The sequence below is a fragment of the Eleutherodactylus coqui genome, chromosome 10 (assembly GCF_035609145.1).
Source record: "Eleutherodactylus coqui strain aEleCoq1 chromosome 10, aEleCoq1.hap1, whole genome shotgun sequence".
NCBI lineage: Eukaryota > Metazoa > Chordata > Amphibia > Anura > Eleutherodactylidae > Eleutherodactylus > Eleutherodactylus coqui.
In genome coordinates, this window is record NC_089846.1 from 56,751,679 (window position 1) to 56,895,857 (window position 144,179).

The window sequence follows — 144,179 nt, forward strand, 5'->3', positions numbered from 1 at the left end:
AGCTAGCCTATGTACGGCCCCATCCAGGGATGATAAGAAAGGTCTCAGTCTTTGGCCTAATGCACACAGACAAACACGGATTCTGCATAGGGAATCCCGCATGGAATCCGCCCGTGCCCGCGGCCAGCAACCCTGCGTACCTGTCTTCTTTTTCTGTACGGCGGATGGTCCGCAATGGCCCGCCGTCGGACATGCACAGTACAGTGTTTTTAAACTCCTGCCTTTCCCGCAGAATCCGCGGCTTGTCAATTGCGGACGGACCGCGGGTTGGACTACTTCCATTGATTTCAATGATGATTGCAGAATGGCTGTGGGACGGACGGCTTCCAATGGACATCGTCAGTGCACAGCCCGCACAAAATCGCAGCATGCTGCGATGTCTTCTCCACGAGTGGAAAATCGCAATCAATTTCTGCTCGTGGGCAGGAATTCGCGTTTTTACATTGCATGCTATGGGGCTGGATTTACTGCGGAGTCCGGAGGCGGAATCCTGCTACGAACTCCGCAATGCAAATCTGTCCGTGGACAGGAGCCCTTATACCGCATACTGAACACTAAAAAAAACGGAAGAGTTTATGTGTCCTTTATGTGTCCTTTCATTGTATTCCCCCCAAAATGAATAACGGATCTACAGTTATGTACCCCAAAATGGTTACAATAAAAAGTACAGCCCGCCACGCAACGAACGAGTCCTCATACGGCTGTGCTCACTGGAAAAAAAAAACTTACGGCTTTTGAAAAGCAGTAAGTACGATGCCCCAAAATTGTTGCACCCTCAAGGGTTCCTTCACACGGGCGTATTTGTATGTGTGCAATATGTAGAGGATAGAACCCGTTGATTTCAAAGGGTTCGTTCACATTTCCGTATTTGGTGCACGTATTGCGGTCTTGCAAAAACGCAGCATGCCCTATTCCTGCGCACTAAAGGTCCCTATAGAAGCGGAATGCAGGTGGAAAAGTACAATAGAATACTCAGATAAGCGTGCACAAAAAGCATAATGTGTTCCGCAAAAATGCTGCGCTCAGGCGCGTGCAAACGCATGCGCTCACGTGAAGGAGCCCTAAGGGGTTAAGCAGCAAAATCATATACATTTAATTTTTTAAAAAGTCATCCTCCACAATATTTTTCACTGCTGCCGCCCTTTTCCTAAGCACCCCATAGTCAATAACCATGGCAACGCCAGCGGGAACAGCTAGAGCTTTTCTTATTGTTTTGTACAATAAAGTTTATTGAATAAGAAAAAAAAATTTCCCGCCGCTATTGGCCTGACAGAATCGTCACCCCGTTACCTAGGTAACCACAGGCTGCAAGCGGCCGGATGTTTAAATTCAAAGCGAGACTGAGCTGAGGAGACACGGAGTGGTAACAATCTGGTACAATCTGGGGCGGAGGGCTTCCTAGTGGGACTACTGCTCCCAGCCTGTCTTGGTCGCTCTGTCTCGCCGGTGACATGGCTGCCTGAGGGCTATTGTGTTGTAGCGAACGTTTACAAATCTCCCGGTGAAATGGGGGGAAAAGGCAATTTGCAGCTTTTGGGGAGGTTTTGTTTTCCCGGCGTTCACCATGCAGTAAACAGTGACTTCTGTGGGGTCTGAGCGGGTGGGGTCTGGGTTACATGGGGTCCTAGCGGGCGGGCTGTGGGTTACATGGGGTCCTAGCGGGCGGGCTGTGGGTTACATGGGGTCCTAGCGGGTGGGGTCTGGGTTACATGGGGTCCTAGCGGGCGGGCTGTGGGTTACATGGCTGACGTCTTGGCGGACATGCTCTACTCTTTGTTTACGTTCCTGGGTTATCAATATCTCATGGTTTTTTTAATTTTTTTTTTTTTACCATAAAAACCAGCAATTTTTATCCGGGTTAGGCCGCCTGCAGACGAGCGGGTCGGATCCGGTGGTGAGAATTCTCCGCCTATTAGAGGGGGAGGGGGGAGATTATATACTGCCCTATGTGTGTACTGCCAGGACATTCTAAATGTCATAATTAAATAAGAATACACTAAACTCCAACCCCTTCATAGCCCCGCCCCATATAACCAAAGCCCCGCCCATGTCCTGCCCAACCCTGGCGGGCCTTGTAAAAATGGTCTTGCTTTAAGCTGGTCCCTGGTGCCAAAAAGTTTGGGGACCACTGGTCTAAATACAGGTAGTCCCCGACTTGCGAACAGGTTCCGTTCCAGGAGCCTGTTCGCAAGTCCATTTTGTTCGCAAGTCCGACCAAATGGTAGTATGGAGCGGGATCGCGGGTGGATCCCACTCCATACAACGCTCTGACAGCGGTAATTAGAGTGTTAACAGTTCTGACGAGCGGCTCGTTGAAACTGCTGCCGCCGGGTACCTGCTGTAAGAAACAGCCTGCACCCGATGTTCAGGGGGCCCATACAGCGTCCCATGATGAGATCGCGGGACGCTGTGCGGTTGCTAGGCAGCCAGGGACCTCCTGAAAGGCCCCAGGGCTGCCTATGCAGAGTGCCCATCAAGCGCAAGGCTTGATAGGCACTCTGCATAGACAGCCCTAGGGCCTTTCAGAAGGCCTCCGGCTGCTTAGCAACCGCAGTGTCCTGCGATCTGACCGGACAGGCTTGATAGAAGCCTGCCCGCTCCCTGCACAGTATGATGTACTGCCATAGCAGAACAGATAGTTCGTGTAGCGAAATTCGTAACTGGAATGTTCGCAAGTCGGGGACTATCTGTAAGCCCTTAGTGTTTTGTTTTTTCTTTTTCCCCAAAGATATTTAATGTTATTTTGGCGTGCAATAGCTCTTTTTATTTATTTTTTTCCGTCGACGTAGTTGTGCGAGGGCTCATCTGTTTTTTTGTGGGATGTCCTGTAGTTAACGTTGGTACCAATTCAGAATACAGGCAACTTTTTTTTATTGTTTTTTTTTTCTGGGAGACGGGGTGAGTTAGTGCATTTTTGGTGTTCTTTATTTATTTAATATTTTTTTCAAACGCCGTTCACCGTGTACGGTAAATAATGCACTACTAGATCGGACTTTTACAAACGTGGCGTTACAAATGTTGTGTTTCTTTTTTTTTTTTTCCTTTAGGATTTAGAATTTTTTTTTTCATTATTATTGATATGGCAAAAGGGGTGATTAAACTTTTTTTTTTTTTTTTTTTTAACAATAAAACTTTATTGCTTTTTATATTCTTTTTGTGAGATGTCCTTTAGTTTGTTAGTACCATTTTGGAATACAGGGACCAGCGCGTACTCGCCCGCGGCTCCGGCTGTTTGATGTGCCGGCTTGCCGCAGATCGGCGGCGGGTGAGTGACATTTCAGAAATGGAGCGTGCCACGATTTGTTTGCCGTGTGAGATTTCACGCTGCCAAATCGCGGCCTTTTGCATAGAATTGCGTTTATGCATGCTTCTAGCGGTGGAAATGCAGCGGAAGACAGGGTGACCAAAAACGATGCATTTCTGGCGTTCATTATTAATTGTTTTTTTTTTTCCTGTCTTTTTTTCTCAGGTGATGTTCACTGTGCGGGGTAAATAATACATTGCTTTGGGATAAAAACTAGTGATGCTTTGATCGCTCCTACAGTATGATGTAATGCCACAGCAGTGCATCATACGGTGATCTGAAAGGCAGTCTTTCAAGCCACCCCATGGGGACGGCGTGATGGGCAGTCTAATATGGCCCTTGGGCATTTCAGTCGAGGGGACTGCCATGACACCTGTACAGCTCCCTGCAACAGCAGTATTTAAAGCGTTAATGGTGCAGATCAGCCGCACGGCTAGTGCCCGTGCTGTATGAAGAGGTCGCCCCGTTATCTCTCTTCATACATACCCCAACCCCCGTGGGACATAACTGTATATCCTATAGCAGGAAGGGGTTATTAATGAAAACTGCATTTTGGTTACTCGGGGCGTCTGCTCCATTTTTTGCTTAGCATCAATTTTTATCTTTTTTATTTTTTTTTATTTTTATACATTACATTTTTCTCTGGACCAAGAGTACCCTCTGACCAGCAGGTGTCGCTCTGCACACACTAGATTTACAATCAAGATGCTGTATATTAGTGGACTTCTGTTACTGCAGGACTATAACTCCTGGCAGTAGTCCATTCAATATTTCCACCTAGTTACAGTGAGGGGGATCCAGGAGGAGATGTTCTTGAGGCCCATGAAGTCAGCACTGTGGTCCCCACAGATTTGTGTCCTTTCTTTATCATGACCCCGCAGAGCCGCTAATGATGCCACATTCACCGCCCGATCTCCTGCAGGAAGTTCTTTTATTCCTGCGGTATTTAACAGATGATTGATTTTTTTGCGGTTCTGATAATTGATCTCCCCCCAAGCGTCTGTTGTAGGAGTTACTGCAGTATACTTACCAATACCGGTACTTGCTGACATCCGGCAGTTTCTTTACTCTTGCTGTTGATGTCATCGTGTTCTTCCGATTGTCGCTGTTGATGTGTCTCGTCATCATAACCCGTCAGTATGGGGACAGTCAGCCTATAAGGCTTGGACTCCACTGTTACTTTAACTACCGCAAAATCACTGCTATCTGTGTGCCGCCAAACTTGTATGGATGGATCGCTTTTTTTTTTTTTTTTTTTTTTTTTTTTTACCCAAAACCAGTGGTTTGGGGTGACATTGACAAAAAAGAATGGCAGGTAATATTGCCCACCTCCTTCCAACTGTGGACAAAACCTTGTCCTAGCCCCGGAGGGTCGCTTTAAGCAGACTGACTTGCTGATTCCACGTCATGGCGGAGTAATCCGTGTGATGGTTCCCTGTGTTTCTACCCCTGCTGTGTAGCAACGGCCAGAAGTCAAAGGTTTTTCACTTCTGCACAGCAGAACTGGAATTGTCTTGTTAGGCTGGGTTCACACAGGGCGGATTTCCCACGGAAGTTCCGTCTAGAATCCACCTGCGGCAGCTAATCGCGGGATTAACCAGCCATGTGGACCAGATTTCTCAGAAATCTTGTCCACACGGGACAGCGAATCCGTCGCGGCAAAGCCGGCGCTGCGGCTCCAAAACCTGTGGGTTTTGAAGCAGCGCTTTCCCGGCGGAAATCTTGCGGTTTCCCGCTGCGACCAACCCGCGAGATTTCCAACGGGAATACTCCCTGTGAGAACCCAGCCTAAAGGTACTTGGAGATGGTCTTGTATGAGCTTAGGCTACCCGGTAAGTCATTCTTAACCCCTTAAGGACATTGCCTATTTTGGGCTTAAGAACGGAACGATTTTTTGCGGATTTTCATCTCCATTTTTCAAACGCCATAACTTTTTATATTTTTCCGTTGACGCGGCCGTATGAGGTCTTGTTTTTTTCCACGGATGGAGCTCTGTGAGGGCTTATTTTCTTGCGAGACAAGCTGTAGTTTTTATTGGTACCATTTTAGGGTACATACAGCTTTTTTGATCACTTATTGCGTCTTTTTGGGGGAGGTAAAATGCTAAAAATTAGCATTTTTGCATCAGTTTTTTTTTTTACGCTTTTTGCTAGGCACGACAAGAAGCGTGTTCCTTTTATTGTATGTGTCCTTACGGACACAGCAATACCAAATATGTGAGATTAAGTTCTTATTTTTTTTTTTTTGTTTATGCTAATATGAAAAAAGCACAAGTTGTTTTTTTTGTTCTTGTTTTTCTACAACTTTTTCTTTTTGTCCCTATGAGGGACTTGCAGCATACCACCGATGATCACTATGATAAGGCATTGCAGGACTTCTCTCCTGCAATGCCTTATCGCTTCTTACAGTGATCATGGGCAGTGGTATAAAGGACGCCTGCAGGTGGCGCCCTGTTACCATGGTAACCAGCGAGAGCCTGATAACCTCACAAAGGGAGAGCGCTCCCTCTGTGAACCCTTCCCATGCTGCGATCTACGTAGACAGCGGGAAATAACAAACACCCCCCCCCCGCTGTTATATCTGGAGGCTGGCTATCAGTGACAGACGGCTCCCACTACTGGATAGCGCGAGATCTTTTCGGATCTCGCACTATCCACATGACATAGGCAGATATTGATTCCTCTGCCTTCTGATGGTTAACAGCTCATAGCCAGGGAAACGGACCACCTCTTCTATGGAAAGATATAGCAGAGGACGCTAGGATCAACCTTTGATAGTTCCTACCGGACTCCCAGACCCCCTCCAGATCAACAACCCGCTGGTCACCTAATGTCTATATCCTGTAATATCATAGCGCTCTAAAAAGACATCTAGTCCCCTCTTAAACGTCTCTATGGATTTTGCCATCACCACGTCCTCAGGCAGAGAGTTCCACAGTCTCACTGCTTTTACAGAAAAGAACCCCCTTCTGTGTTAATGATGAAACCTGCTGCTTGTAGAAGAGGTGGTTGGTTTCCCTGGTAGCAAGCAGTAAACAACCAGAGGGCAGAGAAAACAATAGGTGCAATGTCTGGATATGACGAAATTCGGAAATAAACCTCTTATGGGTGAGTGCAATGTTTTGCAATTTGAAATAGGATTCCTGAAATGGGAATACTCCTTTTAATTCTTTTAATTTGCTATGCAGATTGTGTCTATTGGAAGCAATTCTTTCATCATGAGACCGACAACCAGCGTGGGGCCCTCGAGCAGAGCGGGGCCCTCGAGCAGCCCCGCGGGGCCTTTGAGCAGCGCCTCTCATAGCAGAAAATCGAAAAATCCGAAGAGGCGGTCTGCAGCTGCTCCACAGGCTCCTCCTCAATCCCCACAGAGTAAGTAGCACCGTGATTCAACTATTACTCTTTTTGCACAGACCTCCTAACTTTTACAGAATAAAAAGACTGACAATCCGTGCATTTCTCCTATTGGCGATCTTTTCAGCCACGCCTCTGTGCCTCCCTTAAAGTAATGATGCCCCTCAAAGTGTGATTATGTATACAGCGATCTTCGCCTAGTGGCAGCTACAGGAAGCTTCATTTTCAGCTGCGCTTTGTTTCTTTTTAAGGGAGACAAGAAGCAAGGGACGATAAAGGTGAAGGTGGAGGTGAACGTGAACCACCTAGACGACAACGCCACCGCCCAGGAGCCAAGGCCTTAACTGAGATAAGGAAATATCAGAAATCTACCAAATTGCTACTGCCCAAAGCTCCTTTCGCCCGGGCGGTGAGTGGACTTGCTCTCTACGGCTGCTCCTTTCACTCTTCTATTTTCAGTGATCAGTAAGACAAATCTTTTACCATTTAATTCCTGCAGGTGAGACAAGTGTGTATGAAACATACCTGCGGCGTGCCATACCTATGGCAGAGTCAGGCCATAATGGCCCTTCAAGAGGTCAGTGTATGATTGGCTGTGCATGTACTGAATGTGTGGGCCTGCGGGAAGAGCTGCTCTGAAGACCATCAATATGTTTCTTTTTTTTTTGTGCTCCCTATTGGGTCTTATTCTGACACTTATGCCTTTTTTTGCAGTGCATTGTAATAAGGCCTGTGCCATTATAAGTGGGGGCCCAGCTGTCTGACAGCCAGATTCCAGCTCTATTGGCTGGGAGTTGAGAAACCTCTGACCCCAGCCATTTAACTCTTTGCATGCCATGGTCCATGCAACCATGGCAAACAAAAGGCTGACAAAGGGAGAGGACCGAAGCGTGCCATTGGGTTGTTATGGCATCCAAAGACTTGAAGATTGCCTATGAGGCCTAGCCATCATGATGCCAGGAGGTCACTGTGGCTTCTGATTGACTACAGAAATCGTCTGATTTCGGCACCAGAGGACAGGGATGGGGCCATGGAAGCCAAAGGCCGAATGCAGACAGCTGGTTTGGATTCTGACAGCGGGATGTGACACCCCCCCCCCCCCTTCCCCCAGCCCCCCTTTTTTTCTGTGTATACAATTGCACATAACTTGCATGTGCAAAACGACAGTAAACTGCTGTTGCACACCCAAATACGCAATGGCTGATGTGCAAAAACTCTTGTGGTTTAAAAAAAAAATCCACATAATGTAACCTACACAGTGAATGCCGTGGAAAAAATATCTAAGAGACCTGGCCAATATACCCTGTTTTCTTGAAAATAAGACTGGGTCTTATGTTACTTTTTTGCTCCCAAAGATTTCACTTTTTTACATGTATAGCTGCCTGGTCACTATTCAAATGGACTTTTTTTTTATTAACTAAACGGGGCTGAATTTTGGAGTAGGGCTTATATTTCAAGCATCTTCAAATCTTGCAAAATCATTCTGCATCTTGAAAAATCATGCTAGGGCTTATGCTTGGAGTAGGTCTTATTTTTCAGGATACTGGGGTAGTTAAGCTGTATTCCGGGCTCTTATAACTGATGAACTAGCATCTGTATAGGTCATCAGTAGTTGATAGACAAGGATCTATTGCCTAGGATCCCTGCCAATTAGCTGATTGTCTGGCCCAATATCAGTGCAGTAGGGCCAGATGTCGTCATCAGTGGTCACGGGAGAAAATGTAATAACTGGCTTCACTCTTATTGACATCAATGCACTACCTGCTCCTCATTATTGTCAGAACTGGACCAATAACAACCAGCGATGACAACATCTGACCCTACCGCACTGACAGTGGGCCAAAGGATCAGCTTACCGGTGGGATCATTGGCAGCAGACCCTTGCCAATCAACTATTGATGACTTACTCTGAGAATAGGTCATTGGTTGGTTGTACAGACCCCTTTTAATTTTGCATTCCTCAGGATAGAAAGCAATCAGTCATGTAAATCACCAAATGCTAACATTAAAAAGGTCGTCTTTCTCTGCCAAAAAAAACCCACCTTGCAGCACCTTTTGGGGGGTAGGAGGAGGGGGAAATTCTAGGAGTCTCTGAATGCGATGATAGTAAAACAAACATTTCTTGTCCTTGTTCTGATACGATTAAGCAATGTCAGCGTTCAGGCTGATCTATTACCCCCTATTTCAGTAGCAGAATCCATTGTCAGAATAGCTGCTCCTCTACAGACTACATAACATACCTTTACAGTCCCAGGAGGTTCAAGTTGTCTCATCACCTTCCATAAACCATGGTTCATAGCAAGACCTTATCTAACATAGTCCTGCCCCCGAATATCTTCATAACCACGCCGTTCTGGCCGGTCCCAGACAACTGTTCCCCTTTGCACAGAGCAGGTTACCATATACCTACTACACTCTTCTGGCTTCTCAAAGTCAAGCCCCCCATAGCATCATTAGATCTTCCAGGAGGGGGAGTATTTAGGTTGCTGTAGTTCTCGTTTTCGGCAATGCTTCAAGTATCTGCCTTTTCGCTTTCCCTGGGAGGATCATTTCTGGATGGCATATTGCTCTTTCCTTTTTGAACTGTTCTTAGTATGTTGATACTGCTCAGCGCTGGTACTGAATATTATATGTGGTTTGAGTTGCAGACATTCAGCCTAGAGGCAACCCCATTCTTCTGGGAGTCCTTCCAGCCAGCTGGATGGCACAGTAGTACCTATACTAGTAGTATCCTGAACCTTGTTCTTCTGACAATCCTTACCTTCCAGGGTACTATTGCTTCTCTAAAGAGATTCCTTCCTATCGTTCTAGTGCAATTCCCACAAGAATCCTAGCCTTTAAATTATTTTTAGTTCTGACTTTCCGACACCAGACCTCCTTATTTCATTCACTACTATAGGCCACTCGCATCAAACGGTGTCGAGTTTAATTCCACGTTACAACCCTCCTAGCTTAAATGTTTTGATGGCAGCGCTTCTGTCCCAAATGGCCCTGCCGTGGTAAGATTACGGGGTGCTGTCCAGGTATTGTGGCAGATTGAGGACTTCTGAAAGTTCCCAGTCTGCCATGATCATTTGCCTCTTAAGTATGTGCTTGTTTAATAGGCAGGCTTTTAAAATCTAGTACAATGCAATACCATAGTATTGCATTATACTCTAGAAGCAATCAGATAACCGCAAGTTAAAGATCCCTATGGAGACTAATAATATAAAAAATGTCTTTCGTTTTATTGTAAAAATCTGAAAAGGGGGTTTTTTTTTTGTTTTTTTTTTTTGTGTCAAAATGTGCCCAAATAAAATTGGAGATGCTCCATAACCCAAAGGAGGGGAAAGGCCTGGCTTGACCTAATCCTATGGCATACTTTCTAGCTGCACAGATGCAAAATCTTAGGAGGTGGGAGACAGAAGAACAAGAAGCTAGCTTTCAAATCCTTAAACTATTTTGATGGAATGCGTTTACTAGAAGCCCTGGAAAGAAATGATTTTAAACTTAATGCCTGCACCTTCCTTGCGCTCACTCATGCATAAAACATGGTGACTAGGGACACGGAGGGGATCTTGGGATGTACACAGTATACCCCAATATGGGATACTGCATGGCTACCAGAGCTTAGCAAACTAACAGGATTTGATGGGTGAAAAAGGAAATGCAGAGAGCGGCTCTCCCAGATACTGATGGAGACGGACATTGACAACTTTACCAATACTTACAGCTCAGGCAGGCTTATCATAGTCTGTGGCCAGAGATAAAAATGTCCCCCTTTTGTTGTGGCTGACAATATTAGTACATCTTCCACCACCGTGGGGGTAATATCTACGATGTATGAATAACTACAAAGAAAACTACATTTACAAAACCCACTGACCATCAAAAAGAAATGGGAAGCAGATTGTCCAGCCCATTGTGGATTCTAGTTATGACCTCTAAACTATCGTTGCATAGGCTGTCACAACTACATCTATTACAGAGTATATCGCACTCCAACGTTCCCGCATGACCTAGGAGTAAGGGATAACCCGCTATGTATAGATCCAAAGAGTGGGGTTAATACACATGATGTGGAGATGCCCCAAACTAAGCAGATATTGGATAGATGTGCACTCATTAGTCAACACCGTATACAAAGTAAATCTGGATCTCTCCCCACTAGGGTGCATACTCGGTTACATGAGTGATCTGCCGATTAGCGGAGCAAGTAGTGCTGATCAGGTTGCTCTGTGGCAAAGAAACTGATAGCCCAACATTGGCTGGATGAAATGCCCCCCACAGTGGGAGAGTTTAAAACTAAAGTGAATGGCCTTTTACCCTGCGGAAAAGGGATATATCTCAAAAGAAACGCTGGCCACAAATATGACAAGATACGGGGGAAAATGGCTGAGTACAACTGGAGTAGCAAGCTGGAGACTTGGGCCTCATGTCCACTAGGAAATTCGGGCCTGCGTGGATTCTCCATGCAGAATCCCACAGCCGGTCCGTCCTTTCCCGCGGACATGTGAAAATTGATTCTACTTACCTGTCTGGACCCTGCAGCTTCTTGTCTGTTGCAGATGGATTTTTGTTTTTTTCTCTGCCCTGCGGATGTGCTTGGCATGCCAGCAGCGCCCGTGCATCATGGACTTTTTTCTTTTTTTTTTTGAACTCCTGTTCTCCCACGCTCCCGCGGCAGAGCAGAAATTCAGGTGCGGGTGTACCACAGATCCGGACTGCTTCCATAGGCTTCAATGGAAGCCTGCAGGAGACCCGCAGAAAATGGAACCTGCTGCGGGTGACTTCTCCACACATGCGATCTGCGCGGCAGGGAAAAACAACATCCGCAGGTATTTACTTACCTGCGGGTGTCCAATGCATCCCTATGGGCGCAGATCACGCGTGCGGGACACCCGCACGGATTTTGTAATTCTAATTGTCCAGTGGACATGAGGCCTAACTGTTACCAACTAGCCTATAGCGATGTCCCAGCCTAGGAGTGAGAGCTGTGGAGGTGCAAGCTTAACCCCTTAAGGACCAAGCTGTTTTGTACCTTAAGGACCAGACACTTTTTAGCGATTTTACCCATGTGGCGGTTATACTGCTCCCTTTTTTTTTTTTTCCTTTAGCTACCAAAATAATTTTTGCTACGCCTTTTTTTTTTTTTTTTTTTTTTCCATGACATGTAGGACTATTTTTTTTTTTTTTTTTTTAATATCTTTTTCACTGACTCTTTTTTTCCGTTTTTTAGTTTTATTTGGGGGGTAAAATGCTAAAAAAAAAAAAATTATTTTTTTTAACATTTATAGTTTTTTTAAAAATTATTTTTATATTTACACTAAAATAAAGTATGGAAATGGGTTTCTATTTATTTCGGATGTTTTGATATATAGTATGTACGGTTTTGGTTTACAGGGCGCATACGGCGACTGTTTTTGCTGGCGTCTGCTTTGTGTTATTCTCTTTCTTATGTATGTAGTGTTTTATTCTGTTTTCTTGTTTTACTTATTTATGTAATTGTGTTTTTTACTATCTATGTCCCCCATGACCTCATATAAGACCTCTGGGGGACATTCACTTTTTTTTTTTTTTTACTTTAGGGGAAAGCAACCCCTGTGGCGACATTAGTCACCTGCAGAGCTGCCAGGGTCTAAGTCTGACCCTCCAGCTCTGCATAGCAGGGAATCCTGGGAGGTCACATGACCCCCCCCCCCCCCCCCCCCCCCCCCTTCTGTACTTGATGGAGCTCTACAGGCCGGCTACCCTTGTTCTGTGGAAGAAGGGATCACACCACAGAATACCAGACTCTTCATCTAAGGACATTATGTATAGACTGAAATAACTCCTCTAATATGTTTGATGCATATAGTGTTACATGCCGATGTAACTGTTGGGAATGCAGGGGGGGGGCGGAGGTGGGAAGGGGGGGGGGGAATGTAAGTTTATGTTAAGAATGAGTGTCAAAACACTCAATACAAATTATTGAATTTAAAGAAGAAAAAAAAAACAAAGCTAGGTCATAAAAGGAAGGGCCTCAGTGGGGGATCCTGTCTACTAGTCATATGGCTTAGCTGGACATAGGCAGGATGCATCCTAAGGTCCCAGAGGCAGGCCCAGTTCATTTAAGCTGTGTAGGGATCTAGAGAGGAATCGGTCACTGTAGGAAGGACTAATTGCTCTTCTGTCTTTCTGTATCCACAGGCTTCTGAGGCCTATCTTGTAATGCTTCTACAAGATGCCAACCTCTGCAGCATTCATGCTAAGAGAGCAACGCTCTTCCCAGTTGATATGCAACTAGCACAGAAAATCCGTGGCATCACTGATGGCGAGGGATAGACCCTCGGCCGACTCCATCAATGACCACATGGGAATAGTTTTAAATTCCACAAGATTGTTCTTATTGTTACAAGAATGTTATAACTTCTGTTATGTTCAAGTTGTAGTCTGGAAAGTGAAAGATCTCAGTGCCCTGACATTGTGCCGACCTGCGGGGTCTGAGACAAACAGCTGATCACCTAGGTGCAGCCACACCACATCTGCTACGTCTTAACGCACCCTTATGGCTCCTTCATGTGAGCACATGCACAATTGTGCGCTCCATATCTGTGCGCTTACAACAGCTTTTTTGAGCATGGCTGTATATTTCAACCCTCCCCCCACCCCCACACACTTTTTTTGTTTGTTTTGTGTGTTTATCTCACGATGCGGGAAGGTTGCTCTTGTGAAATCCCAAATATACGTCCCTCACTGAGATAATCATTGGTAGTGGTTGTAATAAAACCACATGGTGGCGCTGCTGCGCTCAACCACTAGAGCCACCTCTGACTGGCTGAGGGGGAATTCCTGACTATTGATTTCATGCCGTTTTGTTTGGTAATGTCTTGTTTTTATATTTGCATTTTATTCAAAGAAATGTTTTATTCTGTTAATAAAAGCTAAAAGTTTTTATAACTTTATTTAATGTGGTGATTGTCTCCTGCTTATAGTTTTATCTCCACTCAATTAGGACAGTTAGCTGTAAGGTGGTCTGAGATCCACCTAGTAGCTTATGAGTGTTTCAGCTTGTGCTATGTCCATCCCTCATGCTTCACACTGCAGCTCTGCTTGTTCACATTGACTGAAGCTCAGTAGGAAGTTGGTACATAGAGAACAGATTTCTGTTGCAGTTAGGACAGGATGATTACACAGTGCAAGCTGTTTTTATACTGGCCGATTAGTTGCCCAAATCACTCAAATGAGCAGCTATAGGTGACTGTTTGTCCGTGTATATGCTGCCCCTGACTGGCACCGGCCGGGGTCTACGCTGGCCCCTGACTGGCACCGGCCGGGGTCTACGCTGGCCCCTGACTGGCACCGGCCGGGGTCTACGCTGGCCCCTGACTGGCACCGGCCGGGGTCTACGCTGGCCCCTGACTGGCACCGAGTGAGTGAGGAGTCCTTGTGTATTCTCTAGTCGTTGTTTTTCAGATCACTAAAGCTGGATGACTGGGCGACTTCTTGCTCATTGTAAGCACCACAGAAGTTTAAAGGGGTTGTCCCGCGGCAGCAAGTGGGTCTATACACTTCTGTATGGCCATATTAATGCACTTTGTAATGTACATTGTGCATTAATTATGAGCCATACAGAAGTTATCAAAAGTTTTTCACTTACCTGTTCCGTTGCTGGCGTCCTTGTCTCCATGGTTGCCGTCTAATTTTCGCCGTCTAATGGCCAAATTAGCCGCGCTTGCGCAGTCTGGGTCTTCTTATCTTCTCAATGGGGCTCCGTGTAGCTCCGCCCCGTCACGTGCCGATTCCAGCCAATCAGGAGGCTTGAATCGGCAATGGACAGCACAGAAGAGCTGCGGTCCACGGAGGGAGAAGATGCTGGCGGCCATCTTTAGGTCCCTGCATCGGGGTTGTCTCGCGCCGAACGGGGGGGGGGGGGGGGGGTTTGGAAAAAATAAACCCGTTTCGGCGCGGGACAACCCCTTTAAGTGTCAGCAGAAGAATGTGTCATGATGCTGCCTTCCAATAGGTGGCGCTGCAGAGGTATTCTTTTAACAGGTGTTGCCCAGTCAGCAAACTGCAGCTTCATACAATGCTGGTGCTCCAACTATTATCCGAATGCACAGCTCGCCAGTTCCAGTGCCATTGGGTCTAGGAAATGCACAAAAGCAAGAGTCCAGTGGGTAAAAGAGCATAAATTGGGTCACTAAGTAGTGGAAAAACATCGCCTGGTGAGATGAATCAAGGTTTCTGTTGTACCGTGCTGCTGGGAGGTTAGAATTTGGCACAAGCAGCATGAATTTGACTCCCTTTCTGTCAGCTGATCAGGACCTGACAATTCCATCTACCTTGTGGCGCCTAAAATAAACTTCCTGTCCACATGGGCCAATATTTCAGCAAAATGCCTTCAACACCTAGTGGAATCTACGCAACAAAGAACTGCGCGGTTCTGAAGACCAACAAGCTTCTAGATAGCGTCTCTAATAAAGTGTCTGTTTAGTGTAATATACAACACTGCCTGTTTGCGGTCTTCTCTTATCCCGCATTCCATCTCGCCTTGACTTATCATTCTGGGCTCAGAATCCATCTTCTCGGTCTGTCCAAGGTCGACAGTCACGTCAACCCCCATTATTCATTAGATGAAGCGATAAAGCACAGACGAAGGTCATGGCCCACGATTGTGGGTTGTGAGAAGAAAGCTTGCCATTTAAAGGGCCCTCTTACCACACGGCATTATCGGTAACGTAAATCAGTACGAAGCTATAAAAAACAAACTGCAGCGTTTCGGCTCTGTGAATTTAGTCTAATCAGGAAGACGTTGTTGCACTGGTGACCCGGTTGTGGGCAAGGTATTCCATTTTGGATGACAAGCCGCACATCTTTCCTGTTTATACTAAATGCACACCTGGTGGAAATGTTACAGATGGTCCATGTGGACTTGGGAAGGGAAAATCCACAATCCTTATAGTATCGGTCATGGAAGAAATCTGACCCACGTGTAGCAGCAATCGACTCGCAGTACTGAATATATAACTATTTATTTATTTATTTATTTAAAGTCTGCAGTAGGAGAATTTCACCAGCAGTTTAGTTACTTGTGAACCTTTTTTATCCGACGTGTGCCTTCAGACGGGACGGAAATGCTGCAGAAATTCTGCAACCTTTACAGTACAAGCCACATGGACGAGATTTAGACAAAAAAACAATCTCCACATGGAGCGGAACAATTCGGCGCAGTATCTGCTGTGTATGTGAAACGCGCTGCAGGGTCTAAATCCACAGAATGCCAGTTTATGATGTGGATTTTGACAAGTTTCAGCCTTTTGAAATGCAAACCTGCAGCAGATCGGCACCAAAATCTTTGAATCCTTTAGGCCTCATGTCCACGGGGAAAATCAGGCCCGCTATGGATTCTACATGGAGAATCTGCAGCGGGTCCCTCCTGCCCCGCGGGCATGAGCGCTTAAAATAAGAATTAACTTACCTCTCGCCCGCTCCGGATCTTCCCTTCGCCGAGGCTTCATCTTCTCTCCGTCGCGGCCGGATCTTCTTTCTTTGGCTCGGCGGATGCGCAGGGCACGTCGGTTGCGTGCCTCGCGATGCGCCGGCCCGAAGAAAGAAGATCCGGCCGCGACGGAGAGAAGATGAAGCCGCGGCGAAGGGAAGATCCGGAGCAGGTGAGTATATTCTTATTTTAGGTCTCAAGCGGATCCGGACGGCTTCCATAGGCTTCAATAAAAGCCCGCGGGAGCTGTCCCCGCGGAGGAGACCCGCACGAAAATGGAGCATGGTCCAGATTTTTTCATGCTCCATTTTAAAAAAAATCACTTTTATTGACCATTCGCGGGTATTTATATACCCGCGGGTGGTCAATGCATCCCTATGGGGTGCGGATCCGCGGGCAAGAGAAGTGTTAAAATCCTCTGCGGATTTTAGTTCTTCTTTTGCCCATGGACATGAGGCCTTAGTTGTAGATTTGGCTGTTGCAGATTTGCAGTGTAGTGGCTGCCAATTTTTTTACTGTGGAAAGTCAGCAGCCAATATAATTTTGTGTGAAGACACCCTAAGGCTTCATTCACACGGGTGTGACTATTTTCGGCTGGCCACAGCACGACCAAAAATCCAGTGAATGAGACTCAGACGTGACTTGGTTAAAACTCCTGTTTTAACACCCATTTAGACAGCCAAGGCTGCGGCGCGTATATGCTGTAGCCCCGGGGTACCATCGGCCAGGGGGTGGGAGTTTTAGCTCTGCTAAATACGGCCCCCTCTCCGCCTTTTGCCAGCTTATTACGAGGGGGGGGGGGGGGTTTAGCAGACCTAGTCCCTCCCCGTCTCTGCTCCAGCCTATGGGAGCTGCTGGCAAGGTGGCGGGATTTTAGCATACTAGCTTCCGCCCTGCTGATTGAAGACAGCTAGCAAGGGGGAGAGAGGTTAGCAGTGACTCTGCTAAACTACCGTCTGCAGCTGCAACCATAGAAGTTTATGGCAGTGGCCACCGTATTGCAGCTGAACACAGTTCCAGAACTATCTTTTCTGGCCAGCATAAAAACATCCGTCCAGAATGTGCACCGTATGCCCTTTCTTTGCCGGCTGACCATTTTTACACATCAGGAATATGCCCATCTGAACTGATGCATTGGTAACTAATGCATCAGATGGGCAGCACATATCATCTGGCCGTGAAAACGGGGCGATCTATGCTAATGTGAAGAAGCCCGAAGGCTGCCTTACCCAAAGCAAATACACCAAGAATCTGCAATGGCAAAATTTGAAACCTAAATGATGTGGATTTGGCTGCAGTTTTTCATGCGGATCTGTTATGGATTTTAACCCTTGTATTTCAATTTTATTTTGCGCTGCAGGTGAAGGAGATTTTAGAAATCTCAACATGGCTTGTACCGACTGTCTGTCCGCTGTCTCTAACACTATGTCCTCTCTCTACCTAAAACTAAACCTCTCTAAAACTGACTTACTGGTATTTCCGCCCTCCACTAACCGACCTCATCCTGACATCTCCATCTCAGTGTGTGGCGCCACCATAACTCCTAGACAACACGCCCGCTGCCTTGGGGTCATATTCGACTCTGATCTCTCTTTTGCCCCCTACATCCAATCTCTGGCCCGAACATGTCAGCTACACCTCAAGAACATCGCAAGAATCCGCTCTTTTCTCACTGTGGAGACGTTAAAAACGCTTATTGTTGCCCTCATCCACTCCCGGCTCGATTACTGCAACTTGTTGCTGATCGGCCTCCCCTGCACCAGACTCTACCCTCTCCAGTCCATCCTGAATGCGGCAGCCAGGCTCATCTTCCTGTCCAGCCGGTACTCTGACGCCTCTGCCCTGTGCCAGTCACTGCACTGGCTGCCCGTTAAATACAGAATTCAATTCAAACTCGCTACCTTCATCCACAAAGCCCTCCACAGTGCAGCGCCCCCCTATATCGCCTCCCTCATCTTAATCCATCAACCAGCCCGGGCTCTCCGCTCTGCTAATGAAACCAGACTGAGTGCCCCTTTCATTTGAACTTCTCATTCCTGCCTCCAAGACTTCTCCAGAGCAGCACCGGTCCTCTGGAACGCACTACCAAAGGCTACCCGAGCAATCCAGGACTTGCAGAACTTCAGGCGTGCTCTAAAAACGCACCTCTTCAGGGAGGCACACCGCATTCCCTAAACAAACCTCTCTGTACTGCGCCTGATAACATGCTCCCTGACCTACTGACTGCAATCCCTGCTAGCCATCATAAACCGCTCCTGCAGTCACACCGTTTCTGCCGTCACACGGCTAAATGTCTGACCATTGTCTATGTGTATAATATCGCTCACTCTCCACCTCGCCATACAGTGCACATCTCCAGCCCCTTTACCCTCTGTATCACCCCATTACTTGTAGTATGTAAGCTCGTTGGAGCAGGACCCTCACCCCTATTGTTTCCATCAACTGATTACTATATGTAACCGTGGTTCTGTAATGTTTGTATTTTGTCTTTCTGTATTCCCCCCTGTCTATGTAAGCGCTGCGGAATATGTTGGCGCTATACAAATAAAGTTTATTATTATTATTATTGTAAATGCTGCGGCATTTCGCAGCCTCTCGCTTTGAGGCAAGGCGCCCTTAGGCTGGCTTCACTCGCACCAGGAATGCTATGAAGCTCTGCAGCATTTTCAGTACAAGCCATATTGAGATTTTATAAATCACACGGTGCAGACATTTTTCACAACTACCCTATTTTTTGCTTTATAAGACGCACCCTTCCCAATGCGTCCTGTAAAGCGCACAATGCCGAAATTCGGACCCGTCAGGTGTGTGAAAAAGATCGCAAGTCCTTCTCACACAGCTGCCGGCCAGAACCGCATAAAAAGCAATGGAGTCCTACTGATTAGTGGGGCGGGGGAGCAGCTAATCAGCTGTTCCTTGGATGGCTTTTCTCCCCTGCTGTCTGATTAGGATAGCAGGTCAGCTCTATAGCAGCCACCCCTAGGAACTGCTGGTATTAGTGTATCTTGACGCCACTGGAAGAGTGGGTGGTGACCAGATACAGTTTTTTTGACAGGCCGGCCACTCTTCCCTGTCAGGTTCTGGCACTCACTAACAGTGGCTTAGCGGCGTTGGAGTGCCCTGCGTATCCGGACAGTGAGGGAGCAGCGGCACAGCGAAGTTCCTGGGCGGCTGTCAGCATTCTGCAGCGGTGGGGAACACAGAGTGAGCAGCAGAGCCACTTCCCCGTCAGCCTTCCTGCACTCGCCATCAGCAGTAGAGGAAGTCGCTTTCCCGTCGGCCTCCACTCTGCAGCGGACGGCGAGACACGGAGTGGGGGACCTGCGGCCATGACTCTCACTGAGGGAGGGAGCCAGGGGAATGCGGAGACTGCAGGCCAGCGGTGGGGAAGGCAGAGCCGCTTCCCCGTAGCCCTCCCTTCACTGTGCAGTGCCCGGCGACACACGGAGTGGGGGAGCTGCGGCCCTGACTGTCACTGAGGGAGCGGTGCAGGGCCGCCAGAGCCACTTCCCCATCGCCCTCCCTGCACTGTGCAGAAAATAAAGGACCTTCCAGCCTTGAGCCTATCGGGAGCTGGGGGTGTGACGGGCGTTCCTCCTGTCTAAACCCTAGCTGCTGGTGGCGTCAAGAAACACTAATACCGGAACTGTTGGTCCCCCATCAATCAGCTTACTGCTCTCCTCCATTCCTTATCACACAGCTGGCTACATAGCAGAGGAGGAGAGCTGTAAGTACAGCTCATTTCAGCACAACTTGGCACCAATGTATACCTCACTGTAATCAGAAGTGCCATGCAGGTTTTCCCGAAAATTTGTGTTACTACTAATGGAATCGTCCTTTCATTGTAGCTCAGCTCTTCAAGGATTCTGAATGCCAGCTGCAGAGTTATGCAATCATTACATTGCTATAACTAGTCAAACATGGCATTCAGGGAAAGCTGAGTGACAAGTAATAAGATCACCATTACATTTACACGCAGCTGTCCCTGGATCCTGAATGGCAGGTTGACCTAGTGGTGTATATACTTCATTCCGAGGCGGTACTACTGCTCTTTATTCCTCCAACACGTCCTGGTCTGGGTTCAAAATATTTTTTCCCTATTTTCCTCCTCTAAAACCTTAGGGGCGTCTTATGAAGCAAAAGATACGGTAATCTTTCATGGTTTTTGAAAAAGACTGCAGATTCCAAATTCGCAGCGTGCCTTTTTATGCTGTAGCTGTCTGATGCCGAATTCAGTCTTTGGAATGCAAGGGTTAAAATTCTTGACAAACCCACACCATTTAGGTGCAGATTTGGCCCCTGTGGATTGCCAGCATGTGTGGGATGGAAAACCTGTACAGTCACGCTGTGTGAAGTCCGACTTTGAGAACAAGTTGTATTTTATTTCCATGAAATTTCTGCAGTTTTACAAACAAACTAAAACGTGGCAATTTGATATAATCACATTAATAAAATGCGACTTGGCTGCACTGTCTGAATAAACCCTTAATTAGACTTATTAGTCTTGGGCAGAGTCCATTCTTCTCATGTGAGATGCAGCTGCTTCTACCTGCAGCCTGTTCTCCTTCACTCGCCTCCCCCTGTGTGTCCCAAGGTTATCCCCATCATACATATACACCCGCCGCCGCCTCCATCTGAAGCTTCATTATGGTCCCTCTGCTGCTGCTCCCATCCCTCCTCATCCTGCTGCTTCTATATGTAGGATGTTCTCACATCAAATGTCGCCTCTCAGGATTCAGCCAGAACCAGTTCCCTCCTCGCCCCACACCTCTACCTTGTTTGGGCAATCTGCTGGATTTGGGGCACAGCGATCTACCTCTCCACTTCATGCATCTGGCCCAGAAATATGGCCCCATCTATCGGCTCAGCTTCTGGGGTCACGGTGAGTATATGATGGTCGGGGAGATTTTGGGAAAGTTCTTACTATAACTTTGCATTATTGCTAAAACTCTTTTAAGATGTCGTTTTAAAGTTACAGTAACCTATTTTCACCATTCATTCTGCACCATACGATGCTTAAAGAGATACAACCTATACTAATGACCTGCTGTTTCCGCCACTTCAGACATTGTCGTATTGAACAATGCAGCTTTGATCCGTGAAGCTCTGATTAAGAAGTGGGCTGACTTTGCCGGCAGACCACTGAGCTACGTGGGTAGGTCCATGTTGTATTGGGGTATTGGATGGCTTTCCTTCTCCGATTTAGTCGTTATACGTAAGTTGACTATTGTTGGCGTTGGCTTACGCTCTACCTTACGTTGCAGGTGATCTGATCTCACTGGGCGGGAAGGATCTTTCCCTTGGAGATTACACGCCTGTCTGGAAGGTGCAGAGACGTCTCACTCACATGTCCCTACAGAAGCGGGTGAGAAGGAGGCTGGAGGTGACCTTGGTGGCAGAGGCCAAGGAGATGTGCCAGGTGGGGACCACTTATCACTATGTCCCTCAGTTCTATAATAATTGATCATGATAGGTGGTAGAATTAGAAGTGGGCGCACAATCCCCGTTCCTGGCAGAGAAGTTGGCAGACTTGACTGCATTTATCAGCCAGGGAGTTGGCACCAAAGGTTATAGGATAATTGGGTTCCAGAGTCCTCACCAATCACAGCAGCTCTAGTGAGGAATCCATATGGGATACTGAGGCCCCTTCTTCTCTTTTGCAGGACTTTATGGACAGAAATGGGGATCCAATCAACGTAGCAGAAGACTTCTCCCTGCGCACATGTAAAGTGATCGCAGAGCTGACATTTGGCATATCAGTAAGATTTCATTCTACTCCATATCTGTATTCCTGCTGTACAACTACAGGTGTAGCAGAGCTGAGTGTGCGACAGTCATCGTGATACCATGATGTGCTATGCATCCTTAAAATTGAAAATGAACTTATTGCAAAATCACGAGTTATCCCAGTGCTCAAAAGAAACGGACGAACTGAGCTCTGCTACATCTATAGAGGAATATTCATAGTTACATACCTTAAAAAAAGTCATCTGTCAAAGCTCAATCCTACAGCGTACAAATAAGACTGTGTTCACATCTGCGCCAGATGCTCCATTTGTGATCGCCAGCACAGATCCGTTCAAATTCCTCATTCCTCCGTTGCGAATTCCACCCCAAAACCAACAAGTCTCATTGCAGATTTTAATGTGGAACTGGAGGCTGATAAGCCATTTCTAGTCTGCATCAAAATTTGCACAGAGACGTGCAGAATGCAGAATAATTCCACCTGTCTGAGAGCATCCTTAAAGGGGTATTCCAGGCATTCTTTGGGCTAGGTCATCAATAGTTGATCTGCAAGGATCTGCTGATCTTGATGTCCCCCCAGTAATCAGCTGATCTCAGCCCCTCGCACTCAAAGCAGCGGGCTAGATGTAGAAAGCTCTGTCCACATTGGAGTCAGAGCTGGAAGGGCAATAGAAGGTACATTCCCAACTGATTTTATTGGAATCAGTACATCCTATTGTACTTCTAGCTCTGACCCTAAGGTGGACATCTGATCTGGCCCCTCTGCCAGTGAGTACAGGAACTGAGGTCCCAAGAGTGAGACCCTCACAGATCAATTGTTGATGACTGATCCTAAGGATAGGTCATCAATATAAGGGGTTAAATGCCCTCTTTAAGCCGATCACTGTGTAGAGACGTGTGCCTTTTTGGAGCCTAGGAGAACCGGGTGACTTCCCTCATGCTGTAATTTCCGGCACATCCAGTAGGTTGTCACCCAGCTTTCCCAGAAGCAGATGAATCCACTGAATAGACTTTAGTACAATTGTCAGGGCCATTCAGACAGGCGTATCTGCAGTCCTTGTATTGCTCAGACCCCTTATAGCCAATGAAGCTGGACGATCTGTTACTTTGCAGGCCTTCCTTTATGTTTCTGTATCTTATGTCTCCTAGTACAAGCTGTCAGACCCGGCGTTCCAGGACATCCACCGATGCATTGTTACTATAGTCAAGCTGTTTGAGGCTCCGGCTGTCAGCATCCTGGATTTTATCCCATTCCTGAGGGTAAGAACACAATGAAACCTGTACTAGTATCACCGAGAGGAACCGGATTTGTCCTTGTATAGGATAAATAAAAAGAAAGCTGCGACCAACCTTCGTCATTAGCTTTTCATTCTCTGGATGTTAATAGGAACGTTCCCGTTCACTGACAACAAGCTGAAATCTTAACCCTTCGGTGACACTTGCTGTGCATATAGAGCGGATGTGTGAGGGATTGATAGATTAGGCTTGGCAGCAGAACCCGCTTCATACATGGCATGTGTTGGCTGTCCTTGATGGGCAACACCTGGCCGCAACAGCCACGATCAGGGATAACTCTGATTGTGGCTGTTAACTGTTTAAATGCTGCTGTCAATTCTGAGGGCAATTCAATGAAATGACAGGACATCATAATAAACCACGTTAAGGTAGTTATTACCTATAACCTACATCCAATAATCGCAAACAGTCCCTCCTTAGATATAAACTTTCAAAAACAAAAGAAGGAATGGAGTACAGGACTTAATAAGAATTTCCTTTTTATTACTGTGTATATAGACAATTGCATAGCAAAAAAGGTAAAAAAAAAACCAATATAAAAACTATTTAAAATATTGCACACAGGTGGGAAATAACTGAGAACATATGTATACATGCAAATATATATCTGTGCTGCTCAAAAAATACACATATGTCAAAGGCATGTAAACATATCCCTCCATATCTAGATTAAAGTCAGATATCCATACAGATACTATATCAGGGTATAGCCAATGTCTAGCACACTGTCCTCAGGCTCCCAGCAGTAACATGAGACTGCAGGACACATATGTAACCTTTATCTAAACTTCCAAATGAAGACCTGTATTCACAGAGAGGGCAGCACAAGTCGACTGAAAATTTGAAAAAGCCCTATTCACAGACGTGACTTGGTTAAAAGTAATAAATTTTATTAAGTTTTATCTAAAAAACACGATTGGGCACAACAAAGGACACAACACAAAATCTAAGTTGTAATGGAAAGGCGTTAACCCACCAAATGGTGGATAGAAAAATGATTGGTGGGTTTCAAAATTACAACTTGGTATTACTTCTGATACTCCGTATTTCTTAATGTCGCACGTCACTTAGGAATACAGTCTGCATGGGGGCTGTTCATGGATTTCCCAAAAACCGGAACCCCAATTAGATATCTGTAGTTTTATTAATATAATGACAGAATTCGACCAGAGATACTCAGGTTGCGGAAACGTGATGTTCAACCTGAGGAAGTGAATATCTCTGTCAAAAATACTGCCTAATGGGCTGAAAAGTTTTTAACAGCTCAAAAGGACAGTATGTCAAGGAAATTGATTTTAGTCAATTTTTATTCCTTATGGCCAGTACTCCTACTCATGGCGACAATGTTTGAGCAGAAACTTTCAGATTGCAAGAAAGTGATATTCAACCTAAGAAGATAGTTATCTCTGTCAGAGCTTGTTGCCTAGTGAGCTGAGACTTGTGAACGGCTCAAAAGGACAGTGTGTCAGAGATTTTAATTTTGTCAATGTTTTTTACTCATTATAAACAGTACTCCCACTCTACGCGTTTCACCACTGAGTGTACGTGGATCCTCAGGAGACTTAGTACTTAGAGAGTAATAATAACAACAATAATGTTTACAGAGTTATGATGGTAAACAATTAGGGTATCACTCCATAGATAGAGTATCACTAAAATATTTAATCCTCAATCAGGAAATGAGCTCTTAGCGTTCAATTTGAGCTAGTAGGGTTTAACCTCGGTGAGGGGATAGATAAAGATTGTAGGTACGAGGTTCATTTCTTTCAAATGTTAAACCCTTCTTCTCTATCAATCCTACTTTCAATAGTCCCATGCCAGGTGTAATGGTCAATAGGATCTCCTTACAATGAGAGTAGGGATAAAGAGTACTACATGCATGAGATTACTGGGTTTGGAATTTTGGTCTGGAGGTAATAACTCTAACAGATCCAAATCCCCTATAAATGAGTGAAGGAGGTTTCAAGTCCTAAAGTCCTTAACTACTCATGCAAATACAAGCAATGAGGCCGTTAGCATAGCAGGACAAGGAGTCAATCCTCCCTAGGTACAGAGGAGTATTTTTCCCTACACCCTCCTTTCTTTTTTCTATCTTTTTTCCCCCTTTTCCTCTCTCCCAGTAAGCTCAAGGTTACTGCATGGACAGCAATCCCTACAGAAAGATAGAGTGCTCAAGAGGTCAGAGCATGACATAGGTTAGTTCCCATCGCCTTGATGGTAGTTCCCTAGCCTACCATCAAGGCGATGGGAACTAACCTATGTCATGCTCTGACCTCTTGAGCACTCTATCTTTCTGTAGGGATTGCTGTCCATGCAGTAACCTTGAGCTTACTGGGAGAGAGGAAAAGGGGGAAAAAAGATAGAAAAAAGAAAGGAGGGTGTAGGGAAAAATACTCCTCTGTACCTAGGGAGGATTGACTCCTTGTCCTGCTATGCTAACGGCCTCATTGCTTGTATTTGCATGAGTAGTTAAGGACTTTAGGACTTGAAACCTCCTTCACTCATTTATAGGGGATTTGGATCTGTTAGAGTTATTACCTCCAGACCAAAATTCCAAACCCAGTAATCTCATGCATGTAGTACTCTTTATCCCTACTCTCATTGTAAGGAGATCCTATTGACCATTACACCTGGCATGGGACTATTGAAAGTAGGATTGATAGAGAAGAAGGGTTTAACATTTGAAAGAAATGAACCTCGTACCTACAATCTTTATCTATCCCCTCACCGAGGTTAAACCCTACTAGCTCAAATTGAACGCTAAGAGCTCATTTCCTGATTGAGGATTAAATATTTTAGTGATACTCTATCTATGGAGTGATACCCTAATTGTTTACCATCATAACTCTGTAAACATTATTGTTGTTATTATTACTCTCTAAGTACTAAGTCTCCTGAGGATCCACGTACACTCAGTGGTGAAACGCGTAGAGTGGGAGTACTGTTTATAATGAGTAAAAAACATTGACAAAATTAAAATCTCTGACACACTGTCCTTTTGAGCCGTTCACAAGTCTTAGCTCACTAGGCAACAAGCTCTGACAGAGATAACTATCTTCTTAGGTTGAATATCACTTTCTTGCAATCTGAAAGTTTCTGCTCAAACATTGTCGCCATGAGTAGGAGTACTGGCCATAAGGAATAAAAATTGACTAAAATCAATTTCCTTGACATACTGTCCTTTTGAGCTGTTAAAAACTTTTCAGCCCATTAGGCAGTATTTTTGACAGAGATATTCACTTCCTCAGGTTGAACATCACGTTTCCGCAACCTGAGTATCTCTGGTCGAATTCTGTCATTATATTAATAAAACTACAGATATCTAATTGGGGTTCCGGTTTTTGGGAAATCCATGAACAGCCCCCATGCAGACTGTATTCCTAAGTGACGTGCGACATTAAGAAATACGGAGTATCAGAAGTAATACCAAGTTGTAATTTTGAAACCCACCAATCATTTTTCTATCCACCATTTGGTGGGTTAACGCCTTTCCATTACAACTTAGATTTTGTGTTGGTTCCATCCAAATGAAGACCTAATTAAGTCTAATGTCAGAGGGTTACCTTAGTTATACACCATGCCACTCAGAATTCCACCATAGCGAGGTTAAAAACCCCTGATGCACATTTCAGACAAGCCTTTCTCCGAGGGGATATTTTGGCAGTAGGGGGTCTTGTGAAGGCTTCCAGGGATGCCATATATTTGTGTCTATTAAGATGTGCCTGTAGTCTGGCATAATAGAATGCCTGCAGAAATACCATATGATGAAGTACCGCAGTATATGATATAAGTGATTGAACGATCACTAGTTCGAGTCCCTTTAGGGGACTAAAAAAAGTGAAAGTTTTATTTAGCTACAAAATATGAAAATAAAAATTTGCATATTTTTAATTTTAAAAAATCCAAACAAATATTGTAGAGTACATGTTTGATATCACTACATCCATAAAAGTCCTTTCTATTAAAATAGCACATTATTTATCCTGCAAGGTGAATACCGTAAAAAAAAAAAAAATACAAACCACTAGAGCTGTACTTCTTTGGTAACCCCATCTCTAGGAAAAAAAATGTCATAAAATGTGATAAAGTTGTACGTACCCCAAAATGTTCCTGTAGAAACCACAGATTGTCCTGTGAATAATCAAGCCCACATACAACCCAATTGACAGAAAAATAAAAGAGTTATGATGGCAGAAAGTAATTTAATAAAGGTATTTTATTTAAAAAAAAACAAACCTGTTATTAATTTGGTATCATCACAATCACTACGACCCACAGAATGAAGTTTCATTTGGTTTTTGCTGCAGCGTGTACGCTGTAAAAACAAGAACGCCCTTCAAAAAATGATGCAATTGTCTTTTTTTTTGTTTAAAATGTATTTTTATTAGAGACTCGTATTCAGGCAAGGAGAGAAATATCACTTTCAAAACTATCCATCACTGCAGTATAATCAACAACGTTATTCAAGAAAAACAGTGGGCCTAATGGTAACATGGCTGTCTTCCACCAACAAGTCCCTTATCAATCGTCTTTTTCCATTTCACTCTGCTGAGAAAGTTTTACGTTCTTTTTTTTTTTTTCTGTAGTACATTGTTATATTAAATAGTGCGATTGGAAAAACTCGTCCCACAAAAAACAAGCCCTCAGACGGTTACAGCAAGATAAAGTTATGATTTTTTTTTTCAAAGTGGGGGCGGTGAACCAAAAATGAAAAAAATGGGTTTGTCCTTGAGGGGTTAAAGGTGGTATAGAATTTAAAATACAAAATAAATTACCGTATTTTTCGCTTTATAAGACGCACCTGGGTTTTAGAGGAGGAAAATAGGAGAAAAATATTTTGAACTCCCCAGACCAGGCAGTGAGGGAGGTATTACAGGAGAAATAAACAGCAGTAGTACCGCCTGGTAATGAAGTATATACCACTAGGTGAACCTGTCATTCAGGATCCAGGAAATCTGAGTATAAATGTAATGGTGATCTCATTACTTGTCATCCAGCTTTCCAGGAGCCCTGAATCCCACGTTGAATAGTTATGGCAATGCTTGTGGTATGCATGCTTGCAAAACTCTGCAGTTGGCATTCAGGATCCTGGAAGAGCTGAGTGACAATGTAATGATTCCATTAGTTGTCACCCAACTTTCCAGGAACCCTGCATGGCATGTATCATTATGGTTATGCATAACTAGGCACAAATATCTACACCATACAGGCAGCTCTTTCTCCCTCTGCCCCTCCCTCTCCTATGTAGCTGGCAGATGTGAGTGTCTGTACATACAGCTGACTGCTGAGGCAGGGGGGAGCAGCAGCTCCCTCTCACTAATCAGCTGTTGTATGGGTGCTGGTGTGGAGCGGACATGCTATCTTTATCACACTGTCAGCAATCAGCTGTTGTACGGGCTGCTCTGCTCCCTGCTCCTCCCCTGCCCCCAGTAATCAGCTGTTGTACAGGCCTGCTCTGCTCCCTGGTCCTCCCCCGCCCCCCAGCAATCAGCTGCTGTACTGGGTGCTCTGCTCCCTGCTCCTCCCCCGCCCCCAGCAATCAGCTGCTGTACGGGTCCGCTCTGCTCCCTGCTCCTCCCCTGCCCCCAGCAATCAGCTGTTGTACGGGCCGCTCTGCTCCCTGCTCCTCCCCCGCCCCCAGCAATCAGCTGTTATATGGGCCGGGCTGCTCTGCTCCCTGCTCCTCCCCCGCCCCCAGTAATCAGCTGTTGTACAGGCCTGCTCTGCTCCCTGGTCCTCCCCCGCCCCCCAGCAATCAGCTGCTGTACGGGGTGCTCTGCTCCCTGCTCCTCCCCCGCCCCCAGCAATCAGCTGCTGTACGGGTCCGCTCTGCTCCCTGCTCCTCCCCTGCCCCCAGCAATCAGCTGTTGTACGGGCCGCTCTGCTCCCTGCTCCTCCCCCGCCCCCAGCAATCAGCTGTTATATGGGCCAGGCTGCTCTGCTCCCTGCTCCTCCCCCGCCCCCAGTAATCAGCTGTTGTACAGGCCTGCTCTGCTCCCTGGTCCTCCCCCGCCCCCCAGCAATCAGCTGCTGTACGGGGTGCTCTGCTCCCTGCTCCTCCCCCGCCCCCAGCAATCAGCTGCTGTACGGGTCCGCTCTGCTCCCTGCTCCTCCCCTGCCCCCAGCAATCAGCTGTTGTACGGGCCGCTCTGCTCCCTGCTCCTCCCCCGCCCCCAGCAATCAGCTGTTATATGGGCCGGGCTGCTCTGCTCCCTGCTCCTCCCCCGCCCCCAGCAATCAGCTGTTGTGCGGCCGCTCTGCTCCCTGCTCCTCCCCCGCCCCCAGCAATCAGCTGTTGTCCGCCCGCGCTGCTCTACTGCTGTGCCGGCTTTGTATGCAAACGGCCGGCAGCTCAGTGAGAAGGACTTGCGATCCTTTTCAGCTCCGGCCGGGTCTGATCTCGGCACGTTCGCTCTATAAGACCCACTGACTTTTTCACCCAACTTTGGAGGGGAAAAAAAGTGCGTCTTATAGAGCGAAAAATACGGTACACCATTTTGTTACAGAATTATTCAAACTTACCAATGTACGTATAACTGGTAAAACTCCTTATCAACACGACCCTTTATCAGATTGACATCAGCCCAGCAATCAGCTGTTCTCAGCAGGGTCAGGTTATCACCTTTGCAGGTGAAATGTTAAATTTCCCCTTTTCTTTGGTTTAGAACTTCCCAAACAGATCCATAACTCATCTCTTAAAGGCTGTCGAGAGAAGAGACAACTTTGTGAGGAGTCAGATGGAGAGACATAAGGTGAGTGAGGAGCCTCAGACCGTTCTGCATTGACTTAGCCTATGATAATCGGATATTTGCACCGTCTCTTGACAGGTTCAACTCCCAGAAGAAGAGTCCGAGGAAGACATTTTGCATGAAATGTTGCATTTTCTTAAAGAAAATACCAATGTTGAAGGTGGAGACACGGCAGATCTCACTGAGGAGCATCTTCACATGGCTGTGGTCGACCTGTTCATTGGAGGCACCGAGACTACAGCATCGGTACTAACCTGGACTGTGGCCTACCTTATCCACCACCCCGAGGTACCGCCACATCATACATCAGTGTAATACTTAGCACACAGGTGTCAAACACAAGGCCCGCGGGCCGAATCCGGCCCGCCGCCTCATTTTCTGTGGCCCGCCGGCTGTGCAGTAAGTTCCCTCACTCCTCCGTGCTGCTGTCAGTAGGCGATCTTCTATCGGCTTGTTCTGTCTAGTGCAGACAGTAATAGAGGAGTGCCGATAACAGACTGACAACAGCCGCGGAGGAGGGAAGAAGAGTGCAGAGAACATGATCTTTGGTGTGAGGAGGAGCAGCTGCAGAGTGAGAGCCTGGTCAGCGCTGACCTCCTCTCACCGGCCCTCCCTCTGTTCATGGCTGCAGGCCTGGGAGACATCAGGGGCTTAAAGGGGTTGTCCCGCGAAACAAAGTTGGGGTATACACTTCTGTATGGCCATATTAATGCACTTTGTAATGTACATTGTGCATTAATTATGAGCCATACAGAAGTTATTCACTTACCTGCTCCGTTGCTAGCGTCCCCGTCTCCATGGTGCCGTCTAATTTTCAGCGTCTAATCGCCCGATTAGACGCGCTTGCGCAGTCCGGTCTTCTTCTCTTCTGAATGGGGCCGCTCGTGCCAGAGAGCGGCTCCTCGTAGCTCCGCCCCGTCACGTGTGCCGATTCCAGCCAATCAGGAGGCTGGAATCAGCAATGGACCGCACAGAAGACCTGCGGTCCACCGAGGGTGAAGATCCCGGCGGCCATCTTCACAAGGTAAGTAAGAAGTCACCGGAGCGCGGGGATTCAGGTAAGCACTATCCGTTTTTTTTTTGTTTTTTTTTATCCCTGCATCGGGTTTGTCTCGCGCCGAACAGGGGGGGGGGCTATTGAAAAACAAACAAACCCGTTTCGGCGCGGGACAACCCCTTTAAGTATGCAGGAGGGCCCCAAGAAGGACTGAGAGCAGCCGGTATACCTGCCAGTGAGACCATATTGGATGCAGGTAAGTATAGAAATGTGTATAAAAATACAGAAGTGTCCTTGTGTGCATATGTATGTGTGTGTGTGTGTATATATATATATATATATATATATATATATGTCTGTGTAGATATGTATGTATGTATATAAATTATCTGTATGTATATACGTGTGTGCACATCTGTGCGTATATACACATTATAGTGTGCGCCTGTGCGTATATGTGCATAACGGTGTGCGCCCGTGCGTATGTGCGCATAACGGTGTGCGCGTGTGTGCGCATAACGGTGTGCGCGTGTGTGCGCATAACGGTGTGCGCCTGTGCGCGTGTGTGCGCATAACGGTGTGCGCCTGTGCGTGTGTGTTCCCAGCGGTGTGCGCCTGTGCGTGTGTGTTCCCAGCGGTGTGCGCCTGTGCGTGTGTGTTCCCAGCGGTGTGCGCCTGTGCGTGTGTGTTCCCAGCGGTGTGCGCCTGTGCGTGTATGTAATATGTATGTATATATGTATGTATAATAGTGTGTGCTACTGGACACTATGCAGGACCTTATTACCAATCGGGCCACCATGGGGTTCACTTTTAGTATACTGTCTTAGAATTAGAATCGGCCCTTTGAAGGCAGCCATAAGGCTGATGCGGCCCTCGGTGAAAATGAGTTGGACACCCCTGACTTAGCACATAGTACTATCATGCCTAAGGCCGATATTGCCCTCAAATTAAAGGGGTATTCCCGGTATGAATGTAACTTATTCTTTTTAATGCCCATAGAATGAATGGAAAGAGCTGTGTACATGTGCCTCCACCTTTTCATTTATAATTCACCTGGATGTGGTGGCTGCATCACCAGGGGGTTGATGGACCCCCTCTTCTCCACATAGATGTGTGTCCCCCATCTGGGACCTACATATCAGACATTTATGGCATATCCTGTAGATATGCCACAAATGTCTATTGTGGAACGCTCATTTAACTCAAATACAGATGAGATCCCTAAAGTGATTCACACCCCAGGCCAGTCCCCAAAGATGGCACAGATTCCAGACCAGATCCCTAATCCCCTTCCCACACGCACACCTATTTACTTAGCACTCCTGACTTCCTCTCAACTTCTGAGCACTACTGCACCAGGTTTGTAATGGTGGCCAGTGTTAGGAGCTTGTATGCCAGGAACCATTGCTCTGCTACCCACTATGGCTGCTGCATTGGTAGTTAGAGCCTCAAACCAAGCGCTCTTATTCAGGTTACAACCGGCAAGGTCCTATTTTACATTAGTGCATACACAAAATACATAAGGAAATCGTTGGTGCTCAGCAGATTTGCTTCTTTCAGGCTCAGGAGAAAATTCACAAGGAGATCATAAGTGTGGTGGGGCAGGATCGATACCCTATATACTCAGACCGGAACAGTATGCCGTATCTCAGCGCCACCATCGCAGAGATACTGAGACTGCGCCCTGTAGTGCCCATTGCAGTGCCACATTCTACCACTAGGGACACCAGGTATAGTATGATGGGATGAATACAAATTGTTCAGTCCTATGTGTTACTGTGTGAATAGATGAGGCTTTGGTATTTGGGGCAATTTAACTGTGAACATGGCATCTTCCTCACCTTCCAGTAGACTGTAGTTCCCCTTCCGCTGCAAATGTTCACAAACTTCTCAGTCACCATCTACCATAAAATAGTAACTAGGAGGGGATGCTGCCGCAGTATAGTATCACACAGCTATATCATTTTACTGCTAACTCATTAATAACACTTATTCTATTTCCCACACAGCGTTGCCGGTTTCACTATTCCAAAAGGGACCACTGTAATTCCAAATATCTATGCAGCTCATCATGACGAAACGATCTGGGAAAACCCTCAACAGTTCTGTCCTGGTATGTGCCTACTGATAAGCATGTTATATTACTGATTTTATAACAAATACTTATGTCCTATTTACAAACGATGGAAAAACATTCTGAAGGTATTTTAAGCTTCAATATTGAATGTAGTAATTAGTGAACTTTTTTGGCTGCAGCACATGGACACTGGTAGCCAACAAAATGTTTGTCTCCACTATGTAAAGAAAATCACAGAGGTGAGAGAAAAAATGTACAAAGACATAACTCACAGAAAAAGAAGCCAAATATGCATCACCTGATACTGCAGGGCAGGCTCAATCACCATATCCCGTAGTAGCATGCAGACAGCCAGATTGCAATATGAGGGAGCTAAATGTTCAGTGCAGCCACTCAACGTAACCCAAGATTAAGGGAGGGGTGACTGCAGACAACATAGTCTGCACATGTGAACTAATACCAAGGATGCCAGCCTTAGATAAGTGCGACACTATACAGGAATACAACCCCCATTGGCAAAGCAGTGGATTGCCTCGTATCACCACAGTGCGCCACACTGGCAGGGCACCCCGGGCTCCCCCAGCATCTATAGCACACTGCATGCAAAGCTACTGATGAATGCGGGTGTTAGATTGCATTTTGGCCCAAAACACGTAAGCTGATGTGAAACATGTGGTGGCCTTGCCGCAGCCCGTCTGCAGTTGACGCCCCTACCCCCCCCCCCCCCCCATCCCTCCCTAATCTTGGGTTGAGTTGAGTGACTGCACATAAGTCTGCACTGAACATTTAGCTCTCTCATATTGCAATCTGGCTGTCTGCATGCTACTAGGGCAGTGGTGGCGAACCTGTGGCACACGGAGCCCTCCCTGCTGGCACGCGCCACCATGGGCAGCTCACCGCGACATAATACAGGGGTTTGACATGTAACACCCCAAGCTTCTGATAGGTTGGGGGCGTGTGTGACCTTACCAGGGGAAGTGTCGGCGGCGGACGGAGCAGGGGGAGCGGCTGCGGACGGAGCAGGGACGCTGGAGGGAGCGGCGGCGGCAGCAGGAGACAGAGTGCCGACGGCATGAGCACAGCCACTGCCAGTGGAGGGAGCGGCGGTGGCAGCTGGAGAGCAGGACACAGAGTGGCTGCAGCACAGACTGCGGGTACGCTGTGGGGTGTCGCTATTACTCTGGGGGCCGCTGTGGGGGCTTTTGTGGGGTGTCACTATTATGCGGGTAGCCGCTGTGGTGTGTCGCTATTACTCGGAGGGTCGTTGTGGTGTGTTGGTATTATGCGTGGGGCCACTGTAGTGTGTCGCTATTATGCTGGGAGCTGCTGTGGGGTGTCATTATTACTACTGGGGCCGCTGTGGCGTGTCAGTATTGCGCGAGGGGACCGCTGTGGCGTGTCAGTATTGCGCGAGGGGACCGCTGTGGCGTGTCAGTATTGCACGAGGGGACCGCTGTGGCGTGTCAGTATTGCGCGAGGGGACCGCTGTGGCGTGTCAGTATTGCGCGAGGGGACCGCTGTGGCGTGTCAGTATTACCGCTGGGGTATGTTTACATGTGGCGGAAATGGGCAGGGCTGTTTTAAAATAGACAGTGTGCAGATTTTGACTGCTTTTTGGATGCAGAAATGGTGCAGAATTTTCCACAGAAATGTCTGCTGAGGACGTTCTGCAGTATTTCCTAATCTAAAAAGAAGTCCAAATCCACATCCTGTCTATTTTTGAAGCAGACTTATCCTTTTTCAGATTGACGGGGGTAAAATCATGTCGTGATAAGCCCCGCCCCCTGACGTGTTGGCACTTTGCGATAAATAAGTGGGTTTTGTGTTGCAGTTTGGACACTCGGTCACTAAAAGGTTCGCCATCACTGTACTAGGGGATATAGTGACTGAGCCTGCCCTGCAGTATCAGGTGATGCATATTTGGCTTTTTTTTCCGTGAGTTATCACTATGTAAAGAACATCTATGCTATCAGTGTAATACATTGAGTGAGAATAACAGAATCTCTGTCTCATCTCTTCTAGAACGATTCCTGACCAATTCTGAAGGTAGCCTTTCCTCCAGGTCGCTCCTCCCTTTCAGTATGGGTGCAAGACTCTGCATTGGAGAAGCCATGGCCCGCATGGAAATATTTTACCTTCTTTCTCATCTCCTGAGAGATTTTGTCTTCTGTCCCCTCTCACCATCTCTTCTCCCTGACCTTCGCGGTGACTTTGGGATTAATCTGAAATGTCATCCTTTTTTGATCCGGCCCCTTCCTAGAGAAGTGCCCAGACTCCCATAAGGGATCTCTCTTCATCCAGCAGGAGTATATAGATTTATTGGACATGGTTAGGAAAAACCCTTATTCACTCTATAATGGTACATGGGCGACGTCCTCACAGAAGACCAGTCATGATTGGCTCAAAAATTGTGAAATGGGAATGTACACATTATAAGATATATGTGTTTGCTCCTATGCTGTGTCCAACTGACACTTGGGGAGATAATGGGAAGCAATTAAAGGCTGTTTCTATCTTCGCAACCATTTAAAAAAAATAAATTGTCAGTGCATCTAAAATGACAAATGAAGCAACTTTGCAATAGGTTTTGATATAAAAATGCCCAATTGTTTTGTTACTACAGCTCCTGTGCAGACCTATGCATCTCTATGGTAAGGCACCCAGCAAACTCTCTGCATAATCAGGTCCTACTTCTTCGTAACCTACAGATTGTACATTAGCATTAAGTTATGAACAGATAGCAGAAAGTTTGACTGTAGTATCAAAGTAAAACGGGTTTGTTGTCTGTTACTATGGAGATGCATAGGTCTGCATTATACCGGAGACCAAATGTGATAGGAAATATTTAATTAAGAGCTTATGCAAAAGTGCTTCAAGTATCCTTTTTTATTGGCACAATTAAAAAACAATGTGGTTGTAAAAAGAACCTTTAAAGGAGGTGGAGCCTGACATGTTTGTAAGCTTTCTTAAAGGTAACTAATTGTCACATATACTCTTCTCTATTATGAATCTTCTGAACCTCACTGCTGCTGAGCCAAAATAAATCACAAGCCTTCAATTCTTGGACGTCAGGGCACAGGCACTCAAATCAAAGGGGACCTATATGTGCTAACCGGTGACCATTATATGTTTTGAACCAATAGTAATAAAAATGAAGCTGCCTTTACAGAATCAGTAGCATACCTGAGGTAGAAGGTCACTGGTAGCTATTTTGAGGGCCAGTCGGAGAATGTCTAGCAATAACATAAGTCACCAATAAAGGGGCTGTTAATTTGCGCAATAAACCAATACACTATCCTACTAAAAGTTGTTGGACACCTGAGCAACAACCAAAAGTAGTATTTATTTCCATATGTTAATACTTAGTTCGGACTCCTTTGGCCCTAAAGACAGCAGATACTCTATGTGGCACACTTTCTACTAACATCTGTTACACTTAAGCTACTCCTTCCCTCCATTCATCCTGCAAATGTCTGGCTAATTCTTTCAAAAAAGTTGGATGCTATTCATATGTTTTGACCCTACGTTCAAGTTTGTCCCAAAGGTGTTTAATAGAGTTCAGGTCGGGACTCGGTGCCACCAGTCCAATCATGGAACATCCACATCCTCAAACCAACATAAAATAGTGTTGTATTTGTGACAAGGCGCGTTGTCTTGTTGGGAGTATTGCAGACCATTCCCAGAGTATTGCCACATTGTCGACAGCACATTATTGTGTAGAATGTCAAGTTACACCTCCATGTTTATGGTTCTTGCCACTACTACATTCCAGACATTTGCAGGATGAATGAAGGACAAGAGTAGCTGAAGTGTATCAAACATTAGTAGAAACTATGCCGATGCAATTAGGGCCCCATTAAGTATTACACATTGAAAAAAAATACTACTTTTGATTCTTGCTCAGATGTCCAATTACCTTTGGTAGAATGGTGTGTGTTTTTACACCAATGACATCTTGTATATGGCAGGATAATGCTGATTGCATTGTAAATCAAAGTCCATTATGGCTTGCTTCGCTCTATACTCTAAAGGTATTTGCTGGTCTACGGGCTGAGCAGTAATATGTTGAAGAAGACTATGACCATATGATATAAGCTGCGGTTAGTCAAATACTCCCAGGAATAGAGTAGTAGTTGCGACTGATGACTTATTTTATGGAGTCCCACATCTATACTTCGGAAGGCGCCATATGAGGTAAACTGGAAGGTATGCTTGTCGGAAAACAACATGCACATGATTATGATTCATGTCTTAGTAACATTGAAGTAATGGATAATATTGTATCAACCTCATCTTCCAGCCAACAATGACCACACAACAATCTGCCGTAAATCTCCAGTTAATAGCCCAGTAATTGTTATTGTGCGTGACTTGAAAGCTTCTGAGCAAAATAAACAAGATATTTCAATGTAATATTTCATAAAAGTGATATCCATTTTGGCTGACACCCTCTTTCCTAGATCTCACATATGGACCACATAAGGATAATTCATATCAGCAGTAGCGTCTTTGTAAGAACCAAACATTGTAGTCATTGTCTAATTTGTTGATGAATGCGGTTTGGGTAAGGGGTGTACATAGAAGCAATGGGCTGAAGTGGCAAAAACGAAAATGTGGCCCATTCCTGGTACTGGTTAATACTGCCACACCCTGAACCACCAGGGACAGAAGGACTTGGTGCTTGTTTGCGCTCACTCTCCTTTCCGTAATCCTTGGGTTGATAGGTTGGTCTTGCGAAGAGGAGGTTGTTGTAAAGTTCCAACTACCCATTAAAAAAAGCATGCAGCGAGTCAGGGTTGGGCTCCATCTCTCCAAGGGCCCACAGAAGCCACATGTACTACCCCAATGGGGTAGATTTATGTCCACTAATGTTCTGTACCTGCACAGACCACACTAAAAAGACCCCAAATCTCCAGAAAATTGGCCATATGATGGGACGGGACTATGGCAACTATGGGGTCACAGATGAGGTAACTATTACCTAGATGGAGCCACAGCGAAGGTGACTATTACCTAGAAAGGACACTATTGCAAAATGGGATCACTGAGGGGACACTATTGCAAAGTGCAGCCACAGAAGGGACATTATTATCAAGGGAGACCAGAGAGGAGATACATGTACCAATTAGTGCCACAGAAGAATCACTGTTACCAAGTGGCACCACAGAGCAGTCATTTTAACTAAGTGGACTCATAGAGAACTCACCATAACTAAGTGGGGCCACATAATGGTCATTATTACTATGAGAGGGGCACTAGAGGTAGCAGCAGGATAGGGAGAGCATGCAGAACCAGTTGTGACTGGAAGAATTCTGCATGGTGTTCTAGACCCAGAAAGAGATAAAAAAGGGAAAGCGAGCTCCGATCTGAGAAGACTTCACCTGTGTTCACTGGAGATAGTTCTACTGTAATCACGATCAGGCCATTTTCAGACTAGCTTAAATGTACATGTGATATGGATAAGTGTCACAGCCCAACTGGGGGTCTACTGCCCCAAATTCCCAGCATCATAGATCCTTAATGAGCTTGCCTGAAACTGGTCATATAGAAAAGGCATATAGGTCTTAGTTCTGATGATCTATATATACACTGAGGTTCGTCCTGGTGTCATCAATTAAAGAGATAATCTGGTGAAGGCTGAAAACCTATTGCGCAACTGGCTGCACACAGCCAAGCCCTGTCCAGCTGTAGCAGCTAATGCCCACATAATACTGCCAGTAATTTGTGGGGTCAGTGGCTGCTGTAGGTGGGCATGGTTTGACTGTGTGTGACCAGAGTCAGCTACTACTCGTGGGCCATAGCTGTTTGCTTGACCCCCCAGGCTAAAATTTACCAGCCAGCCCCTGATAGGACCATCACCAGCTCACAACAAAATAAAAGATGCAAGCGAGCAAAGAATTAAAAGTATCCCAAAATGGTGCCAATAGAATTGTCCACTTCGTTTCACAGAAAAAAACAAGCCCTTGCACAGCTCTGTAGATAGAAAACTAATAAAGTTATGGGTCTCAGAACATGGCGATACAAAAACAAATCATTTTGTTAAGTAACATAGTAACTAGAGATGAGCGAGCGTACTCGGTAAGGACAGATACTCGAGCGAGTATCATCCTTACCGAGTACCTGCCTGCTCGCCTGCAAGGATTCAGGTGCCGGCAGGGGGCGTGGAGCGGCTGGGGAGAGCGGGGGGAATGGGAGGGAAATCTCTCTTACTCTCACTCTCTCACCTCTCACGCAACACAGCGCTCACCCACGCCAGCACCTGAATCTTTGCAGGCGAGCAGGCAGGTACTCGGTAAGGATGATACTCGCTCGAGTATCTGTCCTTACCGAGTATGCTCGCTCATCTCTAATAGTAACATAGTATGTTAGGCTGAATGAAGACAAATGTCCTTCTAGTTCAGCCTGTTTCAACCTCCTTGTTGATCCAGAGCAAGGCAAAAAAAAACAAGAGGCAGAAGCCAATTAGCCCATTTGGGGGAAAAATTCCTTCCCGACTCCATAATGGCAGACAGAATAATCCCTGAATCAACCTTTGATAGTTCCTACCTAAATGTAAGACCCGAATTAACAACCCACTGGTCACCTAATGTTTATATCCTGTAACATCATAGCACTCCAGAAAGACATCTAGTCCCCTCTTAAAAACCTCTATGGATGATTTTTGCCATCACCACGTCCTCAGGCAGAGAGTTCCAAAGTCTCACTGATCTTACAGTAAAGAACCCCCTTCTGTGTTGGTGATGAAACCTGCTTTCTTCTAGATGTAGAGGATGCCCCCTTGTTACCGACGCAGTCCTGGGTATAAACAGATCAAGGGAGAGATCTCTGTATTGTCCGCTAATGTATTTATACAGAGTTATTTGATCGCCCCTTAGTGTTCTATAGTGCAAAAGTAATAAACTGTAAAAATACCCTGTACATACGTATTTGGTTTTGCATAAAATTCCTATTCATAAGCTCTATTAGTACATATAGACGTCATAGAGTAGAGCCACCCGTTGAACCCACCTCTATGATAAGGAATGGAGAGCCGCTTTGTAAGATCAGCTCCCTTTCAGATGGACTTTGGCTGTCCTTATATTACAAAGACGGCCATTCATCTGACTGGTCATCTTGTAATACTACCTGATGTGATCCCCCTGAGGAACATCTGTTGTCTTTACCAAAATTCAAAAGAAGTAGTGAAAGAGAAAAGATGCAAATAGTGTCATAAACTTTGCAAGAAAGTTAGCAAGACCATATCTTTACTTTACTATTGTTGTTCATCTCAGACCTTCGGCTGATGGTAGACCAAGGTAAGTGGACCTTTATTAAAAGTAGTAAAGTCCCCCTGATATAGAGAGGGCACCTGGTGTAACCTCTGAGACACCAATGACAATGATATCACCTGTGCAATACTAAGGAAATCCTGAAAACCTAACCTGTTGGGGAATACTTGAGGACTGGAGTTGAGAAATGCTGACCTACAGCATAGCTTCTCTCTGTATCATAGGGGTACTCGGCATGTAACTATGAGACACGTGGTGCCACCAGGAATTACGATTTCCTCCATCTTCAACTGTTATATTGTTGGAGGCTGGGTCTGTTTTATGGGGGAATGTTGTAGGTTGGTTTTGTTACATAGACATTGTTAATTGACTCTGTCATGGCACAAAGTAACTTAAAGGGTTTTTCTCATGCCAGGTTTTACTTGTTATGCAACTGTTGAACAGTCCGAAGTGCATGGCAGTAGATGGCCATGCGTGGGCACCACCGCTCCATTCACTTCAATGGGAACGCCAGTGATGGCCAACTTGGCTATATACAGTGGTCACACTGGTGGTGCGCATGTTTGACCATTAGCTGCCATTCACTTCGCCGCTACAGTTTCTGCATGATCGGTAAAACCTGTCGTGTAACAACCCCTTTAAGCTGAGCTTACGCTTCAGATAGTTGTTAGCTGGAACAACAGATATTCTTTCTGATACTCCCATACATACTTGGCTCGACCGACTGTGCAAGGGTTCTCAAGAGGAAGACTGGAGTGAGCCGATGTCAGACCTCTCCGGTGGAGGCATAACTTGCCCGATCCTTCTTTCACCCCAACATATGGCATCAGTGCAAAGTTGGGACACAGTAGATGGTTGTCCAGCATTTATCTAATATTTACGCCCACCTTTATTCTAATGGGAACACTCTGTGGCTGTGCTCCATGGGGGTTATCTGGGAATTAACATTTCCTTAAGGTCCCATAAAAAGTCATGGATGTTGGTGATTGCTCAATGGAATATCCAGTCCTGGAGGATGTATTGCCCTGATTATTTAACTGTCCTCAGCCATCTGCTATCAGAACTGAAGTACGTGATCCTATCAACCCAATAATAGTTGGGTGGGCTGTTTATTGTAGATGGTGATTAGATCACCATCAATCTGAGATGTTAGGACTTTTGAGCTGTTATTACTAATTTGTCTAAAGTAATTTGTTGTGTTTTTTATTTTTAGAGTTTATGTTACTGTTGTTTATTGTGTTGGAGGGGGGCTTTTATTTTTGGTCCAAAGCTTATGTTCTGGTATGAAGATTTCTGGACCTACTTATACTGCAGTGACACTTTCACTCTTCCCACATCTGAGTTAATGGATGACTCAGTTTCTGTTTATGGCTTATTCTTAATTAACCACAGATGTGTTTTAAGATGAAATGATCAATGACTTTGTTATGCAGAGATGAAAGGGCAGAAGTCTTAATCACAACGAGACATAATGAGAAGCGCTGAGTAAACTTCAAAAGTTTGGTTCGGCAGCTTCACTAAATTTGGGCAAAAAGATTGGTTTGGTCCAAATTAGTTCAAACTGAACCAGAACTTCACCAATACCCTTAAAACTGACCAATACCCTTAAAACTGGTGTATAGCACAGTCTAAGAACCTAGGATTGTATCTAACTACATTTGAGCAGTTTTTAAAGGGACACTCCGTTCCTGGACAAACAAAGATGGACGAACCATTTCTCTGACCAGACTGTGCATTAATATGCATCATTAACCACTGAACCTGTTTTGATTGCCCAGTACTGCCCATGTGAGCAGCATTGGCCAGTTAGAGCAGCATGTAGTGTCTTAGACTACATACATGCACAGTGTGTATCAGGTAGTCACAAACGGTTTGGCCATCTTTGTTTTGTCCAGGCCTGGAGGGTCACTTTAAGGCAAGGTTAGTGAAGAAAGAAGACAAAAGAAAAAACTGAGGATGAAAAGAAGGAGAAAAAAGACAAAGGGAAAAAAAAAGGTTCTTTTCTTCTTTTTTTCATTCTTCTTCCTCCTTTTCTCTTCTTTTTTTGAAAGAAGGAAAAAGATGAAGTGGGTTCAGCAGAGTTGAATCGCCTGAGCCTTGGGTTCGCACTGAAGCGAACTTTTAGCAAAGTTCAACCAGAAACCGGGTTAGTCTGTCTGTGTTTGCTTAACTTTAATATTGAGTGATAATGAGGAAGGACCCTTCTCTAGATCACTAGAGAAGAATAAGCTGGTGTATATGTGAGTACTATATGGCACTATGTGCTCACAGGATGACGCTATTATGCCTGCACAGTATGGTGCTGTTACAGTTTTCAGCACTGCATTATTCAATTGCAGTAATAGTGCTGTATTATGGTTATGCTACTCTTCATTTCCCTCCCTCCCTCCCTTCAGTTGCACATACGTCTAGATGACTTAGATGGGGTGCTTGTCTTCTACAGGACTGTTTGAGCACCGCATATGGCCCCTTTCAGCTCCATTTTTTTCCTGTACACATTTTTGCCTAATTTTGGGCTTCGATTGAACAAAATGTTAGCTACAGCTTCAGATCTCACTTGTGACTCTGAGTGCATTCTCAGGAACGCTATATTTTCTCCTTAGGGAGAGCACCTAGAAGGTAAGGAGTGAGGAGACTTATAAGGCCATTCATGCTCCTCTGGGTAATATGCAAATAAGGGAGATGGAACAATACCTCTGCAGCGCCACCTGTTGAGTGTCACAGTACACACTTGGTTTTGACGTCACATCACACACAAGGCATCATCATCATGTCCCATCAGATTTTATTTGAAGCGATTTGCAGAACAGACTTTCAGCATCCCTTCTCTCCCATAACATCCCTCCAACTCTGTGCTTGTATAAAAATAGACAGTGTATCCATTTTGCTATATATATATCTATCTATATATTGGTGGCAGGCATAAGGAAGAACCAGGGCCCTACTCCCGCCACCATTTTCTCATTGATGCTGTGACACGCACCTCTTACCCAGACCTCATCATGGAGGTTGCAGCCCCTGTTTACAACTTTCCCGATGCCAAAGTTGCTCTTTTATACTTTATTGATGACAATTTGTATTTTTTCTCTTTTTTTTTTTTAAACTCTACAACTAATAAAATTGCATTTACATCTATATACATCCACAATATCTGGACTTTGACACATACTTCTAGCCAATCAGCTTACTATTGTTTTCTTCTTCACCTTAGAGAACTCCTAACATTCTATAGTACTAACCCATCCTTCATTGTCCATGCTACACAGAAACAGACCATGTGACTGTGATGAGCCCTTGGCGAGAGGGGGCCCAGCCTTGGTTGGTGCCATCCCCTTTGTTACTGGGTGGCAAGAACCTGTGCAAGGCTCCTTCTCGGTGACCAGAATGAGGTATCTCTATACGCCATTGTTCCACTTTGTTTGCATTTCCTTAACCCTTGGTTGATTCTGTATCTATATTCCTGACTTTGATTCCAGATTTCTCCTTCCTGCAATCATTGTCTCTATGTTTTTATTGCAATAATATAATATTTTCCATGATAAAGCGAGTCTGCTCTGATTTTGAAACGTCTGGATTTTCTGCCGAGTTTGAGTATCCCAGAAGGATGAATTGTATGTTAAGGTTGCAGGAGGTGTCACATTGCTTCCAGTTTTCAGTTTAGTGGTTCCAGAGAGAAGGTCCTATATCTAGAGTCGTTGTCTGTTGCCCACTCCCCGAGGGCGCATTTTCATCTCAGTGAAGGGAATGGAGAACTCAAAACCTTTCCAAGTTTTCCAATTTATGCCCTACAAAATGAAGAAAAGACATTTTTTTACTTACATCCTCTATGATCTAATGGACTACAGCAAGGGGTGTTTCAAATAAAAATGGTTAATATGTAGATTTATGTGTCACGCAACTGCATGGGACATTGGATGTAGGCTAAACAGAATGAGTCACACCGCAAAACTATTCATCACTTTGTGTGATCTACAAATCAAATCAAAGAGTCCTTGCCTGGGTGGATTTGGGGCATTCAGCCCAGAAGAAAAGAAACATCATGGAAGAAATGTTTGTCATCTTGGCTTCCAGAAATCTCCATTTTCAGATAATGGCCGGCCTTAGTAATGTGCAATTCATGCGGTTACAGAGGATGCCCGTCACCAACTTATAGGGAGTCCACCAGGGCAGATGTAGGTTGACCCGCCTTAGGTCCGCCAGGGCAGATGATCTTTTCCTCCATGTGGCAGCGTGTTGTGCAGCTACATAAATCCCCCTCCTCCTGGTTCAGTGTCCTCCTCTTTAATGTTTTAGAAGTGCTGCTGTCAGCCAATCTATGCCTTTGCAACATAATTATTTTGCTCTACTGCTGTATTTGATTCTGTGCTGTATTTATGCATGGCATGGTTCTGGTAGCAGTGTACTGAGCTTGGTTCTGGTGCTGTATTTCTGTTATGAGCTTTGTTTGGGTGCTGTTTGTATATAAGAAGCTTGGTCTGGTGCTGGTTATATGCTATCTGTGTGTTTCTGGTGCTGTAATTCTGTGCTAAGCTTGATTGTGGTGCTGTATTTATGTTATGAATAGAAATGAGCGAGCGTACTCGGCCACGCCCCTTTTTCGCCCGAGCGCCGCGATTTTCAAGTACTTCCGTACTCGGGCGAAAAGATTTGGGGAGCGCCGTGGGTGAGTGGGGGGTTGCAGCGGGGAGTGGGGGGGGGTAGAGGGAGAGAGAGGGCTCCCCCTTGTTCCCCGCTGCTACCCCCCCGCTCCGCCACGCCTCCCCCCGGCGCCCCCCGAATCTTTTCACCTGAGTACGGAAGTACTCGAAAATCGCGGTGCTCGATCGAGTAATTACTCGAAACGAGTACGTTCGCTCATCTCTAGTTATGAACTTGATTTTGGTGCTGTACTTACAGTGGGTCTGGAAAGTTTTCAGACCCTTTCACTTTTTTAACATTTAAATGTTGTGGCCCTGTGCAAATACAAAAAAACATGTTTTCTCCTATCATTCTGCACACAATACCCCATAATGCCAAAGTAAAAACAGAATATTAGAAATCTTTCTAAATTTTTTTTTTAAATGAAAAACTAACATTTTGCATGGACATAAGTATTCCGACCCTTCAGTATGACACTTGAAATGTAGCTCTGGGCCTCCCGTTTCTTTGATAATCTTTGAGATGTGTCTATACCTTGCTTGGAGTCAGCCGTGGTAAGTTCAGTTGATTGGACATTATTTTACTAGATGCACCCCTGTCTACATTAGGTCTCACAATGCATATCAGAGTGAAAACCAAGCCATGAGGAGGAAAGAGCTGGGTGCAGAGCCCAGAGACAGAATTGTGTGGAGGCACAAATCTGCAGAAGTCCACGGGCATGCACGGTTTCCAAGTGTGGTATCCCGCAGCAGATTTCACCCATGCCTGTAGCCATGAGGCCTAAAAAGACATTTACTCACCTGTCTGGCTGCTGTGCGGGTCTTCTCCATCGGAGCCGGATCTTCTTTCTGCACCATGCTTTTTTTTTTAAATCTGCTTTCCCGTGGATCTGCGGCATGGACGTAGTGTCTGTGCCATAGATGGGACGGCTTCCATTGACTTTAATGGAAGCTATCCGTGTAGAAAACCTCAGAAAATGGAGCATGCTGCGGGTGTATGCGGGTGCAATCCGCACACCGGGAAAAAATGACATCCGCAGGTATTTAATTACAGACGCCCAGTTAATGTCTATGGGCATATTGAACTGCGCATCATTCGACCCGGATTCCACAGTTCAATTTTGCCCGTGGACATGAGGCCTAAAGGCTTCCAAGAGCCCAGTGGCCTTCATAATTTTTAAATGAAAGAAGTTTGGAACAACCAGGACTCTTCCTATAGCTGACTGACCCACCAAACTAAGTAATTGGGTGAGAAGTGCCTTGGTAAGAGAGGTGACCAAGATCCAAATGGTCACTCTGGCTGAGCTGCATAGATCCTGTGTGCAAACGGGAGAAATTCCAGAAGGTCAATATTCGCTCCAGCACTCCACCAATCTGGGCTTTATGGCAGAGTGGGCAGAAAAAAAGCCTGTCCTTGGTAAACAACACATGAAAACCCCACCTGGAGTTTGCCAAAAAGTACCTAAAGGACAGTGAGAAACTGTGTTGCTTTTATGTTATCGGTTTGTTCCTGGTACTGTATTTATGTACTAAGCTTGGTCCTGCTGCTGTATTTATGTTATGAGCTTAACATAAATTGTTTTTTTTTCTTATAACCAGTGGGCAACGAAAAATCTGCATGGGGTGCCATCTAAGCTAAGGCCAGCACTGTTTCAGATATCTTCATCATGTTCAGAAGAGGTTGAGTATTTTTAAGACATTGCCGTCTTGGGGCAGACACCAGGTTGTGTCAGGCGGAGCCTCAATGTGTGTGGTATGTATTGTGTCACCTTACGCTTTTTAACTCTTACAGGGCAGGAAAGACTCAACAAGCCTCACAGCAAATGCCAGTTATGGATGGCCTGACCTCGGCTATTTGTTAATGTAGTTGCTTATTGTAATGCAATAAGAATTTGTAGATTCAGTAAATAGTTACAAGATTTGTCTTGGAGCTCAGGATCCCAATGGCCACACGATGTTCTTGTAGAGACAGGGCGGATCCAAACACATTGTGATTCCAAACAATTTAATACAGGAACAAAACTGCTGTTTTCAAAAGTATTTTTGGTAATGTTCCTGAAGAGGGTGAACATGACTCCGGTCTCTTACCTGGTGGTCTTTGTTGTTATTGTATAACCCGTTGAGGTTGGCGTAGTGGCAGTTTCTGTACCACCATGCTCCTCTGTACGACATGGCACATGGAACGATTCTTGGCTGAGTGTCTCGGTCACGTGTAGCAAAGACCATATTGTTGTGATAGCCCATGGAGTCCCCTAAAAAAAAATATAAGTCAGTGTCCTCACCTGCTCAGTCACCCATTGTACTCAGATTCTGTATCCTCCCACCATATGATTTTCATGCCAAAGTTGTTGTTATTCATAAACAACTAAGACAGGGACAGCATCTACATGGGGTGCCATTGAGAGGGGGGTGGAGGATGCAGTCTGAGGTCTGTGTATATGTAGGAGGTCTGGCCTGGGAGTCTGGTATGTGGTCTGTACTAATTTAGAGATCTTTGTCTGTGGTCTGCATTGATTTAGGGGTCTTGTCTGAAGTCTATATTTCTGTAGGTCTGTTGTGGTGGTTTCTATTTCTTTAGGTGGTCTGGGGTCTGTTTTTATTAAGGAGTCTGTATTTATCTAGGGGCTATGGTATGGGACCTGTATTTGTTTAGGGCGTCTGATTTGAAGGTCTATATTTATTTATACTTGATACTGTCAAAGCTGATACTGGCATGTATATAGGGGGTCTGATTTGCAGCCTGTATTAATTTAGAGATCCTTGTCTGAGTTCTGTATTTGTTTAGGCGGTCTAGTTTCAGATCTGGTTTTGTGTAGGGCTTTGGTCTGGTGGTTTGGTTTGGTTTGGTTATTTAGGATGGCTGGTTTGGGGTCTGTATGAATTTAGAAGGTGTGTTCTGGTGGTTTGTATTTAGGTGATCTGGGAGTCTGCATTTATTGGTCTCAGGTATGTATTCCTTTGAAAGGTCTAATTTAGGATCTGTATTTAGGGGGTCTCGTTTGGGTCAGTATTTATTTAGGACGACGGGTTTGGGGGTCTGTGTTAGTTTAGGGCAATGGTCTACAAATTGTGGCTCTCCAGCTGTTGGGAAATTACTACTATCCAGGCAGACTGACAGTTGTAGTTTTGCAACAACTGGAGAGCCACAGATTGGAGACCACTGTTCAGGAGGTCTGGAGTCTGCATTAGTTTAAAGGTCTGTTCTGCGGTCTGTACTTATATAATGGTTCTGTTCTGATGTCTCAATGTGTTTAAAGGGACTGGTTTGCAGTCTCTTAGTTTAGGAATTCTGAGCTTATGTCTGTATTTGTTTAGTAGTCTGTTTGGGGTGGTTGTTCTTTTTGGGGTGTGAAGAAGGGAGTCTTATGCAGTACTTGTAATTCAAATGCCTTAGGTTGGGAGCATGACCTAAATAAATGGGGTCTAACTGCGATGCTAATGGGATATGTTTGGTGGATCACTATGTTAAAGGAGCTGTCCAGTTGCAAACCATTGATGCCCTGTCTGTGGGATAGGCTGTCAATAGTAGATTGGCAGGGGTCTGCTACTCAGTATCCACACTAATCAGCTGTTTACCAGGTCGGTGTGCTCAAATATTGAGCTGTTTTCTGCAGGAAACAGACAGTTCCATTCTTACAGCAGTGGCCTGGTTTGGTACTGCAGGCCAAGTTCACATACACCTTAATAGGAACTTTGCCTGTAATACCAAGCTTGGCCACTGCAGTGAGAACAGAGCTGTTTGCTTCCTGCAGAAATCAGCTCAGTACACAAATACATCAGCGGGAGGGCTCTTTCACACGTGCGTATATCGGTGATATACGCCTCCCATCTGATGCATTGGAAACCAATGCTTCCGTTCAGATGGATGTATTTCCGATGCGTAAAAACGGCCAGCCAAGATGGCACATACGGAATATGCCGTCCGTCCTATAGACTTCTATGGGAGCTGCCCAGTGTGCTAGGCTCCCGTCCTGTCCTGCCGCATATATTTATATTCCACAACACTTTTGCTCAATTCACAACCTGATTGGTAGTTTGGGTTGGCTGAATCCCAATTCCAGCAACCTGATTGGTTGTTTGGGTTGGCTGATTCATAGTGATTGGTTTTTTGGGTTGGCTGAATCCCAATTCCAGCAACCTGATTGCTTGTTTGTTGTGAATTGAGCAGAAGTGTTGTGGAATATAAATCTATGCTGTCCTGCCCCCTCCCACTGCTGGCAGCTGACAAGGGGTGGAGAGGGGGTGGGAGTTTAGCATACTAGCTCCAACCTCCTCCGCTTGCCGACAGCCTGCGAGGGAGCAGAGAGTGGGAGGCAGTTTAGCTGAGCTAAACAGTCTCTCCCCCCTGCCCGGCTCAGCATTGAATTGCCTGCTCACGCATTTTTTGGCCGCGCTGTGGCCGGCCAAAAAGCTTCACACCCGTGTAAATGAGCTCTGATAAACGGCTAATCAGTGGGTGTCCTGAGCAGCAGATCCCTGTAAATCTACTGTAATTTACCTATCCTGGTCTCACAAACGCCCCAGAATCCTATAAAATATAATGTTTCTTCACAAAAAATCAGGAGCCCTCTTCGTACCTAACTTTCTTAACTATTTTAAAGCAGCCCGTTTAGCTCAATTTCCACAAATTTACGCAGAATCTAACTCCTCTTTATGGGTTTCTATAGAAACCTCACAATAACGCCCCCATACCTGGCCATCCCTACTCTGGACCAGGTCCACCCTTCCAACCAGTCTTCAAAATTCAGCCCCTCTCTCATTTTTCTCCATTTTACTTTGGCGGCAAGTTCGGTTCAAGATGACTCTCTGGTCTGATCTATCTCCACTTACCCCACTCCTATCTAACCCAACATTTCCTCCAGGTTTGAATGTCTTTTCCTGGTGGCAGACTAAAAATACTTACCCTTTTATGACTTTTTACTTCATGGCAGACTTTGCAACATGTTAATTTTAAATTTATATAGGCTCTTAATTTGTCTTTGGACTTAATCAATTTCATCTATACTAATTGCACCTGTCCTATACCAATTTCTTCTCCCCCTGCGTGGGGTCTTCGTGGCAGGTCTGTTGCTAAAGTTAAAATTACTTTTAATAAATACTTTTGAAACATAAATGACCTAATAGGCCGTTAATGGTTTATAACTGGGCATCTCCCTTCAGCTTCTTCTTGATAAACTATGCTAAGAACATTGTCTGCTCAACATGTCCAAGTACAAAATGGAGATTACATGTGTTAAAGAAGCAATGAATATGTTCTTCATGGTGTAGTGACAAACCTGCATTTCCTTTATATTGACCAAGCCTCAGCCTGAACATTTGTTCTTCAGACTCCACACGGAAATCATCGTACAGAGCGTAGGCTGCCTCCGCTGCAGTCCGGAGATCCACACGTAACTCATAGGAGCCTGAAGAAGAGATCTGGTGCAGAGCAACGTTACCTGCAGAAGTGAAGTATGGAAGATACATGAGTAGACATGGAAGAGAAGGATCTTCTCAGTAAACTAGACAGATGTCTCAATAATGACATGAAGACCAAAAAGGGGACATCAAAGCACAACAATATAAACATCCTTGAATCTCCTTCTCTAGAATTCCTTTTGAAGTAGCCTAAGGATAAGTTAATACATGAGAGTTGTGGTAGAATCATACATGAAGAATAGAACAGTGACAACCTCCCAACCAACAAAGCAAATCTGGGGCCTATGATCTTGTAGGCAATGGAGAATCGCCACACTGAAATTGAAGATGGGGATATAACTTTACATTACAGGCAATTCAGTCTAGCCTAAAATGATATTCGTTCACCAAAAAGCTCCAAACACTCATTTCAATAAATGTATGGTGTCTTGAAATTAACCTTAAAGGGAATGTGTGGGATGATTAATTGATGGCCTATAACTTAGGATAGGCCATCAATTTGTGGGGATCAGACCCATAGTGCTCACTGGAGCATAGTGCCATACATATGAATGTGCCCAGTACTACACCACAGCCCCTTCTAATCAGTAAGAGCCTCCAAGTTTGAACTCCCACCAATTAGATAATAATCATCTTTATTTGTATAGCGCCAACTTATTCCGCAGCGCTTATCAGTATTAGCCATCGATTAAAAGTCTCACTCAACTTCTTAAACATTAAAATACTAATGTAAATAAGAATTATAAGTGCTCTTAGGTTAGTGGATGGATTGGCATTTATTCCTTACCCAGCCAGAACTCAGAGGTTAGGTTACCAAACCCATTCCTATAATCTTCCCAGTCCCGGTAGAAGTCTGTCCTCCCATCCAGCCTTCTCTGGAAGACCTATAAAAAGGACATCAGGATTTATCGCAACATGGACAACCCAATATTCACTGTAGGCCTCCAACAAGGACTATTTTATCAAGTCTACTTGACTCTTCATCATAAGACAGTAGGAACAACCCAATCTGAGTAAAAAATATGTTATGTTATGTCAAACTTGGGCTGTGAATCAATGCTGGCCAGACCCAGCCAAGCTCTATGCAACCAAATGGATACCATGGCTCTGTACATTGGTTGCCAAGAAAGGGTAATTGGTGTCCTATACTTACAACCCATCCACCTCCATCCGTCTCCATGTCACAAAACACCATCACCATCTTTTCTTTGTCTCCCCCGAGATATATGGGGAAAGTACGGTTCTGAACTTCTCCATTCATCCTATGCTCCCAGCAGTCCCGGGGATATGGGAACCTTATACGACCTAAAAGTGGAATAAGCCTTATTTTCTTTTATCATACAGTACTTGTTATAATTACTTTTTATGCAGTGGTACATATGCGTATATATAAAATTTCACCTTCCAGCAGCCTGTAGTACTCTTTCTCTGTCTGCAGAATCTCTGTAAAACCTCCTCAGGAGCAAAAAATATCCATCTAGTATAATAGAGTAGGTAATAGAAGGGTAGGAGGGAGATGCAGCTGCAGTTGATCTATGAAACTGCATGCTGTGAGAGGGGAGGAGGGAGCAGCAGGTAAGACATCTAATTGGTTTACAGCCCAGCTCTTACATCCTACCAGGAGGAGCCAGCCCATTTGGCAAGTAAGGAGAGAGAAAATTTGCATTGACAGAAAGCAGCAGGGGCAGGAAAAAGCTAAATCTACTGGTGGGCTTTTTGACAGGGCCCATATGTCACTTGATCTTTGCACAGGTCTGCATGGACTTTCTGTAGAATGTGGTAAAGGCTGTATTTTCAACTTCTCTTAGCACCTGGAATGTTGTAACCTCTGAATATTTTGGATGGGAAATCCTTCTTTTATTTTGATTCAGAAGCCCCTGGGAATGGACTTTAGAGACCCGCCTGTAATAGCTCAGACCTTCAGAAAGCTTTCAGCCCAAGTTATGTAAACGACATCCAAAATGACTGAGTTCTTGGATACGAAGCTCCATATTTTGCCCCTCGGGCTTTTAACAACCATGAATCAAGATGAGTGAAACTACTTCTACTCTGCTATTATTAAGTGAGAGCTGATTTGTTTTTACTTTTGTCCAAGAAAACAACTTTCTTCCTCGAGTTCACAGACAGAAGTTATTGCAATTTACACAGAAGATGGAAATGAGTTGGGGAGGTCGTACTAACTGGAGATCGGTGCAGAATGACTGGCAGGGTGACATGTAGATGGAGGTCATTAAACAGTAGACCACCGCTGAAGGTGTTAGAAGGGGTCATGGATGTCCATGGATTAGGGTAAATCAGGGATAGGCTGGGAAGTGCTACATTTTTCGTTTTTGGGGTTTTTAAAAAATTGTTTTTCTTATGTGCACTAAGCAAACGTTCTCACAAAGGATAATACATTGGTTATCAGGTTTGGAAGTGTTTATTAATATCTAGTAGCCTATTACATAACTGTACACTTTCCTCACTATCCCTCACCTAACAATGTAATCATCATCCTAGATGCTGCAGTTTCACTCCTTACCAACAGATGGAGCCAGAGGGACACTTCTATATTGTACTTTCCATATGATACCAGCCTCCTGTGTACATGGCTCTCCTGTAAATGTGAGACCTTTAAAGCAACCCTCCAGTTTTGGGACAAAATTCTGTCCCACGACTGCAAGGAGCGAATTACCTGCAGTTGTACTTCTCTAACTGCCCTCCTATCCCCCAGTTCATGGTCCCATCTTTTCAGCTGAGTAAAATAGTTGATGAAATCTTTAGAATTCCTAATCCTAACAGTGCATAGTATTAAACTACCAATGCTCTCTCATTAACCGCTCATGTGATTAGTGCTGGCCAATCGGAGTGTCCAATAGGTAGTTACAAAATTGAAGGGGTCATCTTGGATGGCCAAATGTGCGACTTATAGCCAGCAGTTCGGAGGGACAGCAGAGAACAACCACAGCAGATAATATACCCCTCCTCTGGTTTCTGGTAAGAAATGTGCCCAGAGACTGGTGGGTCGCTTTAAAAGGGGAGTACCCAAGATATTCCCATTTATTGCAACTGTTATTTGACTTGTTTCTTAATTCCCCAATTGTAATGCTGCAGAAGATGTTGCTGATTATATAAATCAGAAATTATTATTATCTATAGTTTAATATATAGATTAATGAAATGGACAGAATGAAATGAAATGCAGTGAGGAGGACTGAGGGACATAAAGCCCCTAGTGATTGCTGGTGTCCTACAGATAAATATATTTAAGTGGAAAATCCTTTTAAAGAGGGCCTGTCATGTGGTAAGGTCAGAGGGCTGGCTGAATAGCTCTACAGCTATGGTAAGGTCAGAGGGCTGGCTGAATAGCTCTGCAGCTACGGTAAGGTCAGAGGGCTGGCTGAATAGCTCTGCAGCTACGGTAAGGTCAGGGGGCTGGCTGAATAGCTCTGCAGCTACCGTAAGGTCAGGGGGCTGGCTGAATAGCTCTGCAGCTACCGTAAGGTCAGGGAGCTGGCTGAATAGCTCTGCAGCTACCGTAAGGTCAGAGGGCTGGCTGAATAGCTCTGCAGCTATGGTAAGGTCAGAGGGCTGGCTGAATAGCTCTACAGCTACGGTAAGGTCAGAGGGCTGGCTGAATAGCTCTACAGCTACGGTAAGGTCAGAGGGCTGGCTGAATAGCTCTACAGCTACGGTAAGGTCAGAGGGCTGGCTGAATAGCTCTGCAGCTACGGCAAGGTAAGTAGTCTGGCTGAATAGCTCTGCAGCTACAGTAAGGTCAGAGGGCTGGCTGAATAGCTCTGCAGCTACGGCAAGGTAAGTAGTCTGGCTGAATAGCTCTGCAGCTTACAGACTTTATCCATATTTACTCACTTTCCTTCTCCCGGACAGGCTCTTCTCAGGTCTGCCTCCTGATGCTGCCAGTGTTTAGGGTGTGCAGTCTGCTTCACTCATTGTGAATAGGTGATATCAGATTTTTTTGACATCCAACATCGCCCACTGAATGTGAATGGTGGGGACCACCTACCTGATACACTGGCAGAATAGGGATCAAAGAAGAGCGTGGGGTCGTATACAGGCTAATGGAGGTGAAAATGAAAAATAAAAACAGGAAAGGCTACAGATTCGGCCAGCCGCTGACTTTACCACGTGACAGGTCCACTTTGAATTTCAAAAAGGTTGTAAAAAAAAAACATGACAGAGATTTCGGGGAATTCAAATCCTCAAGCCTGTGATGTTCGCTCCCACCTGCCCCGCTGTAGAGCGGAGGATGCATCCTCATGGCAGGGAACAGTGATTTCTCCTCTAATAATCTTCCGAGTCCTTTGGAAGGCACGGCACGTTTGTCAGCACAACTCTGCTGCCGTGACAGGGATGATATGGATCAGATGTCATACACGCTGGACCGACTCTTCTAAGGCAAGGCAGATGCCAGGAATGTGATATCATTAAAGGCATCTTCCTGTTTATCAAAACTTAATTAGCTGAACAAGCAGATCACACTCAGCCTTACCATGCAAGCAGAATTATAGCGGAAAAATCCCAGCTGTAACCACGAGATTTACAAGACGACGAGGAGGAGGTAATAGAAACGCCATGTAACATCTGCACAACACAACCCGACACTTACAGAGCAGAAGACGGCGGCCACAAAGCCTTCACAACGACTGTACACATCTACATATGTGATCCCTATACCAGTCACAAAAGAAAATTAACAGTATTTATGTCCAACATCTCCAATATTATACTGGTTATATGCTTGTACAGGGGGGGACAGTATTATAGTAGTTATATTCTTGTACATAGGGGGCAGTATTATAGTAGTTATATTCTTGTACATAGGGAGCAGTATTATAGTTGTTATATTCTTGTACATAGGGGGCAGTATTATAGTAGTTATATTCTTGTACATAGGGGGCAGTATTATAGTAGTTATATTCTTGTACATAGGAGGCAGTATTATAGTAGTTATATTCTTGTACATAGGGGGCAGTATTATAGTAGTTATACTCTTGTACATAGGGGGAAGTATTATAGTAGTTATATTCTTGTACATAGGAGCAGTATTATACTGGTTATAGTTATATTCTTGTACATAGAGGGCAGTATTATAGTAGTTATATTCTTGTACATAGGGGGTAGTATTATAGAAGTTATAATTCTTGTACATAGGGGCAGTATTATAGTAGTTATATTATTGTACATAGGGGGTAGTATTATAGTTCTATCCTTGTACATAGGGGGTAGTATTATAGAAGTTATATTCTTGAACATAGGAGGCAGTATTATAGTAGTTCAATTCTTGTACATGGGGGCAGTATTATAGTAGGTATATTCTTGCACATAGGGGGTAGTATTATAGTGGTTCTATTCTTGTACATAGGAGGCTGTATTATAGAAGTTATATTCTTGTAAATAGGGGGCAGTATTATAGTACTTATATTCTTGTACATAGGGGGCAGTATTATAGTAGTTATATTCTTGTACATAGGGGGCAGTAATAAAGAAGTTATAATTCTTGTACATAGGGGGGCAGTATTATAGTAGTTATATTCTTGTACATAGGGGGGCAGTATTATAGTTCTATTCTTGTACATAGGGGGCAGTATTATAGTAGTTACATTCCTGTACATAACCGCGGCTGTCTGCATAGGATTGTATTTGTTAACGTAATCCTATGCAGGCTTCCAGGGGTGGAAATCCCGCGAGAAATCCCGCCGCGGAATTTCCGCTCATGTGCAGGCGTCCATATTGTTGTACATAGGGGGTAGTATTATAGTAGTTATATTCTTGAACATAGGGTGGTAGTATTATAGTAGTTAAATTCTTGTACATAGGGGGCAGTATTATAGAAGTTATATTTTTGTACATAGGGGGGCAGTATTATAGTAGTTCTATTCTTGTACATAAGAGGCAATATTATAGAAGATATATTCTTGTACATAGGGGAGCAGTATTATAGTAGTTATATTCTTGTACATAGGGGGCAGTATTATAGTAGTTCTATTCTTGTACATAGGGGCAGTATTATAGTAGTTCTATTCTTGTACATAGGGGGTAGTATTATAGAAGTTATATTCTTGTACATAGGAGGCAGTATTATTATAGTTCCATTCTTGAACATAGGGGGCAGTATTATAGTAGTTATATTCTTGTACATAGGGGGCAGTATTATAGTAGTTATTTTCTTGTACATAGGGGGCAGTATTATAGTAGTTATATTCTTGTACATAGGGGGCAGTATTATAGTAGTTATATTCTTGTACAAAGGGGGTAGTATTATAGTTCTATCCTTGTACATAAGGGGCAGTATTATAGTAGTTATATTCTTGTACATAGGGGGTAGTATTATAGTTCTATCCTTGTACATAAGGGGCAGTATTATAGTAATTCTATTCTTGTACATAGGGGCAGTATTATAGTAGTTCTATTCTTATACATAGGGGGTAGTATTATAGAAGTTATATTCTTGTACATAAGGGGCAGTATTATAGTTCCATTCTTGAACATAGGGGGCAGCATTATAGTAGTTATATTCTTGTACATAGGGGGCAGTATTATAGTAGTTATATTCTTGTACATAGGGGGTAGTATTATAAAAGTTATAATTCTTGTACATAGGGGCAGTATTATAGTAGTTATATTCTTGTACATAGGGGGCAGTATTATAGTAGTTATATTCTTGTACATAGGGGGTAGTATTATAGAAGTTATAATTCTTGTACATAGGGGCAGTATTATAGTAGTTATGTTCTTGTACATAGGGGGGTAGTATTATAGTTCTATCCTTGTACATAAGGGGCAGTATTATAGTAGTTCTATTCTTGTACATAGGGGGCAGTATTATAGTAGTTATATTCTTGTACATAGGGGGTAGTATTATAGAAGTTATATTCTTGCACATAGGAGGCAGTATTATAGAAGTTATATTCTTGTACATAGGGGGGCAGTATTATAGTAGTTCTATTCTTGTACATAGGGGGCAGTATTATAGTAGTTATATTCTTGTACATAGGGTGGCAGTATTATAGTAGTTATATTCTTGTACATAGGGGGGCAGTATTATAGTTCCATTCTTGAACATAGGGGGCAGTATTATAGTAGTTATATTCTTGTACATAGGGGCAGTATTATAGTAGTTATATTCTTGTACATAGGGGGTAGTATTATAGAAGTTATATTCTTGTACATAGGAGGCAGTATTAGAGAAGTTATATTCTTGTACATAGGGGGGCAGTATTATAGTAGTTCTATTCTTGTACATAGGGGGCAGTATTATAGAAGTTATATTCTTGTACATAGGGGGTAGTATTATTGAAGTTATATTCTTGTACATAGGAGGCAGTATTATAGAAGTTAAATTCTTGTACATAGGAGGCAGTATTATAGAAGTTATATTCTTGTACATAGGAGGCAGTATTATAGAAGTTATATTCTTGTACATAGGGGCAGTATTATAGAAGTTATATTCTTGTACATAGGGGCAGTATTATAGTAGTTCTATATTACTACCCCCTATGTAGAATAATATAACTACTATAATACTGCCCCCTATGTACAAGAATAGAACTACTATAATACTGCTGCCGTATGTACAAGAATATAACTTCTATAATACTGCCTCCTATGTACAAGAATATAACTTCTATAGTACTACCCCTTATGTACAAGAATATAACTACTATAATACTACCCCCTTTGTACAACAATATGGACGCCTGCACATGAGCGGCAATTCCGCGGCGGGATTTCCACCCCTGGAAGCCTGCATAGGATTACGTTAACAAATACAATCCTATGCAGACGGCCGCAGTTATGTACAGGAATATAACTACTATAATACTGCTCCCCTATGTACAAGAATATAACTTCTATAATACTGCCTCCTATGTACAAGAATATAACTTCTATAATACTACCCCCTATGTACAAGAATATGTTATATTCTTGTACATAGGAGGCAGTATTATAGTAGTTATATTCTTGTACATAGGGGGGCAGTATTATAGTAGTTATATTCTTGTACATAGGGGGGCAGTATTATAGTAGTTATATTCTTGTACATAGGGGGGCAGTATTATAGTAGTTATATTCTTGTACATAGGGGGGCAGTATTATAGTAGTTATATTCTTGTACATAGGGGGGCAGTATTATAGTAGTTATATTCTTGTACATAGGGGGGCAGTATTATAGTAGTTATATTCTTGTACATAGGGGGGCAGTATTATAGTAGTTATATTCTTGTACATAGGGGGGCAGTATTATAGTAGTTATATTCTTGTACATAGGGGGGCAGTATTATAGTTCTATTCTTGTACATAGGGGGCAGTATTATAGTAGTTATATTCTTGTACATAAGGGGTAGTATTATAGAAGTTATATTCTTGTACATAGGGGGTAGTATTATAGAAGTTATATTCTTGTACATAGGGGGGCAGTATTATAGTAGTTATATTCTTGTACATAGGGGGGCAGTATTATAGTAGTTATATTCTTGTACATAGGGGGGCAGTATTATAGTAGTTATATTCTTGTACATAGGGGGGCAGTATTATAGTAGTTATATTCTTGTACATAGGGGGGCAGTATTATAGTAGTTATATTCTTGTACATAGGGGGGCAGTATTCTAGTAGTTATATTCCTGTACATAACCGCGGCCATCTGCATAGGATTGTATTTGTTAACGTAATCCTATGCAGGCTTCCAGGGGTGGAAATCACGCCGCGGAATTTCCGCTCATGTGCAGGCGTCCATATTGTTGTACATAGGGGGTAGTATTATAGTAGTTATATTGTTGTACATAGGGGGCAGTATTATAGTAGTTATATTCCTGTACATAGGGGCAGTATTATAGTAGTTATATTCTTGTACATAGCAGGCAGTTTTATAGAAGTTATAGTCTTGTACACAGGAGGTAATATTATAGTAGTTATGTTCTTGTGCACAAGGTTCAGTATTGTAGTAGTTATATTCTTGCACGTAGAAGGTAGTATTATAGTAGTTATAGTCTTGTACATAGAGGGCAGTATTATAGTAGTTAATGTCTTGTACATAGGATGCGGTTTTATAGTAGTTATATCCTTGTACATAGGGGGCAGTATTATAGTAGTTAATGTCTTGTACATAGGAGGTGGTTTTATAGTAGTTATATCCTTGTACATAGGGTAGAAGTTATATTTTTTCTAACATTTTGGTAGCTCACACCAAGAGATATCTGCTTCCAGTGTAAACAAAATATAATATTTTGCTCTATGTTGAGGCTGGGTGGATTTTGGGATGAAGGGAGGGAAATTCTAAAAAGTACCAGTTGTTCTTTCTAGTTAGCTGCATATACATACTATATGGCCGTATATGAATAGTAGTGAGAAATACTGTGTATGATCTACAAATTTTGGGTCTTTTTTTTAATTCTTTCTGCTTGTATCTGTAAATGTACATCTTCCGTCTCTATACTTGCTGATTAGGTGGCTATTGCTGCTGTGATGTAAGAACTGTAGCTTTATGCTGTCAGCCAATCAGAACTTTCCTCCTCCAGCTCCGCCTGCCTTCCTTTTCATGAAACAAGTTTTAACTGCAGCTGCATTCCCCTCCTATCCCCTCTTACATTCTTCTTCATGACCTATTTCACGGATTTTGGGGGATTGAGGAGATTTTTAACTATTTACAGATACCTGTAGAAAGGGCAAGGGAAAATATAGGCTATAAGGTGAGTATTGAACAACCCTGACTATTCACATGTGGTGACCTTCGCTGGGTTAGAATTTTTTATCGTGAGCAATCTTACCAATTGAACTGTTCCTCGCCCTCAAATGTTACATTCTCCTAATTTGACATAGGACTTTTCCTTTTTCTTCAAATATTTATACATTTCTTTCTTCATAAACATTTTAATTAGAAACAAATTAGTTTTCTATTTCAAAATTGGATGCTTTAATGTCCGGAATCGAAATCATCCAGCTCTTGGAGCAATAAATAAAGGACATTTGAGTTGCAGGTCCATCTGTTCTGTGTACAGCAGAGATTTATGGTGTTTGAGGGGCTGACGTGGGAGTCAGTATTTTACAATACTTTGACAAAGTGTTGGCACTTTAAATTGGATTTCTAAAATTCTAAGGTCAGCGTTTTGGCGACTCGAATGTCCGTTCAGACCTTCCAAGATGTTACGATCCTTAAAGAGAATGTTTCACTAGACAGACGCCTTTTAAGTGGGCCTGTCATATCCTTGGGTCAGCAGAGCTTTGCAGTCGCTACCCTGCTGTCTCTATCACAGCTTTTCTTTCAATCCTTCTCTCACCTCTTCTCCTGTACGGAGTTTTGTTAAATTCGGCTTCTAGTGTTTAGAATCTGTTGAGTGTCCGATCTTTACTACTCACTGTCAATGGATGACATCAGATTTGATTGACAGTGAGTGGAGGAGATCTTCCACTTGACAGACTCAAAGTGCAAGGAACTGAATATAGTGAGACTTGGTACAAGGGAACTGGGGAGGTGGGGAGGAGAGAAAATGAAATCTGTGCTAGAGTCAACAGGACTGCAGATGACCCAAGAACATGAAATATCTTGTGTACGAAAGCACATATATTAGATGGTCTATTTTAATAATATCTGTGGGTTGTATGGCATCTAGTGGGTCAAGAGGGGTATCATGTCTCCTTAACAAGAGCACACAAAAAGTGTGTGAAGACGCCTGTGGGGTGAATGGGTCGGGGAATGGTATAGTCTCTCCCAAAGGACAGCACCCAAAAGGGGTGTTGGAACAACTAGAAGGTAAGTTAGGAGAGTCACAAGGCCATGCTAGCTCCTTAAACACCAGGAAACCGCTGTATGTGCATGGTTCTCTGGCTTCCTATTCCCAATCATTTTTAAGACTTATTAGAAAGTCACATTGATTTGAAGGAATGCTGCCATCCAATAAGTGGCGCTGCAGGGGTATTTTTCCATCTTCCTTATTTGCACTGCATGCAATGAAACTCCATTTAGGGGCACCAATTGAATGCAAACTCTTAATGCAAATTAAGGCAGTCACAGCCACAACTTATTTGGGCACTGAATTCCTGTGGCCACGTAGTGCAATTCAACTCTAATGACACCTTAAGGGTGCCCACCCACTAGCGTTTTTCGCAGCGTTTTTTTTTCTGCAGGGGTCTTTGGGCTATGGGACATGCAAAGCTAAAATCGCGATCGCGCAAAATCGCGATTTTGCGCGATCGCGATTTTTACATTACAAGTCCCATAGACCCCCTGCAGGAAAAAAAAACCTGCGAATTTCGCAGTGAAAAAAAACGCCAGTGGGTGGGCACCCTTAGGGCACCCACCCACTGGCGTTTGCGATTTTCGTGCGTGAAAAATGCAGCGTTTTCGTCGCGTTTTTGGCGCATTTTTCGCGGCATTTTCGCGGCTTTTTGCATTAATTTACATTGACATTCATGGGTGCATTAAGAGAAAAATAAGGACACATATGCAACTGACAGTTCCTATGTTAAAAATTGTAACGGACTGAAACAAAAAACGCCAGTGGACAGGAGTACATTCAAAACTAATTGCTCTTGAGAAAAAACGCAAAACGCAAAGGAAAAAAAATCGCCAGTGGGTGGGCGCCCTAAGGGTGCATTCCCACTAACATATAGCGGCTCGGTTTTCACGCCGAGCCGATATACGTTGTCCTGGTGTGCAGGGGGGGGGGGGGGGGGGGGGAGGATGGGAGAGCCAGGAGCAGGAACTGAGCTCCCGCCCCCTCTCTGCCTCCTCTCTGCCCCTCCACTATTTGCAATGGGGAGGGGCAGGGGCGGGGCTAATTCGTGGGAACTTTCATTGCAAATAGTGGAGAGGGGGCGGGAACTCAGTTCCTGCTCCTGGCTCTTCCATCCTCCCCACCCTGCACATGAGAATGACGTATATCGGCTCGGCGTGAAAACCGAGCCGATATACGTTCATGGGAATGCAGCCCACAGGGGTTTTCCTATGACTTAAAATTGCTTCATGACCACTCTGTCCTTGCTTATCGCTGCTCACCAGGACATGTGACTGCTGCAATCACTGGCTATAGAAGGTCACTGCTGTGGGACAACCCATTTAACTTTCCAACAGCAATCATTTTATAATCTGCACCCAAAACAGAAGTTCGGTACACAAAATTCAGTGGATATGATAGGTGACAGGTTCATTTAATAATAAATGATCAAATTGTCACTTATCTAATGTATATGGCAGTATAGACGCTTGGGAAATCAGTAAACACTTCTAGAGATGAGCGAACGTACTCGTCTGAGCTTGATATTCGTGCGAATATTAGGGTGTTCGGGATGCTCGTTACTCTTAACGAGCACCACGCGGTGTTCCGGTTACTTTCAGTTTCCTCTCTGAGACGTTAGCGCGCTTTTCTGGCCAATTGAAAGACAGGGAAGGCATTACAACTTCCCCCTGTGACGTTCAAGCCCTATACCACCCCCCTGCTGTGAGTGGCTGGGGATATCAGATGTCACCCGAGTATAAAAGTCGGCCCCTCCCGCGGCTCGCCACACATGCCTTGTGAGTTAGCTGAGGGAAAGTACTATCGTGCTGGTGCTGCTGTAGGGAGAGCGTTAGGAGTCAGTGTAGGCTTCAAGAACCCCAAAGGTCCTTCTTAGGGCCACATCTACCTGTGTGCAGGCTGCTGCTAGCAGTGTTTTTTGTTTTTTTTCTTCTCAAAATCGGCAGTGCAGAGCATTGCACCCGGTATTAGGGACAGAAGTGGTGCTTAGGCAGGGAGAGTGTTAGGAGTGAGTGTAGCCTTCAAGAACCTCAACGGTCCTTTCTAGGGCCAAATTTAACCGTGTGCAGTACTGTGCAGGCTGCTGTTAGCAGTGTTGCATATTTTTTTTTTTCTAAAAATCGTCTGTGCAGAGCATTGCACCCTCCATTGATACTACAGGGACAGAATTGTGTAGGCAGGGCCACAACACAGTTATTGTTCATTGAATATACGCAGTGGGTCCTTCCCTTTGCAAAAAAGGAAAATAAATTATATTTGGCCTGCCTGTGTCAGTCCTAAGGTCTCCGTGTACGTGTGTGCTGCGTGGACAACGTACAAAAATCAGACGCAACCAGCTACGGTTTACTGCAGGCTTGCGCCATTGTCTTTCCTGACTGGCAAATACCTGCTCTGCCAGAGTTAATAACTCTGCTACACTAAAGTTGTGTGACACTTTTTCAGGGCCACACCACAGTTATTAAACGTATTGTTCATTGAATATCCGCAGTGGGGCCCTCCCTTTGCAAAAAAGCAAATTCAATTAATTATATTTGGCCTGCCTGTGTCAGTCCTAAGGTCTCCGTGTACGTGTGTGCTGCGTGGAGAACGTACAAAAATCAGATGCAACCAGCTACGGTTTACTGCAGGCTTGCGCCATTGTCTTTCCTGACTGGCAAATACCTGCTCTGCTAGAGTTAATAACTCTGCTACACTATAGTTGTGTGACACTTTTTGAGGGCCACACCACAGATATTAAACTTCTTGTTCATTGAATATACGCAGTGGGGTCTTCCCTTTGCTAAAAAGGACAAAAAATTATATTTGGCCTGCCTGTGTCAGTCCTAAGGTCTCCGTGTACGTGTGTGCTGCGTGGAGAACGTACAAAAATCAGACGCAACCAGCTACGGTTTACTGCAGGCTTGCGCCATTGTCTTTCCTGACTGGCAAATACCTGCTCTGCTAGAGTTAATAACTCTGCTACACTATAGTTGTGTGACACTTTTTGAGGGCCACACCACAGATATTAAACTTCTTGTTCATTGAATATACGCAGTGGGTCCTTCCCTTTGCAAAAAAGCGAAAACATTATATTTGGCCTGCAGGCTTGCGCCAATTTATTTCCTGCCTGGGAAATCAAATCACTGGTAATACAGCATGCTGAGGGGTAGGGGTAAGCCTAGAGGACGTGGACGTGGCCGAGGACGCGTAGGCCCAAGTGAGGGTGTGGGCACAGGCCGAGCTTCTGATCCAGGTGTGTCGCAGCCGACTGCTGCGCGATTAGGAGAGAGGCACGTTTCTGGCGTCCCCACATTCATCGCCCAATTAATGGGTCCACGCGGGAGACCTTTATTAGAAAATGAGCAGTGTGAGCAGGTCCTGTCCTGGATGGCAGAAAGTGCTTCGAGCAACCTATCGTCCAGCCACAGTTCTGCGCCGTCCACTGCTGCAAATCCGAATCCTCTGTCTGCTGCTCCTCCTTCCTCCCAGCCTCCTCACTCCACTACAATGACACCTGCTCAGGAGCGGGAACACTCCCAGGAACTGTTCTCGGGCCCCTGCTTAGATTGGGCAGCAGTGGTTCCTCTCCCACCAGAGGAGTTTATCGTCACTGATGCCCAACCATTCGAAAGTTCCCGGGGTCCGGGGGAAGAGGCTGGGGACTTCCGCCAACTGTCTCAAGAAGTTTCTGTGGGTGAGGAGGACGATGACGATGAGACACAGTTGTCTTGCAGTGAGGTAGTAGTAAGGGCAGTAAGTCCAAGGGAGCAGCGCACAGAGGATTCGGAGGAAGAGCAGCAGGACAATGAGGTGACTGACCCCACCTGGTGTGCAATGCCTACTCAGGACAGGTCTTCAGAGGGGGAGGCAAGGGCAGGTTGCAAGAGGCAGTGCGGTGGCCAGGGGTAGAGGCAGGGCCAGACCGAATAATCCACCAACTGTTTCCCAAAGCGCACCCTCGCGCCATGCCACCCTGCAGAGGCCAAGGTGCTCTAAGGTCTGGCAGTTTTTCACAGAGACGCCTGACGACCGACGAACAGTGGTGTGCAACCTTTGTCGCGCCAAGATCAGCCGGGGAGCCACCACCAACAGCCTCACCACCACCAGCATGCGCAGACATATGATGGCCAAGCACCCCACAAGGTGGGACGAAGGCCGTTCACCGCCTCCGGTTTGCACCGCTGCCTCTCCCCCTGTGCCCCAACCTGCCACTGAGATCCAACCTCCCTCTCAGGACACAGGCACAACTGTCTCATGGCCTGCACCCACACCCTCACCTCCGCTGTCCTCGGCCCCATCCAGCAATGTGTCGCACCGCACAGTCCAGCCGTCGCTAGCGCAAGTGTTGGAGCGCAAGCGCAAGTACGCCACCACGCACCCGCACGCTCAATCGTTAACCGTCCACATAGCCAAATTTATCAGCCTTGAGATGCTGCCGTATAGGGTTGTGGAAACGGAGTCCTTCAAAGCTATGATGGCGGCGGCGGCCCCGCGCTACTCAGTTCCCAGTCACCATTACTTTTCCCGATGTGCCGTCCCAGCCCTGCACGACCACGTCTCCCGCAACATTGTACGCGCCCTCACCAATGCGGTTAGTGGCAAGGTCCACTTAACTACGGACACGTGGACAAGCACAGGCGGGCAGGGCCACTACATCTCCCTGACGGCACATTGGGTGAATTTAGTGGAGGCTGGGACAGAGTCAGAGCCTGGGACGGCTCACGTCCTACCCACCCCCAGAATTGCGGGCCCCAGCTCGGTGGTGGTATCTGCGGCGGTGTATGCTTCTTCCACTAAAGCACCCTCCTCCTCCTCCTCAACCTCTGTCTCGCAATCTAGATGTGTCAGCAGCAGCAGGACGTCGCCAGCAGTCGGTGTCGCGCGGCGTGGCAGCACAGCGGTGGGCAAGCGTCAGCAGGCCGTGCTGAAACTACTCAGCTTAGGAGATAGGAGGCACACGGCCCACGAATTGCTGCAGGGTCTGACAGAGCAGACGGACCGTTGGCTTGCGCCGCTGAGCCTCCAACCGGGCATGGTCGTGTGTGACAACGGCCGTAACCTGGTGGCGGCTCTGCAGCTCGGCAGCCTCACGCACGTGCCATGCCTGGCCCACGTCTTTAATTTGGTGGTTCAGCGCTTTCTGAAAAGCTACCCACGCTTGTCAGACCTGCTCGTAAAGGTGCGCCGGCTCTGCGCACATTTCCGCAAATCCCACACGGACGCTGCCACCCTGCGCACACTGCAACATCGCTTTAATCTGCCAGTGCACCGACTGCTGTGCGACGTGCCCACACGGTGGAACTCTACGCTCCACATGTTGGCTAGGCTCTATGAGCAGCGTAGAGCTATAGTGGAATACCAACTCCAACATGGGCGGCGCAGTGGGAGTCAGCCTCCTCAATTCTTTTCAGAAGAGTGGGCCTGGTTGGCAGACATCTGCCAGGTCCTTCGAAACTTTGATCAGTCTACCCAGGTGGTGAGCGGCGATGCTGCAATCATTAGCGTCACCATTCCTCTGCTATGCATCTTGAGAAGTTCCCTGCAAACCATAAAGGCAGCCGCTTTGCGCTCGGAAACAGAGCCGGGGGAAGACAGTATGTCGCTGGATAGTCAGAGCACCCTCCTGTCTATATCTCAGCGCGTTCAGGAGGAGGAGGAGGAGGAGGATGAGGAGCAGGGGGAAGAGACAGCTTGGCCCACTGCTGACGGTACACATGCTGCTGGGCTGTCATCATTTCAGCGTGTATGGCCTGAGGAGGAGGAGGAGGAGGAGGATCCTGAAAGTGATCTTCCTAGTGCGGACAGCCATGTGTTGCGTACAGGTACCCTGGCACACATGGCTGACTTCATGTTAGGATGCCTTTCTCGTGACCCTCGCATTCAACGCATTCTGGCCACTACGGATTACTGGGTGTACACACTGCTCGACCCACGCTATAAGGAGAACCTTCCCAGTCTCATTCCCGAAGAGGAAAGGGGTTCGAGAGTGTTGCTATACCACAGGACCCTGGCAGACAAGCTGATGGTAAAATTCCCATCCGACAGCGCTAGTGGCAGAAGGCGCAGTTCCGAGGGCCAGGTAGCAGGGGAGGTGCGTAGATCGAGCAGCATGTACAGCCCAGACAGTGCAACAGTCTTTAAGGGCCTGGCCAGCTTTATGGCTCCCCAGCAAGACTGTGTCACTGCTCCCCAGTCAAGGCTGAGTCGGCGGGAGCACTGTAAAAGGATGGTGAGGGAGTACGTAGCGGATCGCACGACCATCCTCGGTGATGCCTCTGCCCCCTACAACTACTGGGTGTCGAAGCTGGACACATGGCCTGAACTAGCGCTGTATGCCCTGGAGGTGCTTGCTTGTCCTACGGCTAGCGTCTTGTCGGAGAGGGTGTTTAGTGCGGCTGGGGGAATCATCACAGATAAGCGTACCCGCCTGTCAACCGACAGTGCCGACAGGCTAACACTCATCAAGATGAACAAAGCCTGGATTTCCCCAGACTTCTCTTCTCCACCAGCGGACAGCAGCGATACCTAAGCAATACGTAGGCTGCACCCGCGGATGGAAGCTACGTTCTCTCTCACTATCCAAAACGGGGACATTTCTGCTTCATCAATCTGTGTCTAATATTCCTCCTCCTCCTCCTGCTCCTCCTCCTGAAACCTCACGTAATCACGCTGAACGGGCAATTTTTCTTAGGGCCACAAGGCTCACTCATCTAATTTTTAGAAACAATTTTTATATGTTTCAATGCTCTTAAAAGCGTTGAAACTTTAACTTGAACCAATTTTTCGTTAAACTGGGCTGCCTCCAGGCCTAGTTACCACTTAAGCCACATTAACCAAAGCGATTAATGGGTTTCACCTGCCATCTTGGTTGGGCATGGCCAATTTTTACTGAGGTACATTAGTACTGTTGGTACACCAATTTTTTGGGGCCCTCACCTACAGTGTAATCATAGCAATTTGTATGTTCTTCGCCTGCACTCATGGTACAGAAAGGTGTGTGGGGTTGGCCTACACTTTAGCTACATAAATGTTACTTGGGCCTTGGCTATACTGCAGCTACTGAAATGGAACGAAGACTGCGCTCCCACTATACTGCTGCTTCGGAATTGTTACTGGGGCCTGTCTTGAGTGCTACTATTGCTGACATGGAACTAAGACTGCGCTCCCACTATACTGCTGCTTCGGAATTGTTACTGGGGCCTGTCTTGAGTGCTACTATTGCTGACATGGAACGAAGACTGCGCTCCCACTATACTGCTGCTTCGGAATTGTTACTGGGGCCTGTCTTGAGTGCTACTATTGCTGACATGGAACGAAGACTGCGCTCCCGCTATAATGCTGCTTCAGAATTGTTACTGGGGCCTGTCTTGAGTGCTACTATTGCTGACATGGAACGAAGACTGCGCTCCCGCTATAATGCTGCTTCGGAATTGTTACTGGGGCCTGTCTTGAGTGCTACTATTGCTGACATGGAACGAAGACTGCGCTCCCGCTATAATGCTGCTAGTGATATGTTAGTGGGGCCTGTCCTAATGCTACGGCTGAAATGTTACGAATTCTGGGCTCTGCCTATACCGCTGCTAATGGTATGTCTCTGGGGTGTGGAAACAGAGGCTTCCCAAAGACATGATGGTGGCGAGGCCATTTCCCACCAACGCGGTTACTGTTAAGGTGCATATAACCACGGACACGTGTAGAGGACACGTAGTGCCTCAAAAACATCCCCCTCCTCCTCCAACAGGGAAAACAAACATTCTTGGCAAATGCCTTTGCATTGGTTCGTCTGGTGGCAGTCCAAGAATTTCACCTTTACCGACACTACAAGAGAGCCCCCCCACCATCCCCCCGCCACGGCCCACTTAATCCTGGCCACATTCCGAAAACCAACAAAATAAAACCGCGCTACTAGGTCCGCAGTCACCACCACATTACCACCAACGCGGTTACTGTTAAGGTGCATATTACCAGTCTGACTGGGGCATGCAGAGACACCTTGACAGAATGAATAGTGTGTGGCACATAGGTTCCCCATTGCTATGCCCACGTGTGCAGCTCCTGATGGCGGTGGCACAGGATTCTATTTCTCATTGCTTCTGTACAGCATTGTGGGCTATCGCCCCGCCCCTTTTAAAGAGGGTCGCTGCCTAGCCGTGCCAACCCTCTGCAGTGTGTGCCTGCGGTTCCTCCTCATGGCAGACGCACTTCTAAATAGACATGAGTGTGGCGTGGCATGAGGGCAGCGGAAGGCTGCGCAGGGACACTTTGGTGTGCGCTGTGGGGGGGGGGGCGGTTGGGCAGCATGTAAGCCAGGAGAAGTGGCAGTGGAGTGTCATCCAGGCAGTGATTGTGCTTTGTTGGAGGTAGTGTGGTGCTTAGCTAAGGTATGCATTGCTAATGAGGGCTTTTCAGAAGTAAAATTTTTTGGGAGGGGGGGGGGCACTCTTGCCGCTATTGTGGCTTAATAGTGGGACCTGTGAACTTGAGATGCAGCCCAACATGTAGCCCCTCGCCTGCCCTGTCCATTGCTGTGTCGTTCCCATCACTTTCTTGAATTGCCCAGATTTTCATACAAGGAAACCTTAGCGAGCATCGGCGAAATACAAAAATGCTCGGGTCGCCCATTGACTTCAATGGGGTTCGTTATTCGAAACGAACCCTCGAGCATCGCGAAAAGTTCGTTCCGAGTAACGAGCACCCGAGCATTTTGGTGCTCGCTCATCTCTAAACACTTCCCCTATGTATTTCAGTTGGGAAGCTCTCTCATAGATAGTGGTCAATCTTTTCTCATTTCATCACTAATTTCTATCTCTGCAATAGTGTATGAACAGCTCTGTGTCCTAACATGGAATGAGGCCATTCCATGAGTCTGTATCACAGCAGGAAATCTCAGCACAATCTGTAGCACCAATCAGGAGCTGGGCTCTGTGCAGCCAATCCACTGTTTAAAAACATAGTAGTGGATTTGTATCTCTGTATTGCTTCAAGTTTTTTTTAAAGGTGTATTTAAAGGGCACAAGAATTGAAGGTCTCTATCTTTCTGGACTTTTTCAGCATTTTTATACTTTGATCTAGAACCCTGACCTGTTACTCACCTGTGGTAAAAGATGTTGAGATTGGAGCAGAACTGGTTCCACCTCTTAAAGCTTTAAGCTGGACTCGATACTGAGTAGTAGGATTGAGTTGATTCAGTGTGAAGGAGGAAAGATGAGGCGACACACGAATCTCCTGAAATATTCCAAGATGTCTCACACCAATGCATACAAATATAGCAAAATGTATTGTATGTAAAACTAAATATGTAACTCACACAAAAAGTACATGCAGATCTATTCCTCTTATAAGTGGTACATCATGTGTTACAACCAAAGCCACATATATGCTTCTGCTAGTCTTTGCTTAAAATCCATTAACACTGTGATGTAAGGGAGACAATCCTCACAGTCTAAGTAACCCCAATGCCGAATTCCATTCTGAGTTTCTGCACCATTAATGCAATGACTATACCCCCCAGAATGCACCCTGCAGAGACACTAAGACAGCTTCTTGGGTCATCCATGTGTTTCCTCTTCCTGATATCTATGACACGTAGAGAACCTGATGTAGATTTCTGCTATAATTTACCCAAGTTTGGTGTAAATCATAGTAAATTCCTCCAGCCCTGTCCCTTTCACCGAGCCCTACCCACTATTTATAAAGGTGGCAGAAAATGACAATTCAAAAGTTTTTTTGCAAGTAGAATTCACACAAAAGTTTGCGACTTTTTTACACCAGTAGGAGTAAGCACTTTTATGAATTGGTGCCATGGTGTAAGGTCAGGAATAACATTAGACGTATCTCTATGAGTCTGATAAACAATTAAGAAGTTTAGGTTTGTTCTACCTTAATTTCACCCTGTGGTGCTTGATAGGTCAGCAGATACCCATCAGGTATGGTATCCAGAGCTTTCCATGTAAGCAGTGCACTCTGAGCTGTGATCTGACTGGCTCTCAGGTCCCGTGGAGTGTCTACACCTGTATGTGAAGGAATGCATCATCACTACACCAGCTTTGAGGTGGTAAATTACTATAAATTAGGCCAAAGAGTCTTTAAACCCAAGAAAGCAACAAGAACGAAGAGATGAGTTCCACTCACTAGTGATAAAAGATGTAGACGTTGGTGCACTAGTCATGGATCCTTGTGAACTTTGCACACTGGCAAAGTATTCCATGTGAGGGTGTAAACCAGACAAAGGAAGCTCGGTCCTATCACCAGGAACTGGTACTGTGACCAAGGGAACTGCAAGAAAGTAGAAGATAAGAAGTATGATCGAGTCAGTTTACTGTAGAGAGGACCAAGATGGTATACAACCAAAGATGTAAAGATGGGCATGCACCATTTCTGTCACAGTATGGCAATAATCAAGCTATCCGATATACCCGCAAAGAAAAGAGAGCCAATTTATGCAGAGGATAAAAGGGAATTGGAAATATTGATTAGATCAGGGATGGTCTTCTAAAGAGGTTGTCCAATTATCTTCATTTGGAAGTTAGTTATAATAATTCACTGTGTAGCCCACCAGACAAGACTTGTCTTACTGTTTTCTGCTCTGTAAGTGACTAAATATCTGTCCACGGGTCCTGTAGGAGCTTCCCAGCGCAGAAGAGCTGACACTTCCGTGACATCATGAGCCCGTAAAGAGCGGGGACCACCTCCGGCTGTGATAGAAAACTCTGAGTTAGAGAATGTGGTTTTCCTTCTGGCTTTTGTGTTTATGTAACATCACTGAAAGTTTATACTTGGGAACTTAGGTTCATACAATTACCTGTGGTGAAGAAGTCTGTCAGGGGCTGACTTTCCTCAAATCCACGCGTAGAAACCACAGTGACCTCATAGTGGGTACCAGGGATGAGGCCTTTCAACGGAGTGCTGCTTCCAACAACACTGGTACTCTCAGGTTCTCCTAAAACAGTAGGTTATGCATTAGAGGGAAAACCCAGTTCTCCATATTCTAACTTCTCAAATAATATACAGCAGCAAGTTTACCTCCGTCGGCCAGTTGATAGGAAACTTTGAATGTGGTTGTCTCAGGATTGGGTAATTCCCAATTTACAACGGCTGAGGTCTCCTTAATATTGGTGAATGTAAGTTTCCTTGGGGGTTCCAAATCTAGAAAAAAGGAATCAATGTTCATAAATGTACATGACCTGTAACTTTTCATGGACATTTATTAGATAAATCAAGAACCAATCCAAAAATGCTCCAGGCTTTGAACTCTTAAGTCTTTACCACATGCCACTTCCAGGCAAAAGATTTGTGTTCTTTAGTATATAGTCAATGGATGATGTAGTCTGTTAAGCGTAACCCAACAAAAGAATATTCCTCCCATCAAATTAAACAGAATTTTTGTCAACACAATCCAAAACCAGAGAAGAATAGATGATACTATGAACCCGGAGAGTTCTTTGGGATATAACATCTGACATGAGCAAGATGATGGCAAACAATGGCCCTTCTAAGCAAGTGTAGAGATGGGAAATCTCCATAGAAGAAATCTCTGACTAGCATCAAAGGGTTTTTGAGCTTTACCAGATGTGGTGGTCTGTTCTGGAGCTCAATAGGAATCCCACCATTCCTTTTCCTGATATACTGTATCTCTATGACCAGTTAAAGAGGTTCTCCACTTTACACAATCCCTACTTGCTAGAAGTGTCTCTTAACAAAAAGTAGATCACTAAGTGTCCTCTTGCTGAGCCCCCCATTGATCAGCTGGGATCTGTGGGGAAACCTGCCACTAAGTGTTCAACTTCCCTACAGCGACACCACAGGGAAAATGATGTATTACACAGTGCCTATTCAAAGCAATAGTTTGCCTGTGTAATGCAAAACAGGATAAGTCCTCCAGATTGAGTGATGCTCTTTATAACCGCTCTTCACTTTGGCCAAGAGAGGAGTGTCATGATCAGACAACCCTTTTTAATAACTCAAAATTTTCTAATAGGGAAATTGAAAATGATTTTCCTATTCTAGACAACCCATTTAAAAAGCAGTCAGTTCTTATTACCCAGAGGTCCCGTCTTTCCAGTAGCTTCAAGACTACTATGTTCCTCTCCCTTTAAATTACGATGTAATTTAACAGTGTAGACAGTATCTGGTTGTAGACCAGAGAGAAGGACGGTCCGTTCTGTGCCGGCAATTGATACTGTGCTTGAAGACTCTTCTTGTCCTTGGATAGCATATTCAACAATGAAGGAGTCAAATGCACCTTCTGGAGCCTCCCAGGAGACATACATGGCATGAGGGCCATGTGGAGAAAGGTAAAGGTCACTGTAGATAGGAGGACTTTGTGTTTCAAGAATTCTTGCTAGAAAATTAGGAAAAATACATAGGTATTAGAAGTAGAATATAAAGATGATACAAGAAATTTCTAGCGTCGATGAAAAATAAGAACTGAAAATACTAAATAGATCACCAAACCAAATCCTCCAACCATTGGCGTTCTACTGTAGTCATCATGGATGTTGAGGAGTAACAAAGGCTGGAACCCTTTAAGTGTTATTTATACAGTATGTCATATACTAATGGATTACCTGTCATAACCTCTGTGGATAAGGGCATGCTTCTCTTCTCCCCTTGTAGACCATAGACATTGCATTTATATTTGCTGGCTGGATTGAGTCCATGGACGATGGTGCTGAAGTCGTCTCCTGCTATTTCTATTTCCCTGACTCTACCATCAGGATCACGGCACTGGACTACAATGGAGTCAAAGGGACTATTTCCTTCCACTGTCCATGATAATGTAATGGATTCCTGGGTCACATCAGTTGCCACCAGCTTGACTAGACGAGGATCCAAGAGAGAAGAGGCGGAAGGAACAACTTTTCTTTGTACTGAAAAAATTGTAAAATTACTTTTGTGAATGACTGTATAAATTGTGACATAACATTTTACTGTGCAAAATTCACATGGTCAAATATTTAGTGTCACGGTTTCTGTGGTTGGATTTCAATGTAATGTGCTGGTCACCTTTCTAGGAATACATACCTTTTGCTCAAAAGATAACTTAGGAGTAGATAGTACTGCCTCCCTGACTCTCCCTGTAAATGATATAGGTACAGATAGTACTGCCTCCCTGTCTCTCCCTGTAAATGATGTAGGTACATAAAGTACTGCCTCCCTGTCTCTCCCTGTAAATGATGTAGGTACAGATAGTACTGCCTCCCTGACTCTCCCTGTAAATGATGTAGGTACAGATAGTACTGCCTCCCTGTCTCTTCCTGTAAATGATATAGGTTCATAAAGTACTGCCTCTCTGTCTCTCCCTGTAAATGATGTAGGTACAGATAGTACTGCCTCCCTGACTCTCCCTGTAAATTTCCTGCTTCTCTTTCTGAATGTTGTAGACACAGTTTAATTCCTCCATATCTCTTCTTGCAAATGATGTAGGTACAGATAGCAATACTCCTGTCTCTCCTTATAAATAATGTAAGGCACAGATGATATAGGCACAGATAGTACTGTTTCCCTGTCTCTCCCTGTAAATGATGTACGTACAGATAGTATTGTCCCTTATCTCTCCCTGTAATTGATATAGGTACAGATAGTACCGCCTCTCTGTCTCTCCCTGCAAATGATGTAGGTACAGATGGTACTGCATCCTTGTCTCTCCCTGTAAATGACATAGGTACATAAAGTACTGCCTCCCTGTCTCTCCCTGTAAATGATGTAGATATAGATAGTACTGCCTCCCTGTCTCTCCCTGCAAATGATTTAGGTACAGATGGTACTGCCTCCCTGTCTCTCCCTGTAAATTATGTAGGTACATATAGTACTGCAACCCTCTTCTCTCCCTGTAAATGATGTACATACAGATGAAACTGGTCTCCCTGTCTCTCCTTGTAAATGATGTAGGTACAGATAGTACTACATCTCTCTCTATCTCCCTGTAAATGATGTAGGTACAGATAGTACTGCATCCCTGTCTCTCCCTGTAAATGATGTAGGTACATATTGCACTACATTCCTGTCTCTTCCTATAAATAATATAGGTACAGATAGTACTACATTCCTGTCTCTGTCTGTAAATGATATAGGTACAGATGGTACTGCTTTCCTGTCTCTTCCTGTAAATGATCTGGGTACAGATGCTACTGCCTCCCTGTCTCTTCCTGTAATTGATGCAGGTACAGATGGTACTGCCTCCATGGCTCTCCCTGTAAATGATGTAGGTACAGATAGCACTACATCCCTCTCACTCCCTGTAAAAAATGTAGATACATATAGTACTGCCTCCATGTCTCTCCCTGTAAATGATGTAGGTATAGATGGTACTGCCTGCCGTCTCTCCCGGCAAATGATGTAGGTACAGATCGTACTGTATCCCTGTCTCTCCTTGTAGATGATGTAAGTACAGATAGTACTGCCTCCTTCTCTCTCCTTGCACATGATGTAGGTAAAGATAGTGCTACCTCTCCGCATCCTCTTTTAAATTATGTACTGTAGGTACTAATAGTACTGCCTCCCTGTCTCATTTTCATATTACTTTGCTTATAAAACAGTCACAGTAACATGATCTGGTGGCTCCATTACCTGTTGTGGTCTCAACTATGGATGCTTTGCTTCTCTTTCCTCCTGAAATTCCATATAGAATAAACTTATATCTCTTCCCAGGCTTCAAATTCTCAACCTCTATGGAACGTTGGTGGTTATCCAAAGTAATCTCCTTAGGTTTCCCTTCAGCATCTCGGTACATGAGGAGAAAGCTATCAAATTCACCACTAATCACTTTCCAGGAGAGACGGACGGATTCACTGTAGATGTCAGTCACAGAGAACGACTCCAGACGTGGAGGTGTAGTCTTCTCTATAGAACAACAAGCACGAAACATCATAAATCGAGATTAAAACAGAATGGTCGTTATTCAATATTGAATGCCCTGTGTCTCATAGAAACACATAGCAGCAAAAAACAACAGTTAATTAGCACTCTAGTGTGACTATAAGGGCATATGGGTATCATAAGCTGAGAGTGGAAGCTATTAAATGACTGACACACTATACTGCTTTTCTCCCATAGGGAAAATGTATGGTTGGGTACAGCTTACTAATGGCTGATCCTCAGGAGTTTCTAGAGTTGGACCATGTGCACTTCCTTGGTTCTGCTCTCACCTGTTATAGTTTCTGCTGTCACTGGTTTGCTCTTCTTTCCACCAGTTAAACCATATAAGAAGAATTTATATTTCTTTCCAGGCTTTAGTTCCTTTACATCAAAAGACCTCAAATCATTTTCGATATTAAATTCTCGCAGTTGACCTTCTGCATCCCGATAGTTCAGAATAAAGGAGTCGAAGTCTCCACCAGAGACCTCCCACGTCAGATGGGCCGAATCACTGCGAACATCAGAGAGGGAAAGAGACTCCAGACGAGGAGGCTTGGGTTTTTCTATTGAGCAAAAAGAGGCATATTTTCTTAAAAAGTCACCAGGTTATCTCAGATGGGCACAAATTATCACTTCTACACCAACTAAGACCGAGGCCTCTTGCACATTCATTCCCAGTTATGCAGAGGTGTAACTTTTCCCCTTTGGTTACAACCAAACAATATAAAAACGCTCTGCCAAAAAGTTGCCAAAGTAACATTACCCAACCCAAAATTGTATCCTGCATAATTGCCTTTCTAAAAAGGTCTGGGCAACAGATATGAGATCGAGGGAGTAAGCTTAGTAATAAGGGTCAGTGGTATCCATTCATTGATGACAGGCAATGCTCCTGCTCCAAAAGCCAATTTTAGAACTTCTCTTAATAAATTAATCCAGAGCTTTCAGACGTTATCAGTTGCCACCACCCCAAGGATAAGATAGCATCATCCCCATATATCTAGTACCTGTGAATACAAAGGTTGACTCCGGCTCGCTATAACTGTCTCCCAAAACTCCTCGAATCTCCACTGTGTAATTAACCCCAGCAACCAGCCCAGTAATGAGAAAAGTTGTCTCGTCTCCTTTTAGAGTCTCCTCTTTGTATGAACCTCCCACTGGGCCATACTGTAGCACATAAGCATCAAAATCTCCATCCAAAGGTTCCCAGGTCACACGGAAGGAATCTGACCTGACCTCAGACACAGAAAGAGGGGAAAGGCGGGGAGGTGTTCCTTTATCCGGAGATGAATCTGAGAAATAAAATCCAAAAAGCAGCAACATGGTCAACTTCACAAACATTTCTAAGAAAGTATTTTTTTTAAAGTTGTATAATTATGAAATATATTTTTAATTTATACAAATTTGTTAAAACATATCATGTGGACATACATCTGTCTGATAACCGATGTTGGCTGGCTGGCCCCATTCTCTTAACAGTTTGGTTGCATTAAAAAAAGCTGTGGCGGTCCGCCTCTCCAAAGGATCTTCATTGTTACTGATCAGTGGAGTGGGAAGTTGGCCATAGGATCATGGGAAGGGTGTGTATGCAGAAATAAATACCAGGTTCATTTGTCCTGGCAAAATCCAACACCTTAAGGCGGAGCCTATCTTAGCCGTGGCCCCCACCACTAGAGTGCTCTCCAACCCGTGGCTCCTTGAGAATTTTTCTTCCTTGCTTTGTACTTATTCTGAGTTATGGTTTTTATTATTGTATCTTCAGAGCTGAAATCTCCTTGTACTCCCTGCTTGTTCAGTTTTTGCACCAAACTTGCTCAGGTGCTTTGCATTCTCAGAAGTGCATATAGACTAATGGCATCATCATTATGTCTTCATAAGGCAACTGCATAGCTACATAGTGGGCCTGCAAGAGTGAGCATCTGTTTACAAAAGCAACCTCAGCACCCTGAGATGGGAGAGGGCACAATGTCTCTACAGCGCCACCTATTGGAAGGTAGATTCACTATAAGTCAAAAGATGGCACTGTAGAGGCATTGTACCATCCCTCATTTGCATACTAAATTTCCTAGAGGAGCATTGGATTGCCCTCCACAAAAAGAAACACTACTCCCAATCTACATTTTACAGTGCAGTAGCGTAGGAACAAGGCATTGCGCAATATCACGTCTGGTTACTGCTGACACTTGGCACTATAAAAATGCCAGCTGTCACCAAGCTAAGAAAAACATCACTGCAACTTGGCTTCAGAATCATGTAACAGGCTCAACCTCAGCGATGTGGCTCTCATGCTAATAAAAAGTTGAGGAATTCCACTTCAATATATAATATGGTGCCACCTGGATGCTTGTTGGCAAAGTTGGTGTCAGCTACTCTATATCTTTAGAGCAATTTAATCTAATGAAGGATGACGTCATACATCAGTAGTGGATAATATCCATACCCGCCAGTGCTCCTGAAACATGTAGAAGGCACTCAGAAAAAGGGGAGGCTTTCTAGACTCCTGAAAGAGTTGACAAGTCCCTTGTGACCTGCAGCGCCCACCTAGAAAGCAGAGCTATCCGCGCATTTCTTCCTTTGGGGCGACCTACACTAAGCTAATAGCACTTCCTCTGGCAGACCTTGCTGTTGAGTCACAGAGACCACAGTGGCAGTTGTGAGAGAGAGATTTGCTTTTGCAAGATGAATAGACTGTAGCTGGACCAAGGGGTGAAAATGGACATGAACTACCAATTATATTTCTGATTAGGATGTGGGGGTTATAAAATGTATTTAAAAATGCAGAATGCTGTGAAAAACAGAGGATGCTTTTGCAAGGGAGGTCATGTTTTTCTTTAAGAATTTATGGTTTATGGTATTTATTTAAGGTATTTATGGTTATTACACTGTATAATTACTGTGGCTTTAAGAGGGGTCCGAAATGAAGAGCGACTGTCTGAGGGGGAAAGCTAATGGAAGGGGAAGAGTGTGTGCCGTGACGAAACTGGAGATAGTCTACTGCATAGTATTGCAATGAAGCAATGGCCACCCTACGGGCGCGTACTCCTTGTCTAATGGAAAAGGTCAGCCATAACAAAATGCTGAGTTTATGGCATTCTTCGTTCTCCTCTTTCCTGCCGAATTGCGTCAGTTCATCACGAAAGACAGAGGGACTCTAACCAAGCTATCTGGATAAGGACTTGATCAATCCCGATATGCGGACAGTGATTTCACACATAAATAACGCTAACGCTGATTTGCAAGAACGTTTAGCTCAGAAGAGAAATTCTATAGGTTCAGCTGGTAACATTGCTATTAAAGTTTGTAATTGCAAAATTCAGCTCCTGCATCATATTGCAAGTGTCCATGCCATGGCCACCAACCAAGCTTACTTCCAGACACAGGCTTCCTCTGAACCAGTGTGGCCCAAGATGAGTCCTTACTAACAACTCTTCCTACTTAAGGCTAAAGCAGCTGGGCCAGCATTCCCGGTCTTGGAGCCTGAACAGTTCATAGCATCTTGGTCCAGCTCCATGTTATTCCCAGAAATCTCTGAAACCGTATTGGAAAGCAGAAGATGTGGGGGGAAATAGAAATAGATGTGGAGATGAAAAATGGAGCATATGGGAGTTTAAAATGTATTAAAAGATGGTGGATGTGGGGCTGATAATCTTATTGAAAAACGGAGAACATGCCATGGAATAGAAGATGTGGAGGTGTGTGTTATAAAAGGGGTAGGGCTTGCAAACCAACATTGTGCACTCAAATGATCTCCCTGAAGACCACTTCCTAAAGCTAGCATGTATGGCAATACTCAACACATCATTTAATTCAATTGCTTAAGTGCTATTTTCCTATGTATTCCATTATCACTGATATCGTACAAGCTCCCAGCCAGAGCAGACATGCCCATACACCCCGAGCTGACTAACCGGTGCATGCTTTGGCAAAAGTAATCAGATTTATTACTGCCATTAAAGTTTATCTGTACATGAAAAAGACAATAAGAGCAGGACAAGGTCAGAGGAGCATATAAATCAGCATAGGCCAAGATGGAAACATCTATCTCAGTTCCTTACCATTGGGCATATTGTTTCCATTATCTTTTATACTATGACGTACCACTCTTACTTTATAATCGCTTTGGTGTTCAGACTGAAGTGCAATCAGTGGGGTTTCCAGGTAACGACACATTTGTGGCTTTGGTATGTCCCAATAAAGCTATACGACTTATCTATATGACTTCCATGTATCTGGTGTTACAAACAGGATCAGATCCCATCAGAAGAAAGCCTCATGAAGTTATTAGTTTCAGCAGAACCAATGACATTTTCCTGCTGTCTTTAGGGGCAGCTTACAGGCATTGTCTGCCTTCACCCATATCATAAATCAGACAAGATTGTTTAAAAATCACGTAGAGAATTATTTTTGTAAATAAAAGATATCCAGAAAAAAATGGGGATTTACAGATATTCAGAAGTGACATTACACTGGGTGCGGTTGGGAAGTGCATCACGTGTTGGCCAGTTTTAGCTAAATCAATCTCATGTACAAGATGTCGAGTCATTGTGTTTGTAGATTGGGGAAAGGTCAAACCTTGTGAGTGATTTCTCCAGAGAAGACGGGTGTATCTCACTGGTTTTGTTTGTCCAACGCTACGAAATTAGTCATTGCAAAGCTATTTATTTACTTGCAACATCTACAACAATAACATTGTTGCGGGTTTGGGATTCCCCATGTGTTAGTTAGCTGTGGCTTTAATCAACACTGTCCTGCTTTGTTATCTCAGAGATGGGATTTAGGCTGTGCTCACACGACCATAAATCGCAGTGTGCCGCCTGCAAGAGGCACCTGTGACACACACAGAAAGTGCGCAATGACATTGCATACTTGCTGCAGGCCACCCAGTAGACAAGTTCTTGTCAATGAGATCAAAGCTCATCTACTGGCCTTTACACTGGCTGATTCAGACCCTATGTGGGATAAACAATCATTCAGGATTTTTTTCAGGTGCACAAAAGATGCAATCAGCCAAAGAACGAGTGTTTGCTCATTTATCGGCTGATTGGTTGCAGCTTCACAAGGGCCAACTATTGGGCAAAGAAGCATTCCTATTCTAGAAGATTATCAACATAGTCAGTAGGACATCACCAGAATGTCAGGTATCATTAGTATACATAGGTATAACACCAGTAGACAGGACAGTGCTTGATTGAGGCTCCTTGGGTATATCAGAGAAGAGGGTTCTGAAGGTCCACCCACCACCGATACAGAACATGTACAAGTCAACTTGTAATTGCATCATGATCTTTGTTGTTATCATTATACATGCAGAACATATCATTAATAAGATCTAATAGGTTACTTGTAAGTCATGCCATAAAAAATAGATCCCACTAGGATACAAAGTCACCTCCACATGGGGTTGTCTACTGCTGGACCTTTGCAGATCACTGTTGGATGACCTGGTATTCTGCTGGCCCAGTCTTGTCCTGCTAGTAGGATACTAACAGAACATATAAGATCAGCAGGGCATCTCTGGTGTATCACCTTACCGTCCCTATATTGATTCAACATGGTTGAAATATCACTGCACTGATGGACATCAACATGGGTAGATCATCCTGTAGATCTAGTGATGATCATTGGAAAATGCATGGGTATTCAGTAGAAAAATTATTGCAACTACACTGTGATGCAAGAGCGCTAATAACAACACTAATCTAATACTCATCGGATTATCACTAGTATAGTGTTGGCCATGAGAGCATTACTATAACATAATAACCAACCAGTAGGACATCATTCTGCACAGAACAGGCCATCCTAATGGTAGATCATCACAGCATGTGCATGAGCAGAAGACCATGCCAAGTCCAGACCACATTGGATCATCATTACCATTCTCAGTCTCCATTTGAAGATCTATAAGTCATGGTCAATAGAATATTAATACATCAATGTTCGCAAAATGAAGGGTTGCAGTTGCAGACCAATAGACCATAAATACACTATTTCAAAGCACCTACTTACCGAAGTGGGCTACTAAAGGCACTGAAAGGAAATTATGAAGACCTCAATGACTTCTCTCAATGAGGCAGATATTGACTTTGTAGATTTTGAAGCATTAGTATCACTAGTATGTAGTGCAAGCAGTTATACAATTCAGCAAGTGGATGTGGGCTCTCTTTACTATACACTGATTTAGTTTGGGGCTAAATCTGGAGGCAGCCCCTGGGAACCCTGGATTTCACACTGTTACTCCACCAATTGGGATGTGAGTTCATTGTGAAATTCCCAACTGTTACTTGCAGAAGTAGTCTCAGTAGTGTGGCAGCTGATGCTATATAAGACCAAGGCGTGGTACCTGAGGGTGTGAACATTGGCATAAAGAGAAGAGCTGAGATCAAGGCAGCAGGCATAAATTTCAATACGGGAATCTGGGAAGAGATCAAGGATAGTAGAATAGGTGCAATACGATATACAGTCCGAGTTGGGGTAGGTAGTTGGCAGAGTGAGTAGTCCAATAAATATAGCCGAGGTCAGGGATGGAGAAGACAGAATAGTTAGGAACAAGCAGGAGTCAAAAACCCAGAGAGCACACAACCGATCACACTAGAACCACAGGTGGAACCAAACTGCATAAGTATCCTAAGGGAAGGAATGTGTAATATAGGCTGGGGAAAGATTAGCAGGATGCACACTTGCCTTTTAAGTATGGGGCCTGGTATAAACCCTATGGGCAGAGGTACAGACTGGTTGCTAAGAAGGATGCAGTGTTTGCATCATGAAGGAAAGGAGTGTGAACAGCAACCAACTGTGATAGCAGCAACAGGAACAGGTGAGCCAAGATGGCGGTCACGATGGTGCGCCATAACAATACAGTACATTATGAGAACAACCAATGCAAAACGTGGCAATTTCAAGCCTTGCCGGGATGCAAAGAAGCATCTACCAATGTTACATGAGAATATATTTTCAGGAACTGCAGATGTTGGTCCCGGATCCAAGTGTTTAAAAATAGATTGTGCTTTTGGCCTATTTCTGGCTTCTTATCATGTAATGTACTGCAAAATAGAGTAATGTGTATCAGCTGGAATAAGTCAATGTTTTATCAATCTCTGGGGAGGCTAAATAATTACTCGGTTAGATCAGTGCTTAAGACAGCAATGGGATGATATACTGTACTTTAGGCAATGCCTGCTTAGAAATAATCACAGCATCTGGCCCACCGCTGGCTGTCATTCATAGGTTGTACAAAGAGGCAATATAACATGCATTGCTACAGCCGATCTTGTAGTGCCTAAGGCTCCTTCATACCTGTAGTCACTTCTTCCTTTAGAGGGCGTGATAATTTCCCTCCCCGCACACCGTACAATGATATGGCGTATCTGGTGCTCTGACTCAGGTCCTGTAATGTCACCTCTCTTTGGTCTCCAGGAACGGTAACCTCTTTTGGTCCCAAACTATCAGTCATATCCTCGTAGCGGATCAGGAAGGTCTCGAAGAAATGGGGCTTGGCCTTCCATATTAATGTAACGCTGTTACTTGTGATGTCTTGAACTTGCAGGCCACCCATTGGAGCAACGTGTCCAGAGGGTTTAGCTAAAGAAATACAGAAAACTACTAAATATTGGATGATTTAAATATGTTATAGTATTTTGTTTCTCTACGGAAGGCTGTCAACTGAAATGATATTGGATATGTAAAACATAATGAACATGCAACATGAAGCTCAAGAAGAAATAGCTTGACCTCAGCAGTTGACCATAGCCATGACAGTTCTGATCAGGGCTGCTATCAGAAATATCTGGGCCCCTTATTGGCAAATGTTTAGGCTCCCGAACTGTATTATATCCTCTAAACCTCCATCTTTTATCCTATTGCATAACTTGGGGGGCACCTAAGGTAGGATGTCAAACCTCTTCTAAAAGCACTGCACCTTAGAAATGAAGGGGAATAAGATGATCGTTATGGAGTCTCTTGGGCTTACACCACATATTATGGATTATAAAGAAGAGGGAACACAATAATAATTGGAACCTGTACACTGCCGTGCCAAAAGTCATGGTACAGGAACTTATGTCATGTAAGACCCTCTCTAGCCTAGTGAAGTACAAAAACTCAATGTGGCATCAACTCCACAAGTGGACGAAAGACGTCTAGAGGGATGATGAGCCATGTCATCTGGAGAGCAACCATAGTTCCGTAGTATTTGTAGGTGCAGGATCTCGGCTGCGAATGAACCTCTCCACCACATCCTGTTTGATAGGGCTCATGTTAGTTGAATGCGCAGACTTCACCATTCATAGGAACTCTCCAGAATGTTCCTTGAAACAATTCTGGATAACTTTTTGCACATCATTGTATGTGCAATGAAGGAAACCAAGTTGAGAACCAGGTTGTCCTATCATTACCTATGAAATAAATCCATTGCATTTCATAAGTAAAACTTTGTACCTCCCATGAAGTGACTGGTGGGTGTTGGGTTGATGGCAGTCATAATACATCAAAAAGTCAATGAAGGTGAACTTCAGATGGCCAGTGTCAGTGAGGAGAGCTTCTAATCCCTTTTCCAATTCAATGCACAGAACTGACTCTTCTTAAATAACTTTGAACTGCTTTATCAAAAATTCATAGCATTACAAAATAGTGATATAGCAAGACATCACCCACATGTCCAATAATCCAGCTTGCTTACAAAATCCTGGAATCAGGACTTAGAGAGCAAAGTGTGAACACACGCCACTAACACAATCAGCGATGTTTTGGGGGCTTCTCCCCCTTCTTCAGGCATGCCAGGATGCCTCCAGGATTTTGAAAGAATGCTGGACTCTTACACCTGTATGTGTGACATCTTGCTATATCGCCAGTTTGTATTGCAATGAATTTTTGGTAAAGCAGTTCAATGTTATTTAAGAAACTAGTAATTAATAGGAAATTATAGTACCAGTGTTTCTGGTGGTGCGAGCACCACACAGCTCTGCTGCATGCACGCCACACACACACAGTACTGCTACATACATTGTTCATCCCATACAACAGGGATCAGAAGAAGCACAGCAGTGAAGATGAAGGGCCTGTGATGATGTCACCATCATGCACCGCCACTGACCACATGACGGTGACGCTCATCTCGAGTGAATGACTTACATGCTTCGCCCCTGATTACATGATGGTGATGTCATCAGAGGTCCTGCATCCTTGTGCAGATTATGGGCAGACTGCAAACCCCTGGGGCCTCACTTGCTATGGAATACTAAGGAACACCTAGTCGGACAGCAGCCATGTGCATACAGCACCTGTGAATATGTCACTGTCATGTGATTAAGGGCAGAGCATGTAATTCCCGCACTAGGGATGAAGGACCTTTGATGATGCCACTGTCATGTGATCAGGGGTGGAGCATGTAAGTCACTCACAAACCCATTCACTCACAGACGTACGGACAGGTTGTCATTAGTAGTTTGATGTACGTTTTGTGCAATGGGGTGGCCACCAATCGACAGTGCAGTGTGGGCTTCTAACTTAACTGAGCCTCTGACAGCATTGTCACCTGTACTGCCCTGATGGCAACCCTGGTTGTAATTAGGCAAGATGAAAAAGAAAAAGACATGGTTAAAAGATAAAGGCTCATGGATCTAGCGATAAATGAGACAACTGATGACAAATTACCTTTGCTTGTGGTGACTTCAGTTGTATACGGAGGTCGAGTGGTCACTTCAACGTGCGGTTGCATAGTCGTGGTTAATGGAGCTGTCAGTAATGGCAAAACCAATGTTATATCCATAGGTCCCACCTTGAAAAAGTGTTCTAAATCACATGTCCCTTGCATGCTATCCCTTCTTTACACCCCACATTGTAAAAGATACAATAACATCAATTTCATGCCGAACCAAGAAGTGTCGCATGCAGAACATGTGCACAATGACATGCTATAAAGCAGTGAACATATAGTGTTATGTATGTGTATGTATATACACGTGTATACATCCCCCGGGATTACACACATAACATTATATACTAGTATTTCATAATATAAATATATACATACACCAGTGTCAGGCCTATGTATATTATACGTATACTGCAATCATATACACTATAGAATATACATATACAAGGATAATGATAGAGTGGCTCAGAAAGCAAAGATACATAGATCTGTCATTAATATATATATCATACACACATGTATACAGCACATATACATCCTGTGTCCACGTCACCAATATACATATGTGTATGCTTGAGCTAAAAAATCCATTGAAATGAGCAAGCATACACACACATATATATATACCCAACTGTGCTCTCATACACACACATACTTCACTCTTTAACAATATGATATATATATACATTTGTGCGTTCACATTGCCTGAAGGGTAAAGGCGTTATCAGCAGGTCAGACGCGGTGTCATTGGCCATACGGTGAGCACACAGCGAGCGGCAGAGGGAGAGAGAGGCCTGTGAGGTAAAACTGTGGTGTTATTCATCGGTGAGTGGTTGAGAAGGCAACAGACTGAGGGAAAACAAGACAGAAATGAGGAAAATAAATGAAAAAACACATTTAAAGAGCAACTCCAGTCCGATAACATTTGCCTATAAATCAAGTTCCCTATGCTTATCAATACCTTAATATTTGTGAAGTAAATGCATTCAATTAAAGGGGCTGTCCACTTTAGTTAAAAGAGCTACTGAAAAATAAGCTGATCACAGGTTGATCACTGTGGCATCAAGTGTTCTGTTTCCCTACAGTGCCACCACAGGGGAAATTAAGCATTGCATGGTGTCCTTTATTATATGAACATGTTAGCTCCTCCAGAACGAGAGATGATCTGTGTGGCCGCTCTCTGCTTTGGTTAATTGATAAATGTTCTGAATGGTGGAGATTGTCACCTCTATTAATCCTAAATGGGTATTTGAAAACTAGTTTTTTTCTTAAGCAGACAACCCCTTTAAGTCTGACTAAGTAAACTGAAAAGTGACAACCACTTCTCCGAGTAAAGTTACATTTATACTTTATTTGCTCCCCCTTTCTCTACTTGCCTTATTCAAGGGGGTTACAATATGCACAGAAGAAAGGCCCTCCCAGCGTAAAAAATATATAACTTTTGTGCTCCATTCTGAAGCATGATGGGAGTGATATTCAGAAAAGGTATTTGATATGATCTATGTCTTAAACTTTCCTCACCATACTGTTATATTGACTGGAATTGCCCTTTAAGGGCCAATGAATTTTTCCATGTATATGGCATTAATACAGGTTTCCATTGTTTAGCACCATAAGAAATCTGATCAGTATTGTAATAGCTGAAGCAGCAATTTTGTGACCACCCCATGTCATTAAATAATGATAAAAGTACAAATAGTCATTGTAGGGGCTGATACAATGTACACTATGCTATCAAAATTAATTGAACATCTTACATAGTGGGACCTCCTTTGGCCCTAATGATATTGGATACTTTCTGTGGCCTACTTTCTATTAACTGCTGATAGAGTTCAGCTGGTATTTCCCTCCATTCATCCTGCAAAAGTCTGATTTGCAGGATGAATGGAAGGATAGTGCATTGGCTCGTCTACAGTGGTGCAAGAAGCTTTGTCATTGGACAGTTGAGCAATGGTAGAATATTCTATGGAGTGACAAATCCCTCTACCCCATCTTCAAATCAGATGGACATACCTTTTGCCTGAGTGTGTTTTGCTAGCAGTTAAGTATGGCAGAGGTTCCGTTATAGTCTGAGGATGTTTTACGTGTGGAAGTACTAGATGAAAGAACGCCAAAGAGAGTATCCTACGACATTAGTTCCCAAGAAAGCCCCAGTAAGTATTAACATATGAAAATAAATAATATTTTTGATTTGTGTCCAATTACTTTTGGTAGCATAGTGTGCATACAGTAAGGATGCAGGTTAGGCATTCAGTAGAAAACATAAGGATCCATGAGTAGAATTAAAGATCAGTAGTCAGCACTTACAACACTGGGGTCATGGATTTCAATCCAACCAAATACTTGTTTGCATGTTCCTCCACTGGTTTTGTGGTTAACTGGCTTCCTATGAAAATGTCCCTCCTTAATGTTTCAGTGAATGGAAAAATAAGTTGAAAATCTCATTGAGAACATGGAAACACTAATTCTAGCAACTGATCAGGGTCCCTGTGGTCAGACCCGTGTTGCTCAGCAAGTAACTGCAAAAGTCCCTTACTGTAAAGTCCCTTTAAGGAACGGTTATCCTACATTGATACCACAATAAAAGAAAAAGAAACTGCCCCAACCACATGTCCAAACTGTCTAAATGTAGAATGTATAGATATAGAATGGACTAAAAGTCATCAACAGTGATATGAACCATTAATGAGAAGGATGTGGCTCCAATGAAGGCCACTGATGGTGGTGAAACCAAATTTAAATCAATGGTGGAAGTTAATATTAAACATGGATGTTGGATAATTTCATTCCTTAAATTAATCCAGAATTAATTCAAAAACTACATTTTTCAGTTATATGTCTAAAATAATCAGGAGAAGGTAAGAATGTAACCACTAAAGTGTCCAAATTATAAAAAACTAAATTTACAAAAAGTCATAGTATCAGACACAAAACAAGGTGTAGGAGAATGCACAAGAAGCCAATTGTATGGGAAGATCAAATAAGTAATGGGAAGGAGGACAAGACAAGGAGGATAGTAGACAATTCCAAATACTTACAGTTTTTCTAGAAAGTGGTTGGAGGTATCTACTCAATTTCCCAAGACACAATGATCATTCCCAAATCTGGTTTAGTGAGGTATTACCCCATCAAGATATAGTTGGTATGAACAAGCAAAAGGATAAGCCAGTGGGCAGCCAGTAGAATTTCAACATAACCCAAACTCCCCATATTTCCTATAAGCTAGCTTGCCCAGTACCTGTTTCAGCCACCAGTGAATAGGACTTGGATGAGCGGCCTCGCAGCATGCCATGGAGATCAAGTCTGTAGCTAGTTCCTGGGACTAGATCTCTGATTTCCACCTGCCTGACTCCTCTTTCCACCTCTATTTGCTGGGGTGTTGAACCAGCGACTGGTGGCCATGGACTATAAATGATAACTGTCTTATCCCATATGAACCCAAGACCTTCTAATGATATTACAAGGCTAGTGGGAGTCCTTTCTTGTATGCTGGGTCTTCCTTGAGCACCCGGGCTTGGAACTTTTAAAACAATAGGACTTTGTATGGGGCCAGTTTTATCTTGGTCTTCTGCAGATCCTACAAGTTGATTGATCCCTAAAAACTTGTCTTCGACTCCATGGGTCCCACTAGTGACAGGTGTTTCTTGTGTTGGCATTTGACTGTTTGGCATATTCACATCCCCCACTACTTTGTGTACAATTCTTTCCTTTTCTACTTCATGCGGTTTAGTTGGTTTATGGGGCCCTTTTTTTCTAGAGTTATTTGGTTGTGTTCTAGATGGTACATGACCACCGCCTGTTTCTTCCTGTAATTGTTTGTTTTCAGAACGTGGATGTTCTTTTGCAATTTGATCTGTTACAAATCCTGTACTAATTTTATGACCCACTGGAGAATTATCAGTGCCATGTTCTTCTTTTTCTCCTCCTTGAACATGACCATCAGTATTCACTGCACCACTACCTGTTCTGTTTGGTTGGGTTCTAGATGCTACATGACCACCGCCTGTTTCTTCCCATAATTGTTTGCTTTCAGAACGTGGATGTTCCTTTGCAGTTTGATCTGTTACAAATCCTGTACTAAATTTATGACCCACTAGAGAATCATCAGTGCCATGTTCTTCTTTGTCTCCTCCATGAACATGACCATCAATATTCACTGCACCACTACCTGTTCTGGGGTTGGAAAAAGTCTTTTCGTTTGGTTCTTTTTTTGTGCTTTCCAAAGTATCTTTCTTCAAAGTGTCATATTCTAGAACATTGGAACCTGCTGAAATTGGCCCAGGTTCCACTTCAGTATCTGACTTTTCTGTAAATGCTTGTTTTCCTGTTTTATCTTCTGTCTTCGGCTTTAGTGGAATGACCTTTTTTGAGGGTGGTAGTCTCTTTTGTGGAACTGTACTTTTATCTACTGTTGGTTTTGAAGTTTTTGATGAATCCTCCTCAACTACGCTTTTTATGTTATCCCTTAAGGCAGGGGCTCTACCGATGCTATTCAGATTTTTATCTGCCTCTTCTGAGTCGGCTCCACTTTTATCCATTGTTAATATAATCGGAATATTTATCTCCCCAGCAGCTTCAACCCTTCCAAGAGCCTCTATTTTGGGAACAAGGGATACAGTCCTAGTGGCATCTGGTCTATTTACCAAAACGTCTTCCTCCTGTGAATTATCTGTTGCTTTACCACCATGCTGCAATCTATTATCGGTCTTCGTTTTCCCTGTATTGCCCTGTAATCGCGATGCTCCAACAGGTTGTGGGTTTCCAGTGGCTCCTGGTGTCTTTAGAGGAAGACGATCATACACCATACCTGTAAAAGTATGAGGTTTCCATTTTACCAAGTATAGAAAAATTGCCCTGGCCACCGACTGAACTGTCTGGTTGCCTCGGAGAGGGTAATTAGTTGCTCGAAGGTAACTTTCTAATCGCTGAATAAATGTCCCATTATACAAAGATAACTTTTCAGGCAGATTTTCGATTACAGCCTTTATTTGTGGGCCCCATATCCTAGTTTGGTTCTTAGGTTTCATTGAAGGTGGCCGTTCACGTCCATGTCCTTCCACCCCAACAGTCTCATTATACATTTCAGTGTTTTCCTCTCTCCCTGCAATTTTTCTTCTGGAAACATTGACAAACTTATTAACCTGGACTGATGTTGAGACGCGCTTCCTGGATTTTGTTGGGTCTGTCAGATCATCTAGGTCTTGTTCCTCTCCCGTAAATCCAGTCTCGACAGATTTCAAATGACTCTCTGTTGATGTTTCTGGGTTAAACCCACTTTTTGAAATATCTAATATACCCTCACGTCCAGAATATGGTACTTTGTGGGGAATATTTTTGCCGTAGGATGCACTCTCCGAATGATCCGTGGTTGTTTTTTCTACAGATTTGGTTTGCAAGGAATCAAACTCCAACAGCTTTTTGGCAATACTGGATGTATCTGGCAATAGTCCACTATCTATAATATGCTCTTTAGTTTGGAAGTTAGTGGTTGTGTGTACATCTTCTGATAATTCTGATTCTCCCTCATACAAGTGGATAGGGATTTTGGTCTTCGATGGTTCAAAACGTGTGATGTTTTTTGTGATTATCCATCTCTGCACCTTGGTACCTGGTAAGTTTCCTTTTCTGTCCAATGCCTTTACCAGTTCTGAATCCTCCTCACTGTTCACACTAGTGACCACACGTTTATCTTGTGTATTTATTGGCATTTTTGAAAGATACTCTGAGTCCTCATGTTCATCGTAGGTATCTCCTGGGCTTCCTTTGCTCCGGTGTGTTTCATATATCGTTGTGATGATAGTTTTGATATTCTTTTGGGTGTGCACGACACGACTCCCTTTTTGGCCATCTGTAGTTATTTCTTTACTCTCTTCTTCTTCTTCCTTTGCATGCGGGTGCTCTTTTCTAGGCAAGTTAGGACGATATTGATTTCCCTGTCTTGATGTCTCTAAATTGACAGTATCAACTGTGTGAGATAGGTCGACGGGTTCGTGCACTACGCTGGTCTTCTCCACAATCAAACGTTTCCTTTCTTCTCCAGCTAGTAAAGCACCAAATTAAGAAGATAAGCGTTATCCTATTTGCAGTCAAGACTCAAAGATGAGACTACATAAGTGAAAATAAAGAATTAAGACAATTCTGAAAATTCAAACTCATGTTAGCACACCTGTCAAGTGAAACAAATACATACTCCTAAAACAATTACGCAATCAAGTTTATGAACTTTGAAATATATATGTCTTGATGAATCTGCTGTAAGAAAATACATTTTGACCTAGCAAATGTGAAGTTTTAATCATTTTCTGGAACCATAAGGAGGCATCACAACACCCAAATAGTGCTAATTAGTTCATACAAAAACATAAAGACACGAATACCCGCATTATTTAGTGTAGTAGGTAATCACTAGAAGGAAACTGCACTCACCAAATCCTTTTAAATGCACATCACAGTCATTGAAACACAGTGCATCCTGATGGGAATCAAACCCAAGCAGCTGCTTCCATTGTATTGGGTTGCTCAATGGTAATGATCTTCAAAGTGGATCTTGGTAGAAATCAAACCTAAGCAATTCCATTTGCAATATCAAGTTGGCTAATGGTAATGGTGCCATTGAGTAACCCAATATAATGGAGGCAATTGCATGGGTTTGATTTAATGCTTTAATGGGTTTGATTTTTATGCTTGATCGAAACGTAGCATGTTTTCGGAGGAATAAAAGATTTTCTTTTGCACTACGCCCTGGATGCTGCCACTACCTGTGTGAGAGATTTTGATTTAAACCAGGATCCACTCTGAAGACCATTACCACTTAGTAAACCAATACGACAAAGGAGACTGCTCGTGTTCAATTCCCATCAGGATCTATTGTAATTGTTGGTTGTTTACGTGCACCATTAATTTGATGTGCCTATTACTTGAAGGGATTTGGTAAGTCCAATACCATCCTAGTTATTTTGGTGCATTTTATTTCCTGCTACACAATGTGGCACAGAGTGTTAAGGCAGCAGAATGCAGTTGAAGGTTGTGGGTCCAATCCCCACATGGTTCAAGTAGCCGGCTCAAGGTTAACTCAGCATTCCATCCTTCCGAGGTCTGTAAAATAAGTACCCAGCTTGCTGGGGGGGGGGGGGGGGTAATAAATAAAGTACCTGAAAGCACTGCGGACACTATACAAATAACAAGTTCCCCTTCCCTACTACACTATATAACACATATTTGTATCTCTTTATGTTTCTGTATATGCTGTTTTTGAGGATCACCCAGACCTTAACACCTCACTTTGTACCCTACCAGAATCTCCAATGGGTTTTTATGTTAACAGCACTTTGTTACTGTCAAGTAATTATTACTCCTAACCTATAACAAAGGCTTTGGATTGACCTTACTACTCTGATCTGGAAGGCAGATTTCTGGATCCTAGTGCAGCAGGTATTTCTGGACCCACCACCACACCATTAAAGGGGTTCTGTCATTAAAAAAAAAATGTATACTTAACTATTCCTCTGCCGTCAGTCTACTTACCAGATCTTCACCTCCCCTATCTTCTCCTATCTCTTGCAGTTCAAGGAAGGGGGGGGGGGGGGGGGGGGTCACCTCACCTCTAGCTGGTTTCCTGTGAGGTTACGTACATTGCCAGTCTCCTTCCTGACAGTCAATGTACATTACGTCACAGATCACAGGCCAGCAGGGGAAGTGCTGATCTACTTCAGAGACTGCTTCTGCGAGCTGTCTCTGAAATAGATTAGCATTCTTTCCTAGCCAGTGAACAACGTGACCTTCACTGACCGGCCTGGAATAAGAATGTGAGGAATGCAGCCTTCATAAGAAGTCGGCCAGCGTGCGGTGAGGTGACCTGAGGGAACTGCAGAAGCTCAAAGAGGGGAAGATGTGGTAAGGAGACTGACAGGGAAGGAGTAGGTGAGTATAGAATTTTTTTTTTATGACAAAACCCCTTTTAGGGACATTATATGCTCTGCATTTCATGAAAGGAACTGTCTCAGGCTGGGTTCACACAGGGCGGATTTGCCGCGGTTTTGCCGCAGCAGATCCGCCCGCGGCCGCTAATCTCGGGATTAGCCAGCCATGTGGACGAGATTTTTCAGAAACCTCGTCCACACGGAACGGCTAATCCGCTGCGGTAAATCCGTCTGAAACCGCGGCTGCGGCCGCCGCAGCCGCGGTTTCAAAAGAAGCAGCATGTCTGTTTATCTTTTCTTTTTTGTTTATTTATGTCACGGCCGCACTCTCCTCTATGGGAGAGCCGGCCGCAACGGAAAAGCAAGCGGCCGGGCCGCTTCAAAGCCGCTGCGGCTTAAACCGCGGTGGTTCTCCCGGCGGACATCTCGCGGTTTTTGCTGCGGCCAAACCGTGAGATTTCTGACGGGAATACGCCCTGTGTGAACCCAGCCTCACAGTTCCTTAATGACTTCTAGCCTTCTAATATAATCAAAGGCATAGTATGCAAGCAGACTATGTGGCTGCTAAGGGCCTTTGCAGAAGGGCGCTCAGTCCTGGTTAGTTGAATTTCATTTCCTAATGGGTTGCAGAAATTTGTATATGACTCTCTTTTGCAAAGGAACTGCATTATTAGTAAGCACAGCAATAAAGGATTGCCCAAAAAGTCATGAAAAGGCACAGAGGGGTAAACAATCACTAGACTCCTGTGGCAAAACCCAACACAATAATGGGGGGCTGCAATTTGGTCTTTGCTATGGGACCATTCCCTTTTGAGACAATCCCTTGTTGATTTAAGAGTCCCTGACATTATGCTGATCACAGGTTGTTCTGTTGCTGGGACCCCAGATGATCAGCTTTCATCAGTGGTAGAACTTAGCAGCAAATATTCAGTTCCCCTGCACAGCCACTATAAAGGGAAATGAAGTATTGTCTCCATTGAAATCACTGGGCAACTTCTACTTGTTACTTCTGCAGTCAGTTCAATGCATGGTAGTTTTGTATTGTGTTCCTGCTTTCACAATGTATGCTCAGGTCTCTACCTAGGATAATTAAAGGCGGCTGCTAATTTAGGTTTAAAGGGGTTCTGACATGAAAAAAAAAAAATTGTACTCACCTTGCCTGGCCTGGCCCGATCGCCAGGCATGTCCCCTCCAGCCGGCATCTTCTTCTGTGCCTTTAAAGCAGAGCAGGAGCGGTCAAAAAGACCGCTTCCTGCTCTGGTCCGTCCGTCAGGCACTTCCGAGGTCAACGGACGGACCGCCACAGCAAGCACGTCACAAGCTGTGGGCGGCCCGTCCGTCCGGCTGAACTCCGGAGTGCTGCGCATGCGCAGTGGAGACGCAGCCCGTCCTGACTCCTGTCAGAGGGCACCTCTCCACTGCGCATGCGCGCGATCCCGGAGCGGCGCGGCTGCTGGAGGTAGAAGACTGCCTGCCGGGAGGCATACTAGCACTTTCTGCTTAGGTTAAGCAGCGCTGCTGATTAGAGCCACCTGATTGGTGCACGCTGTGCAGTCACGTGGTGCCGAAGAGCCAATCAGGTGGCTCTAGTCAGGCTGCTTAACCTAAGCAGAAAGTGCTAATATGCTGCCGGGAGATGACCCCCCGATGTCAACAACAACAGGAGACAAGGTAAGTATAAGATTTTTATGCTTTAGCAGCCATTAACCCCTGGGTTCCCTGGGTCCATTAGGCAGACCAGGGAACAATGGCTGCTAAAGCATAAAAAAATTATTCATGTCAGAACCCCTTTAAATCTAATAGAAGCATTTTTAATATGGATGCATGACACTTCCTAACTACACTTTATTACAGTTTCTGCGCTGTTTTTTTGAATTACTGTACCCATGCTCCCCATTTAGCCAGCATCCTTTTCTGGTCCGGACATCTCTTTTGTCCCTAAGAAGCTTGGAAATGTGACCGTATACATCACTCAGCCTCCCCCGTAGCAATATTAGGCACAGAGGAAACTAGCGCATTTGCATTTCTGGTCAAATACCACTCCATTTGCATCCGTGGACAAGGGAGATGTCAGGACTGGAGATGGGGACAGACTGAGCTAGAGGTGTGGCAGGTGACTACACTATTTCAGAAGAACGGCTCAGGAGCTACAATAAAAGTGTATGAGTAAGTGTAATGCATCCATATTAAAAACGCTTGTTTTAGTTGTCATCCTAAAGTTGCTCCTACAGTATATCTATAGGTGGCCATACATTAGACTAAAGTCATCTCAACCCGCTGATCTTAGGAGGACTGTCCGGCCGATCTATTGTGTATCAGATGTTTGACCAATCTTCGTTCGGCAGATATCGGAGAAATAAAAGGATCAGACATGTTGAATTTAATATGCCTGATCCTTTTTTTCTCAAGTGTGATAAGCTGCCGCCAAAGGTGTGTGGCAGCGGCTTACTCCCATCACTCTATTTAAAACACAACAGAATAATTTACAGTGAAGAAGCCAACAAAGAAATAGAGAAGGCCTTGAACCAATCTGGTTTCAGATCATTCCAAGATTTCTTGTTCTGTTTTCCATCTTTCTTAAAAAAAAAGTACCAGAATGTCCCTTAGTGTCAAACAATGTGCAATGACATCACACACAAACTTCCAAGCAGCAAAATTGCATACTGGTGCTTCTACATATGTAGCGGTTACTAAGTCACATTCTGTTCATAAGCTTTCATTTATCTCGTTGCCAGTATACATATTTAACCTTTTGTAATGTTTTATAGGTAGCGGTTAAAGCTGCCAGGCCTGTAAGTGAAGACCTGCAAAGACAAATTAATTAGAAGGTTAGCCTTGTCCAAAATGTCCTTCAAGAACTTCGATGAATTGGCCCTAGAATCAGAAGAAGGGGTTATATAGGATTAATAAAGTCTCTTAAGACTCCCATGTCTCAGTCTCTCTCTTGACTTGTCTATCTTGTGGTAATTTGTCACCCAGAAGTCATGCACTCGTTGGTTGCACCCATGCTCATTACAACCTTGTTGCAATCCTTCCTCTCACCCATCCCCTCTACTCCCCTTTGTTTCACCTGTGGTTCCGGTGATCTCGGTATCTTGACTCTGTTCCTGTCCTTTCTCAGACCTCAGAAGGACCCTGTATTCAGTGTTGTCATCCAGGCCAGTTACTTTGATCCTATCTCCCTTTCCAGGAACCCTCAATTTCTTCTCCTTCCCATTGGGGTGAATAAGGGTTACAATATATCGATCAGGAAGAAACTGAGGCCTTTCCCATCTTAGGAGTAGAGAAGAATAGGTGACATCAGCCACACGGAAACCACGTGGAGTCTCAATCCCTAAAAGAAAGGACAAAATGAAGACACCGTGAAACAAGGGAGACAAGTGAGCCCAAAAACTGTACATCTAAAATTAGCTTGGCCAAACTTACTTGGGTAGGACTTCAACACTTAGACTCAAAAGACACATGACTAAGATTCATCAATGAATGGTTATGCAGTCTTGGCTGCCAAGACCAAACTTCCAAACTGGTAATGCCAATGTTTGCCAAAGGGGTTGAGCCAAAAGTCTTAAATTACCTCATTGCGAGTTGAATCTGTGTAGTTATTATTTGCTACCTCTTATTTGGGATCATTACATAGACCGCTAAATAGATTAATTCATATTATATGCATAATATATATATAGCTAAGTAGGTTATTTTACATTAAAGAATATATGGATGACATACAGGGGACTTCACAACTCAGGGCTTTGCTTTATATGCCAAAACAGAGATCAGCTCTGTAAAGCAGCTTTCACTTCGAAGTCCCAATGTGTCCATGCCACTGAAGTGGAAATGTATGTCTAAATAAGTATTCACACTGGCTACTAAAGCACAGCAAAAATGTGGGAGTTTCCTGCAGCTTGTTGTTTGGCTTTGCAGTATAGACTGGGGCAAAGTCAGCAGAGCCATAAATACAGGGTGGACAAGTTATTGACAGCTCTACTGTGCTGCTGGAGGCCTATATAACGCAGGGCGATAACACTATATGACACTAAACACACAGAAAAGATTCTGTATGCAGTTCCCCTTTCACTTCATGGTGTCTGGGAGAGGGGCTGTACTCCAACTCTTTCTGATAAAGAGCCAATCATATGCTACTTCTGATCCAATTAACACAAAATAGAAGTCACATGTATGCCCATGTGTGTTTCTTCAAACACAGCTTCAGAGGGCCAACATATGATGTCCAAATAATTTCATAAGAGTCTATTTTCTTCTGTTTTGCTTCATTCATATTTTTTTCCATAAAACAAAGTCTGGAAGGCCTGTCCAAGCTATTTTGGATGGGTCCAATATTTCCACCAATAAAGATTTAACTGTGGAACACATTGCCTTCTACCAATTAGCGTGTCAATGAGAAATGCAGGCCCTGGCATATGTCAAGTTGGCACGTCGTAGAAAGCTTATGGTTGGGACTGTGTTGCCTCTGTTAATTTCTTTGCACCCCCATTAGTCTTTGCTTCATTATACTGGCTTATGTTGATAGTATACTCACTTGTTTTGGCCATTATAGATGTTTCGGGCCCTAATGTTGAGCCTTTCCGAGGTTGCATGTTTATGATATATTCTTCTCCTGGAGCAAGGCCAGTCTGACGATATGTGGTCAATGAGCCATCAATGGTATCAGTTATGACACCATTTTCCTTCTGTATTATAAATGAATGTTACACATTGGAAAAAAAACTGTAATTAAAACAGTCCACAAAAGAGGAAACCTGTTGAATGGTTGATATCGAACCACTGTAGACTAAATTAATCAAACCATACAAGACAAGTGCACTTTATGGTTGCCAATTGAAAGTGTTCTGCACTCCATTTGTTAGAAAGGTTAGTTCATAAAAAACACATTATAAAGTGTCTATCCCCACTGTAATTTGTAGGGAAACTTGACAGTAAGTTATCCATATCCCCGCAATGCCACCACTGGTGAAATAAAGCATTGCAGTGTGCCTATTCAAATCCATTGGTTGTCTGTGCAATCCAGGACAGGTCCTCCAGAGAGAAAGTGAAATGCTCTTTAGCTGACCTCTACTTTGACCAAGAGATGAGGATCCTGAATTGGGGACTTCCCTTTATTTACTACACAACCCCTTTAAGGTCATATCATCAATGGTGCAGTATATCACATGATAGATAGCTAAATCAGTAATCCACTCCACCAGCTTCAGATAGAACTGTCTTTTGACAGTCATGTCAGAATCTCAGCCCGCTGAAGGACCGTCTGGTGGGCCATTTCAATTGTGAACCAAAGTTATTATGAAAACTATATCTTTAGGACATTTGGCCATATAACAGGCGACTCACTATATCTCTAATACTTTCTGAATTGTTAAAGGAAACATTTAAAAAAAAAAAAAAAAGACAGCCAGAATATGTGCATCCCAAACAGTCAGTCCAATGGCCAGGGCCCCAAGGACTTCTTTACTCTTTTTACATCCCCAATCTTTATACTATTGTGTACATTTGAGGAACAATGGGGGAAGGATGACATTTATCAAATATGATTCAGCTGGAAGAATTCATTAGCCTTTATACACAAGTCTTACAGATCTAGTGTTCACAGTCCAAGAACCCTCTAAAGACTCGTTGTCCAACTCATGATCATCTTTTCAAAATGCAAATAGCTTGTTCTGCGTAGGCAACAGGATGATCATTCTGTGGTCTAATACATATTGTCTTACCTTGGCTTTAAAAGTGATGTCATAAGAGTCAGGGGCAGATGGAGGTTGGTCCCACTCCAAGGTGACTGCTGACTCTTCTTCTATGGTCACGCGAAGGCCGGTGATCTCATACACTTCTATAGCTTCTACAAAACAGCGAAGGAGTCATTACTTTTTGGAGCTTTATGCTCACAGTATTTCTTATGAGATGCAAGAACATCTTACATCTAATATCACTGGGAAAATGGTAGATGACCTGATATAAGGAAGAGGTAGAAAGAAGAAGGCTATTTTTGGGTGCTGGTTGGGAAAAAACAAAAAACTTTAAGATGCCTCAAAGACTTCATAAAATTATATAGAGTCTTGTATTTAAGCCTGCACAGTTAGAAATCATGGTAAGAGCTGATGCTCTAATGGGACACAGAGAAAAGCAGGCTTAGGCTGGTGCCACTGCTATCCCCTTCCGAATGGGTATTGTGGATCTACTGCGGTGGTGGCGATCTTAGTCTAAGGACACTGTTCTCTCTTACAAGTGATAGAAACATTGTTCACTCTATATACTCAGGGCTAGTAATTATCCTGTGGATCTAGTTCTAGCTTGAAAGTCTTGCCAAAGAACTTACCCAATGAGCAGTCAGGACCACTGAAGCCCTTCTTACATACGCAAATGCCATTTGTGCATTTTCCTCGCCCACTGCAGTTTTCTGGACAACTCCTGGCTCCACAGACAGGCCCGCTGTACCCAGGATTACAGACACATTTCCCATTCACGCACTGCCCATTATTGTTACAGTTTCTGGGGCAAGCTTTAGAGCCACAATTGGGTCCAGCGTATCCGGGGTTACAGATGCAGACACCATCTTCACAACGTCCATGGGCGAGACAGTTGTCAGGACAAGTTCTAGATCCACAGTCTAAACCTGAAAATCCAAGATTGCAGACACATTTCCCATCATCACATCTTCCTTGGTTGTGACAGTTCTCCGGACATGTTCTAGAGCTGCAATCTGTACCAGCGTACCCAGAATCACAAACACAGACCCCATCATCACATTGGCCTTGGTTTGAACAGTCATTAAGACAGGTTTTAAGACCACAGTCTATATCTGTGTATCCAGGATTACACTGGCAAATCCCATCATCACAATATCCCTGATTATTACAATCATTAGGACAGGTTTTTGACTCACAGTAACGTCCAGTATATCCCTGGTAACATATGCATTTTCCATCTTCACATGTACCAAGATCATTGCAATCATCTGGACATGTTCTAGTTCCACAGTCTGTGCCAGTGTAACCAGAATCACAGAAACACTGACCATCTTCACAACGACCTTGGTTGTTACAGTCTTTGGGACAAGTTCTAGAGCCACAATCTAGACCTGTATATCCAACGAGACAGACGCATTTCCCATCTTGACAAATGCCCTGTTTATGGCAGTCATTAGGACATGTTCTAGACTCGCAATCTTGGCCTGTGTATCCAGGCTCACAGATGCAAACTCCATCATCACACCGACCCCGATTGTGACAGTCATTTGGGCACGTCCTAGTACCGCAGTCTGTACCTGTAAATCCATAATCACAAACGCATGTTCCTTCTTCACAGTGGCCCCGATCGTAGCAATTATTGGGACATGTTTTGGTGCCACAATCTAGACCCGTAAATCCAGATTCACAGAAGCATACACCACCCTCACAACTACCTCTGCTATGACAATTTTTGGGACATGTTCTGGTACTGCAGTCTACCCCTGTGTAGCCGGGAGAGCAGACACAAGTTCCCCTCACACACCGACCATGTCTAGTGCATTCAGCTGGACATGTTCTGGTCCCACAAACCGGACCAATGAAACCAGGATTACAAATACACTTGCCATTGATACACTGTCCATTTCCATTACAGTTTTTGGGACAAGCTTTAGACCCACAATCTGTTCCAGAAAAGCCAGCGTTACAGATACAAACTCCATCTTCACATTGGCCCCGATTGTGACATTTGTTGAGGCAGGTTCTGGATTTGCAGTCCACGCCTGTGTATCCAGAATAACAGATGCATTGACCATCTTCACATGTGCCCTGATTACTACAGTCATTGGGGCAAGTCCTGATCTCACAGTCAGTCCCCGTAAACCCCGGATTACAAATGCATTCTCCGTCCTCACATCGGCCACGTTTCTCACACTCTTCAGAGCAGACCCTGATCCCACAATCTGGGCCAACAAATCCAGAGTCACATTTGCACTTCCCATTAATGCATTGACCTTGTTCATTGCAGTCCTCCGGACAGGTCTTGTACGCGCAGTCCTCTCCATAAGACCCACTGTCACAAAGACAAACTCCATCTTCACATCTGCCATTGCCATTGCAGTCATTGAGACAAGTTTTAATACCGCAGTCTGGACCCGTAAATCCAGTATCGCAAACACAAACTCCATATTCACAATCACCGCGGCCTTGGCAATTGTTGGGGCAACCTCTTGAGCTACAGTCCTCCCCATAGAAGCCTGGACTGCAGACACAAACTCCATTTTCACATCTTCCTCTGTTTAGGCATTTTCTGGGGCAGCCCCTTAGACCACAGTCTGGACCCGAAAACCCTGATTGGCAGACACAGATGCCTCCTTCACACTTCCCACGATTCATGCAGTTTTTAGGGCAGGTTCTAGAGCTGCAGTCTTCCCCAGTGAATCCAGAATCACAAATACAAGCTCCATCCTCGCAGCGTCCATGTTGGTGACAATTGTTGGGGCAAGCCTTAAAACCACAAGATACACCAGAGAATCCCTCAAAGCAGATACACTGTCCGTTCACACATCGGCCTTGGTCATTACAGTCCTCGGGGCATGTTTTCAGCTGGCATTTATCTCCCATATAGCCATCTTTGCACTGGCATTGCCCATCTATGCAGGTACCACGAGCTTCACCACCACAGCCTCCAGGGCAATCCTCAGCTTCCTGAGCGCAGGCAGGAGGCTTCAGGCTGGCGGGGTCATCTGAAAAAGAGAACCTACATTAGTAAGTGACTGGAAGAAATCTATCTGTTACACATTTTTTTCTTCTAAGAAAAAAAATCTTGTTATTTGTATAGCGCCAACTTATTACACAGCGCTTTCAAGTAATTTATTTATTATCACCACCACCGCCCCCCACCAAGCTGGGTACTCATTTTACCAACAGCGGAAGGATGGAAGGCTGAGTCAACCTTGAGCCGGCTACCTGAACCATATGGAGATTGAACTCGCAACCTTCAGATCGTGAGCGAGAGCTTAGGACTGCATTTCTGCTGCCTTAACACTCTGCGCCACACAAGGCTTTGCTAGGTTCATATCTACGTCAGAAGCTCAGTTCAGAGCCTCAGGCTCAGATAAGGTACAAAATGTTGAAAAAAATTGAGTATTTTAGCAAACAGTGCTATTTTGTCTGCTAAAATGCTACAGAGCATGATGGAAGCCTAATGGACCCCATTCTAGAAGTCTGTTGGGCGCCATTCATGGACACATCAGTTTCTTTGAAGTTGTTTAACTCCTATGCTGGAGACAGACAGCAGTCTCTACTAGTGTGAACCTAGCCTTAGGAGAAACGTTCCAGAACTAATTTCCCTTGTAATCATTTATGTATCCAAAACACATTAAGCGTCCGTCTTCACCATTGGTTGGATCAGTAGTATGAAAAATGTGTTGAATCATCAAAAATGTAGAGGTCAGAAACGATGAATAAACAAGTAGCTCTATATCCAAAGCAAACAGTTCTAATACATAATACTTCAGCAGCGTGACAGCCGGGAGTACATGCAGGCGCTGAGCCTAGATAAACACGTCTGCATCATGTCTGCTTCATATACATATAAATGCCCTGATGGGAGCCAATAAGGGGGCAGTGCTTTATTTAGCAGAGGTGTAAAATGACACGCCAGGACTGTGCATATCTACACTCCCCTTGTACTTTCCCTTGTCTCACTACTGCCACTGCTGGCCTCTTCACAGCGATGCACGCCCAAGCTCTGCTACATTTTAGGCCGGGCTCACACGACAGTGTAGTAATATGCCTTGTAAAGATCGCAGCGTTTTACGCTCAAAAGTAAGAATAAACGAGGAAGCCAATGCATGACAATGTGCGTAAAATAGGCTGTTTATGCGCAAGCAAAAATGTGACAATACGCAGTTCCCTGCGTATTGTTGCGTTTTGCCTGTGCATGAACAGCGTATTCTATGAGTGCCGTCCTGCATCGGCTTCCTGGTTTCTTCTTTTTTTTTATACTTTCTTCTAATGTTTCCTAGTAACATGCGTAAAAAATGCCAAAGTAATTGCGTATGTACTGCGTTCCGAACGCACCCATAGAAAACAATAGGGCTGTACGCGCGTAATACTCAGTAAAATAGAACATTCTTCTTTACCCGTGTAATATGCGCAATAAATATACACAAGTGTGAATGAAACAATGAAAATCTAGGTATTTTCATTGAAGCCATTCACCACGTACTATGCGCATGTACATTGCACACGTCATACGCAATTCAAACACGTTCGTGTGAGCCCCGCCTTAAAGGGACAGGCCTACCACAGTTACTGACATTGTGGACTCACACTCCTGTTACTAAACCAGACCATGACAGAATTCAATAATACTTATGGTACTAAGCTCCTTCTAGTGGCGGGTATAAATGACCAGAGTCTGATCATTTAAATGGTCACAGCACTTTGCGGCAACTTATGGTAATAAGATATCCTGTGAGATAACTTACGAAAGTGCAAATCACTATATTTACCTAAAATGTGGTGTCTGTGCTGAAATATCCCTCCAAAGTGCAGACCAATAGGGGTCTCCCTTCCTTCTAATTTACCTTCACTGCCTGTTGTCATGTGAAGTCCATCTCTAGTAACAGGGACACCGAGATGGAGTACAGTAAGTGGAGGTGGGTGCTGTCTCTTTATAAAGAAAGTTATACTTTCCTTTCTTGGCCCACTGGTGTGCACCTTTTTGAGCGCCAAGGCCAGTTCCTATATTTTGCTGTAGATGCCCTGTGCAGAGCTGGCAGCCGCTAGCTGTTATAAGCATACTGTGCTGTGTTGGACACAATCACTTCAGGTGAGCGTTTTAGTAGGTATCACACATTATTTTAATCAGGAAATACACATGTGATGCTTTTCTTTTTTTTTGCATGTAGAGGAGCAGAGAGAGGAGGATGCTGCTGCAGAGGGAGAGACTCACACAGACATGGCTGTAACTGATAATGGTAAATGATTTACTGGTTTTCAGCTACTGAAATCATATCTAAATTGCTCAGTGCCGCTGCATAACGTGCTCCATGATGCTGTTATGTCTCTTTCTCTATGTTAAGGAGTTAGGGAGCAGGATCTTCAGTTTTCTCCATGTGCGGTGTATAGAAGACATTCGAGCAGCTAGTCTACACCCACCAGCTCAGAGAGAACTGAAAATTAGCTATACAGTCTGCAGAAGGGCAAAAACTGGTTATAAATGCAGGATACAGGTCATATAATAGCCAGAAATAGTGTTACTCCTCATGTACAGACACATCAGATCATTCTGAAAAGTTATCTGAAAGTGCGAGTACTCTTTAACTCTACATCTATGCAAGTGGTTTGGAGCTCTGTATCCAAGCTATATTAAATCAGCACTGAATGTTGTACCTGGAATGACATAATAGCCTATTATAGAGATAGATTTTGCTTTTACACCACGGTTTAGTTGCCTGTATCATCTCAGTAATAAACTTTTTGAACATTAAACAGAACATTAAACAGGAACAAATGTCATTGACTCAGTGGATTCTAATTACTTCTTCCAGGAACTGTAGAACTGTCTTATTTTACGAGCCATTCCCACCATCCGTCACCGGAACGAGGTGTGATCCCGATTTATCCCAGGTCAGTTCGTGGCTTCACCGTAAATCACGCCTGATGCCAGTTTTATGACTATTGTGTTGACTTCCACTCATTGATGCTGGCAGGTAAGTAAATAATATTTGCTGTCATTTGGATGGGGGAGAAGTTGCTCATTAAATACAATGGGACCCGGGATTTAGAGCTGAAAGTTATTAGAAGGGAATAACTAACTGCGTTGCACTATTGGAAGCTGGCAATGATATTAAAATATGTTTTTATCTTCTCCTCCCACAGAGAATCTGACTGCTGTCCAGTTACAATGAGTATTTCTCCAGTCTGCAGATCTGGATAAACAGTATTTTATGAGTCTAGTGGGAATGCAGCGATTGTTAGCCATGGTGCCAGAAATGCATTGAGACCTGCCTCCCCCCACCCCCAAATATACTTCAAAGTGTATTTAAAGGGCAAACATCTTAAAGACAAAAGCATCTGGTTTCAGATAATGCAGAGCGAGTCTACACTAGGAATGTGACCCATCTCTAGACTTAAGGCTCTTGGATGCAGTTGTATTATGGATCCATGCAAGGTTTTTAATATGGTGCCCATAAAAGTCTATAGACCATTAACGTTCAGTTCCAAAACACATAGACTGTTACTAACATGCTATGCATTTCAAGACTGATACTTAGCTCTTCTAGGGTTCAGACAATTGTTACTTGGTTTAATAACTCTTTGGGCTGGGGGAAGAGGCAAGTTTTGGCCTCGAAACGCGCTGTACTTATCCTACTGTTAATGACTTTTGATCTAATCAATCTGCTATTCATCTTTGCAGACTGGTCTACAGTAAGTCTCTGCTTTTCCATAAACTTGAAATATTGTGTGTAACTAAAGGAATGGGCGCGACTAGGAAAGCTCGTGAGGATAAATATGAACGAGTGGGTGAAGTGGAAAAGTTATTAACATTTTTAAAAAGTGTTTAATGGCTGCAAATCCTGGGAAACCACATCTGTCCTGATCATTAAGACGCTGCGGTCAGGGATGGTGAGATGAGGTAATTGACAGTGGTTGAATGAAACGTGGAAGTAATAATTAGGATTATATTGGGAACAGTGGACTGATTACTGGTTGTGACAGACTGTACTTACCCGCACCACCTTGGACATTACTACAGCAGTTTGAGGTGCATTGTCCTTTTATGTCCCTGACCAACTTTTCCAAAATTGCCAGACGTTTGAGCAGGGCTCGAACCCCTTCTGCTTCTGGACATGGAGGCTGGGGAACAGCAGGTGCCGATAGGGATCCAGCAATAACAATGGTAATGAGACATAAGGAAAGGGGGGACATTATAAAATAATGGGACGGATACCTGGATCACCTGTGAAAAGGAAGGGAGATGTTAGAATATGAAACAATTTTTAAATGGGACGTTTCCAAGAGTGCTTAAGTGACTCCTTTTTCCCCTTCAAAACCAATTGTACTTACTTTGACAACTTTCTACACATATCACATCACACATGCTTACCCAAAGTGATGTAGGGTTTAACAATAGTATTTGTGGAGGTCTAGAGTAGCTTAAAACCTTCTTTTTGGTGGTATTTTGTGGGTTAATGGTTAATACCTATTATTATATATTAGAATTATATACTGTATTATTAGATTGTTTAAGGGGGGGGGCTTATAGTTAAAGTTTAGGGTGAGAAAGTGTAATACTGGAAGTTCAGGATTTTTATAGAGGTTCCAACTATGTTTTGCTGATATTGGAATTCAAGTGTCCTGCTTGTCTTCGCTAATCTGTCCTGTAAATGCATCTGCCCTTACACAGAGCTCCCTCCTGTGGTGGGGGGATTTTATTTTCACTTTTGCTTTCATTTAACTCAGTGTTTACTCTATTAACCCATCACGTTTTGCCCATGAAATGGAACAACAAGGAGGAGAGGGGAGAGCAGGGATGGAGAAGAAAGGACAAGTGATGAAAAGATGAGCGCAAACAAGCTGAAAAGGATGGAATGAATATGGAAGAAAAAAGGAAACTAAAATTGGGGGAAAACAGAAGAGTGAAAATAGGGTTCAAGAAATTGTTCTGGAGGTAAAAAAAGAAAAGCAAGACGGGTGGTTAAAAAGGAAGACTGTATGAAGAAGGGAGTAATGGAAGGAAGTAGAGACAATGTATGAAAAAGAGAAGAAAAAAGTGGAGAAATACTGTAAGAAGAGGAGATGTGAGGTAGAGGAGTAAAGGGAGAGAAGAAGGAAGATGAGAGATAGAGGAGTGAGGTCAAGAAACAATAACAGAAGAAGAAGGTAGGTGTGAGGTAGAGGAGTGAAGCGAGAGAAGTAAAATGTCAGGCATCAAAATAATGAAGGAAGGAAGGAAGAAGAAGGAAGATATGAGGTAGAAGGAATGAAACAAGAAAAAGGTAGAGGTAAGGTAGAGGTAAGGTAGAGGTGAGGTAGAGAAGGTATGAAAGTGAAGGGAGAAAAAGAAAGTTGTGTGATAAAGAAATATTAAAGCGAGAAGAAGGAAAGTGTGAGGTGGAGAAGGAAGCAGAAGGAAGTTCTGAGTTAGAGAAAAAGAAGGCAGAAGAAAAGTTGTGCGGTAGAAAGGAAGAGAAGGGAATAGAAGAAAGTTCTGAGGTAGAGAAAAGAAAATAAGGACATTCTGAAGTAGAGAAGAAGAGAAGAGAGAATAAGAAAGTTCTAAAGTAGAGAAGGAGAAATGGAAGAAGGAAGTTCTGAGGTAGAGGAGGAGAGAGGGAGAAGAAGGAATTTTTGAAGCAGAGAATAGAATGGAGAAGAAGGAAGTTCTGAGTTAGAGAAGAAGAGAATGGAGAATGAGGAAGTTCTGAGATAGAGAAGAAGGAAGCTCTGAGGTAGAGAAAATGGAAGTTTTAAGGAAGAGTATAAAAGAAGGGAGAAGAAGAAAGCTCTGAGGTAGAGAAGAGACAGGAGAAGGAAGAAGTTCTGAAGGGAAAGAAGAGAAGGGAGCAGGAAGACGTTCTGACGTAGAGAACAAGAGAAGATCAAAAGTGTGATGTGGAGAAGGGAACATAAGGAAGTTCTAAATTAGGGGAGAAGAGAAGGGAGTAGAAGAACGTTCTGAGATAGAAAAGAAGAGAGGGGAGAAGAAGGAAGTTCTGAGATAGAAAAGAGAAGATGGAAAATGTTAGGTAGAGAAGGGAGCAGAAGAAAATTCTGAGGGAGAGAAGAAGGAAGCTTTGAGGTAGAGAAGAAGAGAAGGAAGCAGAAGCATGTTCCAAGGAGGAGATGAAGAGAAGATCAAAAATTTGAACTGGAAAAAGAAGCATAAGGACGTTTGGAGGCAGAGAAGTTCTGCCATAGAGAAAAAGTGAAGAGAGGAGGAGGTGCCGAGATAAAGAAGAAGGAAGATCTGAAGTACTGAAGTACCGAGAAGAAGGAAGTTTTGAGGGAGAGAATATATGAAGGGAAAAAATGGAAGGACAGAGGTAGAAAAGAAGTGAAAAGAAAAATAAGGTAAGAGGTAGAGAAAGACTGAAGGGAGGGGAAAGAAGGCATGAAGTAAAAAGAGAATAGAAGGAAAGAAGAAAATATATGAAGCAGAGGAGGGTGAGAAGAAAGTAGATGAGAAAAGTTTTTTTAAAAGTGCAATAGAGTTGACAATGAGCAAAACCTGACACGAGGAATAAGTGGAGGATTAACAGAATTAGACAGTTTCAGAAGAATGGAGAAGTATACAAATAGTAACTTGAGACAGGTGAGAGTAAAGTGGATTATTGGGAAGAAGAAGAAGGAGATGATTACACACAGTAAGAGCAGTGGTGCTGTATGAATTCCATATAGTTTCCGAAGTTCTGCACAATGTCAATACAAAACCTGCAAACAATCTAAATTAACTCCAGAGAAAGCTTCGACAAGGTCACCTAATCAAGGCTGCTAGAGAGACAACGCAGAGTGCCCCCCCGCCAGAGACCATCCTCGAGATCACAACAAAGTCCTCACGACAGGTTTTATATAAATATTGTTCACTCTGGGCAAGAACATAAAGCCCTAAGGTTTTCCAGGATGTCTCCTGGATGAGGTCTGGCAGCTCCAGATGGGATCAGTATGAGGGGAACCTCATTATGGCTTCATGAAATTACTCAAGGACATGAGTCTCAGGTTTCCTCTTAAAACTCTCATCAGGGTTATTCCAGATTCCATTACTGTCATTCCATATCTGCAGGAATTACCTGTTACTGGAAAAAACTAAAGGAATATACAGGAAGATGGAAGGTGGATTTATCTGGACATCTGGTGGTCTAGTTTTCAGATCAGGTCTTGAACCTTCAAGTTCTTTCAATAAGGTTAATTATGTTGTACATTCCTTCAAGGTTTATCAAGGATTAGTAAAACATGGCTGGTTTCTTCTTTCTGAAACAGTGCTATACTTGTCTATGGGTTGTGTTTGGTATTGCAGTTTGGCTGCATTGAGATGAATAGCGCTGAGATGCAATACCTTACACAACCTATAGAAAGGAGTGGAGCTGTTTCTGGAAGAAGAAATCAGCCACGTTTTACTGATCCTGGGCAATGCCTTAAAATTACATTCACATGTTACATGTCCCATTTCAGATTCAGCATAGACAGAATTTCCCATTGAAATAAATGGAGCTGCGCCACGCTTGTACGACTAGTGTTGCATTTCATCTGCCTGTTACTATGGGTGGGTGCAGCGAGCCCGCAGAAACAAGAAGAAAGGAACATAGGGCCTCTGTTCTTTGGATTGGTGGGGGTCTCAGCAGTGAGACCTCCACTGATCACACTTTCATCTTCTTTCCTATGGATAGGTGATAACAGATTATTTTGGTGATACCCCACTAATGGGGTTGCCCATGATGACAACCCCTGTTTATGTGTCCTGTTGGGGTATATGAACATCATATAGCATGGTCTTCAGCTACAACACCATTGGCTGACACAGCGTGCTGGAAGTTGTAGTTTTGCAACAGCTGATGCGTTACAGGCAGGAAACACTGATCTACTTTGTCTCTTTGGGCTTACGTCTATTGGTTGCCGGCAGCTGGTTGCAATGATACACTTCTCTACAGGATACACAGTCCTTATTTCTATCTTACAGCTGGAGTATCAGAATCTCCAAGTGCAGAGGCTGGGATGTTATTCGTCAGTATATTTGTTGCTCCTAAGGGGAACATCAAGCAATTACTTGCCATGTGCCAAAGGAATAAAAGCCGTTTACTACTTGTACTGTAGAGAAGTCTTCCTAAGTAGCTGGAGATGGGATCCCATAGGATTAGTCACAACATCCTGCTGTCACCCGCTCCAGCCATGATACAATAAATGATTCCTCATTACCAGTATAAACACATCAGTAATGAGCGTTTCTTTCCTTACAACTAAAAGATTCCATTTGACTTTTGTTGGCCGCCTGTGAAATATTTTGTTACATAACTTGTGCCCCAATTCCAGAAATTATGATGTGAGGTTATAATAATTCCATACCTACCACACACTATACACAAATCAGAGAAGTAAATAAAGCTCTTTGGCCCAGGTGCTAATCTGTGCCAACCCTACTCCCACCTAACATATGGAATGGTTTGGAGTATGTGGATCCATACATGTCACTAGATTGTATATTAGCTGCGTCTATTACATTACTGTACAGTTACAGCAACTTAAGACTTCAGGTATGATTAACCTCTTCACTATACTAGACCACCAGGGATGCTGATACTAACACCTTCACTGCCCTAGACAACCAGGGATATTGTCATAAATCTTTTACCTAATGTAGACCACTATGGATACTTACATTAACCTGATCTCTGCCCTAGACCACTATGGATGCTAATATTAACCTACTCTCAATCTTTTACCTAATGTAGACCACAAGAGATTCTTATATTAACCTGATCTCTGTCATAGACCAACAGGGATACTGACATTAACCTGTTCTTTGGCTTAGAGCACCAGGAATGCCAACCTATTTTTCACCCTAGACCACCAGGGATACTGACATTAACCTGTTCTCGGCCCTAAACCACTAGAAATGCTTACATTAACCCCTTTTCTGTCCTAGACTACCAGGGATGCTAATATTAACTCTTTCACAGCCTTAGACCACCAAAGATTTTAGCTTTGATTCCTTAAATGCCCTAGACATGAAGTATATTAAATGATAAAAAGTCATCACATGAAGCGACGTTGCGAAAAAGCATTATCTGGCTGATATTTTGTGGTGAAAAATGTGACATCCTTACAACAGACTTAATGATGACCATAGAAGCGTTGCCCGGATTTTCCAGCAACTAATATAATTAAGAAATATGTGAATAGAATTTTCATAATATTGGTGATTTATTTTGTAATTTTGGGGAGGAGTGTTTTCTTGAAGATTTAGAAAGCTGTATTATATATATATATATAAATAATAATAATAATAATCTTTACTTGTATAGCGCCAACTTATTCCGCAGCGCACACACACACAAATACATATACTGGGAGGTAAAAGAGGACTGAGGAGGTAATGGCAAACCACCCCGTAAAAACAGTCTACCTTTTACCTTTACATTCTATTATATTCACATTATCTAGATGTAAGGCCAATGAGGACAGGGACGGCATTCTTGCACTTCACATCCAGGAGCGTGGAAAATAACTAATTCCAAGCCCGTTACAGAAGACGGACCTGACGCCTTCGTACATGAGATAACCCCTGTCCAAGGCAAGCAATGGTTAACATTTTTAGAATTCCATCCAGTCTGATTATCATATCCTCCAAGAAACTCGCACTAGAGTCAGCACCGGACAAGGCTGCTTAAGGCCCTTTTACACGGGACAATTATTGTTCAAACAATCATTCACATGAATGGGAAAAAAACAATAATCATTCAGTCTACATGCAGCCAATGACCAAACAATGAACGATAAATCATTCACTTTTCAATCATTATTCATGTTATGCATAAAAATCATTGTTGAGTCTGCACTAATCATTAGGTTTAAATACTGATCATTCAATTGTTCTCATTCACTTATATAACAAATGTGAATTATTGAATGATTTCTCATTTGAATGAGCCAACAATGTATCTGCCCATATATACAGACTGCCTGAGCGAACTCTGACATTGTTAGTTTGTTTAAATGACAAATTAGCAAATTAGCAGGTCTGAAAGGACCCTAAGGGGTAACAGATCAATTACAAACTGACAATCGGGGTACAGGACACTGATACACAGACACTTGGTGTATAGAACAATTATACATTGACACTTGGGGTATAAAACAATGATGCATGGAGCCTTCGGTGCAGAACTATGATACAATGACACTTAGGGTATAAAACGATGTATGGACACTTGGGTACAGAACAATGATACAATGACACTTGGGGTCCAGCACAATGACACACATTCGGGGTTCCAGAATAATGATGCATGGACACTTAGGTACAGAATAATAATGATTTGATACTTGGGGTATAGGACAATGACAGACTGACACTTGGGGTACAGAACAATAACAGACTGACACTTGGGGTACAGGACAATGACACACTGACACAGAGTAAAGAACAACTGCACATTGATACTTAATGGGGTAAGGTACAATAATATATTGACACTGATGCATGGACACTCGGGTACAGAACAATGATAACTTAACACTTGGGGTACAGGACAATGACAGACTGACACTTGGAGTACAGGAAGTGATGGATTGATACTTGGGGTACAGGAAATGGTGGGTTGACACTAGTAATTCCACCCAGGGTTCGCAGGCTGCAGCATCTGACATGATAAGACGGATAGTGAATATGTCATCATGGGTAACCTGAAATTCCAACATCCTAAATTCCTTGAAATCCTGCGGGTGCAATGCTCTGCGGCTTCATCTTACCCAGAAAACCTCTTCTAAGCATGTGAACCTTAACCCCCGTTACAGTATTTATAGCCTCAAGCACCATCACTTCCCACCGCTCGTCCTGCATTCACCTCACTGTATCTTATTTTTAGGGGTCCATTAGTGCTGCCTTATTTATCTGTCCTACCCCTAAACAGCAATGCCAAGAGTAACCACAGCATGGTATACACAGGGCACAATGCCGCCATGATATATAACCAATATGTCATACATTGGCATGGCACATTATCTGGTACATTACATTCCTTCTGCTTATGAGGTGAAGATGTTTGAAAGGACACAAATATATCATAATCATTAGGATTATTACCTGTCTGATAATATACAGGATGGCACAGAATACAGCTTCTCATCAGCGGGACACTGGCACCTTTTAGGGCAGTCTGTGCCATCACTAGATAATACCTGAGTTAGGCTCCACAAACAGCAGCAATGTGGATTATCTCATTCTTATCAGAAAGCCTTCCATTGGAAACAAAGAGTCTTACATTTCCAAATATTTTAGTGAAAGTTTACAAAAGGTGATCTCACGCACTAAGGGCGCCTTCACACGGGCGTATTAGGCATGCAAAATTTGACTGCACAATATGCAGAGAATAGAACTCCCTGATTTCTTCGCATTTCCGTATTTTGTGTATTTTGCTTGCGCAAAAAATAATGCAGCATGCTTTCCTTTTCTGCACATTTGCACACCAAAGGTCCCCATTGAAGTCAATAGGAGGGTGCTCAAATGCATGTGCAATACGTAAGGAAATGCGTAATACGCTGCATTATTCCGCTGGAAGAAGGACACATCTGGAACTAATTAGCCATTCCAAGCGGTACGTCTTATTTGCCACGCACAAATGCACATGCCCTGGTGGTGGAAAAAGTACAGTAAAAAACGCTGATACTCATGTTAAAAATCATAGTTCGTTTTGTAAAAACGCAGCACTGAGGCATATGCAAATGCACATACACCCATGTGAAGGAAGCCTAAGACCCCAGAACATGATGATATAAAATATGTATTATGGTTTAGAATGACATATATGATACAATGTGATAGGATCCTATATAATATGAAATGTTATGATTTGTTCTAGTATGACATGATGTATATAGTATCATATCACATGATATAATATAACAAAGGACAAAATTACATGGTATACTTTATAGTATGATAGGTATAATAAGTATATTATATTATGTGGTATGATATAATATGGTATTATACAATATGATATATATGATATCAAAAATTGTAATAAAACATACTGTGAATCTGTGATATAACCTGATATAATTTGATATAGTATGACAAGATGTAATATGTTACGGTATATTATGAGATAAGGAATATAATTTAATGTAATATGGCATCATATAGAATATGATATATAATGTGATAGAAACTAATATGGTATAGCATGATATGGTATGGCTACATATGATATATTATACAGTTAAAATTTATATGATATAAATGGTATGATACAGTATAATATTAGATATGGTATATTCTATATATATAAACAAGTGTAATAAAATATACTATACTATAATCTAATATAATATTTAATAGAATCAGATATAATATAGGTTATGATAAAATATAATATGTTATGTTATAGTATAATATATGATAAGAAATATGATCTAATTTGACACGGCATAATATGGAATGGCATATGATATAACCTAATATGGTATAGTATGATATGGTACAATAGAATATGGTATGGTATGGTACAAGGTGCAATATTATATAATCCAATATAATATTATATAATCTGATATGATATAATGTCATATGCTATAATATATGTTATGTTATGATATTGCATAGTGTGAGAAAGAGTAATATATGATATGATAAAATCTGACATAATATATAATCAGATATGTATGATATGGAGGGTGTACTGCACAGAAAGGAACATGAAGTCACTGACCTCTTAAGCAGGAACAGTTTCTCTGTGTTGGGCGAGTACAATTCCAATTCTTCAGGGGCACTGTGGACTGCTCACCCTGCTACCTGTGGCCTCTCCCGTCCTTCCTCCTCAGGGGTCCCTCTCCCAGATGTTAGTGTGATCTCTCCAGCCCAGTGTGTGGATGTGGATGGCTCTGACTCCCTGTGTTCTGGGTAGCTGCACAATGACTGACAGATGGAGAGAGTGAGACCAGAAGAAGGGAGAAAGAAAGAGAGAGAGAGAGACGTCCAAGTTCTGATGTCATGGTTAAAGTCCTGATCACATCTGTAATGACATCAATGCGTCTTCCAGGCTTCTCTCTGCTCCCTCCCTCTCCTACTTCTGCTCCTTCTCTCCCCCTTCTACTACCACCACCATCATTATTCTTGTTCAGGATCATGCTTAGTCTATGGAGCGGACAGACCCTCACCCAAATTACTTCCCATGGGACAGCAGGGAGGAGGTTTGGTAGCCCCCTCATCCGCTTTGCTTCCATCACCATTTTTTACAGTTGCTCATATTTACCCAAATGTTTACACCGCAATACTGCCATTCAGTGCACAAACAGTGGAGGGGTTAATGCTTATGTCCCTGGGATGGTCTAGGGCAGTGAACAGGTTGATGCTGTGTTCTCTGGTGGTCCTGAACAGTGACGCGTTTTGCACACCTTGCCGGTCACCACAAGCATATACATGAACACCTATTCCACTTCCCATCAGTTCTGGTGGTCTTGACTCCACTTGACAGACCACCTGAGTAACTTACTGCTGAGGACCACAAACACTATCATTATTAATCAGTGATAATAGCAGGGCAGATCTATGACAACTTACCTCTAAAGGGTGGGGCTGTGACAACTGACCACTAACTGGGCAGGGCTGCAACTAAATACCACATAGGATGCTTTCACATGTGCCATTTTGATAGAGTTTTGGAAGTCAAAGGAAGGAGTGGTAGGGAAGAGAAGGTAATTACACAGGAAGAGTCTACTGCTCTGTTTTGTCCTGCATTACAAAGACAACTTATTGATGTAAATGGACACCGTGTAATACTTAATTACTCCTGTGGGGGTGCTGCAGGGAAACTGAATACTTACTTCCATGTTTCTTACAGATTACAGCTGATCGCTGGGGGCACCATCAGTTAGAACCAGTAGGGGACCAATGCATTTTGGATAGAGTTACTTTAATACTACTTTGGATGGTGACTACCCTATATACTGAAATCAAAGGATTCATACAAACAATGTATTAATCCATCCATCCATCCATCCATCCATCCATCCATCCATGCATCCATCCATCCATTCATTCATGCAATCATCTAGTCATCCACCTATCCATCAACTTGTTATCCTATTCCTGCCTTCCTTCATTCATCTGTTTCTTAGTCCATTGATCATCCATCTTTGAATTATTAATTCACTTATTCTTCATTTTAATTTTATAAAACCATTGTGCATGCATTCATTACTTATTGATCCATTCAATTGTTCATCTACCCATGCACTTATTTTCCCATTCCTTCCTTCCTTAATTCATCTGTGTCCTTTCATTCATCTTTGTAGTGTTCATTCTCTCATTCCAACACATTTATTGATCCTTTTGTGCATTCATTTGTCCATTCAACATTCAGAAGATCAACCATTCAACTTTTTGTTTTCCTATCCTTGCCTTCGTTCATTCATCTGTTTATCTATTCATTGATTGATTTGTTCATACTTTTATTGTTCTTTTTCTCATTCACTATAATTGTATTCATTCCTTTGTACATTCATTCAATTATCCATACACTTGTTTGCCTATTCCTGCCTTGCTCCATTCATCTGTTTGTTATTCAATTCACTGATCTGATTGCTTCATTTCATCATGTTTGAATTATTTATTTTCTCATTGTTTCTTGAAAAAATGTAATTCATCCCTTTGTGCATGCATTCATTGTTTGTTCATCTATTCAATTCTTCACCAATCCCTTCATTGGTATGCTCATTTCTGCCTTCCTTCATGAATCTTCTTGTTCCTCCATTCATTCATTTTTGTGTTGTTCATTCTCTTATTCTTCATTATAAGAATTTTATTCATTCTTTTGTGCGTTCATTTATTTGTACATCCATCCAATCAATTGCTCATCCGTCCACTTGTCTTCCCAATCCTGCCTTCCTTCCTTCATCTTTGTTTATCTATTCATTGATTCATCCTTTCATCTTTGTATCGTTCATTTTCTAATTATTCACTGTAAGTTTATTCACCCCTTTGTGCATTTATTTATTCACATTTTTTCATTCTCTCCTTCCTTCATTTATCCATTTGTTAGACTATTCATTCAACATCCTTGTATAATTAATTCTCTCCTCCTTCATTCTAATAATTTTATTCATCCCTTTGTGGATGCATATATCCTTTCATTTATCCATCCACACGCTTGTTTACCTTTCCATGCCTTCCTTCATTAGTTTGTGTATTCATTCATCTTTGTATTGTTCATTCTTTTAGTCTTCATTATATTATCATTCATCCCCTTGTGCAGTGATTTATTTAATTGTTCACAAATCCACTTGCTTGCCTATTCCCGCCTTGCTTCATTCCTTCATCTTTTTGTGTGTCCATTCATCAATTCATTCATTCATTCATCCATCCATCTTTCCTTCATTGTATTATTTATTTTCTCATTCTTCATTATAATAATTTTATTCATCCATTTGTGCATTCATACATTCCAGTATTAATTGAGCCACTTCATTCCCACATGATAATCACTTCACACATTTGTCTCAGTCCCTCGCGTTTGTAATTAGGACTTTATTCCTTATTCCATTTCTGGGAAGAGCTGACAGACCCCAGTCAGTCAGAGTTTCCTTGTTGCCGGCCTGACACGAACATGCACATAACGTGTGAAACACACACGACTTCTCGTGCTGTCGCCATTAACCCCTCCTTTCCCCCGGAGGAGTCAGCTGGTCAAAGGAGGAAGATGGGGAAGGAGGGGTGGGGGTGGAAAATATGTGTTTTTCATGAGACAAGTTGATTGTTGTTTGACATTTCAATTATCATAAATGAGAGGAAACTGTGATGAGATTCCAGGGATGAATGAGAATGAGATGAGTAAGAAAGGAAAAGAGGATAAAAAGTCATCAAAGGCCTCCGATGCTCGTATGGCAATGAAGCTTTATAGGTTCTCCAATTTTCTAACTTACTTTGACAGGCAAACGGAAAACTGGAGTAGTTGCCTCCAGCAACCAATCAGATTCCAGCTTGTTCAGAAACCATTTGGAAAAAATAACCTGATTGGTTGCTATGGGCAACAACTCCAGTTTTGCTTTGCAGCAGTGTTGGGAAATCTCCTCGCTTGCTTCAATACATCTCTACTTTAAGATCTGTCTCCTGTAAGTGAATGGAAGTAGTATGGTCTACATTCTGCAGTTGAAAACCTATCCTTACCACATGCTGCTGCAAGTCTGTTACAATGTATCAGTGTACGGGATCCTCTGTGAGCTAAACAAAGTAGTAGCACCATAACTGTTCCTCCCGTCCTGGACTCCAAATTCGTACTGAGAGATTGCAGGAGCAGGTCAGGATAGGTCGTAAACAAGGTTTCCATTTACTGTCAGCAAGCAGAGATAGGTAACTAACAAGACAATACACTTTGGCCATGTGTGATGGCGTCATTATACTCCTAGCATTAACCAGTCTGGGGCTACATACACACTGAGTAAGGGTGACAACATCAGCCACAAGCAGCCTGTGCATTTATCAGCGCTGTTCTGCAGCATCTGCCTGTTTTCCACTCATAGCGCCAGCTAGAGGCAGTGTGGAGGTACTTTCCTAGATCACGTAGGAATGTGGACAAATGTCTGAACTCTTTTATAGGGGCATTTTCAACTTAGACATTTATAACATGCCCGATAGATAGGACCTGCAGCAATGTGGAGAATAGGGGTCCGCAGACCCCTCACCTGCCAAGCAGCATGTCTGCAAACAGTCCCATTTTATGCAAGGCAATTGGGGACAAAAGGGTCAGACTTATGCAAGTGTGCATTGAAATGGGGCTTCAAATTTAGTAGTTTTGGAATGTCTGTCATTTACCTTTTCACTGCTAAACCACTGAATCGATTTTAAAGAAATTTGGCAGGGGGATAGATGGGATCCTGAAGATGAACACAGGCTATGTCTTATCCCGAAAATTAATAAAGTTCTCTAGGGAGCGCGGACAGACAGATTTATTTGGCAATGAGCAGGTGCACCTCCGCTCCGATGCCATGCGGCAAGGTAAAGGGGAAAGGGGTGCGCATCAGAAGTTATGCCTACACAAACGGACAGCACGTGAGGGCAGACATCGTTGCTGCACATATGCGATTATTAAGCTGGCAGGGAGACCTGGCGTTGCCCAGGATTAAAACTTTAACCAAAGACACATTAATATGGATTGAGATTTTAAAGAAAATCTGTGTTGCCATAGCAACTAGAGTTGAGCGAACATACTGTGGCGAGCTTGATGCTCGTTCGAATATTAGCGTACTCAATGGTGCTCGTTACTCAAACGAGCATCAAATCGCCTTCGACCCCGCACCAGCTTTTGGCTGCTCCCTGCTATGACGTGCCTGTTTTGGCCCCTGCCTGCCACAACGCAGCGCGCATCATTTGAAAATTTTTGGTCTGGCAGGGAGGGGAAGGGGGAGGGGGAGGGGGAGACGAACCAAGAAAAAAAAAAAAAAGGTAGGGACCCTGCGTTTCAAATACAAAAATGCTCGAGTCTCCCATTGTAGTCAATGGGGTTCGTTACTCGAGCAGAGCCCTCGAATTTTACGAAAAGCTCGACTCGAATAACGCGGACCTGAGCATTTGGGTGCTCGCTCATCTCTAATAGCAACCAATCACAGCGCAGCTTTCATTTTATCTCAGCTGTGTAAAAAATGAAAGCTGTGGGTTTGCATTTTCAACCCAAAAGGCTGCAATTCCCTCTAAAAATAGCATTTGTGATGACGATGAATAAGGCTCAAGGGCAAACATGTTTTTCTCATGGGCAGCTGTACATGTCGTGCTCACGTGTATACGGCCCACAAAACCTTTATATCCTACCAAAAGATGACGAGACCAAAAACGTCGTGTACAGAACTGCGCTGACAGCAGATTGCAGTTACATTCCTGTCACTATTTCAACTTTTTACGTTTAAACATACAGCAAAACACAGATTAGATAAAAAAATACAAATTTCACGTGGACAAAGTCGCAGGTGACTGGCTAGTAATATGTATGTGTGTATATATATATATCACACTACTAATGACCACTTGTCTGTAGTATGTGAGTGAGTGCTTCTCATGCTCCACCCCCTGGTGATGCCATCAAAGGTCCTACAACATATATAAAACACAGAGTCTGACCGACAGAAGAACAACACAGTTAGGGCTCTTGGAAGGGGAAGACAAAAATAACAAAATGAGAATACAACTAAACCGTTTTTATCTCAGAAGACACAACTCAGCAGTCCTGACAGAAGACAACAATCTACCACCACCACAGAGATCCAGTGGGGTCAAGGACCTGTGGTGATGTCACTGCTGTGGGAGGAACCAAGCTGTGTGTGTGATGTGTGGGGTGTAGTAGAGCTCTGCGTGTGCATGTACCATGTAGCAGAGCTGTGTGGTGCATTGCGCCACCAGAAACACTTGTACTATAATTTCCTACACAACTCAGTGGTCCTGACAGAACACACTGACTTACGACCACCATAGAGATCCAGTGGGCTGAAGGATCTGTGGTGATGTCACTGCTGTGGGAGGAGTCAAGCTGTGTTTGTCTTTTGTGGTAATCAAGCTACTGTGAGTGTGATGTGCCACCAGAAACACTGGTGCTATAATGTCCTAATAATTACTAATATATATATATATATATATATATATATATATATATACACACACACACATACACATACACACACATACATACACACCCACACCAGAACAACTTAGGAAGTAAATATTGTACCAGAACCAAGCCCGCAACATGAGCAGTGGGACACAGAACTAAGCTCAAAACATAAATCCAACATGAAGCAAGTCCAGAAGTGCATAGAAATGTTATTTTCCACTTGTATTATCCAGAAGTTAGAGATCCGTTACTTTCAGCTACTAGGAACCTTACAGTCCTACCAAGTATGTCCCTGTCTGTGCATCCATATGCAGAATCTGGCACCTTCAACACTGGAGCGCAGAAGACCAATGCGCACATCACTCTGGCCCTACAAAAGGCACTAATTAAATCTCACTGAGGTTATCTGTTCACCTAATCCTGGCAGACTATTTTTCATCTCTGTACCTTGAAAGATATACAAAAAGTCCAAGCTGCACTCCAACAGGAAGGCATTCGCTGGGAAGCTGTAATGGCACTTCCATCAAGACCTGCCCGCCAGCCCAGGACCTGGACCAATTTTGTGACTTTATAGAGTGTTACTGATCTCCACCCATATTTTTGAACCTTTGTATGTTATGAACCTTCTCACACTCTTTAGACTGTGGCTTAGATGTGGCCTGGACTATCATGCTGTCTCCACGCCTTAGGTGTTTAAGGGAATCGAGTGGTATACTTTTACATCCATACTGCCCTTCTTCCTTAATTTGGTGCTTTACTGTACTTTGTTGTAACTTATTTTCCCTTTCTTCTTGCAGAACTTCTCTCTGTTCTTTGAACATGTTCTATGCTGTTTGAGTGGCTCCACCATTATAACCACTGTCTCTGACTTAAGGCGATTTTAGATGGAAAGATTATATCATTTAAAAAAAAAAAAATCAAACGAGTGAAAGTGAGCAATAATTGTTCAGTCTAAATATGCGCCAACGACCAACTGGCGAATGTTTATGCAGGCATAAAAACCATCGTTGGCTCGTTCACTTATTCGGATTAACCAGCGCTCGTTCAGCCCTTCTCACTCACTTATGAAGGCGAATGTGAAAGACTGAACGATTCTGAATGATTTCTGGTTTGAACAAGCGAGCGAACTATCTACCTGTCTGAACAGACTACATGAGAGCGAATGAGCTAGCAAAGACGTCATTCGCTCAAATGATAAATTGGCTCGTCTAAAAGGGCCCATACTGTTTGGCAATTATCTCACTGTGCTTTCTATGTGCTGCTGGATGAGCTACATAGCATTTTTATTTAATTAAGCAGAATGTGTAGAATTATATTGCACAATGTACAGAGGGTGTTAACTTCCCGGCCAAGCGTGAAAAAGCCTTTCTTGATTCTAATAAGTTAGGATATAATATGTATACAAGAATCCCAGTTTAACAGAACATGCTTTCCCAAATGTATCCAATGAAGGTAATCCAGGGTATAGAAGGCCTCTTATGTGTCTAAGAGTAGAGGCATACTGATTCTTCTACTTTCTCCGTTCTACAGGAAAAAAACTCACTCTGATGGCCGTTATATAATATATAGAAGGTACCCTTTATGGTAAGAAAGTCTGTCTAGGTAACTCCTATACCCTCACCACCGACCCATTCCCTTTTTACTAGTATGTGTGCACTGCTTGAGAATTTACAATATGATTACATAATTTGGTGCTGTGCCTTTAATTTTATAGTAAATGGCAATTTGGATAGATCTTAAATGGCCCCTCCACGGAGTACAGGAGCTCAACAGTACTCGGTTATGTCTCACTTTAAGGCCCTTTTTGAAGGAAACATAATGGGTCTCTGCAGGATTACTCATACTTTTTCCCCTCCCATCACCATTATACTACTCATTACGACTCTCATCCTGTATAATTTGCTTTATGCTCGTCGTGTGCATTCTTCATGGTCAGATCACAATTTAGTCTTTGCAAAGTTTCATTTTGTAGATCACCATACTATCCCATTTCGGTGCTAAACGAATCCTAAATTACTAATTCTATTACTCAACAGCAGGTTTCTAAGGACCTTTCTACTTACCGTATATACTTGAGTATAAGCTGAGTCAATTAGTTTTGCCACATAAAATTGGTAAAACTTATTGCTCGAGTATAAGCCGAGCTATACTCGAGTATATAGTAGGTTAAAAAAAAAACGCAATACACACCTCCCAGCCGACGTCTGTGTCCGCGGCGCGATGCTCTCCCCCGCAGTGTGGCCAGCTGCTGTAGTCTTCTCCCTGGCTTGGTTTTGAAATCCCCGCCATCAGTGCTGTGATTGGATGGAGCACCGGCCGATCACAGCTGGCGCTCGATAAACGAATCACAGCCATTCAGAATGACATCACTGAATGGCTGTGTTTGGTTTATCGAGTGCCGGCTGTGATTGGCCGGCACTCGATCCAATCACAGCGCTGATGGCTGGGATTTCAAAAGCAAGCCAGGGAGAAGACAGTGGGGGGGAAGTCTGCAGCAGCTGGCCGCACCACCGGGGAAAGCATCGCGCCGGGGACACAGACGCCGGCTGATAGGAGAGTATTGAGGTTTTTTTTGTTTTTCTTTTACCTAGTATATACACTCGAGTATAAGTCGAGGGGGTCTTTTTGAGCACATTTTTTGTGCTGAAAAACTCGGCTTATACTCGAGTATATATGGTATTTCAGAGAGAATAACATGGGAGATGTCACCCCAGGCCTTTATTAGGTGTAAGCTTATTAGTATAGCTTCTACAACCAAAAAAGAGCGTACCAGAATCCAAGTGATGCTGGAAACCGAGCCTACTGGTTAATGCTCATCAGCGCAACCCCTCCTTGTATCTCTATAGAGCTGTTAAAGACAAATTCCAATTGAATGTTATTCTATCCGAGAGAACGGAAAAAGCATTGCGATGGACCAAGGCCACCTACAATATATGGGCCAATAAGCCAGATAAGATGTTAGCAAATAGATTAAGGAATAGACCGAGTATAAACCAAGTGCACAATATCCACATTAGTCGTAGACTTTCTTCCTCTCATCCATCCAAAATTTATAAATCCTTTCACAATTTGTATAATTCCCTGTACACGGAACCCAAAGATCGTACCCCATTCATCACCCGTTTGTTCGATTCATCTTCCCACTTTATCAGAATGACATCACTGAATGGCTGTGTTTGGTTTATCTAGCGCCAGCTGTGATTGGCCGGCACTCGATCCAATCACAGCGCTGATGGCAGGGATTTCAAAAGCAAGCCAGGGAGAAGACAGTGGGGGGGGGGGGGGGGGGAAGTCTGCAGCAGCTGGCCGCACCACCGGGGAAAGCATCGCGCCGGGGACACAGATGCTGGCTGATAGGTGAGTATTAAGGTTTTTGGTTTTTTTTCTTTTACTTAGTATATACTCGAGTATAAGTCGAGGGGGGCTTTTTGAGCACATTTTACTGCTGAAAAACTTGGCTTATACTCGAGTATATATGGTATTTCAGAGAGAATAACATGGGAGATGTCGCCCCAGGCCTTTATTAGGTGTAAGCTTATTAGTATAGCTTCTACAACCAAAAAAGAGCGTACCAGAATCCAAGTAATGCTGGAAACCGAGCCTACTGAACTGGTTAATGCTCATCAGCGCAACCCCTCCTTGTATCTCTATAGAGCTTTTAAAGACAATAAATTCCAATTGAATGTTATTCTATCCGAGAGAACGGAAAAAGCGTTGCGATGGACCAAGGCCACCTACAATATATGGGCCAATAAGCCAGATAAGATGTTAGCACATATATTAAGGAATAGACCGAGTATCAACCAAGTGCACAATATCCAGATTAGTCGTAGACTTTCTTCCTCTCATCCATCCAAACTTTATATATCCTTTCACAATTTGTATAATTCCCTGTATACAGAACCCAAAGATCGTACCCCATTCATCATCCGTTTGTTCGATTCATCTTCCCACTTTATCACAGGCAGCCAGGACTCTTCTTAACCAACCAGTTTCTGAAGAAGATGTGGAAGAATCTGTTAAACAGCTTAATCTAGGTCCAGATGGCTTCACAACCTTCTGTTATAAGGGATTTCTTTCCATTATCTCCCCATATTCTTAACTACTGCAATCATATTCTAAGCGGACCGACTTTCTAGATGCATGGTTACAGTTATCCCCAAACTAAATTGTGGAGGGGCAGTTGGTGACATGGGTCTGCTTTCTTCTTCCTATATTGGCGGCTGTCCCCTGGTGTCGGACCAGCAGATACTACACAGACGCCCTCCATGTGGCGTGATAAATGGGTGTTGTTGCAGAATGTTTACTATTCCTATTAGTTTGTTCGTGACGCCAGTGCTTTACAGCCAGAAATGTAATGGGTGATGAAGATGATGAATTAATCACACCAAGCCAGGGTTTGGTAAAATAAACGTAATTAATTATTTTTTCTTTTCACTTTTGTGATGGAGATTATAGCAGAAAATTATATTGGTGTACAGTACAATGAATCTGCAGCAATGAAACACTTTTACTCCTTTAAATCCACAATCTGGTGGTCTATGGGTATGGGCTTCCCCTTGATTGCCTTGTAATTGTGCCTAGATATGGCTTTGACTCCTGGTCTCTACATTAATTTGCCTCTGTGTAGGAGCTGGTGGACCGTTAGGCCATAACGGAAATTTGGAACCTTATGTCTCCTGATTGTGAGGGGGGACACTGCTGAAGGGGCCTCCTGACAGAAATAGCCTCCCGGGAAATCCCAATAATTTATGGTGTAAGGAGGTTATATTTGAATCGTATAACTCTTCAGAGGTAAGGGGGTTTTGGTGGTACTTATCCCTCTTCAGCGATCGCTTGCTCTATTTTTCCCCAGAGATCAGCGCCATCACTCTGCTGTAGTAGGCCGCAACTCTCCACCGGGTCTGGTGACTCTCCTGACTGGTTCCTGACAGGACTCCTCTGACTGGATTCACGACTGAACTAACTTCTCCGTCCTGTCCCCTCCTATGACCAACTCACTAGACTACCTGCCTGGACCAACTGTCACCTCAGAGCGTACGCACGCTTTTTATTTTCTTCCCTCCTGTGCACTGCTTGTTGTCACCAGGCAACAGGCGCTCCAATCACAGGCTTCCACACTCCTGTCACCTCACAGCTTGACAGCCTATCAGGTTGCTCGGCTAATCTGTACTGCTGTCCTATCAGGGCTGAATCTGCCGGCAACCAATGAGAATTAATTGGTCGCCAGGCAGATTATTAATAGCTCAGTTGCAGGGCAGGTTAACCAGCGGTTAACCCCTGCTTGCCCTTCAGAAATTAAGCGCCAGCAAATAATGGCAGAGGCGTTTTTGTAGGACCCATTAATTGACCACTACAACTTAAAGGACCCTTCTGCCAATTTTCTCTCCATTTCCCTTTTTAATATAGATACTAAATTTCTTATATCATCCCTGGCATCACATTTGAATACCCTCTTACCTAGTCTGATCCACTAAGGTTGGTATCAGGCCGCCAGGCTCCTGATAAGATCTGCAAGGTATTAGATATAATACATTGGGCTAATACTACTTCCACACTAATTTCTCTGTTACCATTGGCCATCGATAATGTAGAGGCCCGAAATACATAATATTAGAATAACATGTAATGGCCCCTCCATAATTGTCTATACTGTTGTAATTGCCATGGCTTTAATGTGGATGCTCTGTACAAACTTGTCATTAGTTATGTGTATTGCACAGCTGCAACATGTAGGAGGTTAATGTCTGGGATATGTCTGGAAAATGTAACAATTTGTGTTGTCATGTGTATGATTCATATATGGGTATGCAAGGTGCAAAGAGAGAGGGGGAACAGTAAATCAGTCATCAGAGAGAGTGCCAACCACATTGGGGTACTTTTCAACCCTCATGTGGTGAAGTATAGAAGCCGAGGAGTGGTACCTAGAAGCCTATGCCTAGGATCCCTACCCCAAAGAGTGGAAGGAAACGATAGAGAAAGAGAGTGAGCTGCCGTGCAGCCTCTAAGAAGCCTTCTGAGAAAGTGAGTGTTTAGCGGAGTGTTCTTATCCTCCTCCGGAGTGTGTGTCCAGGAGCGGAGATATACAGATAACTATGACTGTAGCCCCGGTTTCATCCTGTGTTTCCTCCCTGAACTGTTTTCCTGCACTGGTGTGAAGTTACCCACAAGATTTGTGAACCTGTATCAAGCTGTTTATTCTTCACAAGTAAAGTTCCCAGTTGTTGTCCATTACCAGCAACTGTGTTTTACCAGTTTATCATGTGTGGACTTTCTTACTTCCCGTCGGACATCCCGTGGAGTAAGGAACGGTGGTGTCACCCGTGACAGAATTCTTCCAGTCCACTATACTGCTTATTCAGGTAATCGCTGCCCTAGCGTTGCCTGGAGAGGCCTGTCAGTACTTTGGCCAAGTGTCACACGCATCCCTCAGGGGAGGAGTTGGTAGTGCCATCGTGACATCCCTAACATCTACCCTGCCATCTCCTCAGTGGTGTGCCTTGTGTTTCGGTCACTGCAATAAAGCTTTTGATAACATGTGTTGGACATATATGTTTGTAGTATTATGTAAAATGGGATTTTCAGGCCCCTTTCTGCAGGCACTTCAGGTTTTATGTTCTTCTGTGTTTACCTTAAATGTCCATCTGCTAATCCGAATCCTGTTATTGGGCAAGGTACTAGGCAGGGATGCCCTCTCTCATCCGCCCTCTTTGCCCTTCTCATGGAGCCTATAACAATTCTTATTTGGCAGAGCCCAGACATAATGGACATTACCGTTGGCTCTACAATTTATTCGCTGATGATTTATTAGTTACTTTAACTAAACCTCTTACTTCCCTTCCTAGTCTTTTTTAATATTTTGGATTAATTTTAATACCTGAGAAAATCTATCAGACAAATTAATCAGAAATTTTGTAAAATTACACTTTAAATGCAAGAAACGTATTATTGCCAACTTTGAATTTCAGTCTGCATCTCAATACATCCCATACTTAAAAATTTGTCTTCCAGCCTCTATAGAAAAGTTATATTCCTTGAACTACTTAAAGCTGTATAGAGCTATCGAAACCGATCGTCTTAATGGGAATTACCCGCATCTTTCTTGGATAGGAAGGATTAATGCTGTAAAAATGCTTATACCTCCTTGTTTGTTATATCTCTTTCGCACCCTTTCCATTCCTGCCCCTGTTTGAGATTTAACTTCCTTGCAAAAGGAGGAGTTTTGTTTTATTTGGAATATTCAACGCCCATGTATTCCTAAAAGTATCATGTATTTGCATAAAAGAGTTGGTGCCGTCTCTATACCCCGTTTTCTAAAATACCATAGGGCTGCTTGTATTGCTCCGCTGACTTTAGTTAATGCTCCACCTGGTTTTTCTCAATGGGTTTGATTGGAATCTGACCTCATCGCAGAGTATTCCCCTCACTGCCTTAATGTTGACTAGAACCTCTATCCAAAATGTGATCCCTTCTTTTGCATTACTTTACATTCGCTGAATCTCTGGAGAGTCATACGATTCAAATACAACCTCCAATCCAATATATCTCCGGCAACAGAGATTCGCTAATCCATTATTTCCACCAGGATTACACACTAATGACTTTACGTGGTGATTCTCGATAGGTCTCACGAAAGTAAGACTTATGTCTGTAACTGCCTTTAAGATTGTGAGATACTTTCTAAAGGAAGTTGGCATGTAACTATAACTAAGGTCTCACCTTGTGCCCATATGACTTCATGCAATCCATCTGTGTCTCCATTATGCTTTCAGGACTGCCAACATCAGGGTACTATGTACCATATATGGTGGCCATGTCTGGTGGTAGCACGTTCATGGCCGCAGGTTGCCCTAAACTACCTTCTATATGGTTATTACGAGATGAACCCATAAATATGCCTAATTCAGCAGTCGGTCTAGCTCAATATATCTTGCAGGCCACCCATTCCCATCTTGCATCCAAATGGCGGACGCCGCTCTTCAGTCCTCAAGAGTTATCCAATTTATTTAACTATGTTATGTAGGAAATTAATGCGATATGTGAAGGTAAAGTTGAGCGCTTTGAAGACGTGTGGTAGCCGTGGCTGTCCTCTCCTCATGCTTCAGTTTAAAAAAAAAATCTATTAAGATGCTCCTGTCCTCTGTATGATGGAATATCAACAGACATTCCAGCTGTATACACTGCTATGTCATCCTGTTACTCTGACATTTTAGTCTCGCTTTAATCAGCATATACTATTTTAAACATGCACACACTGTTGATTTTAGTCCTTTTTTGTTTAATAAACTGTATACCTTTGAAACATAAATACAGCATCAGAACCAAACTTATAACATAAATATAGCTCCAGAACCAAGCTCAGCACATAGGCACAGCACCAGGGCCAAGCCCATAACATAAATATAGCAACTAGAGATGAGCGAGCGTACTCGCTAAGGCAAATTACTCGAGCGAGTAGTGCCATTTTCGAGGACATGCCTGTTTGCCCGAAAAGATTTGGGGGGGGCGGCCGGGGAGAACGGGGGTGGGGGGGTGGGGGTGGGGGAAATCTCTCTCTCTCCGCTTCCCCCTGCTTACTCCCGCAACTCACCGCTCGCCCCCGAATCTTTTCAGATGAGCAGGCATGTACTCGAAAATGGCGATACGCACTTAAGTAATTTGCCTTACCGAATACGCTCGCTCATCTCTAATAGCAACAGAACCAAAGTAATAACATAAATATATTGCCAGAATCAAGCTTAGTATATAAGTAAGGCAACAGAGCCACGCTCATAACAAATATTGCACCAGAACCAAGCTCAAAACATAAGAACGGCACCAGAACCAATCTCAGTGCATAAATATAGTAGCAGAACTAAGCAACTGTGTTGTAGGAAAGCGGATAGTGGCGCCTCGGACCATAGGTGAGGAGGAGACAGAATCAAGAGGAAGATGATTCATGTACAGTAGTTCCTCAAGACTCTGTTACATAGAGGAAGAAAATCATCTGGCCAGGTGGACCTGGCTACATCCCTCCCAAAATCTGCCCCCTGCCCCTGCTTTGTGCGACCACATGGTTTGCATGTAGCTAAGACCAGCCGTGGACCCCTGTGAAACTAAGGCAAGTATTCATCCAAAGACCAATCACATGTCGCTTGCACATGCTCATTACTGTGTGTAAAACTCAGTACAAGCAGAATATAATCAGCATAGATTTTCAGCTTTTCATTGACATCAAGCAGAGCTCTTGAAACACGTTAGTAATCGAAAGACAAAGTATATTGTTAAGCAGTAGGACATTTGAATGCATAAGCAATTAACTTTGGTTGCATAAATGAAGATCCCCCCCTAAGATTAAAGGGGAAGTGGCAGCCAGCAGAGCTCCGTCCTGTTGTTGTGCTGTACTGTACCTTTTAGAGAAGCGCTGCACATTGTACATGAAGTCAGTGGCGGAGATCAGCGTGCAGTGATTCATGCTACATGCTGCCAACGCAGGCAACCAGGGCCAATTCTGTAGGGGAATTAAAAATGCTTGGGAAATAATGATTCCAAATCCTAAAAACTAGAGGAGCTGCTAGGAGTCTGCGGTTTTACAGGGAGGAAAGAGGGCAAAGAGAGCAGATCTGTGGGGACGATCTATTATCATAATGTTCGCTAATAGCCTGTGGTGAGAGGTAAACTATCCACAGGCCAGATGAGAGGGGGAGATCAAGTAGCACAAGTAGCTGGCAAGGGTAAGTTACTGCTCAGGCCAGGTGCTGGGAGAGGTAAGCAGCAGCCTGAGTGGCATGAAGTACCGAGAACCAATGTCAGGGGCTAACCGCATGATTACCAATCTAAAGCCAGTTCAGTGGAATCTGTGGTTGAGGTTTGTGCAGTGTGGGTGTTTAATAGACTCACTACAATTCCGATGGGACATGAACCATTACAAGACTCTCAATCAATAAAAAAAGATTTTACACAAGCTGCTGGCAAAAGTTAACGAACAAACACCAAATTCATAGCTATGCGCTATAAACTGAGGCAGCTCATTAAAACCTGAGCAAAAGCATAAATATTGTGTTTGCTTTAGAAATTTGATTGAAGATAACCTCCCCTCTCCTGCTCATTGCGGCATCTCCAGTTTACATAGACCATTGGAGGACAGAGTCACAGTGTGTCCACTTTGTAATTTTTGGGCTCTATTGTGCCCCGAGTCTTTTATAGGCCCCACTGTGCCCCCTTAGTCATTTATAGGTCCCACTGTGCCTCCTAAGTGATTTATAGGTCCCACTGTGCCCCTAAAATTATTAGCAGGCTCTACTGTGCCCACCAAGTCATTAATAAGTCCCTGTTGTGCCCTTCTTAGTTATTTATAGTCTGTGCAGTGCCCCCTGAGTTATTCATAGGCCCCACTGTGTCCCCTGAATCATTAAGCCCTACTGTATCTCCTGAGTGATTTATAAGCCCCAGTGTGCCTTGGCAATACAAAAATTAAAAAAAACTTCCCTCCATCACACTCCTACAGTGTCCTCCATCCTTTGCCTTGGCCTCTTCTGTCGAGGAAAGTGCGAAGCAACGTAGGTGACGCAAAGACATCATGCTGCCTGCTGTGTGACAGAAAAGTCGCTGGACGGCGGAAAAGGAAGTGCTCAACTTCCTGCAGTGTTGCTGTCATAGTTAATTGTATGCACGTCTTTAAGACATTGATCCAGTTGATTTCTAGGAAGGAACATCAGATTGATCCCACCCCTGAGTAGCACTCCTCAGGCTCAGTGGGTCCTGGCACGCCAGGGTTTGCTGGAAGCTGACTTTCACCCAGGCCATATTCAATGCCATGACGGCAGTTTATGGCGCTGAAGCTTAAGCCAGTTTCAAACAACCATATTGTCACGTCTGTAATACAGATTCATAATATGGACATGTAACAGATGACATTGCACTGTAGATCTTCAGTATTTCATCATTTTATCTGTATGTGTCTTCGTATTTGCTTTGATTGGTTTTATTTTCTACAGGACAAATACTGACCCGCATTCACCGAATAGCGAATACCACCAATGAGTGTAAACACAGAGACATTGCGTACTTGTTACGGGCCACCCATAGCCATGTAATATCATGGCATGTATGTGTGTGTAATATGTGCCAAGATTAGAGATGAGCGAGTATACTCGCTAAGGCTAACTACTCGAGCGAGTAGTGCCTTAGCTGAGTATCCTCCAGCTCGTGCCGGCGGTGGGCGGGGAGCGGCGGGGGAGAGAGGGGAGGAACGGAGGGGAGATCTCTCTCCCTCTCTTCCCCCCGCTTCCCCCTGCTCACCGCCGCAACTCACCTGTCACCCGCGCCGGCAGCCAAATCTTTACAGACGAGCGGGAGGATACTCGGCTAAGGCACTACTCGCTCGAGTAGTTAGCCTTAGTGAGTATACTCGCTCATCTCTAGCCAAGATCTTTCTTGTGCCCATATTTCACGCAAGTCGTGTGAGCGGCAACATGGCCACCTATGCAATACTAATACAGCATATTAGGCACGCAAGACCCGCTTGCGGAATACACTGTACCAACACGATCGCGTGAGCCCAGCCTTATCTATAGCCCTATGGAACCTTATTAGCACAGTGAATATGGTACATGCTACATAGAAATGAATTAGTACCATTAGCCTGTCTATTAGCATTAGCGTTGGAATGCTAAACACGTGAGTAAAATGTGATTGTTCTCAGTAAAGGCCCATTTAGACACAACGATTATCGCTCAAAATTTGCTCAAAAGCCATCTTTTGAGCATTAATCATTGTGTGTAACTGCACTTACATCGTGCAGTTTTCGTTATGCCGTTGCTCATCGTTGTCTTTCAGCATGCTGAAAGACACCGATGAGCCTTATCAGGGATTCACAGTGGGATACAGCTGATACTATTGTTTCAGCTGTATCCCGCTCTCTGATGACAGGCTGGTATGAAGAACAGAGCGGTCCAGCTCAGTTCTCCATACCCCACTCAGAGCGCTCAGCTGTATAACAGCCGGGCGCTCCATGCAGAGAAGAGCTGGATGCAGAAGACAAGCGGGGACACCCCGCTTGTCTTCTGCATCCTTCGCTCAGAGCGCTCGGCTGTATAACAGCCAGGCGCTCCGAGTGGGGAACAGCTGGATGCAGGAGACAAGTGGGGACACTTTTTGAGCAATAATCATTGTGTCTAAATGGGCCTTAAGATAAACCAAGTAATCTTGTAGATATGATACCTTTAAATGACTAACAAAAATACATGATCTTATTGCAAGCTTTCAGACCTCTCAGGATCCTTCCTCAGGCATAATGAAACAGATCTGGATGGGGCATATATAAATACAAATATACACACCTGAAAAGGCACAAAAATGGGAGACAAATTTGTACTTAAAAAAATACCAGACAAGATGAGCAGAGAAGTAAATACTTAAATCAGTCCACTGGTATGGAATGTGACACTTTTATGATCTGTACATTGGTGTGGATCACCAGGCCTGTGTGTTATCTCTCCTTCAGACTTGCAAATAAGGAAGATGAAACAATATCTCTGTAACGTCACCTGTTGGATGGCAGCATTCCTTCAAATCAATGTATGACTTTTTACCAAGTCTTTAAAACAATGATTGGGAATAGCACCCCTTCTGGGTGCTTTCCTTGGGGAGAGATGACGCCATCCCCCGACCCACTCACCCCCCCCAGGTGTCTCCACACACCCCCTGGGTGCTCTCCTCAAGGGCATCCCTCTTGACCTCCTTCAGACCTTTCATATTCTCCACTGATGCAAGAACCCCGCTCCAAGGTTCATTCAGTTCTTGAGGGTATCAAAAATGGCCATACATTTATACTCCCAAGTTTTTCTTTTTTTGAGACTTGAAATTGTCATTCAGTATGATAACTCTTATCTGTAACACGTTGTGTCCGTGACTAAAAGAAATGTTGTGCCACAGGTAATTCCGTCTTTCCCTCTCTAATTGTGTGGCGATGAGATCTCATCCTGGCTCTCAGTTTTTGTCCTGTTTCCCGAATACTGAAGGGCAACTTCAAGTCGCAGCATCACAGAAGACAATTGGCGAAACAGGACAAAAACTTGTCACATTTCGCTCTACTGGCTAACATGGTACCAAACCTTTTTTTTCCATTAAACACATGAGTACTCGCAGTCAATCAGTCAAGAGGAATGCGCTGATAAAGCATTCACATGGATGACCCATAAGTCCAGCGATAGATCCTCTTAAAAATTTTACCCATATCTAAATATGCAACCATCTCCATTCAGCAGTTTTGGGGGCTCATAGCAGCACCTAGAGACAGTGACTGGTACTGCAAGTGAAGTCAGGGGACTATATCTTTAAGAAGTTTGAGAGGTGCGTTTGGTTCTGGCATGCAAAAAAGGAGGGTCAGGGGGTGCTGGGAGTTGTAGCCTCCCTACAACTTGAATGTAACAAGTTGGCATATAGACTGGCATGACATAGCATGCTGGGACTTGTAGTTTGAATTCCTTTGTGCACCACATAGTTAGGCAGCGTCCGGCAAGGCAGGGAGTGGTCAGTATTCGAGGTCGCAGATAATGCCGGTGGCAGCGCAGGGTTGGGCGCCTCTCCCTGTTTATGCTCAGACGCCAAAAGATAAATAAACATTTAACATAGCTAAGAGATGATGACATTCCAAGAAAATATGAGAAGCCTTCATCACGCCCCCTCCTACCAATGACATAAAGGGGGCTGCGGGTGGATGTGGGGGCCTCAAGGGAGATAGAGGCAAACACGGAAACCAGTAGGACGCTGTGCACCTGTGTATATTGTAGAGTCACGAGTGTGCTCGCAGGGGACGCGGCAGGAAACTGGGGGGGGGTCATGCATCCACTTTACATAACTTTCTACCAGTCTCCTCACTCTCTTTTTATGACCCCTCTCTCCCCCTTTTGTTTAATTTTGTATTTTCCGCTCATTCATTTTCATTTTGTGGAAGGAGTGATTGTGGCAGAACAAGAGCAGAGGTGTGAGGAGCAGATGACTGAGCAATAAAGGAATGGGCAAGAAGGAGCGAGGGAGGAGAAGACGTCCTGGACATAGGAACAGAGGATGTGTCACAAACAGATGTGCAGAAGCATTACAGCATAACATAGACAGAGAGAAGGGGGTGCAACCCAAGGGGGGCAGAGAGAAGGAAGGAGGGAGGGAGAGATAGTGGAGGGAAAGGACGAAGGAAATATGAAGATATGTCCTCTGTGCTGGATGCAGGACTTTCCGTTACGTCTTCTGGATATGTAAGGTTGGATAAAGATCTGTGGAGGCCTCTAATCAAAACATTGTTTGAAGGCGCGTTATGTTTTTTTTTATGGGATACTAGCTCAAAAACAACAGCGAAAGGTAAAAATATCACAGCTAAAATATAAAAGTTTACAAAAAGTAGCACAATCGCAATAGAAGTCTTTGAAAAACTATCATACAGTGAATAAAATAAGGGTAAACATACAGTGCTCCAATAATACCTCAAATATAGTGCTTAAATAATGCCACCATACAGTGCTCAAATAATACCGTGGAACACTGCTGATTAATAGCACCAGACAGTGATCAAATAATATCAAAGATACATTACCCAAATAATGATACAATGTAGTTCTTATATAAACCACTATATAGTGCTCAAATAATACCACCATACAGTGCTCCAAAAATACTACCACATAGTGTTCAAATAATACCATACATTGCCCAAATACCACCACAAATGCAGTGCTCAAATAATACCATGGAACAATGCTGAATAACTCCATCATACAGTGCTCAAATAATCAAACTACTAACGATCACTTGTCCGTGAGTATGTATGTTTGTGTGTGGGTGCTTCTCATGCTCCGCACCTGGTGATGTAATCGCAGGTCCTACAACATATATAAAACACAGTGTCTGACCGACAGAAGAACAACAAAAGTAGTGCTCTTGGAAGGGGAGGACAAAAATAACAAAATGAGAATACAACTAAGCTGTTATTATCTCAGAGACATCTCAGTGGTCCTGACAGAAGACACTGACCTACCGCCACCACAGAAATTCGGTGGGCTGAAGGACCTGCAGTGATGTCACTGCTGTGGGAGGAGCTATTGTGCAGTTTGATAAGAGATCCAGTGGGCTGAAGGACCTGCAGTGATGTCACTGCTGTGGGAGGAGCCGTTGTGCAGTTTGGTAGAAAGTATTGTATACTGGATAAGCTGACAGCAGCTACCAGGACTTGTGTGATATCCCCGTCATGTGATCACCTGTGTGGTGGAATCAGGGATCACATGATCAGGGGCTGATCCCTGTATCCAGGAGTCTGCTGAGTTGGTGAGGTCTGGAAATCAGCATGAATGTACCACAACTGTGTGTGTGATGTGTGGGGATGTAGTAGAGCCGTGTGTGTAATGTGTGGGAATCATAATGGATATACCATGTAGCACAACTGGATGTACCATGTAGCACACAAACACTGGTACTATAATTTCCTAATAATAAATTATATGACTATACAGTGCTCAAATAATACTAACATACAGTACTAAAATAATACCATTGAGCAATGGTAAATAACACCACCATACAGTCCTCAAACATACGACCATACAGTACTTAAATAATATCATTACGTAGTGTCCAAATACTAATAAGGCCCTTTTAGACAACGATTTTCGCTCAAAAATCGGTCAAAGCCATCTTTTAAGCGATAATAGTTGGGTCTAACTGCACCGACATATTGCAGTTTTCGTTAAGCAGTTGCTGATCTTTGAGCATGCTGAAAGATTAGTGATCAGTTATCTGGAATTCACAGCGGGATACAGCTGATACTATTGTTTCAGCTGTATCCTGCTCCCTAATAACAGGCTGGGTATGAAGAACAGAGCGGTCCAGCTCTGTTCTTCATACCCGGCTCGGAGCGCTCGGCTGTATAACAGCTAGGCGCAGCGAGCGGGGAACAGCTGGATGCAGAAGACAAGCGGGAACACCCCGCTTGTCTTCTGCATCCTCAGCTCGGAGTGCAAGGTGATCACTCAACGTTTGAGCGATCACCTTGCGCTTTAAAAAGAACACGATTATCGCTCAACAGATTTTTTGAGCAATAATCGCTGTGTCTAAACCAGCCTTTAGCGCTAATAAGCGGAGAGCCCGAAGTAGTAGAGGTCCAAGGACATTAAAGTAGAGGTAGTAGAGGTCCAATTAAATGTTTGAGAACAGGTTTGATAAGAAGATTATTAGTGGAGCTGAATGGATGATGGTGGTGCGGATCGGGGTGACATACATCTAGAACACAAATACTTCTCATTACATCACAGTCACCTATCAGTAACCCCTCAGGGAGGGCGAGGAGCGGGTCACAGAAATAAAATCCCCACTTCGCAATGAATTTGTTACTTCATATTCAGACCCAGATTATAATCCCATTGTCTGCACCTGCAGCATAATCACTGATCGAAGATAAGAAAGGGGGGAGCAGGTTGTGACACCCCCACCCTCGGAGAAAAATAAGACGAAACCTGCAAGAAAAACATGAAGATGAAGTCAGAAGGAGCAGAGTGAAGAGACGTCTCAGGATAGATGACTTTTAGAAGCAAAGAAAATATGGAAAGTAATAAGACACCAGGAGGAATTGATGAGAAAAAAAGGAGAGGTGAAGGAGCGGGCAGGGGTGATGAGAGGGGAGGAGGAGGAAGGTAAAGACTGGCACACACTGGGCATTTCTCGCGTAGACATATAGGTATATGTGACTATGTTGCCACATATAGATCTGTGCCCGTTCATAGATATATATATAGTATACGCATATAATAGAGCATGCTACAACCCCCAGTACTTGGCATTCAAGGTGTTAGATTGGGCACAGTGAGGTTGGATGGGTTCTTGTCCAAGCTCATACACCCCCCCACCGCTGCATTCCTTCCTGCTGTCTGCACACGTTATTCCCTCCATCCTCTCATTGTCATCCCCCCAATGTACGCAAACCGCTTCAAGATTACATAAACCGTTCAATCATTTGGATGATTGATGATATCTTCTATAGTGTCACTGCCTTCAAGATCTTTTTTTACTGATGGTCTATAGATCTTTATCTGGATGGATGATTGCTGATGACCACTTCTAATATTGGCATGGACGTCAAGATAATTTTTTTTACTGATGGTCTATAGACTTACATTTACTCAGATACTTACCCGGTTGGAAATCCTTTCCTCTACTGTATGTCTGTCTGTTAACCCTTTCCAATCCAATTTGTATACTCGTTTTCCCAGGGGGCTTACTCTTTTTCTGCTGTTATACAACGGCGCTATATGCTGGCTAAAGCCAGTACTGCATGAGGTGATAGACTCCGACAGCAGAGAGGCTGGCAATATACAGTAAGAGAACCCCGACGGACATCTTCCAACATCAGAGCTGTACAGCATTAAATCATAATGTCTTCAGACGTCAGACAGTGGATTGGAAAGGGTTAACATTTTGCAGCAGTATTATCGGTCCTTAGGTTATTCTACCTTTCGCTCTCAGTTGATTGTCGGTGTTTAGATATTCCTGTGATTGGATGATTTACAATTGTTCGGATGTGAAAGTTAATCTTAGATTTGTTCCTGTTTTTGAATACCTATTGAAATAAAATCTATTCTCCTCCCAGAGTGAAATAGGGTGACAAGGGCTTCGGTTCCAGTTCATAACACAGACAGAGCATCAGAACCACGCTCATAACATACATTCACCAAAAAACAACCTCAATACATAGATACAATGACAGAATCAATTCATGACAACATAACACTCAAGACGAGAACAAAATCATAACATAAATACAGCACCAGAACCAAGCTCATAGCATAAATTCAACACACATCAACCTTAATACACATATACAATACAAGAACTAAGCTCATAACATAAATACAGCACCATAGCCAAGCTAATAATATAAATACAACACCAGAACCAAACTCAATACATAGAAACAATACCAGAACCACCAGGAGCACATAAAGACACCAGAATCAAGCTCAGTATATATATACACACAATAACACTAGCAAGTTCATAACGTAAATACAGCACCAGAACCAAACTCAGTACATAAATACAGCACAAACCAACCTCGTTACATAAATACAATACTAGAGCCAAGCTCGTGACATAAATACAGCCCCAGAACCAAGCAGATAACAAATGCAGTAGCACCAAGCAATTTTTGTGCAGGGGCGCTACAGAGCTGAGAATAGCACCCTGGAACATCAAAGGGAAATAGAAAGAGTCAGAAGGCACTGCCATACGGAGGAAGAAAATTACCTGGCTGGGCAGACCTCTGGGAGGCAATCACCCCAAGACTATATCGCCTGTGCCCCTCCTACAAGCTGGTGGCATATGCACTGTGTGACTGCATGGATCACACATAGCTAAGGCTGGCCATGGACAGATGCATAGTTATCCCTTGTTTGTAGAGCTATTGATGGGGTTGTCTATCTTGGAAAGCCCTTTTTCTTCTTGAATGCCCCTCAAAGTCAAGCTGAGAATGAGGAACGCCTCTCTCCTATAAACTGTTATCACCAAGGATTTCAATAAATGAAATCAGTCCTCCAGACATTGCTTTTGACTCCAGTTAAGAGAGGCTGGGGAGCGAATCTGAAAAAAAAAAAAAACACTTCAAGGAGGAAACATGATACATGGCTAGCTTCTTAAAGATCTATCCTGTCCTAGGCTCCCAATTGAATAAGGGTCATATTGATATAGAGTGTGCGGACCACTAAAGAACGCATCCAAGTTTAGATGTCGCTATGAGTGACCTTTAACAATTCATATAATTTTCTATTGCCCGGCATTGGGGATCATTATGCAAGTCGAATAAAAGTGCAAATTTTAACATTTGATCTGGGATGACATCCAAGCCAGAGCAGTAGAGATCTTTCCCTCATTCACATCAACAAAGTAACATTTAGGTTCCCCCAATCCGATTGTGCAGTGTTACAATTAGCAGGCAGTAGAATTGCTCTTGACTTGGCATTTTCTGTTCCATTCGTCTTAGTGTCTCATCTTCCTTCCATCCTCCCATGTCTAGCCATATAAAACATTTATTGGAGTTTCCAGAAGCATCTGATGCATCATGGTGCACAGGACGCCACTATCACTCCATGTCATGTTATGTCTGTAACATCTGGTAATGGACCAGTTTCATCCCAAAGCCTATAACAAGCCAAGATGGAGGATCTGCCAGCACGTTCCCCTGGGGCCACCCCAGTGCTGTGAATACTGCCGAAGTTGAAGAGCAAAGACTCTCATGCTACATAGAACGATGTGTGAAATGACATAATGGGTTGCTGCTGTATCTGCGCCATATTCTTAAAGGGCAAGGATCAGACACAAAGAGAAGGGTGGTGGGAGTGGGTTAAAGGGATGCAGAATGGCCTAATTTGGGTGAGAATTGATGCAACCAATAGAATGATTCCTAAATTACTGTTTAAAAGCGTACTTCTAGTTATTGTTGTAGACAGTTCTCTCCCCCAAATCTTTAAGGTGGTGGCAGGTGTCACAGTGAAAGAGTGGGTGGTCCACTTCTAGGTAACCGACCGTACAGTGATGGTAGCCTGTCTTGGAGGAAAAGTACATAGAAGTGAGGGGCCCCTGAAATGACGTCGGCTGGAGACAAGACAGCAGTTGCATTTCTTGGTTATGTAAAATGAAGATGGAACAATGACTTGTATCAACACTAGTAGGCAACAAAGATGCAAGAATGGGAAATCACAAATAGCTGATAGATGACGATGATGGTACAAACAGAGGATGGTGATGGTAGTCAGATAATGGAGTAGATGGGTGATGGTTCAAGGTATATATTAAGTGCAGAGGGTGCAATTGCACCCAGGCTCTGAAATAGTACACAGACAATAAAGTCTCTTCCGCATATGAAGAGACCAGTACTATGAATGAAAAATTATAGTTGGGTGAGCTCTCTAACAGATTTTGCATTGCGGCCCAGCAGCTTTAAGTTCTGCCTCTAGTCATAGTGAACAGGTAATAACAAACTGATCATAACTGTCACTAACTCCAGCTTTCCCCAAGTCTTCCCCTAATATATCTCTGATGCTGACCCTAACACCTGACACCACTATCCCTGACTATGCCTAATGGAAACCATTCCTGAAACACTGATCGTGACAAACAATGAGAGGGCGCTAAAACCCAGAGGCAAAAAAAACAAACTGAAGAAAAATGCAAACACCTACAAGGCAAAGAAACAAGGACTGGACCACAAGTAACCAGAGGAACAATACTACACTGACAATAGACAGATCTAAACTATGAACAAGATACTACATGCATATAAGGAATACTTTATTTAAATGCACATAGCTTACGCTATAACCAGCAATACATTGCAGAAACCCGTAATATTTAAACAAAGGCTAGCCAAATAGGAACTCTGCTGAGCTGCAGCATTGTGGTCAACCGACCCACCCTAATGAATCAGTTGAGGGGCATAACAACTGCCCCAAGAGGAACCAGAAGACGGAGATGATGATACAACAAGATAATTCTTGCTGATCATAACAGTCCAATAAAAAATACTGATATGGAGGCCCCTTCTGGGTGTTAGTTAACCTTTTACCTGGCTGATAAGAATCCACCTAACAATCCAAAGCAAGGCAGCAATTGTGCGAATCCACTGTTCCAATTCTGGAACATTGGCAAATAAAAGGTTAACCACACAATCTCTCACCATCTATTAAAATTACAAACTATGTGACAACCCCTCATGTACCATTTGCCAGTTACAATCTTTCCACATAGTATGCATATGCAGTAAAAATCAGCTTTTTTTAATGAATGATTTTCAAATATGTATTTAGAATTTCATCAAATATGGACACAAGGTGGCACTATTTTCAGACAGTTGGCCCAGACTGAGAGGAAGATTAAATAATTGAGGGCAATTCTAGGAAATAATAAAGGAAATTGTGTCTGTACGCTTCCGATCCTCTCCCATCCTTCACAGCATGCAGCCTCACAAACACAGAGACTGCAGCTGCATCCCCCCACCCCATCTACTATTTACTGTATTACTCCTTAATGGATTTTTTGAGGACTGAGGAGGGCCCTGAACATTTAGAGGGTGTCTGCAGGCAGCGAAAGAGAAATACAGGCAGCTGCAAAGCGAGGAAGATGCCACGTTTTGTTAATCAGCTATATGACAAATTTTCATGTTTTCATGTATATTGGTGATTTATGCAAAAAGTTACACTGAAGAAAAGAAACAAGACTCAAACAGCTGCATACACGTTGGATATATTGTAGAAATTTGCATACTTGGCTGCAGCTGTAGTACAGACCTATGGCTCCAGATGCAGAATCGGACCACAGGGACATGTAAGGAATGATTTGTTTCTGCCCGAATTTCCTGTAAAGTATTTCCCTGTACATAAAAGAACTCAAACAGCAGTAAATATAAATCCTTAGTTATATCTAGGAAAGCTGAGTGACAACCAGGGGCCAAACTTGAAGCATCTGGGCCCTGATGCAATCTATGTAACATAGCCCCCACCTACCATGTGCCAACTATGGTACTTGTGTCTTGCCAACTGAACCCCTATGACACCATTCTGAGCTCATTCTTGGTTCTAGAAGGTAAGCCACCTAAAGTTTTTACAGTCTTAAGAAGCTCAGGGGTAGTTCGGTCTCTGGACTTTCTTTCCGTACTTTTTATGAAGACGCATGCACTATCTTGGCGCGTATATACACGCCAAGATAGTGTATGGTGATTGGTGGCACGCAGCAAGTATGTACGCCATTGTGTACTTGTTGTGTGCTCACGTATGGCGTGCAGCTACTTACGGCCATGTCAGCCTAGCCTAAAGCCTCATGTCCACAGGTGTACCTGTCCGGGTCTTTTATTTTCTGTACTGTGGATGCGTGTGGAAGCGCCGGCGCACATGTGCAGTACAGTTTTTTTTTTGTTTTAAACGCCTGCTTGCCCTCTGAATCCACATCTCGTCCACAAAGCCAATTGTGGACGGGCCACGGGTCGGACGGCTTCCATTGACTGAAATGGAAGCCGTCCGTGCAGGAACCGCACTAAAATGGAGCATGCTGCGATTTGTTCTCCGCACCAGGAATCTGGAAGACAAATCCACATGTGTGAATTGAAGTGCAGATGCCCATGCTTCCCTATGGGTGGCTGAACTGTGGATCTTCTGTGTGAGTGGCCCGTGTGGATTCCGCAAATCAATTCCCCCATAGGCCTTGGTCTACATTCGCACGAGCAGAAACACAACCCCAAGCTTCTAAATAGAAAAGCACAACAGGGTTTTGTTGAATGCAATTAAAAGTGTTTATTCAACTCATGGGTGGAATCTGCATTAGATTTTTCCATGCGGATTCAGCCTCTAAATCCACAACTAATTCAGAGATTTCTGCTGCGGAACTGCATGTGGATTTAGTCCATTGCAATGGGAAAAATCCATGTGTGGAATCCACATCAAGAAGTCACGGCACTTCTTTTCTTTTCTGAAATCAGAGCATTAAAGAATCAGCACATGTAGATTATGGCACGGGCTCCGATTAAACCGCAGCTATTAGGCTCTATTTAACCTAGTAGCTCAATGTACACGCTGCGGAATTCCACCGCAGAATTTCGCAGCATAAAATTACCCGTGGCATGTCCTATTTGCCGCGGACGGCTTCCATTGTAGTCAATGGAAGCTGCCCATCACGCTATACTTCCGCTGTAGAAGAGCAGAAGTATAGCGTGAATACGCGCCCCGCCCACCGCCGGCCGCATCATACATACTACACATGCGCGCTAGCAGTGTCATACGGGAGCTACGCAGCAGATCCGGAGGTGAGCATGGGGTCTTTGGGGGGGGGGGCACCGTGAAGGACTCCGCTGCGGTATTCCATTTTCAGAGCCTGTCACGGCCATGTGCATTAGGCCTTAAAGAACTGGTGGTAATGGCGCAACACTCTAAATGTGAAAGAAATACTGAAGATGAAGCAGTTCGGAACTTCTTCTTTATGAAATATTGTGCGTGGCTAGCATGGGAAAACACATTTCGGGGCAACACCTCTTCATCAGTTCAGTTGGTTAAAATATATAGACAATTGGAGACCTAGGGGTGTTGAGGTCCCAAACGTCAAGACAAGTCCTAACCACCTTTTTTTTATCCCACCGCAGGCATTTAAATCTCTGCTACAACTGTGCCTTGGTACTTCTCCGGTCCTGGTTGCCCCACTGGACACAGGTTGTCAGGACTCCTCTTGACGTTTGGGACCCCAACACTCTTAGGCCTCCAATCTTATATATAAAACACAAAATCTGCTTGTGTTGTATATAAATCCACAGTTCTGGTCTGATTTGAGTAAAGTTTTGCATGAGTGATGAGCGTTCTTCAGCACCCGGCAATGAATATGGCGCAATTTAAAATCGAAAACTAATGGACTTCCCCTGTAATTTTTGCTGCCAATAGCAACCAATCACAGCTCAGCTTTC

The 144,179-nt window shown here is 43.7% G+C and overlaps 3 protein-coding genes across 8 annotated transcripts; 2 read left to right on the forward strand and 1 right to left on the reverse strand.

Annotated features, from left to right (window-relative positions):
* Window positions 1-1,283: 1,283 nt before the first annotated feature.
* LOC136580462 (histone H3-like centromeric protein A) lies at window positions 1,284-13,580 on the forward strand. 4 transcript variants are annotated; one of them, XM_066581048.1, is made up of 5 exons: window positions 1,284-1,363; window positions 6,492-6,675; window positions 6,909-7,066; window positions 7,157-7,234; window positions 12,826-13,580. In XM_066581048.1, the coding sequence occupies exons 2-5, from the start codon at window positions 6,522-6,524 to the stop codon at window positions 12,958-12,960; spliced, it is 525 nt and encodes a 174-aa protein (XP_066437145.1). In that variant the 5' UTR covers window positions 1,284-1,363; window positions 6,492-6,521; the 3' UTR covers window positions 12,961-13,580. The 4 variants fall into 4 exon arrangements, with proteins under 4 accessions (XP_066437145.1, XP_066437142.1, XP_066437143.1 ...); XM_066581045.1 differs by having other exon boundaries at window positions 1,310-1,374; XM_066581046.1 differs by lacking the exon at window positions 1,284-1,363 and adding an exon at window positions 1,381-1,501.
* On the forward strand, window positions 13,483-35,263 carry CYP21A2 (cytochrome P450 family 21 subfamily A member 2). Its single transcript, XM_066582044.1, has 12 exons — window positions 13,483-13,497; window positions 19,195-19,321; window positions 20,820-20,999; window positions 21,183-21,272; window positions 21,382-21,536; window positions 21,781-21,876; window positions 23,012-23,122; window positions 29,824-29,910; window positions 29,986-30,195; window positions 32,465-32,634; window positions 32,914-33,017; window positions 35,004-35,263. Exons 1-12 carry the CDS (start codon window positions 13,483-13,485, stop codon window positions 35,261-35,263), a joined length of 1,605 nt encoding a protein of 534 aa, XP_066438141.1.
* A 7,754-nt stretch (window positions 35,264-43,017) lies between these two features.
* TNXB (tenascin XB) lies at window positions 43,018-115,031 on the reverse strand. Of its 3 annotated transcripts, XM_066581049.1 has the most exons (25): window positions 114,836-115,031; window positions 106,139-106,368; window positions 99,767-102,142; window positions 99,165-99,289; window positions 97,979-98,129; window positions 96,512-96,775; window positions 88,761-91,562; window positions 85,522-85,602; window positions 83,167-83,451; window positions 76,878-77,162; window positions 76,164-76,436; window positions 75,586-75,858; window positions 73,584-73,886; window positions 73,058-73,357; window positions 72,040-72,162; window positions 71,819-71,956; window positions 71,592-71,711; window positions 71,149-71,292; window positions 70,897-71,027; window positions 70,110-70,242; window positions 51,458-51,609; window positions 51,092-51,188; window positions 50,163-50,324; window positions 46,975-47,138; window positions 43,018-44,034 (listed from the first exon to the last, which is right to left on the reverse strand). In XM_066581049.1, the coding sequence occupies exons 2-25, from the start codon at window positions 106,335-106,337 to the stop codon at window positions 43,936-43,938; spliced, it is 9,180 nt and encodes a 3,059-aa protein (XP_066437146.1). In that variant the 5' UTR covers window positions 106,338-106,368; window positions 114,836-115,031; the 3' UTR covers window positions 43,018-43,935. The 3 variants fall into 3 exon arrangements, with proteins under 3 accessions (XP_066437146.1, XP_066437147.1, XP_066437148.1); XM_066581050.1 differs by lacking the exon at window positions 88,761-91,562; XM_066581051.1 differs by lacking the exons at window positions 96,512-96,775; window positions 97,979-98,129; window positions 99,165-99,289; ... (1 more) ...; window positions 106,139-106,368; window positions 114,836-115,031 and adding an exon at window positions 94,596-94,663.
* Between the last annotated feature and the right edge of the window lie 29,148 nt (window positions 115,032-144,179).

Coding starts and splice junctions, on each gene's coding strand:
- LOC136580462 (XM_066581044.1), top strand. CDS start 2,666: ATGTTCGCAAGTCGGGGACTATCT. Junction 6,676..6,908: donor TCCTCCTCAATCCCCACAGA/GTAAGTAGCACC, acceptor TTTCTTTTTAAG/GGAGACAAGAAGCAAGGGAC. Junction 7,235..12,825: donor CCATAATGGCCCTTCAAGAG/GTCAGTGTATGA, acceptor CTGTATCCACAG/GCTTCTGAGGCCTATCTTGT.
- CYP21A2 (XM_066582044.1), top strand. Junction 30,196..32,464: donor ACCTTATCCACCACCCCGAG/GTACCGCCACAT, acceptor TGCTTCTTTCAG/GCTCAGGAGAAAATTCACAA. Junction 33,018..35,003: donor CCCTCAACAGTTCTGTCCTG/GTATGTGCCTAC, acceptor CATCTCTTCTAG/AACGATTCCTGACCAATTCT.
- TNXB (XM_066581049.1), bottom strand. CDS start 106,337: ATGTCCCCCCTTTCCTTATGTCTCATTACCATTGTTATTGCTGGATCC. Junction 98,130..99,164: donor ACATCACTTTTAAAGCCAAG/GTAAGACAATAT, acceptor TTTATAATACAG/AAGGAAAATGGTGTCATAAC. Junction 71,712..71,818: donor GACAGACTTCTTCACCACAG/GTAATTGTATGA, acceptor TTTCTATCACAG/CCGGAGGTGGTCCCCGCTCT.